The 110,952-nt window shown below is 43.2% G+C and overlaps 4 protein-coding genes across 4 annotated transcripts; 2 read left to right on the forward strand and 2 right to left on the reverse strand.

Moving 5' to 3' along the window:
• Positions 1-21,333: 21,333 nt before the first annotated feature.
• On the forward strand, positions 21,334-27,470 carry LOC108922504 (probable low-specificity L-threonine aldolase 2). The gene is made up of 7 exons (XM_018732697.2): positions 21,334-21,847; positions 22,508-22,591; positions 22,682-22,770; positions 23,962-24,147; positions 24,619-24,756; positions 25,906-26,098; positions 26,538-27,470. Exons 1-7 carry the CDS (start codon positions 21,571-21,573, stop codon positions 26,843-26,845), a joined length of 1,275 nt encoding a protein of 424 aa, XP_018588213.2. The 5' UTR covers positions 21,334-21,570; the 3' UTR covers positions 26,846-27,470.
• Positions 27,471-32,278: 4,808 nt separating this feature from the next.
• Positions 32,279-50,346, forward strand: LOC108922565 (probable low-specificity L-threonine aldolase 2). Its single transcript, XM_029250627.1, has 8 exons — positions 32,279-32,794; positions 34,528-34,611; positions 34,707-34,795; positions 34,974-35,159; positions 35,505-35,642; positions 41,171-41,363; positions 45,961-46,254; positions 50,162-50,346. The coding sequence occupies exons 1-8, from the start codon at positions 32,524-32,526 to the stop codon at positions 50,179-50,181; spliced, it is 1,275 nt and encodes a 424-aa protein (XP_029106460.1). The 5' UTR covers positions 32,279-32,523; the 3' UTR covers positions 50,182-50,346.
• A 5,183-nt stretch (positions 50,347-55,529) lies between these two features.
• LOC108922531 (transmembrane protein 235-like) lies at positions 55,530-82,138 on the reverse strand. Its single transcript, XM_018732720.2, has 4 exons — positions 81,967-82,138; positions 73,364-73,444; positions 71,604-71,741; positions 55,530-55,920 (listed from the first exon to the last, which is right to left on the reverse strand). The coding sequence occupies exons 1-4, from the start codon at positions 82,136-82,138 to the stop codon at positions 55,673-55,675; spliced, it is 639 nt and encodes a 212-aa protein (XP_018588236.1). The 3' UTR covers positions 55,530-55,672.
• Positions 82,139-89,082: 6,944 nt separating this feature from the next.
• On the reverse strand, positions 89,083-98,651 carry LOC108922526 (fascin-2-like). The gene is made up of 5 exons (XM_018732716.1): positions 97,510-98,651; positions 91,151-91,307; positions 90,426-90,547; positions 89,954-90,125; positions 89,083-89,383 (listed from the first exon to the last, which is right to left on the reverse strand). Exons 1-5 carry the CDS (start codon positions 98,330-98,332, stop codon positions 89,182-89,184), a joined length of 1,476 nt encoding a protein of 491 aa, XP_018588232.1. The 5' UTR covers positions 98,333-98,651; the 3' UTR covers positions 89,083-89,181.
• Between the last annotated feature and the right edge of the window lie 12,301 nt (positions 98,652-110,952).

Genomic DNA, 110,952 nt, shown 5'->3' on the forward strand with positions numbered 1-110,952 from the left:
TTTTGTTTTCTCACTTTTTGTACTCCTTGTAGTCAGAGGTAGTTGTCCAGTCTTTTTGGCAAGATAACATCCTTAATCCTTGAGCAGATGTCTTCTCACTCCTTCCACGTTCAACCCTACCGCTACACACACATGCCAGCACAACATGCCAACACATGTTGATACCTAAAGTAGACCTCGACGGCAAACAAATTCTTGGAGAAAAAACTGCAGTAGATGGTTATGTTGCACACTTGTCCACTTTAAGTTCAAATTTTCCTGAACCACCCTGCAGGAGATACTTGCAATTGGTCCTTCAGAATATGGTGCACTTTTCTCAGCTGCTCTATTACAATTCTTGTGGTCATATACTTTTCAAAACAGGTTCTAAAGCACCCAAAAACAGCGTTATGTTATACAATTTTGTGGCAGCCTAAAATTTGTGACTATTTCTGACTGCCTAAAATTCTCATTTGTGACAGTCTTCAGTTTAATTCAGTTTGTTTGTAAAGTGCTACTCATACAGTGCCACAGGATCAGGACTGAACAGGATCAAAAGACTATAGTGACATAGATAAAAGGTTAGCTATGCATTTAATGACTTGTAAGACACGAGGCAGGAAACAGGAGGAGATGCAGTTGCCTATTGCCGTGGGCTTTTATTTGCCTTAGACAGCGGAGAAGGAAGGAGACGGGAAAGGGGGAGCGGGGAACAGGTAGGGAGAGGTTTCGTGCTGGTCGGGGGGGCTGGGAGAGTCGGGTCGGTCAGGACGCGGGTGTCGTCTCAGGGTTCGGGTCTGCAGTCGCCTCTGTCTGATTCTCCTCCTCGGTCTCTTCCCCCTACTGCTGGGCACCGGGGAAGAAATAGGGGATGAAATCAGCCCCAGCTGTGACTGCTTTGCCCCCCCCGTCTCCGCCCCCTCCCCGGGCAGCCTCGGCGTGCTACATGACTGTAAGAACTATAATAGCTACTAATCCCATAGAGTAAGTCAGCTGGCAACTGAGGAAAAAACTCCCAACATAAAGACAAGGGAGAAAAGTAGGGAGAAAACCAGGGACAACTAGTAGTGTAGAATTTAGCATTGCCTCCCTTGGACTGATTGATCACAGGTTCAAATCCCATATCTGGCTGTAATACCTTTACGCTGTGTTGCTCAAGAAAAATTGCCCAGCTTTACAAATGGTTAGATTGTAGGTTGACTAACATTGTAAGTTGCTTTGGAAAAAACATATCAACTAAATGAATTAATTTAAAGATAAACCTCTGGTAGTCCATGTGTCAATGGTTGTCCACCCCTTGTGGGCAGTCTAGATAGAAATAGTGTTGGTAGTAACAGCTAACGGAAGCAAACTTGTACAACTGTTTACGATATTGCAGTAAAATAGATAGTGGTACAAAATATTTATGGCCTTGTTAGACACTGGAAAAGTGACTTTAATATTTCTATAACACTACTGGGTTACAAAATGTACATAGTTTGTTTGGTGTCTTAAAGTCTTATACAGCCTAGACGTGTTGCTTTGTAAAATTATAAGGGGTTTTTAGGTTTGTGTTCTGTTGTCAAAATGTGTCCACTGTTTTAACCATACATTACTGGGAAACCATCAAGAAAGCACTGTTAAGGATGTTGATGTCCATACAGTCTTGGCAAGGGTGGTCTTCCAGTATCGTAGAGCACTGATTGGCAGTCTCCTTTCCTTGTATTGCCATTGTGACTAACTTTCAACACAGTGAGTCCAGAGCTTCATTTATACACATGTTACTGATGATCCCTGGGCACACACAGCTGACAGCTATGCACAACCCATATGTAAACAGTGCATCTGAATCTCACTTGACAGCGGGTACAAGCCCCCCAGCAGACTCCAAGTTTCATTGGAAAATACACTCATGCTCATGGCTAGGCATCTGTTTATGCTGCTCATGGCTATATTAAGAAGAAAAACATGCAGATGTGCAGCTAAATGGGATTTAAGACAGGATAACTGCTTTCTAAGGAGTTATGAGCCTTTTCTTTTGTCCAAAGAAATGAGAAGAAATCATACAATGTTTCCTTTCCTATAATGACTGGAATGATTTTGATTCTGTATGTTTTCTTAATTATATTTTTATTTACCTATTTTTTACAGCAGTCCTAATTCTAGACTCTAGCTTCTAAATTTTCTTTGTCCCCACTAGACACCAGAAATAAGCAGAAATGAGCCCTAACTAGGGGCTTTGAGCAAATGAGAAGTGTTGTGGATGAGCGAAGTCTTGTGGGTGACCATTCGCTGGAAAATAAAAGCCAAATGTGAAGAAAGATGATGATATTTCCTCTTCTGTGACACCAAAAAAAAAACACGCAATGAAGAAACAAAATATCCCACCCATCATTCCACCCTTGATGACCAACCTTAGCTTCACATGACATTAACTGGAGCTGTATGTTCACGTCAGGTCCGTTAAAGACAATTTGAGCCTCATGCAAAGTGGAGTCAGTAAGTATTGTGCTTTGGGAAGGGGAACAAAGTCCTTCACATCAACCTTGCACATATACAAAATTAAGAAGTGAGTGGGGTACACTGGACTTTTTTCACACAGCTCATACGTCTCTCTGGCAACTGTGCCCTTTATATGATAATCAGAAGTGTGCCTGAAAAAAGTGCCTTATTTTCATTTGGTGCCCTTGTTTCCAAAAAATGTCATGGCTCTGGTTTTAACCTACAACCACCTTTTAGCAATATTCACGTTTTTAGTCTACTGGTGGCAACTGTGGACACCCACCTCTTGGTAGGGGAAGCTCCCTGTGGTTAGCAAAACCTGCAAACTCTCTATGTTACTGGTCTCAGTCAACATGATTGCCCTCCTTGCTACCAAAGTGTGACGGAAAGGAACTGGAAGTGTTTGCACGTGCAACAGGTGTTGTTGACAGAAAGGAGGCAGACCTGGTACCCGGTTCTGCAGTTCACCCACTTCTGCACTGCAGAGAAGCCTTTCTCCTTTTGGCCCCTTACATTTACGTGTATTTATTTAGCAGATGCTTTTCTCAAAAGTGACTTCCAATGAACTCTGTAGTGTTATCAGCCCACACATCTTATTCACCAAGGTGACTTACACTGCTAGATACAGTACTTGCAATGGGTCACTCATCCATACATCAATGGAACAGACTCTCTCTGTCACTCACACACTATGGAGAACCTGAACAGCTTGTCTTTGGATTGTGGGAGGAAACCAGAGCACCTGGAGGAAACCCAGGCAGACACAGGGAGAACATGGAAACTCCACACAGACTGAACAGGGGTTGAACCCACACCCAGACAGCAGTGCTACTCCCTGTGCCACGGTGAGTCTCCTCTACAGAAATGACTTGATTCCTCCTTAAATACCAGGGTTTAACTCTCTGAACATCTTTCACTGGAAGATGACCAGCATGTGTGTGTGTATGTAACTTTGCAAGAAATGAGCCTCCTCCTCCACCCTTGCCAGCTGTACAGCGTTCTGACTCAGGTGTTCTCTTTGAAGCAACTATCAGCAAGCTGCTTTCGCAGAGGCAGTGCCGCAGAAGGGCGTTCTCTGTAAATTTGCGAGGAAAAACCTCACTGCTAGACAGAAAACCATTTCAAGTACTGCTTAAACTGTAGGAGTGGATGTGTGTATTTCTCTTGAATAGTGCTCTGGTGCGTGTGAGCCCTGCTGTGGCATTTCAAGTTCTTACTGTTGAGCGTGGTGGTTAAGTAAGCGTGGGGTGCTTCTAACCCAGACGGAAGTACAAGCTTGAGATTTGTGATTGTTGCTCCGGGGCCTGTCTGTTGACCTGTTTAGACGTGTGACACGAGGGAGCGAAATTGAGAGAACCGTGCCCTGCAGCATCTGCTTCTTTGTTTACCAAACATCTACTTTGGTGTGGATTGATCCTGGGTTGGCTCTGTTAAAACACCTTGTAGCCCTGTTCTTCTTGGTGCTGGTAGAAGGCAAATGAGAAGACTGATATCTGGAGCTCTTTCAGGCCGCTGGGAATACGTGTTCGGGCTTTAGCCACAGGCCTGCAGTCAACAAATGCTCTTACTGGCACATTAAAATTCATAACTTCTATGAAACACCCTCATAGTCGTCCCCAGAACTGGGAGGGAAATTACAGATAGACACATGAGCTGGAAAGTTCAAGGAAGTTCTGTCAAAGCAAGTAAGCAACTGGTCCCCATCAAAAGCATTAGTTCATTCTTAGTGGCAGCCCCAATCCATAGAAGAGCACTGGTACTAGTACAGCATGGTACAGAGCATGGTACTGATGTCACGGGCACTCTGCACTCTGTCAAGGGGGCTTCATGGAACAGTGCGGCAGTGCCCGAAATAAGGCATTGGAGGATCATAATGCATCATCTACACACCCTACCTCCACACAGGGGTTTGAGAGACCACTTAACCAAAGAGGCTGGAATTCCCTAATGGAGGTTCTGGAATTCCTCAAGCAACAGCTGTTTCAGACCCAGGACTTGTTATTACGCTAATGCAGTGATCTGGATGATTGTGCATATTTAACCACAAAAAAAAAGATCCATCCCTAGCCAGCCCATCACTTCCCGAAACTACTGATTTAGAAGAACGGACACAAATAACTCATGTTTTCCTTTAACGCTAGTGAGTGAAATGATTTTTCTCTATTTTGCCTTGTTTATTGGCTAAAACATTTAATCTAATTGCCGAATACTTTCAAGTATTGTGAAACAAATGTGGAAAACATGGATTGTGTTTGGATTTGACTTGTGGAATGGCCAGTGACTCGTCTTTCTTTACAATGCGGATGTCAGAAAAGAACCGCTGTGCAGCTCAGGGTTTGCGTGATACACTGGTCACCAAGGGTAATTATGTTGAAGTATAATCGCATTCAGCGTAAACAACAGATGCAGAATACTTGGAAAGCACAGCCACAAGGGGTGGGTCAGGGCTTTTAAGGCTGAAAGAGATTTTACGGGTGCTCTTTCTTAGAAAAACTTGTTAAGAAGACACTGACTCTGAGATCGGTAAAATGTCAGCTGTCCTCATTTTCAGAAGAAGGGCAAATAGGCTGCATGTCAGCGCTTTCTCTGTGCTGTGCAGCTGTGGTCCTCTACAGGAGAACTGCCTCCTAGGTCCTCTTGCACAACATACCAGCAGCAGGGAAAAGGTACATTCTTCATGTCTGTTCTTTGCCCTTTAACCACTTTGGGCACTTGCTTTACTCATTAAGCTGCTGACTTATTGCCCCTTTCCTCAGAACTATATTAAAGCTACATTCTGCCTTCCACGGAGCCCACTGATATTTCTGCTGACTGATTTCAAGAAGGTGCCAAGAAAGATGAGGTATAATGGTGCACTACTAACAACCCCCCCCCCCACTACCCTCTCCCCCGCCAGCAGATTCCCACGAACCTATCCTGATCTCGTTTTTTTCTTTTGTCTCACTGCCTTCCGCTTCTTCTGATGGACTCTGGCAAGGTAGCAGTTCCATAGAACATATTTGTGCTCTCATGGCTGGCACTTAATGGTAGTTCAGACTCCGCTTCATTGGGTCTGAATTGGCGGTAATGAGAACTCCAAATATATTAAATTCACTCAAGATTGTTTATACAGAACACCACATACTTACTGTAGGAAGAGAGAAGTCATTTTTATTTCTTCACCATATTTTTGCAGTTTTTTTTCCCACAAAGTTCACCTTTTATTCCTAGGGTTATCTCTTAACGCATCATCACATAAGTGTAATAATTACCTGACTCATTGCAATAATGAAATTTTTATTTTTTTTAAACCTTCCCCTCAGTTTATATTTCTAAACTGTTAAATGTGTGAAGTATAGTTTGCTCATCTTTCTTCCATCCTGTGTGGCTCTTGTACGCTTACTCATACGTGGCAATATAATTTACCCTGTGATAAATAATGAATGCTCATACTGATTTACAGTAACCTGTAATTCTCACAATAGGCTCAGTCCAAAAGCCCATTTTACCTGCGTCATTTTTTCCGTGACATCTTTTGCATTATCATATTTTGCATTATTGCACCTCTGCCCCTTCCAGGCGGTTGTTGGTTTTGTGGATATCTCATCCAGGAAGAGAGGCACTGGGCCAGCCCCCTACACAGGAAAGATGTATGTGGCATTCGTGGAGGGTGACAGAAGGTGACAGATGGAGGAGAGTCAAGGATTTCAACCTGTTGCTTATGAAGGTCACATTGGGCTCTTTGGTTCACTGTCAGGGCCAATACCACAATTCTTGCACACATACTCACGCACATGTGTTTCATGAATTCCTTTTCTCAGATTTCACCTGATTTTTACTACTGTATTTGCCTGCAGACAGTACCCAACTGTTCACCCCCCCACCTTTCAGTGCTTTTTCAGTTTTAGTGACAGCGATGCGGAACGTTCCAGATAAACTAAGATAGGGTTCAGTGCGACAGTGTTCCAGACCTAGCCCTGGGGCAGTGTGCAAGCTCTGCAAGGAAACCACGTGACTGTCCGTACGATGTGGCCTATGCATATGTAAATGTGTGCATTTGCGTATGACAGTCGTGTGCACTTATAATTATGCTCAGTTTAGTAACATGCACGTGTGTGTGCGAGAGAGGCTCACTCAAAGAGGAGTGTTAGCAGTACTTAGTCTGGGTACATTTCGATGTCCTTATTAAGACAGAATTGTTCACTGTTTCAGTGAACCACGTCACCATCTCTAAACATGACAACGTAGCCAATCTAGCAATTCTGAGGAACACCGTTTTTTTCACAATGTGCACAAGTGGATTCTGTTAGGTAATAGCTGATATGGGTATTTTTTGGAATTTGCCGTCTTTCCATTTAGTTTTCTTCTCTTAGAAGGTTTGAGTCATAGTACAACTGTTACCGCTGTTGCTTATTGGCTTGACCAGTAGTTTTACCATTTATTATATTGTGCTTTGTGTGACCTTATAAGTTCACTACTAGTACATTTAGCACATTTACATATTTAGCAGACGCTTTTCTCCAAAGCAACTTACAATGGATACTATGTAGTGTTACCAGCCCACACACCTTATTCATCAAAGTTTATTTGGAAATAAGTGGACGAATACATTCAAATGTCGATTCTGTGTGACAGTTTTCTCATCCATGCATGGGCTGTTGATTCAGACTTAATTATTTTTCTGTGAATTCTTGGGTCGTGTTTTCTTTAAGAGGTTTCAAATCCCTTTTGCTGAAATTACGTAGAACTGTGATGCGAGAAGAAGAGGAAGAATGCATGGCAGTCACACAGCCGGCATGCCTTTGAATAGAGAGTCATGTTATGCCGCTTCCTCTTTCCAAAGCATTTACTGAACTTTGTATGGCTGAGCTTTACTGGAAGGGATTTCACTGGGAAGGGATTTCACTGCGTGATGAAAGCAAACAGTGAGCACAGACCCAAACCCATGTCATCTCTTACCTTCTTGGTATTGAAACACGTTTGTTTCCTGAATGATGTGGCTGTGTGTTCCCCAAGAAATAGAAATCATGAAGTTAGTATTCCCTTGGAAAGATGAGTAAAATAGTTTGAAAGATAAGTAAAATGTTTTTTTAATAAATAACCTAAAATAAATGGGCAGTACCGACAGTGATTATTTCTTAAACCTTTCCTGAGAGTGTAGATTTACTGAAGACATTTTGCATAAAGCTGTGTGACAGAGAACTGTGGCACACACCCACACACACACACACACACACACACACACAGATACAAATGCACGCACGCACACCTACACTGGTGTTGGTGGGGCCCAAGATATGGATCAAGGTTGTTATGCCAGACTTCACAGAAATAGCCAGGGGACACCTCTGCCATAGCAACCAGGTGCTCTGGCACTCAAGGCCTGGAGGCTCATCGGGTTCTAAGATCAGGATCATATCCCCAGAGACCTCTCTCTTAGCTAACAAGAACAGGTGGACCAATGGTGTAAAGTGCATTCAAAGGCTCACGTTTTCAAAGATGCTTGGTTTTCATTAGATGACCTTGTCATGTCTCAGGGACAAACTGTTGCACCAGAAAGAATGCAAAAACTATCAGTGAGAGCTTTTGAAAGCATGCCCACATTGTATATCCTCTTTTCTCACCTTTCTTTTTCTAAGTTTGTCATTATTTCACATATCTTGGGTCAGTCTCTTTTCCAGTTTGTAGAAACTGAAAGGTGTTTAAGGAAATATCTACTACATTCCTCTCTCATCAATGCATGTGAGTGAGAAATAAACAATAGAGCAGAAACTATTGTGTAAGCTTGAGGAATGCATCTACCATGAGGGTAGTAAATGGTTCCGGATGCTTCTATTAAAAGCACATGATCCTCATACAGAGTTAGTATATTGTTCATTTACTGCATGTGTCGCATCCTTCAGTAAAAAGGGTAGAAACACACTCTGGTGATGAATGAACAAGAACGTATTTTAACAAAAAACACAATCACTCGTTTATTCCAGCAATTTGTTTTGTTTTGACTGCAATTTCTTTGTATGGAAAAACTACATTATTGGTGAAAGTATTAAAAGAACATAGGTTGATCACTCTTAGATCTAGCAATTAGTTCTGTTTGCACTGTATTTCTTGTTTTGTCTTACTGGATACCCCGTGAGGCACTGGTGTCTCATCCAGGGTGTACCCCGCCTCAGCTTTGCACACAATGATTCCAGAATAGACTCTGGTTCACCACAACCTTATTCAACTCAAGCAGTTACTGAAGTTGGATGGATGGTTGGTTTACTGGATCTAACAGTGGTCAACAAATATATACACACACACACACACACACACACACACACACACAGTCTGAACCACTTGACCCATTCAGGGTCACGGGGAGTCAGAACCTAACCCGGCAACACAGGGTGTAAGGCTGGAGGGGGAGAGGACACACACAGGACAGGACACCAGTCTGTCACAAGGCACCCCAACTGGGATTCAAACCTAGACCCACTAGAGAGCAGGACCTGGTCCAACCCACTGCGCCACTGCATCCCCCTGGTCAACAAATAATTTTTTTAAAATACTTTAATGTGTTATCTGGCTTTCCCTCAGCTTTTTTGGAAGGGTAAAGCCACTGATCTGAGTTTTGCTGTTTATTACTGATGGTGTATGAGGTGTGACAGTCAGGCACTCTACCTGCTTACACGCATTGGCTCGTAAAACAAAAGACACACCACAATCTCAAAAAAAAAAAGAAAGAGACTCAAGTCTTAACTGCTCAAATGCACCGCAGTCACATTCTTCTTGAAGGTGGAAAAGTAAGCCGGATTACTTTGAAACATATCCGGATGGGTGGGAGAAGATAGCAAAAACCTTCAGCCACTGGTCTCACTTTGTTTATTAGTTTTGAAGGTATTTTTATTCAGTCTAACAATAAATGGTGAGACACGCAGTCTGAACCCCGTTCTCCTTATTGCTATGTATAATAACAATATGTTAATACGATGTGTGACACACACTAAGGTGCACATGACCATAAAGCTGTGGCAGTAGCATACAGTCTTGCATTGTAAACATCATCACCAGTGTTTGCTAGAACCAGTGGGATTTTTTTAGTTCCAGTTAGATGAAATTGTTCTGAACCTATGATAAACTTCATGCCTTAATTTTACACATCGATTGTTCTGTGGGAAAGCCTTCAGGAATATATTGTGTGGTGACAGCTATCGCTGGCATTCAGCAGCCCCTTTCGGTGCACGTGGGAGAAAACGTCCTGTCCACTTCTCAGGCATTCATTTCCTGCCCCTTTGGTTTGTGGACTGAAACTAATGATGCGAACCTGGGAGTCGGTTTTCCCAGAAACCTTTCAGTGGGTGTCATTAACGTTGGAGCCCCCACAGCAGAGTGGCCGCGGCTGGATCCAGTTGTTCTTGACAGCTGTACCTCTTGTACTGCTGGGGAGCGCTAGCCTGCCCTGAATGTGCACAACTCCGTTTAAAGTACATATCCACTGTATATATAGAAAAACCCACCAGGGCAAAGACATCTGCATGCAGATTGTGCCATGAGGTCAAGTGCCCAGTTCCCCAGCACTGGGACATTCACTGGTCCTCCAGTGCCAACAGTGCCTTAGCTAGAGCTGCTTCTCTTTCCCCTGAGCCATAGGGAATTCTGGGACACTTTCACAGAAAAGCTGACGCAAATATTTTCGGTACAACGGCGATGTGATGCAGAAGCCTTTTAAAATAACAGCTATGTGTAAGAGGGCACAAGCAGAGATTGCACACAGTACTATGGTTTCCATTCCTAAAGTCTGGCCAGAGGACGACATACCCAAGCTGGCTGGGGCATTGTTTTTTGTTTTTTCTTTTTCTTTTCTAACTATAATTTAAGGATATTATCAAAAGCACAGTCCCCATATCCCCATTCCTTTACCTTGCAGTATTTTTACATGCAGGAACAAGGAGCATGCACGTATTCTCAAATACAAAATGAACCATAAACAGAAAAAAAGACTGTGGGAAAACAGGAACCTGTGTCCCATGCCCTCACACACGGCTGCATGTCCCTTGCAGCGAAGTGGGAATACAGCACAGCGTGACACAACTTGTGACTGTGTTGTGTGTGCTTTTTTGTCGGAACAGCTTCCCAAAATAAAGCCTGCCTGCAGTTATTCTCAGCGCATCGGTTTAGGCCGTCCAAAAGCATCTGCGGCACGTAGCGCTATGATGTCAAGACAGTTTTTCTGAAAAAACTGATGACGGGACTGGTCTGAAGAAGGTCGAGGTTTGGAGCCCATCAGCATACGGTCTGTGCGCGGACAAGACAAGAATGTGGCATACGTGAATGTGCTGGGGTGTGTGAGTGAAATACTGTACTCACTAGTGTGTGTGTGTGTGAATGTAGGCAGAATGTACTGTATGCATTAGTGCATGAAGTGATGGTAAATGATGATGTAGGTTCTTCTCTTCAAGAAGCACCTGAATGGAGATAATAACAGTGCGGGTATGTACTGTACCTGCCTTCCTTACTGGAACTCGGTCCCCTGCTGCTATTTATAGAATGTGCTGATGCAGCTTCCCTTACTGTACAGGTGTTCTTACAGCAAAAACAGAACAGCACACAAAGGGATGGGCGGGGCTTCTTGCCACAGGGTAGACCCAGCTCTCATTCCAGAAGGTGTTCAGTTCCTTCCAAGCATTTTGAACTCCATCCAAGAACAGCCTGCTCTTTACACCACTTCCTTACGAAAATCCTTTGTTAGGAGTTGGAACATTGAGCAAAGAGTCGATTCAGTACTGAGCCGGAACTGCGTGTCCAGTTGCCAACACATGATAGATTTATTATCGTCTATAATTTTAATCTTTTTTTATACTGTTGCTTTTATTCTTTCAACCTGAAGCAGTTCTTTAATCCACTTTTACAGCTGGAATTTTTACCACAGTGCCATATCAGAGGTGCTCCCGGGGTAACGTTCCAGGTTCGAGCCAGACCACCAATGCACAGTCATACACACAGCTAAACAAATGAGACTAGATGATCCGCAAAAGGAAAAGTTTTGTCAGCATGCTCTGTTTAGACAGAAGGTCAAGTTTCTGTACTGTCTTGAAGCCTGTGGCTCATTGCATTGTCTGCTTTAGGAGCACACAGTGGACCAAGGACAGGCAACCGAGCCCCGCTGTCGTCTTTCGCCAGGAAGCTCCCGAGTGCTCCCTTGTGTTTAGAGTGTTGGAGCTTGAGAATCTCGTACTGGAAACCCCACCCTGCTGCCCGCCACCCTCCCGCTTGCACTCCATTGATCAATGGCGGTCGGCCCGTGGAGTGCTTAGCGGCAGAGCGTGGTGTGCGACCTCGTATTACCAGCCATGACCTCATCCTCGGGTTTTAGTGCTGACGTGTGCGCTGGCCGACAAGGACGGAGCGCCTCCATTGAGCATCAGCTCACTGTCTCGCCTGCTTCATAAGGCACTCAGACGCTGTTTGGCCATTCAGTGTCACTGGTCTTTTTTTCCAGACGCAGCTGAAAAACAGTTCCTTCGCCACTTTGAAAGAGAGCTACTATTCATGCAATGCTGTGTGTTGATGATCTGGCTGCTTTTAATCCAGATTCAGAAGAAACTTGGCTCAGATGATGACATAAAATGCAGTTAAGATTTGGGATTTTTGTTACAATGCCTGATATCACTGACCTGAAGTTTGAATTTAGACCAAAACCATGGTGCTTTAAACTGGACCAGCTGCTCAGGGGACTGGTCACAGTCACAGTCCATATTTGACACCAGCAAGGGTTTTTCACCTGCTTCCGTCTTGAACCTTTATCACCTGTCATTTGTCAACATCTTTCATGGCACAGCTAATGCCTTCCATGCAGTGTCAAACCTTATGTTTCTCCATTCCAGAAAACCTCACACAGCTGGCACGTCTCACCTTCCACACCAGTTTTCCCTCCGCTTTTGCTCATCTCATTCTACTTGTCCAAGGTGACCCAAGTGAACACCCAGCACCCCTCTGTTCATTGCCCAGTGGTCCTTTTCCAAAATGCCTGAGACAGAACAGCCAGGTGGCTTCAAGAAAAACCATTTCTGGAGAGATGCAAACATAAAAGCACAATGTGGAAGCAGCGCCAGACTGCTGACTGGACAAAGCTCGCTGTGAGGCCCAAACCCCATCCCATACCCTTTCCAGCACATGCTGCTGTTTACTGGAACACCTCGCCTGAGGATGCCTCTGACTGTGGCAGGCATTGAAACCCCACCTCCTTCTGGCAGGGGCCACCTGGATGATATCATGCTGTTTGGCTGCAGCGAGGGTCTTCTCGGGTATCTGGTGGCCTCCCTCTTCAGCAGCATAACTGCAACCCATGTCCTTCCAGGGGTTTGAAGAGAGGCCAACTAATCTTATGTGCCCAGAATTCCTGCAGCAGTGTCAGGGTTTCCCTGCTGGTGGGAAAGGGCCATTTGTGCGCATCTGACGTCATTGCCTGTAGATGGCTTCCAGAATTAGGAACCATAAATCAAAGTGGGAAACAATCTTGTGTGTGCTCTTACCTCACGTGATCCACCTTGCATTTGAGCAGGAAGGAAGAACACACTTTTCATATTTATCTTTATCTGTTCTGTAAGTCACACACACACACACGCTGGCTGAAACCGCTTATTCCGAGTGGGGTTGTGGCGAGACGGAGCCTAACCCAACAATGCAGGGCACAAGGATGGAGGGGGAGAGGACACACCCAGGACAGGACACCAGTCCATCACGAGACATCCCAAGCAGGACTTGAACCCCAGACCCACCAGAGAGCAAGACCCGGCCAAGCCCACGTGCCACTGCGCCCCCCTGTTCAGTTTATCACAGCAGATAAATATGGCACTAAGTGCAAGTGGTTTGGCGTGTTTCTGTGAAGGCACAAGGTTAAGGAGCACAGAAAGTACAGCAGCAGGTCCCCTCACCCCACCAGAGCCCACAGCCAGTAAACTCCTGTCCCACATTACGCATAACACCAACTGCTGCCACATGTACCGTGGTTAGACTGTGTTCAGCAGGAATCAATCCTGCAGCAGGCAACTTGTTTTCTTAATGAGCAGGTCCTCTGACCACAGATTCCTCACCCCCTGCAGCCACTAAGACGAATGAGGAACATGATGCTGCTACATGAAGATGTGTGTCATTTAGCATCGTGAGCCTGTAGCTTGCTCCCCTTCCCTTGGTCCCTCTGTGGACAGAGGCTTTGACAGTGGGGACAAAGGGGACATTCTGCTCTGAAGAATGATAGACCTCCTCCTCCTCATCCTCCACCTCCTCCTTTATTCACATGAAAAGCCAGATGGATGTCTGAGCCATTATTTCTCTCCTTGTACTCTCTTAAGAAGAAAGTGGATCTGTAGATGATGGGTACACTTGTGCAAAAAGCAGCAGGGAAACAACAGGCCTGTTTGATACCAACAGCTCATCACGGGCTTCGGTTCCTCAGTTGACAGGTTCTCCAACCTCATAAGAAAGCCCCAGAGAGTCTGCTGTGCTGACCACCAGATGACCGCTTGCAGTGCCTCTCAGGACACTCTCCCTTCAAGGTCCCAGGAACGTGCTGGCGCCACCATCGGTGTCGGCTTCAGAAGTGCATTTGGTTCGTCTGCGGCGCAGGAAAGAGGCCACGGCATTAGGAAGGAGGGCTGCCAACTGGCATGTCTGCCCGCCTTTCCTGGAAGCTGCCGGACTGACTGTGGGCTCCTGTTTCATGGGCCTCCGACAGCACGTCAAGGGCCTGGAGCCCACAGAACATGCTTCCGCCTTGTGGCCCCAAGATCAGGGTAACCACAGTGTGAAACCCGAAACCTAGCAATCCTGAAAGAACCTCAGCCCTGACATGTGAAACACACTTTGGAAAAGGCCAAGACCCATTTGGCAACAAGTTTGCTGACAGAAAAGCTGTGGTATGATGCATACTTGTTAACATTCATAAATAAAATATACATATTAGATCAGTTAGAATGGAAGTGCTCGTGAAGGGTTGCATTCTGTTCAGGGTGTTCCTGTACCCTGTCTTCTGTCCTGTGATTTCCAGGATTGGCTCTAGGTCATCATACCACTCAATGGTTACTGAAAATCAGCAGATGGAATTATCCAATGTGAGATTAACTACTCTTCTTCTTCTTCTTCTTCTTCCAGTGGACATGGTGGCACAGCAGGCTTGGCTGGGTCCTGCTGCTGGCAGGTCTGGGGTTTGATTCCAGCTTGGGGGGCCTTGCGGGGGACTGGTGTCCCATCCTGGGAGTATCCTCTTCCTTTCTAGCCTTGCGCCTCGTTTTGAGGGATTAGGCTCCGGTTCGCCGCGACCACACTTAGGACTAGAGATTTCGGACAGTGTGTACTATTATTATTATTATTCAATGGACAGACATCCAGTTCAAGGTGTATCCTGCCTCTTCTTTTCAGATAGGATGTGGCACATTGCAATCCTAAACTGGTTAAACTGTAAAAGAAAATGAAAATAGTTATAATAATGAATTCTGTGTCACTCTGTTTTATTTCCACTCTAAGCTCCTGCAACTATGCCTCAGGCTAGGTAAGTTTGTACAATGTGCTGTGCCACCTTGCCATTTCACAAATTGTTTTTATGTGCTACCAAACTGTAAAACAGGTTATTGGTTGCATCATCATACTTCTTTATAACTGTTTGTATTATTATTATTATTATTATTATTATTGTCTATATACTATATAACTGTCAACTGACAGTTGTATCCAGACTGACTCACAGTTTGTACAACTGGATATTTAATTAATTTATAATACTAACAATGCATTATAAAAGCAAGAATATGACAGGTGTGTTCATTTGGGGAAATTGCATGGACCACAGTGATGTCAACTGTAAATAAACTTTGGTTTCAAACACCCCAACAATACAATGAGCAGCGCTCTGATTTGCTTCACTAACCGGAAGTGAAGTACTCTAACGGGTCACGTTACTGGGGAATGTCATGTTGGAGCGGGAAAAGGGGTTTATTGTAACTATGTGAGAACTGAGGGTAAAATCTGAATTAGATGTTCAAATGCCATGGGGACTCACAGGGAATATAAGGGGATTAGTGTCTGAAAGCTTGAGAGGTACTAAGCAGGCTGGCTTGAAGTGCAGGTCCTTGAGGAAAAGGGGTTCTTGGAAAAATAAATAAATGAATAATATAATACAAAAAAGGGGTCCTTGGACTGACAGCATTATTTTCTTGTGTTCGTGCCTATACTTTATGTTGTGTGCCAGTGTTCCAATAGGCGTTTGTTACGAATGCTGTCCGTGCATCGTTCTTCACCCTATCCAAACCCAGAATGCAGCACGCTACAGCGTATATAAATATTGGTTACGCTACAGTTAATATTTTATGAAGAATACACCATTTATATAAACATGCAATCTCATTAATGTTTCTGACATTCCCCAGCACATCAGGACAAAGAAGGTGTAGACTACTTAAATAATTTTACTGTAATATCTTGTCCTGCATACGGAAGCAACTATCTCACTCATCTGAATATCCTAAAGGAGAAATCATGTAGTTTGTGATGTGCCAAAATAATCATGTGAAAAGAAAATAATTTCCATTGCCATTAGTTAACTGCGGGAGGAGTGGTGGCCGATCACTTCTCTTGTGTGTGGGTTTCGTGGTTTAGGAGTCGCTCAACAGACTTCCCACCATGAGCCAGTCAAAACACGTTGGTTCACTTGGGGCCCTGATCCAGCTCACATACATTACAAGGCTGCAAACAGGAAGTAACCATTTAACAAAAGTGTACTCATCCTGTTGTATGTTTAATATAGATACTGCAGTTATGTCTAACTCTTGGGGTAATTGGTATATCTTGTGCATTCAATGCAATTTTTGGGGAAATACATTTGTAAAGAATTCGGCTAGTTAAAGTAAATCAGGGACATGAGTAAGAATGAAATATGTCTCAATTCCAGAAACCATAATATTGAGAGTTCTCTTTCCTTGATTACATAAGTGTAGGGGCATCCACCCCCACCATTATAATTTGTCTCCCAGCATTTGTGTAAAACTTCACTGAGCACTGCTGCCATTTTTGTTTGGTCTCAAAAATATCTTACAAAGTGTTACACCACCACTGGATTCTACGTAGGCCGTCTAGAAAACACAAATATCAGTTAATCTTTATTTGTATGTTAGGGGACACTGTGGAGCAACCTTGATTGTGTCATGTGAAGTAAAAATAACAGATTTACATCAAATGTTTCTTAAGCTTTATTCCTCTTACTGGTTCAGAAATTTGTCTGAATAATATAGTCATTTTCTTGGAAGTCACGGAAAGACATCAAAGAATAGGACAGCTGGTAAGGAAGTGGTTACAGCTGTTGCCTTTGCACCCAAAGGTTACAGGTTTAAATCCCACCTCTAGCTGTAACACCCTTGAGCAAGTTACTACTAAAACTGCTCCAGTACAATTACCCAACTGGGTAAATAATTGTAGACAATTTAATATTTTGCAGCAAATTGCTTTAGAGAAAAGTATACACACACATAATGTCTACAACTGCTTGTCCCAAGCAGGGTTGTGCCAAGCTGGAGCCTAAACCCAGTGGAGCAGGGCTTGGGTGAGGAGGGGACAAACCTAGGATGGGACGCCACCCCAAGCAAGCTTCGGCCAAATCTGCTGTGCCACTGCGCCCGCTTTAAGAAAGTATCAGCTAAAAAAAACTGTTCTTCATTCCAGAATGTCATTATTAATATATTGTATATAATATGGTTAACATATAATGAGTTAATAATGTAATTTTTTATAACCCAGGTAATTAGCAGATAGAATCCAAAAAAAGGGACCAAGTGTTTTAAGTGAACTGAACTGCAGATTCTGAGTTGGATGGGAAAGTTTTTCCTCAATCTACCATTTCTATTTATTACAGTGGAAACTTGTTAATAGTCAGCTTGCGCATGAACACATAAAAAATAAGTTGTTTTAAAAGTGAGATATAATGATGGCGGATGCAGACTGGGTGTCCTTTACAAATCGACCTGTACTCATCAAACAACTACTTTCTTGTGTTCAAGCGACATCTAGTGGACACTTATATACGGTATCAGTGTTCTTTACAGTGGGGTGTGGTGGCGCAGCGGGCTTGGCCGGGTCCCACTCTTTGGTGGGCCTGGGGTTCGAGTCCTGCTTGGGGTGCCTTGCGATAGACTGGCGTCCCATCCTGGGTGTATCCCCTTCCCCTCCAGCCCTATGCCCTGTGTTGCCGGGCTGGGCTCTGGCTCCCCACGACCCTGTATGGGACAAGTAGTTCAGACAGACAATGTGGTCTTTCCAGTGGGGTGTGGTGACACAGTGGGCTTGGCTGGGTCCCACTCTCTGGTGGGTCTGGGGTTCAAGTCCTGCTTGGGGTGCCTTGCAACAGAATAGCGTCTTGTCCTAGGGTGCATCCCCTTGCCCTGCAACCTGGGTTAGGCTCCATTTTGCTGCGACCCCCCTCAGGACAAGTGGCTTCAGCCAGTGCGTGTGTGTTTGTTCTTTCCAAACGCTTGTTATGCAAATCTTTGTAATGCACAAAATTCCAATTATCGAACCATACTCTGTTACAAAGGGTCCGTGTATGTTGTCTTCATTTGTTTTTTGATTCGACATTGAAAAACAAAATGCGAATTCCGATGCCTTCTTTCGTCTTTTGTTTTAAAAATGAAAAACAAATTGTAAATTAGCTATGTTTAAAAACAATTTTTTCCTCAAAATGTAAAATACACACGCATTTTCAGAACCGCTTGTCCCATACGGGGTCACAGAGCCTACCCGGCAACACGGGGCGTAGGGCCGGAGGGGACACACCCAGGACGAGACGCCAGTCCGTCGCAAAGCACCCCAAGCAGGACTCGAACCCCAGACCCACCCAAGAGCAGGACTGCGGTCCAACCCACTGCGCCACCGCACCCCTCCCAAAATGTAAAATATTTATGCCTCATTTATAGTTTCTTGCCATCTTCTTCTTGTTTTACTTTGAGTTATTTTGTTTTGTGGTATTTTTGAACAGGGGGACACAGTGGTGCAGTGGGTTGGACCTTGTCCTGCTCTCTAGTGGGTCTGGGGTTCGAGTCCCACTTGGGGTGCCTTGTGTTGGACTGGTGTCCTGTTCTGAGTGTGTCCCTTCAGCCTTATGCTGGGTTAGGCTCCAGCTCCCCACAACCCCATAGGGAACAAGTTTTTCAGATTGTGTGTGCTTTTCAAAAGCAGCAGGAGAGTGACAGTAAGGGATGATGACATGTCCACCGAGAAAATCAGCAGTATTTTTCAGGTACTACTTCAGAATCTTATTAGTAATAAGTGCAGGTGTTAAAAGCACTGTGGACTGCTAGTTTACATTTATTTAGCAGATGCTTCTGTCCAAAGCAACTTTCAGTGAACTTTATGTAGTGTTATCAGCCCACATACCTTATTCAGCAAGGTGACTCACACTGCTAGACACCCTACTTATAATGGGTCACTCATCCATACATCAGTGGAACACACTCTCCCACACACAATGGGGGGAACCTGAACAGCCTGTCTTTGGGAAAAAACCCATGCAGTCACAGGGAGAACATGCAAACTCCACAGAGACCGAGCAGGGATTGAACCCATGTCCTCTCACACCACCCAGGCACTGAGACAGCAGTGCTACTCACTGTGTCACCATGGCATCCCTTGTAGGGAGTGTTGAGCACTTCAGGGCATTCATCATATGTGGTATTGTTAGATTTTGACTTCTACACTTTGTATGATTAAACTAAAAGAGAAAATTAATAAACAAGTCCTTTTCTTTTTGCGTGTGCGCTCAGAAAAGCAGTTTTTCTCATTTTTCTGCAATGTACACAGACCTAATCCACATTTTGTTTTTCAGTTTCGAATGAAAAAAAGAATGAATGCAACGTACACAGACCATAAAGAGACACATTACACTTTGTATTTTCATGAGGAAATATCACTCTCGGCATGGAAATGTGCTTAATAGGAGTGTATTGTAACTGTCAAGGGGGCAGCTGGTAGTGTAGTGGTTAGTGCTGTTGCCTTTGGATCTAAAGGTCACATGTTTGAATCTCACCTCCATTTGTAAGGCTTTTGAGCAAGGTACTAACCCTAAAATTGCTCCAGTAACATTACCCAGCTATATAAATGGGTAAATAATTGTAGGTAGACTAACACTGTTAGTCGCTTCATGTAAATGTAGTGTCATGGGTCATGCAAATAGCACAAAATAACATATTAATACTGCCATCATTAAAAGCTAATAATACTGTAACGATCCATGTTACTGGTGTTTGAGTGGGAAATACACTTACTGTAAATAGTTTGTGGGGGAAAATGTGAAATGTAAGTGTACCCCCTGTGGGGGAAATGATGGGTGACCGTGTTTGCCAGTGTGTGGAGAGAGTCTGGGGGCACTAAGCAAGCTGGGAAGGCTGTCTAGAAACGGGGTCCTCGGACCGAGAGCATTATTTCCCAGTAGGGGTGGGCGATACTGCAAAATTTGGTATCGATCCAATACCAAGTAAATACAAGGCCAGTACTGCTGATTTTGATACCGATACTTCTTCTTTTGAAAAGCTTGCACTTGAAGTTACATGTACTTTCCTGTAGGGAAGAGCAGTGTGTCATGATTTATGAGGTGAATGCATCATTAATACACTAAATCTGAATACATTTTCATGACATGACCACTAAAAGATTTTGTGATTTGTGCTCTCGGCACGCCTGTAATTAGTCACGTGTATGTTAAAACCCAGGACAGATTTTAAGCACTTTCAAGCCAAAAAAAAAAAGCTTTATTACTGCATTTTATTACTGCAAACTGAATTTGCACAGTTAACACAAAAGAGATACTCAGCCATTTTCATATTTCAAGTTTGAGGTACATATTTATGCAGTCTGCTAAAACAACAACTATATGAATATGATGACCAATTACACTTTGAAAATTAGCATTAACTAATGCCGAAGATCTATGACTAAAATATTACTTTAACCACTATGGCTACCTAGATATTCTTTGCTTCTCTGAAAGGACTCTGCCAGTCAGTGACTTCCGTCTAAGTGACGGCACTGCCGGAGGTCTGTCTTAAGGATTTCCCTCCTCCTTTTTTCGTTTGTTTTGCAGCTCGGAGTTCTCTTTTTTGTGTTTTTTAATGTCACATAATTGGTGGTGTTGCCACAGTAGCGAATAGTCTTCCTACACACATCGCAGTTTGCAATGTTTTCATTTACACCCGTAAAATAACTCCACACGACGCTCCTCTTTCTTTCCGCCATGCGGCCATCTCTCTCACTCACTGCAGCCAAAACTGTCTGCTTGCACTTGGCGCTGCTGAGTCACGTGATGGCAAGACAACAAAACACAGTGGAGCAGGGGAGGAGGAGCGGCGTAATCACACAGAGCTACTCTTGATGAAACGGGAGCAATGTACTGAGCGTAGAAGAGAGAGACTTAAACTAAAGTATCGATATTAGGATCGATCCCCCCACCCCTGTTTCCCAGTGTGCCGGTGTTCAAATAAAACGTTCGAGAGGAACGCTGCCTGTGCGTCTTTCTTCACCCCATCCCACAATATAATATTGTGCGCGCCATAATACTGACATGCGTAGAAACAACAGTAAAGTCCGAGGTGTTGAATGATGTCCGTTGTCTTGTCGTGATTTCATGAAAAGTTCGAAATGGAGTGGGAAAACTCGCGTTAAACGGTGGACTGTTGACAAACTGCGTTTTCGCTTTTCTTGCGGACAACGTGCTACATTGTAGAGAGTGAAGTCTTTAGCCGGAGTGCAGCGCTTACTGTCTGTTCAAAGAGTAGAAATAAAGACCTTTTTTCCTACGCGGCACGATTTTTAAATGTAAAAATTGCAACATAAAATATTCAAAGACTAATAAAACAATGAAGGGGGCTAGACCATGCATCCTGAGATATACGTCGCTTTGGAGAAAAGCGTCTGCTAGATACAGTAGATCCAGATAAGCGCGCGGTAAATCGATAATGCAGTATCGATTACATTTCCCTTGCCCTGCAAAAACAGAGAATGAATGATGGCGGGATACAAAGTTCATCAAGCATTCAAGGGGCTGTTTTTTTCATTCTCACAGAGCTGTTGCTATGATCTGCTGCGTCCACTGGGCTGTAGCATTTAGGGACACGGATGGCAATGTTTGCGAAGGCTGTTCGGACAAGGGCCCTGCTGCGCTCCGCGACACTCGACATGATTGGTGCTGCGCGCCGTGGGCTCGCGACGGCCGCCGCCGGAGTGGAGCGCGCGCGCGCTCCGGCCGCGCACAGAGAGCCCGGCGGGCCGCTCCGGGTCCGGACTGTGGACCTCCGCAGTGACACGGTGACAAAGCCCGGAGCAGCGATGCGTCGAGCCATGGCCGAAGCACATGTGGGAGACGATGTGTTCGGAGAGGACCCCACGGTGAACGGTCGGGGATACGTGCACACACGACTCTTAATCATCCGTATATTCCTGTCCAATAAGATATATATACATGATAAGTGATAAATAGATGTTCATTCATTATTGTGGGCAGCAGGCAGTGTACCGGTTTGAGCTACTGCCGTAGAATCAGAATGTCGCGGTTCAAATCCCACCCCCAGCAGTGTAGTAACCGGCCTTCAGCAAGCAAGGTACTTACTTGGCTTGCTCCTGTAAATTACCCAGCTGTACCGATGGGTAAATCACTGTAAGTAGTCGAGTACAAATAAATGTTCTAAGGTGCCTTGGGTCGCTTACACACTGGGTAAAAAATACAGATAATAGATGAGACGAAAGAATCAACAACTGATTATAATCTTCAGTCATAAAAGTCCACAGACAAGGGAAACACCTTTTTACACGAGAAATGCAACTGCATTAAAAAATTGTCCCTTCCCAAACTATGACATGTTTTGCAGGGTTTCATTGCAAATGGGATCTCTTTATATCTTCCTTACAGTCTTAGTATGTGCAACTTTATATATTTATATTTATTAATGTATCTCACTCTTTTCTCCAAAATGCTCATTTTACTTATTGAAGCTTCTTCCAGCTTTTGCCGTAAACATGGCTCACAGGACTGCTGCTGTTCTGAGTTTTTCTGCAGAACTCCAGAAGCGAGCAGCGGACCTTTTCGGCATGGAAGCAGCGCTGTTTGTGCCCTCTGGGACCATGAGTAACCTCATTGCTGGTGAAGTATCCTGGCCACGAGTATCGCTCCTTTTCACTTCTCCACTCAGCACTTTGGCTTAGTGTTTGTGTGTGTGCTCCTTTGTTTCAGTCATGGTCCACTGCTCAGAGCGAGGAGACGAGATGATCGTGGGGGACCTCGCCCACCTGCACGTCTATGAGCAGGGAGGCAGTGCACAGGTACGAACAGGCTGGCGTTCAGATTACCGATTCTCGCCGTAAGCAGTCTCTAACTGTACAAAGGTGTAAACGTGCATAAAACTGCAATATAACAAAACAAGGGATAGCTGGTAGTGTAGTGTTTAGCGCTGCTGCCTTTGGATCCAAAGGTTGCAGGTTTGAAATCCTAGCTGTAGTACCCTTGAGCAAGGTTCATGCTCTAAATTGCTCCAGTAAAATTACCCAACTGTAAGTCGCTTTGGAGAAAACTGTAATCTAAATGAGTAAATGTAACTTTATTTAAATAACCAATGGTCAGTTTACATTTAAATTTTTTCATTTAGTTGATGCTTTTCTCCAAAAGTAACTTACAATGTTAATTCAGTTTATTTTTACAGAGCGCTCCTTCTCACACAGCGACACAGAATGCTTGAAAATAGGCATAAGGCAAAGAAACATACAACGTTAAGGTACTTACAACTATTTACCCATTTATAAAGATGGGTAATTTTACTGGAGCAATTTTTGGGTAAGTACCCCACTCAAGGGTACTGCAACTGGAGGTGAGGCTCGAACCTGCAACCTATGTAAATATTTACATTTACTCATTTAGCGGGCGCTGTTCTCAAAAGCAACTTTCAAAGAATACAATGTAGCATTTAGCTCAAACTTTTCATCCTAGCTCACTTATGTTAGATACACTCTTTACAGTCACTCGTCTACACACCGGAGCAAGATACATTTATCTGACGCTTTTCTCCAAAGCAACTTAACAATGTTAAGGTTACAATTATTTACCCATTTATACAGCTGGGGATTTTTTTTTAGGGGTTAGTACCTTGCTCAAGGGTACTACAGCCAGAGGTGAGGCTCAAACCTGCAACCTTTGGGTTTAAAGGCAGTTGCTCTAACTACTACACTACCAGCTGTCCTTATACCAGCACTATAGGTAATGTAGAGTTACCCATTTAGATTTTAGAATGTGGGAGGAAACCCATGCAAATATGGGGAGAACATGCGAACTCCATACAGAGTAAGCAGGGAATCGAACCTGTGTCCTCTCCCACCATTCAGGCACCCTGAGACAACCGTGCTCCTCACTGTACTGTGTGACAGTCACTCCCTTCCCAGCTGTATATGCATCTGTTTGTCTGTGTTGAAACACACCATTCCCCCCCCCCCCCCCCCCCCCCCCCAAACTGACTGTTGCAGCTGGCTGGTGTCCACGCCACTACTGTAGCCACCAGGTCTGATGGGACCTTTGACCTCCATGAGCTAGAGGATAAGATCCGTCATGGCTACCCAGATCCCCACTATCCCCGCTCCCGCCTGGTGTGTGTGGAAAACACCCACAACATTCTTGGAGGCCGGGTCCTGCCTCTCTCCTTCCTCCAAGAGGTGAGGGCCTAGTTTTCAAAAGCAGAATCATGCTCCTCTCCTAACAGACAGGCATTACAGATGATCACAACATTTTCCCTGTTGGAGATACTATGGGATAGGAGGATACGGGACATGTAAAGAAGGAAAGACCTCATATTAAAAGAGTACCAGTTTGAAAAATAATTAAATTGACCCTGATTACCAACCACCATAGTTGCGATGCTTAGATATTGTGGAATGTTTTCATTTTGACTTCATTTAAGAAATGGAAGGCGGTGTGGTATGTGCATGTGAATTTTTTGTTGATGGACCTATATTACTAGCAAACACAGCTAGGATGTTCATATATTTGGAGCCTCTTCCAGTTGCTTATGTTCAGTTAGAAATAAGATCAAAAATAGAAGTCTGTGCTGTGTGTTTCTGTGTATTTGTATTGATGGGCCTGCACTACTCTGTGTGTGCCTTTGTGTGTATCTGTGGTTCCTACAGCTGCGCGCTCTGGCAGACCGCTATGGCCTGGCAGTCCACATGGATGGGGCCAGGCTCATGAATGCTGCTGTGAACCTGGGTGTGTCTCCACCTGTCATTTTGCAGCACTGTCACACTGTCAGTGTGTGCTTGTCCAAGGTAGATGCAGGTCATCTCGCACCGCTACCCGCATTAGACACTAACCGATATTAACATACATCCACAGCATTCTTCTGTATCAGCTCATTTGCAGCCTGCTCGATTCGCAATGCAACTGCTGATTATAATAATCACTCCAGAATGTATTTGTTTTTTGCCAAATATGGAATAGGAAATTGTGCCAAAATGCAGAATTGTTCCTTCCTGCAATTACTGGGTGAGAAACTGCAGATGTTCTGGAAATGATCTGCAGAAGAAGGGTTTGAAATGGATTTTGAGTACTGGGTAAGCAATGCGTTAAAGTACACGTGTGGGTTATTACATATAGTTTATAGCAAGTGTTTGAGAAAATAGGGTCTTATTTGTATTTTACTGCTATGTGAACATAATCAAATCATGTGTCCAAAAATAAAGCCAACCATGTTGTTTTAAAATAACAGCTGGTTTTTTGGATAACATACAGTGCCAAATTGTTATTAACAATTTTTATTAATATGGGCCCTGTACATGTGAGTAGGAGGCATGTGGACAAACTCCAGTTCACCCAGTATGCCCTTTCAGTAGGCGTAAGCTTACGAGTCCTGTGAAGTTTGGCCTTTTGCCAGATTTTCAGACTGAAAGTTTGATAATCCAGAGGTTTGCTGTTCCTGCTGACAACAACAGAAATCAGAAACACTGTTGCTTTTCATTTTCACGTGGAAAATGTCATGTATTGAAAAACAGAAGGTGTGCAGGAATCCAGTTGGGTCATAACCGCCTGGAATATGTGACAACTATCAGCACAGATGGGAGAGCACACCTGAGTTTACCAAAATACTTACATTTCTTGTAAATGACTACATGTAAATGTAACGTGGCGGATGTGTTTTGGTGGGATGCCTTAATCAACGTCTCACTCACAAAACACATCCGTATTACAAGAAATAACTATTTTGGTAAGCTCAGGTGTGCTGGCCCATCTTTGCTTTCGCACGTTGAAAATGTGAAATTTCACTCACGTTTAACCACTTTAATCGTGTTCACCCAAAAGTACTGCTTTTTTTTTTTTTATATATATATAAGGTCCTCTGAGCTATGATCCTCCTCTTTAGGTGTTTTCCCCACACTGGTTAATAACTATGCATCTGTGTGGGTGTCCACACTTGCCAGGGGCTAGGTGCACCGGTGGGGACCATGCTTGCGGGGCCAAAGGACTTTGTGCAGAAGGCAGTGCGTGCCCGAAAGGCCCTGGGTGGGGGACTGCGCCAGTCAGGCATCCTGGCTGCGGCGGGAATGTTAGCACTGACAGACATGGTGGACCGGCTGAAGGAAGATCATCGGCGTGCTAGAACATTTGCACAGGGTGAGCCACAACTCTCTTTCAAACTCCACTATCTAAGTTGCGTTTAGAGCTTAGGCTGTGACTCGATATGTATCACTGAATGTTCAGAAAGTCCTGTGATGGCAGTGCAGTGTTAATATATGTTTTGTATGGACCTTAAAGGGCAATTACCATAAGATCCTTTCTCTCGTCAGCAGTTACACAAATGACATAGGGTGATGAAATTTATTTTTCTCTGCTTAAATTTGTTATTTTTTCACTTATCAAGCACTTTCAGTCAAAGTGAGAAGTTCATTTACACTTTTACACAGATGGATATTTCACCAGAGCAATTCAGGTAAAGCTGTTTTTCTCACCAGTACAACAGTAGGACCCTTCATGGAACTAGAATCAGCAGTGTCAGGGAGGAGATTTAAATGTAGTTGGTGGGTTTGACCTCTGTTCTCTTGCCCTCCTTCAGCACTGAAGCAGTGTGACCCCCCTATGTACGAAGTGGACATGGCTGCCGTGGAGACCAACATCCTGCGCTTTCGTCTAAGCAGCCCATGCCTGAGCCCGGCTGAATTCTGTGTGCGTGCTGAGGCTGTATGTGAGGATGAGGCCAGAGTGCTGGGGCAGGGAGTGCGGGTCCTCATGTTCCCACATGTCGGGGGCACCATCAGGGCAGTATGGCACCTGGGCATCAGTGATGATGATAACCAAGCTGCTGCTGAGAAGCTGCACTTCCTGGCTCAGCAGCTTACAAAGCAGAGAGTCAGGCCCAATTAAAGTCTAGGACTCACCTGGCACTAGTTGCCCCACCTTTCTAGCTCACTGTGGGGCCATGATGACACAGAACCAGCTGGAAACAGTGATTGAAACGCGGAGGGGGCTTTGTTGTGATCTCAATTAATGTCACCCTGAAAGTGGATTGTGGAAGAACTAAATTTCCTTGTCTCTGGTCTAAGGATTCAGACGTCATCTTAACAAGCTTTAGGGTGCTGGCTGTAAGGGTAGTCATTTGAGCTCATTGCTGCAGTGCTGAGCGATTCGGCCATGACCGTTCCCGTGTTCAACTCCAAGTCCTGTTTGGAATGGTAGACACATTTTTTAAGTCTGGTCATGACTGGTGTAATTGTAGAATGTTAAAAGATTAACTAATGGATGATTAGCCAAGCACTTTAATCAGGTTGTAGTCATTTCTTAATAAATTACTCTAAATTATAATATATAAAATTATAATCCCAAATCATTCCAAGTGAATAAAATTTTGGCTGTAAGTTTCATCATGGTCCTGGCAAATGGCAGTATTTGACAGAATGCTGTTCTGCTGCAGTACCACTTCAGCCTATGAACAGATGCCTTCAACTGCTGCAATATCCGTATATATTAACTTGGAAATGATGGAAAATGTCTCTTCAGTAATGTGGATGTAATGAGCCAAGAGTTCTAAAATTCCATTGTTGTATGCATCCACTGAAATAAATGTTGTATTATACTCTTTCGTGAAAATATTTCTTTTCACAATTGCAACTATACTGACCTAATCCATTTGGTATATTCTGTACACATTGTTTAAACAGGGTTATTGTGGTCTCCTTTGGATACACTAAACTCGACTAAACTTGAAACTGCTCTAATCTTTTATTAATCCATTGCATTTAGAGGAAGGGCAGACTGAATAGTGTAACGTTATATGGTAAGGGCGTGTTGGAGCTGCCAGTAACAAGTTTGGTGGAGGAGGACAAGTGTGCGAAGGTGGGTTTGGAGTTGACTAGCAGAGTCGAAAGATAGGTTTGTGAAAAGGTTGGCACGTCGGTGAGGACAGGTAGGGGGTGGAACCCCAGAGATGGGGTCCAAAGCGCAAAAGGGGCGCTGATGCTGTCAGATGTGGTTGGACACATACAGAGGGGAGGAGGTAGGGTTTGGCTTTGACTGTATGCGGCGGTTGTGGAGTGCTGCCCCGGTGGCAGACAAACGGCTGCTGGTTGTTGAGCAGGTTTGCGGGCAGGAAGAGGAGGCGAGGTGTGCAAAGGCGGTCGCATTAGTTAAGCAGGGTCAGTGGGTGTACTGGGAAGGCGTGGAGAGGAGGAAGTTATGCTGGCAAGATGTGTGGGCTATGGAGGCGAGTTGCCTTAAGTTAATTGTTAGAGCAACTTATGACGTGCTGCCAGTGCCACAGAATGTTAAGAAGTGGGCAGGTGGTGATGGTTCTTGCAAATTGTGTAGCCGTGAGGCACATTTTGCAGGGTCTAAGGTTAGTTTGGGGGAGGGATGCTTTGCTTGGGAGGGGGGCGTGGTGGCGCAGTGGGTTGGACCTGGTCCTGCTCTTCAGTGGGTCTGGGGTTTGAGTCCCGCTTGGGGTTGCCTTGCGACGGACTGGCGTCCCGTCCTGGGTGTGTCCCCTTCCCCCTCCGGCCTTACGCCCTGTGTTGCCGGGTAGGCTCCGGTTCCCCGCGACCCCGTATGGGACAAGCGGTTCCGAAAATGTGTGTGTGTGTGTGTGTGTGTGTGCGCGCTTTGCTTGGTGCCATAATCAAATTCTTAGATGTTTAGCAGGTGTTTTTGAGAGCAAGCGGAAAGTTGTGAATTCTTTGCCTGTTTGCAGTATAGATAAAACAAGTGGATTTGTTCAGGCAGGAGAGGGTAACACCATGTAAGAGTGGACGTGCCTTGGTAGGTGGGGTAATGCACGAGACTGGAAGCTGTTGGTAGATGTGGGCAAGCAGCTCCAGGTTCCGCAGGTCATTGGGGTTACTGCATTGCACCCAGACATGGTGTTGTACTTAGAGTGTGAGCGGATCATGTACTTTGTAGAGTTAACAGTGCAAACTGGTATCCTGCCTAGATTGTTACCCTTCCTAGATGGGCACCCTGTGTTTACAAGTTAGAATCAAGACCATCATAGCTCAGCACTGAACAAGGGGATTCAGATTATGAATGCCTGAATAAATGAATGAATGTGAACCATAATATGTAAGGTGGACTAGACCTTACATCTAAGGTAAAAGTTTTAAATGAACTGACTACATGTAATGTGAATTCAGTTTCTGTTATTGGTGCTACTATTGTACCCTTGTGAAGGTACTTGAACTGCTTTATTTGAAATATCCATCCTAATTAATAGTGTGTAATGTCTATATCCTATGTAAGTTGCTTTGTATGAATTATAATCACTGTGTAATTACATTTACTCATTTAGCAGATGCTTTTCTCCAAAGCGACTTCCAATGAACTCTGTGTAGTGTTATCAGCCCATACACCTTATTCACCAAGGTGACATACACTGCTAGATACACTACTTACAATGGGTCACTCATCCATACATCAGTAAAACACACTCTCTCTGTGTCACTCACACACTATGGGGGAACATGAACAGCATGTCTTTGGAGTGTGGGAGGAAACCCACACAGACACAGGGAGAACATGGAAACTCCACTGTTCCATTTGTTCATAAAGTCTGATTCTTCAATGACACCTCGTCAAGAACTTAAGATTACAGGTGAAGAAGAGCTGATGTTTTGTTTTTCCATTTCCATAAAAATGTTTTCTCCATAACCCCTATAACACCACTGGTTCTTGTTACTGTAGCAGGATATTGCCTAAAGTCTTGAAGAAAAAAAGTTGTTCTTGTTCTTTCAGTCATTAAGCAAAGCTCATGACCATAAGTGTGGATGGAAACAAAAACAGAGCAGTAAACCAAAAATTTTGTTTGAAGACTCATCTCCCGATTCACTACCCCAGATTGGTAATGTGCCTGCAAACTTCTGACAATCAACCAATCCGTGTTTCACCCTTCTTCCTCTAATCATGAGCAAGACCCTGAGACATTAGAACTCCTCCATCAGGGACACGTCCATCCTCACTTAGACAGAACAAACCACTCTTTTCCATGGCTTCAGACATGGAGGTGCTGATTGTCATACCAGTGCTTACATAGAACAGGTTTGAGTTAACTAAGAATATGGACTTAGCTCACACTACACTCATACAGGGATCGGCTGGCACACATCAGAGGTCTTGGTACGCCACATTCCAGCGGTACCTCCAATAGCATATGCCAAGTAACTTGGTCATATACCTTTTCCAAGTCTACACACGTTTTGCTGATTTGAGTAGCGTATTCCCATACTCTCTCGAGCAGTTGTGCCAAGGAGAAGGGTTGGTCCACTGCTGTGTGACCAGGATGAAATCAACCTTGTTCTTCCTGAATATAAGGCTCAACTACTGGGTGGAGTCTCCTTTCCAGGACCCTGGCACAGACTTTACTGGAGAGGTTGAGTGTGATCCCCTGTAGCTGGAAAACACCCTCTCTTTATGGCATCTTTTTAAAATATCTGGACCACCACCAACTACAGATGATGAGACCAATTATATCCAGCTGGTACTTTTCCATCTGCTGCACCAGCTCAGACTCTTTTCCTTGTCAGGTAGGTAAGCCTCCATGTACCCATGAACCAGATTTCATTACCAGGGTCTAGTCTGTCTAGGCCCATGCCACTCATGCCTTCCACTTGACTGACATTGCACCTGACCTCTACCCTTTCACCCTTGTGGGCAGATGGTGAGCCCACAAGATGGCAGCACATAGCCTTTTTGGGCTGGACCTGGATGGGTTACACGGGTCACTGGTCAGTGGGTACTTGCTAGCAAAAATCATCCTCAGGCCTGGCTCAGGGCAATTTCATGAGACTGACCTGTTGAGATTTTGGGGAATAAATAATTGTGGGTATTCAAACATATCCAGAATGCCAGATCTCACATCATGATACTCTTCTCTTCCCACACAAGGTCCCTCCTTTTGCAGTATTTCAACAGCTACATATGTTCAATACATTAAATCTTCTGTTCCACTAATATATTTTCAACTGGACTAATCAAAAGAAATATAAGACCAGGCTGCTAGCTAACCAGTTATCTGATTTGATAGTTAACAAGGTAGGCAATGATTAAAAAAGGACTCCGAAATAAAAAAAAACTGCAAGCATGGGGCTGAAAACAAGTTTATTGCAGCTAACTAAATACAGTATATAACAAGTTTGTTAAAATTTACACTTAAGTAAAGAAAGAAAACAGCTTGTTATGTAGAAAGTGAATATTTAGTAAGCTAGTTATACAACAGGAAAAATATCGATTGCCGCTCAGTCTGTGTAGAGTTTGCATGTTCTCCCATGTCTGTGTGTCATAAAATAACCGTAGACATGGTAAATCACTCTAAGAAGCCTAATACTGTAACTTGCTTTTGTCCAGATCAGCAAAATGAAAACTAATATGAAACTGGTGTTTCGGTTGTGGTTATATTTACCTTGCCGTTTGTGACTGGTTTGTGTTCACAGTGATGGGAAGCAGAAACCAACTAGTAATTCTTATGCAAAAAGTGTAACATGTGCATAAGTTTAAGTAAAACAGCAACATTAATGAAACTAATAAAGATCTTATATAGGCTTGAGAATTCTGTTCAACTTCAAGTCGTTGTTTCCGTGTATTCATTTAGCAGATGCTTTTCTCCAAAGCGACTTACATCTAGAAAATACGACGTGTTCATTAGCAGGAAGAGACAGTTAGATGCAGACGCTGATTCTTATTTATTATGTAAGTACTTGTTTCTTTCCAACATGTGAACCATGGCACGAGTAGCTGCGTAACACTAGTATCAGCATATCCACGATTCCTGATCACCTGCCTTGTAATTTTCTTTATTTTCTTGAGACACAAACATTTACGTTACATTACAGGAGTAGTTGCGTAAAAGTTTAACTGGGCATGATCTCAGTGTATAAACATTTACATGAGCACATAATAGATGTTGGTTGAAGTAACTCCGGAAGAGGTGCGTTTTAAGACCTTAAATGTGGACAGAGATTCAGCAGTTCTGAGTGAGAGGGGGAGGCGAGGTCGTTCCACCACGACGGAGCCAGAACCGAGAAACTTCGCGCTTTACCTTTCGTACGTAGGACCAAGAAGTGGACAGAAGTGGAAGAGAGTACAGAATAATAAATATATCTGCTGTGGAGGTAAATGCCGTGACTTGGAAGAAGCGCGTATGCCATGGAAAATGGTATACGTACATCTTATAAACTACTGTAGCCGTATTACATTCTTTACGCGATGGCGCTATTCCCAAAGCAAAGGTAAGCTCGAGTGAACAAAATTCTGCCCCATTGTGTCAAAACGAAAAAAACCCGTATCTTTAACGCATCCTCTTCTGCACCAGGAAAATGAAAACCAACTGCGGAAGTTAGGCTACTTCTTTGATACCGTAAAGTTTCCAATACAATTTAGTATTCATGTACTAGAACGGCTATACCTGTGAAGACTTTTACAATACGGGTCGGAGTCTGCTTGAAAATAATAACCTAATCTAACTGACTATGTGTATGCGCGTGGCGTGTTCCGGCAGCAGGTTACGAGCTCTGGCGCTTATCACTTAGAGACAGACAGACAGACACACACACACACACACAATGTTTGTGAAGGCTCGCGGTGCTTCGATAAGGGCCCTGCTGCGCTCCGCGACACTCGACATCGGTGCTGCGCGCCGTGGGCTCGCGGCGGCCGCCGGAGTGGAGCGCGCGCGCGCTTCGGCCGCGCACAGAGAGCCCGGCGGGCCGCTCCGGGTCCGGACTGTGGACCTCCGCAGTGACACGGTGACAAAGCCCGGAGCAGCGATGCGTCGAGCCATGGCCGAAGCACATGTGGGAGACGATGTGTTCGGAGAGGACCTCACGGTGAACGGTCGGCAAGACACCGCTTTCCCGCGTCTTTTACTCAGTGTCCGCTTAGACAGTTCGCGAAAACGTGACCAGTGACTTTTTACGGCAAGTTGTCTTTACTCAGGAATAATTATAATGCCTTAAATTTCACATACATGTTATATAAGTGAAACGTGGATCTAGTTGAGATGGGTTGACTTTATTCTTGTTTTCATCACTTTCAGCTGAAGTATTCATTAGCAACTCAAAAATTTTATCTTTACTAAGAAAAGCAAATGCATCTATCATCACAATAATGAACTTTCATCATTAAGTTCTCTGTTACGACAAAATTAAGAGCTTACTGTTTAAAGCACTCAACCAGACCTCTGCCTGTTGCTGAACATTACATTAGGGATGGTGTTCAATGTAAAGGCGGTGCGGTGGCACGGTGGCGCAGTGGCGCAGTGGGTTGGACCACAGTCCTGCTCTCCGGTGGGTCTGGGGTTCGAGTCCCGCTTGGGGTGCCTTGTGATGGACTGGCGTCCCGTCCTGGGTGTGTCCTCTTCCCCCTTTGGCCTTACGCCCTGTGTTGCTGGGTAGGCTCTGGTTCCCCGTGACCCCATAAGGGTCAAGCGGTTCTGAAAATGTGTGTGTGGGGTGTTCAATGCCAGTTATTTTAGCACTATTTAGAAGATCTTTATGGATTGAAGGGTTTCGAAGCTCAAAAAAAAAAAAATGAATTTAGCCAGCTCTGGTGGAGACTATTCTTCAAGGACATTGCAGTTGTAAACTCATCTTGAGTTGTTTCAGGTTCTATGTAGTGCGTGGAATTTTCTTTTAGTATTCCAATGCTAAAATGCTATAACATCTTTTTCATTTTTTTGTACTCTTGACATAAATATGAAGAATTGTATAAAAATAAGAGATAACTAACAAGTAATTGTCTCCTTTGGGGACTAACATGTCAATTAGACATTCTTGCTTCTACTGTATTATTATTATTATTTAAAAAAAAAGCATTCTTTTGTGATACTGGTGAAAAAATGCCTAAAAATTCAGTTACCAATTTTCACTTCAGTATAATAAAAAGCGGTGCGGTGGTGCAGTGGGTTGGACTGGGTCCTGCTCTCCAGTGGGTCTGGGGTTCGAGTCCTGCTTGGGGTGACTTGCGGCGGACTGGTGTCCCGTCCTGGGTGTGTCCCCTCCCCCTCTGGCCTTACGCCCTCTGTTACCGCGTAGGCTCCGTGACCCCATATGGGACTAGCGGTTCTGAAAATGTGTGTGTATAATAAAAAGCATCATTTTTTTTTGGAGAATTGCTGTGCTTTTTCTCCATTTTTGGTGTTTATTTTGCTGTTTTCATACTCAGTTCTGTTTTACACACCTCAGGGGAAGCCTGGAACATAAAGACTGTGATACACAGGATGCTTCAAAAAGAATTTAACACTCTCCACAATTTATTCCTAAGTATCATATGAACATAAAATATGCATATTGAGCATTTGTAAGAATTAAAAAAGCTTTACCCTTCCTTTACAGACTGGTTTAATGCATGTTCATATGATACTTAATTAATTGGTTTTCTGAAAGTGTTCACTTCTTTTTGAATAACCCTGTATATTCAATAGTCCTCACCCAGCAGTAAGACTCAAACATTTCAAGTGGTAGTTGGAAAAGGAATATAATACAGAGGTTGATACAGTTCAAACACAACCAGAGTTATAACAGAAACATAGCATATGTGAATTGTATTGTTTTTTCAATTCTACACAGAACTCCAGAAGCGAGCAGCAGACATTTTTGGCATGGAAGCAGCACTATTCGTGCCCTCTGGAACCATGAGTAACCTCATTGCTGGTAAGCTGATCAAGAGAAATGTTGTTTTGAATTTGTCGGTTTGACAGTTTTTTTTTTTAGAGCCACAACTTTCGCTGTGTGCTCATTTGTTTCAGTCATGGTCCACTGCTCAGAGCGAGGAGACGAGATGATTGTGGGGGACCTTGCCCACCAGCACGTCTATGAGCAGGGAGGCAGTGCACAGGTGTTACAAACCGGTGTGGGATTTCTGTTATTGAACTTTTATGAGTTGTGCTGACAGAAATAAGAAATGGCAAACGTCTTCCTACATTAGCAGTCTGTCCCTCTGCTTAGATGTATGCCTGTCTGTGACTTAATGCTTGTGTACTTGGGTGTTACCACCACTCTGACCCCCTTCTCAGGTGGCTGGTGTTCACTCCACCACTGTATCCACCCAGTCTGATGGAACCTTTCACCTCGATGAGGTGGAGTCCAAAATCCGTCATGGCTACCCAAAAGTCCACTTCACTCGTTCCCGGCTGGTCTGTGTGGAGAACACACACAACCTCAGGGGTGGTCGTGTGCTCCCCCTTTCCTTCCTTCATGAGGTGAGGCTCTAAGTTCTATGAGAGAATTGGGCTGCTGTTGTGCAGACAAATAGAAGAGATTGTCAAAAAAATAGGCTTCTGTTTTAGATGCTGGAATGATGAGGACACTTACGGCAGGTAAAAAAAGAAAAATCTTATAATCAAAGAGTAACATATCCAAAACAACCAAACTGCCCTTATGTACTAACCACCATCGCTGGGATGTTCAGATATTTGAAGCCTCTTCTGGTTGCCTTTGTTATATATAGGAAATAAGTTCACAAATCAAAGTCTGTACTGTGTGTGCCTATGTATTTGTATTGAAGGGCCTTTACCGCTCTGTGTGTATGTGTGTATCTCGTACAGTTGCGCTCTTTGGCAGACCGCTATGGTCTAGCAGTCCACATGGATGGGGCCAGGCTCATGAATGCTGCCGTGGCCCTCGGTGTGTCTCCATCTGTCATTCTTCAGCACTGTCACACTGTCAGTGTTGGCCTGTCCAAGGTAGGGATGTGTGCACATGCACACAGTCATAGCCATGTGCACACACATATATACACAATTTTCTGCATGTTCTGCACCTTCAGAATCTTACAGTTTATTCTCCTTCGGACCTACAGTCAAGGACAGCCCCATTTCCATTTTTCTCAGAATGGACCTTGATCATAGGTAGAAGGTAGTTTACTTATCTACATTAACCATAGTTACTTTTCTGTGCCCTATGAACGTCTTAGTGGCGACAGGTGGTGTAGTGGTTAAGCCTGCTGCTTTCAGGCTTTCAGGCTCAGAGGTTGCAGTCCTTCGTCCTGCTTTACTACCCTTGAGTAAGGTACCGTATTTATCCTAAATTGCTCCAGTAAAAACTATCCACCTGTATAAATAGGTAAATAGTTGTGTTTATCTTAACTTTGCAAGTTGCTTTGGAGGAAGGCATCAGCTAAATTAATAAATGTGGATGTCTTCAGCAACATACTAAGGTGATAAAATGCTGACAAGAAGGTGGGGGTGCTGTATTCTTTATGACTTTATTTTAGCTCTGACACTGGGAGGGGACCTAATAAGATTGTTTTGTATTCTAGTTAGTAGATCTGGGAACATTCATAACTGTAGACATGATCGATAATTACAGAAAGAGTACTTTACTTTAAAGAACTATTTGCTTTTTAGCCAGATATTCCCCTGATACTTAGACTCATGTAAATGAATGTGAAAAAGGGATGGTGGATATCTAAAATTTAGCTGCAGATGAACTGGTGGTAAGATTTAACAAGTGTTAAGGTTTTTGTTCTTATGACACACAGAGGAACAGGCAGAAACATGACCTTGACGTCTTGTTCAGTACAAAGGACTGGTTTTCTATGTGTGCCAATGTTGTTTTTGTCTGTACTTCCCTCAGTACCGAGAAACAGAATGTTAAGGTCATTTGCAGAATTTAATTTGCTCCAGTACACATTCTGGGGGTAGTTTCCTCCCGATCTCAGCTGTGTTTTTAAATGTAAATGTCCTGGCATCTTAATACATTTATCAGAGACAAACTTACTGGAATGGTGTTAATTCAAAAGATCATTATAAAAAATATTTGATCACCTCTATACAGGCAGTTCCCGGATTACGAATGTCTGACATACATACAACCTGTAGTTACGAACCACCCCCCAACCCTCGTATTAAAAATTCAAGTTACTGTACATACAATGATTTTTTTAATAACAAACAGGCGCTATTTTACGATGCGCATCAATACATTGCGTGTCTACAGCGGTTTGTTGGCTCATGGGTGGGGCGCGTGAGTCCAAGGTAGGACAAAGACTTCCTTCTTTTCAGTCAGACCATCTTGCTGTTAACAGTGTCTCGTGTGTTACTGTATTTGGCTTTAATTTTTCTGTTTTTCCTTTCCTAACCATGGCACCAAAGTGTAAATGTGATGCAAGTGATAGTGATGCATCAAAGAAAAAGGAAACGATCACAATTGAAATTAAAGTGGAAATAATAAAACGAAAGGTGAAACACCAACGAACGTTGGAAAAGCAAACATTCAAGTTTTTTAATGTTTTGCACGCACATGCACAAACACGCACACACACAGGCACATTAACTCTCTCTCTCTCTCTCTCTCTCTCTCTCTCTCTCTCTCTCTCTCTCTCTCTCTCTCTCTTCATGAGAGAGCAGTCACCTCTCAACCTCTTCCCAGTTGCGGAATCTTACTTGACATAACCCTCCCCATGTTCTCAAACTTACCTTGCGTTGCTCTTCCAAGTCCTGTCCCTCATCGTTTCCCAGTCCTGTTCCACGTCTCTTTGATAACGACCACCTGTCTTGTCCCTCGACCGTGATTTCAGATCCTCGCCTCTGTCCAGTTTGCCAATTGACTGACCGACCATTTGCCCATCCCTGACCACGAGAATACGTCTAGTCCTTTGATTCTGAATAAACGATCCTGCACTTGGGTCCAACCTCCTCCGTGTCCTCTGTTTATCGTGACGGTAGTAACGTTTATTGTTGTCTCTTTCTATGTTTCTCTCTATTACAAGTACTGTCGTTACATTTATTAATTATTATTATTATGGGGGGTGCGGTGGCGCATTGGGTTGGACCGGGTCCTCCTCTCTGGTGGGTCTGGGGTTCTAGTCCCTCTTGGGATGCCTTGAGGCGGACTGGCGTCCCATCCTGGGTGTGTCCCCTCCCCTCCGGCCTTCTGCCCTGTGTTGCCGGGTAGGCTCCGGTTCCCCGCGACCCCATATGGGACGAGCGGTGTGTGTGTGTGTGTATTATTATTATTACTGTTTTGATATGTTAAATATGTTTTAGTGTATTTGGAAGTGTATCTGTAATGTTTTTTATGCATAGAAAGGTACACGATATACGATATGCTAAGACAAACAATTGACAAACTGACGTTAGATACCCACCATACCTAACTGTTCCAACATGTCAAAATCCGACTAAAGACAGATTGCGGGACGGAACTCGTTCATAATCCGGGGACTGCCTGTATACCTGTTAAACAACAACCCATTATTTTAATGATGATCCAGAATATATGTTTTTCCTACATATTTGGTAAGAAAATGTGTTTTATTTCTATGGTCTGCAGAAGACACTTCTTCTACAAATATGTGGTGACTTAAATGTGTAATTTCATTGCTGTAGAAAAGCTAACATTTGATCTGACAATACAAGGTAAATAGAGCAACTTGATCGCCTTTTCTTGATGATATAGCTTCTTGCTCTTGTGTTGTAAACTGATTCTGTCTAAATGTTTTTATGATTCTGTTCTTTTCTGTTGTGAATTAAGTAAACAAAAAAAACAGCAACACACGGGTGTCTAGTCACTCACCTGAATGAATAAGGCGTGAAAGTTAATGACAGTTTAACTCAAAGTAAAAATAACCTTTTTAAATTATTCACCTTTTAAATGATTTGGTTGTTTGAGTTTAGTTTTCAACAAAAGAATGTGTACTTCATCCATAACACTTGCAACATTAATGTTTACAGTTTTACAACTGGCAGAATGACTTTTTAAATTAACACTGAATATTTTTTCAGGTTGGGAATTGTTAATACTGTTACTGCAGGTGAATCAGAGGTATACAGACATGTTCCAGTTGACTAAACTTTTCTTTCTAAATGGAATGCTACTTATGTACTTTAATGAGCTAGAAGGTGGATAAGAGGTCCCTCAGGGGGTTTAAGCAGTCTATTCCAGAATATGCGCATTTATTTATAACAAACTGTGTGGAAAAGGGGAAAAAATGTGAAATTGCTGCTGGTTTGAATTTCATTATGTTTGTTTAACTCAGAAAAACTATGGGCATTCAGGACCTTTCAGGCTGCAGCTGTCACCTTTATGGGACCTTTTACCACTGATGCCAAACAAAAAGCTGTTTTCACTGCTGTTTGCAAAAATACATTAACCATGAACCACCATATTTGCTTCAACTTGCCAGCTGATGGCTGTCTTCCCTTGCACTTGTTTATAGTTTGTGTTTAAAAAAATTAACATTGGTAGCAGATATGATTGAAAAGGACAGCACCTGCTATTAACTGGTTGAGTAGGATCTGAGTGCTGTCCAAGATCTGTCTATATGTGTGAGGGCCATCTGTCTTGCCACGCTGAACCACTTCATGGCGTAGAACTTGCAGTGTCTGTAAATGGTTCCATGAATGGAATTCCTCAAATTGATATCCACATTCTTTTACCAAACTATCCATAGCTACATACACTCATTGGCCACTTTATTAGGTACACCTTGCTAGTACCGGGTTGAACCCCCTTTTGCCTTCAGAACTGCCTTAATTCTTTGTGGCATAGATTCAACAAGGTGCTGGTAACATTCCTCAGAGATTTTGGTCCATATTGACATGATAGCATCACGCAGTTGCTGCAGATTTTACGGCTGCATATCCATGATGCGAATCTCCCCTTCCACTACATCCCAAAGGTACTCTATTGGATTGAGATCTGGTGACTGTGGAGGCCATTTGAGTATAGTGAACTCATTGTCATGTTCAAGAAACCAGTTTGAGATGATTTGAGCTTTGTGACGTGGCACGTTATCCTGCTGGAAGTAGCCATCAGAAGATTATTATTATTATTTTTTATAGAGTGCTCTTCTCACGGTGGGGTGCGGTGCCGCAGTGGGTTGGACCACGGTCCTGCTCTCCCGTGGGTCTGGGGTTTGAGTCCCACTTGGGGTGCCTTGCGACGGACTGGCGTCCCGTCCTTGGTGTGCCCCCTCCCCCTCCGGCCTTACGCCCTGTGTTGCCTGGTAGGCTCCGGTTCCCCGCGACCCCGTATGGGATGAGCGGTTCTGAAAATGTGTGTGTGCTCTTCTCACGTAGTGACACAGAGTGCTTTAACACAGGCATACAGCAAGAAAAATTGATACAAACAAAGAAGACAGTCAACTAATGGCTACCATAATGGAAAACTTATTATAGAGCTACAGGTATACCCAGATGGGTATACTGTGGTCATAAAGGGATGGACATGGTCAGCAACAATACACAGATAGGCTGTGGTATTTAAACGATGCTGAATTGGTACTAAGGGGCCCAAAGCGTGCCAAGAAAGTATCCCTCACACCATTACACCACCACCACCAGCCTGAACCGTTGATACAAGGCAGGATGGATCGATGCTTTCGTGTTGTTTACGCCAAATTCTGACCCTACCATCTGAATATCGCAGCAGAAGTCGAGAGTCATCAGACCAGGCAACGTTTTTCCAGTCTTTATTGTCCAATTTTGGTGAACCTGTGCGAATTGTAGCCTCAGTTTCTTGTTCTAGCTGGCAGGAGTGGCACCCAATGTGGTCTTCTGCTGCTGTAGCCCATCTGCTTCAAGGTTTGACATGTTGTGCATTCAGAGATGCTCTTCTGCATACCTCGGATGTAACGAGTGGTTATTTGAGTTACTGTTGCCTTTCTGTCAGCTCGAACCAGTCTGGCCATTCTCCTCTGACCTCTGGCATCAACAAGGCATTTTTATCCATAGAACTGTCGCTTACTGGATATTTTCTGTTTTTCTGACCATTCTCTGTAAACCCTAGAGATGGTTGTGCGTGAAAATCCCAGTAGATCAGCAGTTTCTGAAATACTCAGACCAGTTCGTCTGGCACCAACAACCATGCCACATTCAAAGTCATTTAAATCACCTTTCTTCCCCATTCTGATGCACAGTTTGAACTTCAGCAGATCGTCTTGACCATGTCTACATGCCTAAATGCATTGAGATGCTGCCATGTGATTGGCTGATTAGATGTTTGCTTTCACGAGCAGTTGAACAGGTGTACCTAATAAAGTGGCCGGTGAGTGTATATTTGTGTCTATGTGTATGTTTTAGAACAATATGAGGGCAAGTGGTAAAACACTTTTTAAAAAATTCCACTATTTTTAAAAAAAGTAAACGTTTCTGTTCCATTTTAATGTGCTCTTGGTTTATTGAGTTGCGGTTAGGAATTATCTGAAACTGAGAGTCACTGTGAAGTCCATGCAATGAAGAAAATTAAGCTTCTTTGTATTCTTTTCCAGGGTCTAGGTGCTCCTATGGGCACCATGCTGGGGGGTTCAAAGGACTTTGTGGAAAGAGCAGTACGTGTCCGCCAAGCCCTGGGTGGGGGACTGCGCCAGCTGGGCATCCAAGCCACGGCAGGCATATTAGCGCTGACAGACATGGTTGGCCGCCTAAAGGAGGACCATCGCCGTGCAAGGATCTTTGCCCAGGGTGAGCCACAACTCACTTTAAAATTTCACCAGCAAAGCTACGTGTGCTGTTATAGAGACTGTACAGGTGGTCTTCAAGTTACGACATAGGCAACTCATGTTGGCTGTCCCATTAACCTTATTATATTGTTTTTAATTCCTGATGTTTAATCATAATGTCTAATGATGACCACTCTGTCTGCTGTACAGTGACATTGGTTCTTCATGCTGCTGCAAAGCACTCATATCTGTTATTGCTTGGGCCTCAGTGCTGGGTTGTCTAGGAGCAGTAGTTTTTTTGTTTACAAACTTTTTGTTTGTAATTTTCTTGAATTTCCTTTTTATTTAAAATGGTGAGCAAGTAAAAAAGTGAGTGTTCTGGTGGTGCTGGAAAGAGATGTGAGAGATAAAAGTGAAAATGATTGAGCAGCATGAAGATGTAATACTGTACCGCATACTATCCTGATATTTTAATATAACAATGTGTGACATTAGTGGAAAAAATGAGTGACACGGTGGATCGGTCTGCTCAGACTGGGAGGGTTTTCTTCAGGCGCTCCAATTTCCTCTAACAGTCCAAGACATGCATTTCTGGTGAACTGATAATGTGTTTATATGCATTGTGCATGATTGATGCCAGGACATGGTCACGGGTTTGGTTTAATACATCTGTCCTGAAATTTTGTTTTTACAAACTCCAGTTCAGGAGTTGGAAGTATTAGACTGGTTGTGTATTTCAGGAGATGCTTGGTGTACTTTTAATTGCTTACATCGAGTCTACTGGAGGGCTCACTTGTGCTCTTGAATGAGGTTGTTGTGCCTACCAGAACTTGGTATAGTCTAAGCAGCTGCAACTGAAGAGAAGACACTTTTGCAGATGCAGTAAGATTAGGGCATCTTCCAAAGCCTGGGAGGTTGAGCAGATGATAGTGAAAGAAGTTGGAGCTGCAGCATAGTGTATATCAGGAGAGTGTTGAGCGTGTGTTAAGAGATGAACATTTCGAAAGACAATGTACTGAAATGCATATTCCTTTGTTGCATTGTATATTGCTTTGTGATTTAATTTGATTTATTTTAACAGAGCATTTTTTACAATGGAGTGATATGAGACACTGAGCAATAGGGCTAAGAAGTAGTTACTAAAATGGAGAGGAAATATTGCTGTACTGGCTGTACTAGTAAGTCAGGCGTAGACACTGGAGGAGAGGAACACAAAAAACCTCCAGTCATGACGAAAGGGAGTTAAACATTTGGGGTCCAAGTGCCAGTGTTGGACCACCCATCCTGGTTATTTCATAGAATAGTCAAAGAAATTATTTAAATTACAGAAGGTGTTTTGAATAACTGCTGGTTGAATCGGTTAATCATACATTACAGACTAGGAATTTGGAGAGTAACAAACTGTACTTTGAGTGGACTACGTCAAGAGTAGAAGGTATTGAAGCTGCTTTGGTGCTCTATGGTGATGACATTGTGAGATCACGCAGAGATGTTTCAGTGGTGCCTAATGTCAACTGGAAGTCCTACTGATGAGAAAGAAGGGTAGAAATTTAGCAGGGTAGAAATCAGTTGAATAAAGTATGTGAAGAATATGGAGCATGGGAAAACGGGGAAGAAAAAACAGGAAGACGAGTTTTGAAGAATGGCCTAAATTGATTGCAAAGAACTAATTTGGTTCTTTGAGAGGTGCGTTGCTTTGCCTAATTTGATGAATGAGCATTGAATTAGCCAAATGGTTTCATGTGACTGATTATAAAATAACTGATTATAAAATAAAGCTCCCCAAGAAATGGTGGAATTGGTGGTGCTGGGAAGAGTCGTATAAATCCTAATAGTTGTTCAGAAAGGTGAAATAGGGTGAGTGGAGAAATGGAAAAAATGGTGAAAGGCAGACAGTGATGACTGACCAGGAGACTGGAGATGACCGGATCTGTGTAGCGGTGCTGAATGACAGCGTGAGTCAGATGACAGAAAAAGCTGTCAGTAGTGAGCCAGGTGTAACAGACGAGGCAGGGACAACAGGTGTGGTGTTTGTCTGTGGAGGGGCTTTAGTCACTCCCTGGTCAGGGAGAAGGAAGGGGAGGGAAAAGGGGGGACAGGGAACTGGTAGGATGGGGCTTCGGGCAGGTCCGTGTGGTGTCGTCCGCGGATCTGGGCTTGGGTTTGTGCTTGTGCTCATGCTCGCCTGTGTGCGTTGGCTCTCCTCCTCCATCTCACACACTCACTGCCGGGCACAGGGGAAGAAATAGGGAGCATAATTAACCCCAGCTGTGGCCGCTTCATCCCCATCTCCGCCCCCTTCCCCGGCTGCCTCGGTGTGCTGCACCAAGGTACAAACTGGAGTTGTAATAGACATCAAAAGCAGGCGTAAAACAAGGGTGCAAACCTGCTCATTGCATTGATGAGAAACAAGTTAGTGAACCAAACTTGGGGATTTCAGCAGTAAAGGAAGGAGCGGACTAAATACCACAGTGCCAGCATCAAACTATAGTACAAAGTGAATAGCAAGAGTGAACAGACACAGTGAATGAGGTAGGAGTTCCAGTGATGAGCACACCAAGTTAGAGGCAGTGAGAGAGCTGATGAGAACAAAGAACATTGACAAACCATGAACTAGTGGGTGAAAGGAATGGCAAGAACAATAGAGAACCAGAACATGAACTAGACAACTGCATGGCGGAACAAAGGGAGGGACCAAGCCATGGAAAGTGGAAGGAAGTAGTTGTGTATTAGGCTGATATGAGCTATGTAGAGGAAGGGGGTGTGGTGGTGCAGTGCCACAGTGGCACAGTGGGTTGGACCAGGTCCTGCTCTCCAGTGGGTCTGGGGTTTGAGTCCCGCTTGGGGTGCCTTGAGGTGGACTGGCGTCCTGTCCTGGGTGTGTCCCCTCCCCCTCCAGCCTTATGCCCTGAGTTGCTTGGTTGGGCTCCGGTTCCCTGTGACCCCGTATGGGATGAGCGGTTCAAAAAGTGTGAGTGTGTGCGTGCATCAAGCTGCAAGGGAGACTGGGCAGCAGCTAGCAGTGGCAGAAAATTAAGTGATGAGGACAGTAAACATGAATAAGTATTCATCACCTGGCCCAAAGGTGGTGCCTAATGCCAAGGTGAGGCAAGGGTGGCAATTAACTGGAAGAGTTCTGATGACAAAGGTCATGTAGCTGCATCAAACAGTGTGAAGTAGGTGTGGTAGTAACACAAGCCTAATGGCCATGTTAGTGGCAAGCTGTGCATGGACTGGAGTCAAGACAGACAATGAAGGTGCCAACTGGGAAAAATGCCAGCTAGCTCCAGACCAAGGCAAAAAAAAGAGCCACAAAATGACAGTGCAGACACAGTAAGTGTGCTGACAGTAGATAAGTGAGGAACTGAAATATGGAGATATTGGCAGTGAGTGAGGGAGTGGACTGAAGACCAAGGTATGGTTGATATAATAGAAAATGAATTAGACAACAGGACTGAAGAGAAATGGATGCAGTAAATGACTAGGAGTCCAAGTGACAACTGCAGTGAGTTAGAGGCAGTGAGTAGAATGGATTAAACAATGGCCTGAACTGAATGACAGTGTAAGCAAAAAATGAACTAGCACTAGAACTTGAAAGCAACAATGGTAAAGAACTGGGAAGGAAACTAAACACCCATAATAGCAACTGGGCAGGAATCGAAGCTATACAACAATGAAGCTGGAAGAAGTAGCCAATGTGCTATGCTGATATGAGCTGTCCGGTGTAAAATGAGGGCATGGGCAGTGAGGTGGCTGGAGGCAGGCTGCAAGGGCAGGTAGGCTGTCAGATGGCTGAACAACTTGGGTGGGTGAGCAGGTGGAGGCAAGCTGCCAGGGTGAATGAGTGGGCAGAGGTGGGACTCCTGGCATGAGGAGTTATGGCACTGATAAACAATTGACACAAATGGGGGAGGGATTACTTGTGTTACTACATATTGCTGGGTAGTTGCCAGAAGTTTGATGTTGCGTGTGAAGATGTGCATGTGTACCATTGGAGAGTAGGAAAGTAAGAATCTGGTGGATTCCAAAAGCAGTAGCCATTATACCTGTATGTGTTTGTGTCATTGTGTAAGTTGAAAAAGCAGTAAAAGACCAGCCTGCATAAGGGCAATGGGGAGCAGTGAGGGTATCATACAAGTACTAGGGGCAGGCCTGGCCTTAGGGCAGCTGAACCTTTTTTTGTTGCGGGACAGAGACAAAACAAAAGGAAAGGATGGAGAGAACACCCGGCATGGACCGGTACAAGGAAGGCAGCAGAAAGAAACAAAAGTAGGCCTACAGTGGCTGCCGGAGGCCGGGAGGAGTGTAAGGATGTCACGTGCAGGACATAGAAATGGCAAATGTGAGGCATGAAAGTTGTGGGTGATTATATGCATCGTGCATGATTGAAAACTGTATGTGTTCATGGGTATTGTCTAATTCTTCTTTACTGAAATTTTGTTTGCACTAACTGCAGTTTATTTTAAGGGAAAATTTAGCACCTTCCCAGTTGTTTCCAGAGGCAACAACTCTTCTGACTTCAGGCTTTTTCAACATCCTTCATCATCTGTATTAAATCTGTGCTGCATAGGATGAAGTTCCTGACAGGTGTTCTGTTTGTCTGCCTGTTACCCATCCAGCGCTGAAAGAGTGTGACCCCCCTCTGTATGAAGTGAACATGGCTTCTGTGGAGACCAACATCTTACGTTTTCGTCTGAATGACCCACGCCTGAGCCCAGCTGAGTTTTGTCAGCGTGCCGCCACTGTCTGTGAGAATGAGCTCCAGGTGCTGGGACATGGGGTACGGGTGCTCATGTTTCATAACGCATGGGGCTCCATCAGAGCTGTCTTTCACTTGGACATCAGTGATGACGACGCCCAGGTTGCTGTAGAAAAACTGCACTTCCTGGCTCGGCAGGTCGCAGAGCAGCGAGGTAAGCTCTGGTGAAGCTTGGAACTTGCCTTACTATAGTGCGGCCACTTCTAGCTTTGTGTGGAAAACACACAGTGACCCATACACAGTTGCTCCTCGACTGACGATGGGGTTATGTTCTGATAAACCCATCATAAGTGGAAAAATTGTAAGTGGAAAAAGAATACAGTAGCACACCCACCGAACATCATAGTCTCGCCTAGCCTACCTTAAACGTGCTCAGAACACTAACCATAGCCTACAGCTGGGCAAATTTAAGCAGGAGACACACATGGGCATTTAGTAGACATGATGGGATGCGAAAACACAAAATGAAAAAAAACACTTTCAACACAGTATCGCTTGTTTACACTTGCAGTTGTTTGCACTCGATGGCGTGATCACTATAGAGACTGCGAGAGTGGTTGAGTGGATGCTGCGGCTCGCTGCCATCATCCAGCATCAGAAGAGAGTATCGTTCCACATATCTAAGTGGCAACAGATCGAAATTCAAAATTCGAAGTACGGATTCTACCAACTGCATATATATATATAGTACCATCGTAACTTAGAAAAATCGCAAGTCGGACCATCATAAGTAGAGGAGCATCTGTATATGAAAATCCAGGCTCTCACAGAGGGGACCAGATTAGAACCTGGATGTTTACATGAGAATCCTGTGTTAATACCACAAAGCAGTTTTAAATCTGTAGGGGCACCATTCTGCATGTTGGCTCACGCAATTCAAATGATCTTAGTGTCTATATGAAAATGAGCATCTGATAATATTCATGGGGGGGGGGGAAATGCCTCAAAAAGTGACTTCAGTAGTCTCTCTGCCAAAGCACTGTCCATTCTACCTATGATGGTGTGTGGATGATTAAAGCAAATATTCTTTAACTCAGGGATGACAGACAAGTGAATTGCAAGTATCAGGACCTTTATTAACTGGCACTGGGAGAACTTTCTGATGGTTCATAAACAGAATCCCTAGGAGCAGTTAAACATTATTTTACACCCCAAATATGTCTTATCCACACTTTTTATAGTTTCTGACTTACATTCAATGCGGATGCCTTAAAATTGAATGATGGGTTACGAGTCAAATATGTGTTCAATGGTGAAGTAAGGTTCCAGTAAGGGCTGTTGCAATCAGGAATATCATCCTGTTCTATGCAAAGGATGAGATGTGTATTTCACAGGGATCACATACAAATATATAAATGTACACTCAACTCTCATATAACAGAATGCCATAGAGCAAAATATGGCTCATGTTTTTGAAAATGTATACCCTTTTTCATACAACTGGCCTTATTACTTCAGTACCAAGGAATTTTTGTCATTTTACTTTCACATTGGGTATTTTATGAGATGGAGCAGAGGTACTGAAGTTATAAATATTACAGTTATGCATTTTGAACATACAAAAATTTGTAATTTGTTTTAGTTGCACTTTCCTTCACCTTCCTATATTTTTTTAAATGCATGCTTCTTGGATATATTTGGGATCTCCTTTTGTAATTCTCCTTTTAATATTTTTTTATTTTGATGTGGCGTAAAGTTAATACAAATGGCAAAATAAGGCTTAGAGCAAATATTTTATTCATTACACCTAAATTCTAAAACTTTGACAGAAACCACTCAGTGGCGATAGACCTGTGTTTATTATGCTTTCTGACGATATATAAAAATAAAACAAAGTGAGCACCTGCTGAAGAATGCTGCTCATGCTTTTGTGGGCATGATCAGGCTCCTGCCTGCTGCAATAAACTACAAATATTTTCATTAGAAATATTTTAAAATTTGCTTGTTGTCGTTGACATGTATAAATTGTGTAAAACTTTTTTTTTTAATTTTAGGTCCAATATTTATTTCCCTAAGAAATGTTTTTTTTTTCATTAAAACTAAAAACACAATCACCAATGTGTTTAATATGCAAGTATAATATATTTTTTTATATATATATATATATATATATATATATAATATAAAATCTCTTTTTTCAAAATGTCCAACTGTTAAAGTGTTGTAACATGAACCCCATACAGTACTAACATTTTTAGATATTGGTCATGTCATTTTATGATATATAACATGCTCTATGTTGCAATGAATAAAACAAAATCACATATCAAGTTTACTGAAGTTTTTATCGATGTGATAAATTATCATTTACATTTACATTTATTCATTTAGCAGACGCTTTTGTCCAAAGCGACGTACATCTCAGCAAAATACAATTTGTGCATTACATTAAGAGAAAGAGACATGGCTGCAGACATGTGACTCTTAAGTAAACCTAGTTTGTTATTTTCCACTTGATGCATCCTGAATCCTGATAACCTCCTACCAATTTTTTTTTTTTAATAATAATATACACAAACAATCACATACAATGCCAGAGTAGCAGCTGTGTATAGGCTTATCAGTCAATTATGAAATATACATGCCTCTTGGATATAGTTCTTGTGTGGTATCGCTGCATGTTACAAACACTCGGTTTAGATGTGTGTGCTGACATTCAGACAGGTGAAGACATTTGTGTCCTTATAACATTACATTACATTGCAACTTTCTGTGCCACTCATGTTATCCCTTCATCACCTTGGACCAGAATAGAGACAAGTTTGTCTTCAGTAATAATTGTCAGTCAGGATTTTTGAATTTACTGAGTATTCAGTAGCAGAAGTACATATTTATAGATTGGATAACACCCTGTAAAACCTGCTCACAGTTGTACAGTGCTGGCATTACCTAATCCATTTGGTGTAGACACTACCGATCAGGGCAAGTGTTTTCAGGGAGACCGCTTGCCATGTATGAAATTTTCTGTGAAATGATTCCCGTTTGTGGTTTTTCATCAAAAAAGTCTTGTAGGACATGTTGATGGGTGCATGGTGGCACAGCATGTAGTGCTGCTGCCTCCCAGTGCTTATGGTGGTGCAAGAGGACATGGGTTTGTTCCCCACTCAGTCTGTGTGGAGTTTGTATGTTCTCTCTGTGTCTGTGTGGGTTTCCTTCCAAAGACATGCTCTTTAGGTTCCCCCCTAGTGTGTGAGAGACTGAGAGTGTGTCTGTGTTCCACTGATGTATGGCTGAGTAACCCATTGTAAGTAGTGTGTCTAGCAGTGTAAGTGACCTTGGTGAGTAAGGTGTGTGGGCTGATAACACTAAACAGTTTGCTGGAAGTTGCTTTGGAAAAAGTGTATGCTAAATGAATAAATGTAATGTAAAATGTTGACATGTGTCAGTCTGCAGACAGATTTTTCAGTAGAAATGTATAGTTTTAACACTTCATCAGACCACCCTTATACAGCTGAGGCCCTCATCATAGCGATGATTCTCCTGTCAATTCATGCAAGGGGTTTCGATTTGGTCATTGTTTTAGCATTTGATGTCAGCATGAAGGAAAATGCCAGCTTGCTCCTTTGGTCAATGTTACTGGTGTCAATGAAGAATTACACCATGTGGAGCACAACCCCTCAACCCTCTTGAAGAAATGTGTGAGATTCACATTTGTGTAACCGCTGCTCACTAAGGGGACGTGGTGACGTGGTGAGTTCAGCCGGTGCCCGCCGTGTGGTGGGTTTGGGGTTCAAGCCCTGCTTTGGGTGCCTTGCAACAGACTGCCGTGTGTCCCCACCCCCCTTGGCCTGGTGCCCTGTGTTGCCAGGTTAGGCTCTGGCTCACCGAAACCCCTGCTTGGGACAAGTGATTGTTGACAATGGTTGGATGATCTGCTTGCTGACATCTACACACCACATGGGCACCAGTGTGAGATAGGCTACAATTAAATTACTCCATGTTGGATCCCCAAGTGGGAGAGAAAAAACAACCATGAATAACTGAAGTTCCTGCAGTATCCCTAAATTTTGACAGTTTAATTTCAGAATGGTTGATTTCGAGATCTTCTTTTTTCTTCATAGATGAAGGGCAGAGGATATAATGGCAGTGTTGCACTGAATGCCACCCATTTTTGCTGTAGGCTTCACTGTTTGCAGATGAGAAGAACTGGAATTTTGAAGTGTAATCTTTGAAAGTGTTGGAATCGCTGGAGAGCCTGTACCAGGCCAGAACCATCAGGAGAGCCATTAACATCATCAAGGACAATAGTCACCCCAGCACAGCCTTTTCACACCCTTACCATCAGGCAGATGCTACAGGAGTGTTGAAGCCAGAACTTCAAGGCTGAAAAAGTTTTTACCCACAGGCCATCAGGCTTGTGAACAACACCCATCCACTACCTCTCCACCCATCATGGCAGACACAGATTACCCTCTGAGCCTGAGAGGTGTCAACTACCCCCATCCCTCCTACACGCACATACACATCCACAATGCCAATAACATCAGAGACCACAGACTACCGCCGCATACCTTGCGCACACAAATACACACCCCCTTTCAACTGCGAATTGACCCAATCTACCTCTGCAGGACTTTGCACATGTACGACTTCCATGTTCACATTGCGCACTGCACACTTTATATGCGTATATAACTTTGTTTCTTGGATTTTTGCACTAATAGTAACTTTTGTAAATTTGCGATTTTTGCACTAATAGTAATTTTTGTAATTTGTGATTTATGCCTTGTGTTTTTCTTTCCTTATGTCCTTACAATTTATGTCATAGGCTGCTGAGAGGATTCACAGAGTAAGAATTTCATTGTATGGTGTAACAAACTGAAGAGGGGTGTGGTAGTGCAGTGGTGCAGTGGGTTGGACCGGGTCCTGCTCTCCGATGGGTCTGGGGTTCAAGCCCTGCTTGGGGTGCCTTGCAAGGGACGGGCGTCCTGTCCTGGGTGTGTTCTCCGGCCTTTTGCCCTGTGTTGCTGGGTAGGCTCCAGTTCCCCGCGACCCCTGTATGGGACAAGCGGTTTGGAAAATGTGTGTGTGTAACAAACTGTTTACTGTACACATGACAATAAACTCTTGAATTAATCAGAATTCAGCCTGTTTGTGCCGTGATTCACATTTCCCTGTATTTATTTAACTGGGTTTTTCACATGTCTAACATCAAAGTTGGCTACTGCAACCAAACTGTGTGACATCACCGTCATCAGAGACTCAGACACTTGCCCTGCTATAGTAACCTGGTTTATCCTCATTTATCAAACCCTCCAACCTGTTTCAACCTCTCCATGGGAACTGCCAGTCTGCTGTGAGGAAGGCTGACTTCATACCAGCCTATGCCACCCACCTCTCACAAAACTTCCTGGCCCTAACTGAAACCTGGATTACCACAGACAACACAGTCACACCCCCAGCCCTCTCCACTGACTACTCTTAGTCCCACACCCTTCATCCCTCTGACAGAGGTGGAGGCACAGGCCTGCTCATCTTTCCCCAGTGGGAATATTCTGTGTGGTAGAAATTTTACAAACACAAACATAGAAGATCTTTTGCAATAAAAAGCAAAGCTTTGTTTCTTACCAACGACCGTGGGGAGAACAATGCACATTCTGATAGTGTCACACAGTCTCCCCAAACAGGCTCTGCCATTCTCTTTTATTTGCTCAAACTCATACATAATAATAAGAGGTGTTTCTAATAGGCGTTACTTGTAATTTTCCACTCCGGTCTTTGTATTGTCTCTAGCATGCAGAACAATCAACCACCACATCCTGTTTGACAATCTTTTGCGACATTCCTAACCAAGACATGTTTCCCTTCTCAAACACACAAAACACACCAGTTTATTGCATGATACCAAATATATACCAGACCTGTCCTCCTTTGAAGTGCATGTTGTCTCTATTACTGTTCAAGTTCAGGTTGTTTTTAATTGTCTTTCCTCTATATACAGTAGCTTGTATACAGTGGAACGAAATGTCGTTTCTCTGGAGACCATGGTGCAACACAGGAGTACAAGACAATAAATAAATACACAGCACAGGACGTGGATGCGGACGCAGACATGGGCTGTGAACTGTAGACTGTCCCTATCACTCTTGTTGTGGCTGTTCTTTATCGCCCTCCTGGCCCTCCCGGCTGCTTCCTGGATGACCTTGATATCTTTTTTTGAGCTTTCTTCCAGGGGACAACACTCCGTTGATTCTCCTGGGTGACTTCAGTCTGCATGTCAAAGACATGCATGTAAGTGGCCTTCTGTTGCTCCTGCAGTCCTTCGACCTCTCCCTGTCCCAGTCCTCTACTACTCACAAAGCTGGCAATTGCATTGACCTTGTCTTCTCTCATAACTGTGGCTATCCTGTCCTCTCTGTTACTCTGCTGCATGTCTCTGATCATTTCTTCATCTCCTTCCACCTATTCTCCCTTTCTGCTGTAACCTAAAATCACTCTCGCCCTCCTTCCTCTCCTCTGCCACACTGTCCGCTGTCCCATCTGCTGCACAATTCTCAGATCTATTAACAGACAGTGCCACTAATGTTTTCCTCTCTGCCCTATCTTCCTCTCTTGACTCTCTCTGTCCTGTAACTTCCATACCAGCACGCTCCAGTGCCACCCCATGGCTGACTGATACATTACACACTAACAGGACCAAACTCCGGGCTGCAGAGCAACGATGGCGAAAATCCAAGACTTGCACGGACCTGGATGTCTACAAACAACTCTTTGCTACTTTTCGCTCTGCTGTCTCTTCAGCTAAAACAACCTTTTCTTTTCTTTCTTTTGTTGTATTTCAACAAAATACAGTCTGCAACTAAGAAAACCACACAGACTCTTCGCCACCTTCTCATCCCTACTGTGTCCTCTACCACCCCCTCCTCCTTCTTCTCTCACTGCTGATGACTTTGCTTTGTTTTTCAGAGACAAAGTCAACGCAATCATGGACAAGTTCTCAGCATCACCCTGCCCTGTTTGCGCTTGACTTTCCTACAAAGTCACACTCTCTGAGAATCTGAAGTCTCCAACCTCTTGTTATCACACAGACCCACCACCTGCTCGCTAGATCCCACCCTCACTCCTACAGACCATCTCCCCGCAACTCTCCACCTCATCGCTAAGATCAACTCCTCGCTTTCCTCTGGCTGCTTCCCATCTACCTTCAAAACTGCCCTCATTTCAACTCTAGCAAAGAAACTCTCTCTGGATCCTGACTCAGTGCAAAACTACAAGCCAGTCTCCCTCCTCCTTTTTCTGTCAAAAACATGACGGCTTGTGATCAACTATCTAAAATTCCTCACCCAGAATCATCTACCTGACGGATATCAGTTTGGGTTCAAAGTTGGTCACTCTACTGAGACTGGGCTCCTGGCAGTGTCTGATGCTCTCCAATCAGCTAGAGCTGCCTCCCTCTTCTTTCTCCTCATCCTCCTTGACTTGTCTGCAGCATTCGACACTGTCAACCACCGGATTCTACTCTCTTCTCTTGGTCAGCTTGGGATCAAAGGAACAGCACTAAAATGGTTTGAGTCCTTCCTATCAGACAGGTCCTGTCAAGTGATCTGGCAAGGCTCCCATTCTTCTCTGCCTCTCTCAACTGGTGTCCCGCAGGGCTCTGTACTGGGCCCTCTACTCTTCTCAATCTACACCTCTTCCCTTGGCCCTATCATTGCCTCCCATGGATTCAACTACCACTGCTACACTGATGATACCCAGCTCTTCCTCTCATTTCCACCTGGAGCGTCAGACATTTCTGCGCTCATCGCTGCCTGCCTATCGGACATCTCTGCATGGATGTCTGATCACCACCTACAACTCCACCTCTCCAAAACAGAGATCCTTCACCTCCCAGCTAGCCTGTCTTCCTGTCGTGAACTCTCTATCAAGCTGGACAACTCGCTCATTTTGCCTACTTCCTCGGCTAAGAGTCTGGGACTGATGATTAACTGAAGTCTATTTTTTTCTCAGGATATAAAAGTTACAACCTGGACCTGCAGATACATCCTGCACAACATTCACAGGATCCGTCCTTATCTCTCAACAGACTCTGTGCAACTACTTGTCCAGGCCATGGTGATATCCTGACTGGACTACTGCAACTCTCCTGTCTGGTCTCCCAGCTGCTACCATCAAACCTCTACAGCTGATTACAGAAAATTGCTGCACTAATTGTGGCTGCATGACTTGCTGAAGCGTTCCCACATATCTCGCCTCCTCGTATCTCTGCATTGGCTTCCTACAGCTGACCGTATCAAATTTAAGGTTATGGCATACAAAAGCATCAGTGGGACTGCTCCCAGCTATCTACAAAACTTAATCATCTGCTACACCCCATCCAGACTGCTACGCTCTTCCATATCTGCCCACTTGGAGGTCCCACGCATGAAAGGTAAAGCACGAAGGTTCTCGGTTTTAGCGCTGTTGTAGCAGAACGACTCCCTCTCTCACTCAGAACTGCTGAATCTCTGTCCACATTTAAAATGGGTTTTGAAACTCACCTCTTCCGGACTCACTTTGACCATGATCTATTAAGTTCATGTAATATTTAAATGTTCATGCACTATAACTTCGAGATCATGCCCGGATAAGCCTTTACACAGCTACTCCTATAATGTAATATAAATGTTTGTATACATCTCAAAAAAAAGAAAATTTCGAGGAAGGTGATCAAGAATCGTGGATATTCTGATAAAGTTTTATGCAGCTACTCTTGCAATGTACGTAAATGTTTGTGTATCTCAAAAAAAACAGATTACACAAATAACATACAAAAAACATACACTAATGGCAGCATCCAGTATGAGATGACTCTTCATTTCAAATTTCACTGAGGTCGCACTAAATATAGTGTTGTGATGTCATTCATCAAGTGCATGCAAACCAAGGAGCTCCATGGAGGTAGGGCATATGTCTTTTTTATTCATTTTATAAATAATAGGAAGTCTTTACCCAAAGTAAGTATGACAGAGATTGTATAGATATGGTATGTTTCGCCTCTACATGATTAGAGTATGTGCACTTTTTAAGTCTGTCATCTACTAAGCAAATTACTGAAATAATTTGTGTGGTTGGTACAACAAAAAACAAGTTTTTACTTTTATAAGTGAAACAGTTTCAATATTATGAGTCCCAATATATTCAAGTACAAGAACATGGCTCTAACATCACAATATTCCCAGACACAATCCATCTAATAAAATTAGTTTATGAGGAAACCATTAAAGTGTCATCAGCATTAATTTAGGGGGAAAAATAGCTAGTTCTTCAGCCTCAATCAATAAGACAGTCTTGCATCATTTATACAGTCTTTGACTGGAGCCCCTGGAGCACAAGTTGGAACTTACATGGCATGATGTGATCAATGTTTCATTAATTTCTTATCCTCCAGTCAGAAGGTATTACAAATTACTCAATTTATCCTCCATGTGTGAAAGAAAGAGCCTGGGAGAAACTTGCTGATTTCCAGTAATGATGCTGTTGTTCATGAGGTGATCATGGAGGTTGGATTGACGATACAGGAACGTGAGAGGCTGGATGCACTGCAACAAAGCTTAATTTTTCATGACCCAGGAACCCGGGTCGACGTGGCTCTAGGTCAGGGAGCCTGCAGCAGGACTGGGTACACCACCATGGTCCACATGTGTCATTCTGGATGCCAGAAACAGCAGCAAACCTGTGGCGACTTGCAGGCTGAAGGCCAGCCAGGCCACACCCAGCGACCAGCCATAAGACACATGGACATGGGCAAGCTGCTCTGTTCCGATTAGGCGTTCCAGCTCTTCCAAGGCCTGCTGTGAGTAGCTGATGTAGACACTCACCCCAGATAATGTCAGCAGGCCTAGAAAGAACACAAAGAAGTTACATCAAGCTTTGAGCTCCATAGCTTCATAGTCACTGCTTTAAAGGGTGACAACGTGCTCATCTTTCACTGTTTTACATGGGTGACATGGTATACATGAGTGCCTATCTAACCTGATGTACACAATAACTTGCAAATATCATAAAATTGCCATTGACCACAAAACTGGTAACAGCTGTGTTATTAATTGTAAATAGCAGTGTAGAAACTGTCATATTTCAAAAATCTAAAAAGTGTTTTTTAAATATTTTAGCAGGAACTTCATTAAGAAGGTGCTGCAAGAGAATGGAAGGCTTATTGAAGCCTTTGACTTAAGTGTGTATTGGTTCTACTCTTGGAGTGTTTCAGCAGCCCTTGGCGCTGAACAACCCACTCTGCCTTCTTTGTCAACTGAAAGACATTTTACCTAAGGGAGCCTTAATCATGGGAAAAGACTCCCACATCTGTGAATGTCCATTACAGTAGATGAGTGAATTGACACACTGGGTGAAAGCAAGCCTGCAGATGGCAAAAAGCTACAGCCAGGCCATTTGAGACAACTTGTGAAATGCAGACTGGAGGCAAAAAAAAGATAAATTATGCATGCAGCTTCAGTAAGACTTCATATTTAAGAGAAAGGTACACATTTTGCGTGCACCTTTGAATTTGACCCCAACAAGCAACTGATTTCCTTAAGCAATTTAAACACTATTCATGGGAAGTAGCCCTCTTCCCATCAGTTTTAACTTACTTCCTGAGCTTGCTTGCTATTGCCACTGTTTGAGCCAATCTTCAATTACAGTGACTGCTGTCACAAAAAATAATTTAGAGTTTCTACTATAATTTGGTAAGAAAAGCTGAAAGCAAGGGAGTCAAAAAGTATAGAGGACTTAATTTGGTTTGGCTCAACAAGTGTACAGTAGACAATATCTCTGTACAAAGTAGAACATGTTGTATAAACATTTATAACTTCAATCTTTTCAGACACTCACCAAAAGAAGCTTCAGAATGACAAATTCTACCTTCAGCATCTAACAGTGTGGCTCTGTTACTTTTCAAAGGCATTTATTCAAAGGTGCTTTTCTAAAAGCACCTTTTCTTAAAGCATTTCTAAAAGCACCTCCGCGAACCGCCACCTTACCGAGGTGGAGGGGTTTGAGTGCCTGAATGATCTCAGGAGCTATGTTGCCTGGGGCTATATGCCCCTGGTAGGGTCTCCCAAGGCAAACAGGTCCTGGGTGACAGACGAGACAAAGCGCGGTTCAAAACCCCCTTATGACCATAAAATCAAGGTTCTTGTTTACACCGCCCGGTATGGGGTCACCGGGGCCCCACCCTGGAGCCAGGCCTGGGGGGGGGGCTCGCATGCGAGCGCCTGGTGGCCAGGTCTATGCCCACGGAGCCTGGCCGGGCTCATCCCGAAGCCATGACGTGGAACCGCTCTTCGGTGGGCTCACCACCTGCCGGAGAGACCGTAAGGGGCCGGTGCATTGTGATTTGGGTGGTGGTCGGGGCCGAGTGCCTGGCCGACCCAAACCTCGGGCGCCAACTCTGGTTTTTGGGACTTGGAATGTCACCTCACTGGCAGGGAAGGAGCCTGAGCTAGTGCAGGAGGTTGAGAGATACCGTCTAGATATAGTCGGCACACTTCCACTCACAGCTTGGGTTCTGGAACCACTCTCCTCGATCGAGGGTGGACTCTCCACTATTCTGGCATTGCCCAGGGTGAGAGGCGGCGGGCGGGTGTGGGCTCATTAATAGCCCCCCAGTTCAGCCGCCATGTGTTGGAGTCTACCCCGGTGAATGAGAGGGTCGTCTCCCTACGCCTTCGGGTCAGGGAACGGTCTCTTACTGTTGTTTGTGCTTATGCGTCTAGCGGCAGTGTAGAGTACCCGGCCTTTTTAGAGTCCTTGGGGGGCGTGCTGGAAAGCGCTCCCACTGGGGACTCTGTCGTTCTACTGGGGGACTTTAACGCCCACGTGGGCAGCGACAGTGACACCTGGAGGGGCGTGATTGGGAGGAACGGCCTCCCTGATCTGAACCCGAGCGGTGAGTTGTTATTGGATTTCTGTGCTAGTCACGGTTTGTCCATAACGAACACCATGTTCATGCATAAGGGTGTCCATCAGTGCACTTGGCACCAGGACACCCTAGGTCGGAGGTCGATGATCGACTTTGTAGTCGTTTCTTCTGATCTTCGGCCATATGTCTTGGACACTCGGGTGAAGAGAGGGGCTGAGCTGTCAACTGATCACCACCTGGTGGTGAGTTGGATTCGATGGCGGGGGAAAAAGCTGGACAGACCTGGCAGGCCCAAACGCATAGTGAGGGTCTGTTGGGAACGTTTGGCGGAGGCCCCTGTCAGAGAGGTCTTCAACTCCCACCTCCGACAGAGCTTCAACCAGGTCCCGAGGGAGACTGGGGACATTGAGTCCGAATGGACTATGTTCCACACCTCCATTGTCGGGGCGGCGGTTCGGAGCTGCGGCCATAAAGTCTCCGGTGCCTGTCGCGGCGGCAATCCCCGAACACGGTGGTGGACACCGGAGGTAAGGGATGCCGTCAAGCTGAAGAAGGAGTTCTATCGGGCCTGGCTGGCTCATAGGACTCCTGAAGCAGCTGATGGGTACCGGCGGACCAGACAGAGCGCGGCTCTGGCAGTCGCCGCGGCAAAAACTCGGGCCTGGGAGGAGTTCGGCGAGGCCATGGAGGAAGACTTTCGGTCGGCCTCAAAGAGATTCTGGCAAACCATCCGGCGACTCAGAAGGGGGAAGCAGTGTTCCGCCAACACTGTTTACAGTGGAAGTGGTGCGCTGCTGACCTCAACTGAGGATGTCCTCAGGTGGTGGAAGGAGTACTTTGAGGATCTCCTCAATCCCTCCGAGACGCCTTCCGTAGAGGAAGCTGAGGCCGGGGACTTGGAGGGGGACTCGTCCATTACCCTGGCTGAAGTTGCTGAGGTAGTCAAAAAACTCCTCGGTGGCAAGGCTCCGGGGGTGGATGAGATCCGCCCCGAGTTTCTCAAGTCTCTGGATGTTGTGGGGCTGTCTTGGCTGACACGCCTCTGCAGCATCGCGTGGAGTTCGGGGACGGTGCCTCTGGACTGGCAGACCGGGGTGGTGGTCCCTCTTTTTAAGAAGGGGGACCAGAGATTGTGTTCCAGCTATAGAGGGATCACACTCCTTAGCCTCCCTGGGAAAGTCTATGCCGGGGTACTGGAGAGGAGAATCCGACTGATAGTCGAACCTCGGATCCAGGAGGAGCAATGCGGTTTTCGCCCTGGCCGTGGAACACTGGACCAGCTCTATACCCTCACTAGGGTGCTGGAGGGTTCGTGGGAGTTTGCCCAACCAGTCCATATGTGTTTTGTGGACCTGGAGAAGGCATTCGATCATGTCCCTCGTGGCATCCTGTGGGAGATGCTTCGGGATTATGGGGTTCGGGGCTCGCTGTTACGGGCTGTTCGTTCCCTGTATGACCGGAGCAGGAGCTTAGTTCGCATTGCCGGCAGTAAGTCAGACCTGTTCCCGGTGCATGTTGGACTCCGCCAGGGCTGCCCTTTGTCACCGATTCTGTTCATTATCTTCATGGACAGAATTTCTAGGCGCAGCCAGGGAACGGAGGGTGTCCGTTCTGGTGGCTGCGGGATCTCGTCTCTGCTTTTCGCGGACGATGTGGTCCTGTTGGCTTCATCGAATCAAGACTTACAGCGTGCACTGGAGAGGTTTGCAGCCAAGTGCGAAGCGGCGGGGATGAGAATCAGCACCTCCAAATCCGAGGCCATGGTTCTCAGTCGGAAAAAGGTGGATTGCCCCCTCCGGGTTAGGGGGGAGTTGCTCCCTCAAGTGGAGGAGTTTAAGTATCTCGGGGTCTTGTTCACGAGTGAGGGAAAAATGGAGCGGCAGGTTGACAGACGGATTGGTGCGGCGTCCGCAGTAATGCGGTCGTTGTACCGGTCTGTTGTGGTGAAGAAGGAGCTGAGTCGTAAGACGAAGCTCTCAATTTACCGGTCAATCTACGTTCCTACCCTCACTTATGGTCATGAACTCTGGATCATGACCGAAAGAATGAGATCGCAGATACAAGCGGCAGAAATGAGTTTCCTCCGCAGGGTGGCTGGGCGCACCCTTAGAGATAGGGTGAGGAGCTCAGTCACCCAGGAGGAGCTTGGAGTAGAGCCGCTGCTCCTCCGCATCGAGAGGAGCCAGTTGAGGTGGCTCGGGCATCTGTTCCGGATGCCTCCTGGATGCCTCCCTGGGGAGGTGTTCCGGGCTTGTCCCACTGGGAGGAGGCCTCAGGGCAGACCCAGGACACGTTGGAGAGACTATGTCTCCCGGCTGGCCTGGGAACGCCTTGGGGTTCCCCCAGAGGAACTGGAGGAGGTGTGCGGGGAGAGGGAAGTCTGGAGGACTCTGCTCGGACTGCTGCCCCCGCGACCCGGCCCCGGATAAAAGCGGATGAAGATGGATGGATGGATGGATGGATGGATGCTTTTCTAAAATTTCTTTGGACTGAATAGAGCACTTTCAGACATAAAGTCACCTTTCATTCAGTTTCAGTTCAGTTTCATTAAACTCACTTCACGAAGACAAACTCCTGTTACAATCAAGAATAATGTGAATAGTGTTAAGTTCCATTTTCAGTCATCTTTATGATAATAAATATCCCACAAAAATCTAATCCATGTGCACATATTGTGCCGTGTTTGATAATACAGTCCAATTTTCAAACTTCTGTTCACAAACACTAAGCACTCTACTCAAATTCATGCAAATGTATGGCAAAACTATCTGAATGTAGTCCTTTTAGAATGATGATGTCACTTAAAGCAGCAATTATGTTCCTTATTTACTTGTGGGTAACATGGTGAGTCGTTCCAATTCCCTTACATTCCTAATAATGTATTTAACCATACTTACTTCTGATAATTATATATATAATATATATCTACGTGGGGGGGCGCGGTGGCGCAGTGGCGCAGTGGGTTGGACCAGGTCCTGCTCTCTGGTGGGTCTGGGGTTTGAGTCCCGCTTGGGGTGCCTTGCGGCAGACTGGCGTCCTGTCCTGGGTGGGTCCCCTCCCTTTCCGGCCTTACGCCCTGTGTTACCGGGTAGGCTCCGGTTCCCCGCGGCCCTGTATGAGATGAGCGGTTCCGAAAATGTGTGTGTGTGTGTGTGTGTGTGTGTGTGTGTGTGTGTGTGTGTGTGTGTGTGTGTGTGTTCACGTGTGTAAATAAATACATATACATATATACATATATTGATTGCTGCCTTTCACACGGGAGACCAGGGTTCAAATCCTGGTCATGGCCTACCTCCAGTAAGGGGTCCTTAGGCAAGACCTCCTTATGCTTGGCTCTGCCTACCTTGGATATGAGAGTGAAACAAACAAAGATACTGGCTCAGATTAACCAGGGGAACCAGGACATACTGATGATAAGTGAGCTACTGGAACTAGAACAAGGTATGCATGGACAAGAGAGGAGAATAGGGAACTGTTGGAATGCTACTACACAAGTAACCCCAGTGAAAGGGGTTACATGAAGAGGATGTGGGACCTATGGATACTTCGAAACCCAACATCAAGACTAATGCCTAAACAACTAGTAGCTCAGTGTTCCAACAACCGCAAGAAACAACTGCTATCACAACTAGAGATTGATGAGGTACAGCACAAATGTTATGGCAAGGGGGACCCAGGACAGGTCAGGGGGGAGATATCATCATCCCCACACTCTGAGCTTGGGTACCAAGCCCCAAGAACAATGAGCCCTTGTAAGCTGAATGCAAGAGCAGCTGACCTAAAAGATAAGATCATGGCTAAGAAGGACACCTAGAGCTCCTGTGGCTGATTACCAAGACCAAGTGAAGTACCTACTGAAAGTCTACTAGAAGATGTGAATGCAGCACTATGAATAATCCCTACTGTGACCATCACTGAGACCAACCAGCTGATGTACAACACAGCAACAGTGATCCTTGAGATGCTTGGATACAAGATGAATAAGAAGCAGTATCTTCCATGGAAAAGAAGGCTAGAGGCCAAGATCAAGGCAGCACGAAGGGAAGTTAGCCAGCTATCGGAACTGCAGAAAGGCGTGAAGACCCTGCCTAAGAAATATGCCATAACCAAGTGGCTGGCATAGTCTACAGGAACATCTGTGCTGAGTATGGGCTGGAAGTCCCAAGGGTGGTTGAGAATGACCAAGCTAGCACAAAGGGAAGCAGGCCTATAGCTTACAGACTTTAACTTTAACACTAAGGGAAAAAAAAGTGCCCTAGGGAGTCATGGCAAGGGGACTAGAGAAGCAAGAGAGATCCAGAGAGATATAAATTCTGATTATATATTTAATTATATATTCTGACGGGAGACTTCAATGCAAAACCTGGGGAAGATAATACTGGATATGAGGAAGTGATGGGGACAGACTGGCAGACCTTTGTGCTTTGAATGAGTTGGTAATCGTGGTACACAGAAGTGAACAAAATTGTCAAGATGAGCATCAGAGCCGACAAACAGAGCTACACTGCTACAGCAGAAGCAGAAGAGGCAGCTAAGAATAGAAATATGAAAGATTGGTACAACTCCATCAAGAAACTAGCAGGAAATCTCAAAAGGTTGGAAAAACCCTATGATTGCAGGAGAGACTGATTGTCTCAAAGAGATTCCATGACTGGAGGGAGCTGGGGATGGTTTCTATAACTGATTGCCTTCAGGTGCTTAATAGGAGTCAGCTGCTGGCTGTGGTGCAGACTTGGTTGTAAGAGTGTTCCCCCCTCCCCTGATGGGTGGCTCCTGCCGCCCTGCAACTCCTGGCAGGGGGGTGCCCTCTGGGTCTGGGAGCTGGTCGATCTGGGTGGTCCTGATGGAAGTCGGCGATGAGGGAAGGGTCCGGAATGTCACGCAATGGAACCCAGCTGCGTTCCTCAGGACCATATCCCTCCCAGTCGACTAGGTAGTACAAGCCCTCACATTGGCACTTGGAGCAAGCGCAGGTTGTAGGCCGAGCCCTATCAACCTGCAGCAGGGGAGGTGGAGCAGACCCCTGAGAAGCATGTAAAAGGGAGGAACAGTAGGGCTTGAGGTGAGATACATGAAATGAGGGACAGATGTTCAAGTGGGGAGCAGTTGCAGCCTGTAGGTCACCGGATTGACTTTGTGGATGACCTTGAAAGGACCTATAAACTGGGGACTGAATTTCTTGGAAGGAAGCCAGAACCTGATGTCCTTAGTGGACAACCATACCTGTTGGTCGGGCCTGAAGGTGAGAGCATGTTGAAGTTTGTCTGCTTGGTGTTTGTAGCGCAAAGTGTTCTGGCAGAGATGGTCTTGTACCTTCTGCCACACCTCTTCACTGTCGCGGAACCATTCGTCAATGGTGGGAACGTAGCAGGAACCCAGATACCATGGGAACAGAGGGGGCTGGTAGCCCAGGATGCGCTGGAAAGGAGACAATCCTGTGGATGTATGGGACAGTGAGCTGTGGGCATACTCGGCCCAAGGCAGGAAACGAGACCACTGATACTTTTTCTGGCTACTGTAGCTGTAGAAGAACCGACCCAAGTCCTGGTTTAACCACTCCACCTGGCCATTTGCCTGGGGATGATACCCTGAGGTTAGGCTGACTGATACCCCAAGCTTATGCCAAAAGGCCTTCCACAATCTGGAGGAGAACTGGGGGCCCTGATCCGACACTATATCCTCCGGGACACCGAACAGGTAAAACACCTGATGAAATAAAGTCTTAGCCATATCCAGTGCTATCGGGAGTCATGGCAAGGGGACTAGGTAGCATGCCTTGTAAAAGCGATCGATTAAGACCATGATGACTATGTTTGTTACCTTTGGAAGAGGGCAGGTCATTCAAGAAGATCACGGCAGCATGAGACCAGGGCCTGGAGGGCACTGGGAGTGGCTCCAACAATCCAGTGAGCTTCTCGTTTGGGGTTTTGGGCTGGGCGTCAACACATCAGGCCTCCACATGTTCTTGAACGTCCTCTTGGATGGACGGCCATCAGAACTTACCTTGCAACAGGGAGGGGGGCCAACAGCTACCTGGGTGCCCTGCAGAAGGTGAATCATGCCCCCACTGGAGCAACAGTGCCCTCAACCATGCTGGGACATATTCTTTGCCAGGCGTCCTGTCAGCTGTGCCTGGATCCTCCTGCCTGGCTGTCTGTAGCTCCTCCAGGAACTGCCACAGTACCGGGGCGATGAAGCAGGTGGCAGGCAGCACCGGTTCGGGAGAAGCTGGGTCCGGGTCTTTGTCGAGGATCCTGGGCAAGGCACCCGCCTTTGTGTTCTTGATTTCCAGCTGGTATGACATGGGAAACCTGAAGCATGTGAAGAACAGTGCCCAGCGGGCTTGGTGCGGGTTAAGTCAGCGGGCTGTCCATAGGTATTCTAAGTTCTTGTGGTCAGTGAGAACCAGGAACAGGTCAGTGGCCCCCTCCAGCTAATGCCACTATTCCTCGAAGGCCAGTTTGATAGCTAGGAGTTCCTGGTTGCCAATATCATAGTCCTGCTTAGCGGGTGAAAGCTTACGTGAAAAATTATTTCAGGGGAAGAGTTTCAGAGGGGTCCCTTGTCTTGAGCCCAATTCTGACTAAAGAGGGGTCAACTTCCACCACAAATGGAAGTGTGGGGTCAGGATGTTTCAGTAACAGAGTGGTGGGGACGCGCTCTTTCAGGACCCGGGAGGCTTCGATTGCTTCAGGGGACCAAGCCAGCTGGGTTCCTTTGCCCTGCAACAGGGACATGAGGGGGGCAGCTCTGAAACTAAAACCCCGACTGAACCAATAATAGAAATTAGCAACCCCAGAAAGCGTTGCAGAGTCTTTACTGCAGTTGGCTGAGGCCAATTCGAGATGACCTGCACCTTCTTTGGGTCCATGGCAACCCCTTCGGGGCTCAGGATGAACTCAAGAAAAGAAACCTGTGTCTGGTGGAAAAGACACTTCTCCCCTTTCACAAAGAGGTTACTCTCCAAAAAACGCTGCAGCATCAGCTGGACCTGCTGAATGTGCTGCTCCCTTGTGTTACGCATCTATTTAAGAATTCTCACAATACATGATTAACAAACGATTGAAAGACCAAGGGCACATTAGGAAGACCGAAAGGCATTACTGTATACTCATACTGGTCCAGCGAAGTGCTAAATGCCATCTTCCACTCATCCCCTTCTCTTATTCGTATCAGATTATATGTGCTTCACAGGTCAAGTTTGGTGAAAATGCATGCCCTGTGGACCTGCTCCAGTGCCACTGTGATGAGGGGCAAAGGATTAAGTCTGTGGGGCATTGCGGTACCCAAGCTACAAGCTTCCCAGTGCTCCATGGTAAAACTGGGTAGTGTCAGGCCAGCCATGTGTATCCCAAAATCACCAGGTTAGCGGACGATTCTATAAGAAAAAAATATGTTTTCCTGGTGATAAACCCTGATAAGCAAACAAAGGGCTCAGTCTGTGTGGTCACCATCCCAGATCCCAATAGTTGCCCACTGAGTGTGGTGATCCATAACATAACGTCACATTTCTGGATAGGAATGCTCTGTGCTTCAGCAAACATGATATCCATAAAGCAATCAGCAGCCCCAGAGTCTACAAAGGCCTGGGCAGATAGCCGGTTTGTCCCCTAAGACAAAGTGACTGGCACAAACAGTTGAACGGTGGGCTGGGGGGTCACTCACCTTCTGTCCAGGATGCTGGTCTTTGAGTGGCAGCCGAAAGGGACAGGTTGCTCGGAGGTGTTTGGGCTGCTGCAGTACATGCACAGCCCTTCCTGACACTGACGCTGCCTCTCCTCCGTGGTCAAACGTCCATCCGGGATTCCCGGGGACTACAAAAAGGGCGAGACACCACAGGAGCTTACTGGGTCCACTGTGTTCGTTCCATGGCCAGAGTGTCGAGCAGTACTGCGTTCTTTATGAACTTGTTCCCAGTAGGCGAGCTCAGCTTGAATCCGGGGGTTCAATCCAGTGTGAAAACTGGCCAGGAGGGCTGTAGGGTTCCACTCACTCTCGGCTGCCAGCATGAGGAACTCCTGGGCATACGCCACCATCAATCTGTTGCCCTGCTGGATCTTCATTAGACCATCATTGGCAGTCTTTCCGTAGAACGGGTGGTCAAAAACCGCCTCAGTCTTTTGAAGTGCTCGTAGGTGGTGGGAGTGCGTTTTTTCCAGATGGCGGTGGCCCATCGTAGTGCAGGACCAATCAGTAGGGATACAAGGTAGGTTACCTTGCTGTGGGGTTATACATGTGGCAGGCTGGCGAAGATTAGCTCACACTGTAGGGGAAACCCCTGGCATTTCTCGGGAACGCCGTCGTACCATAGCGGTAAAACCAGTCGGGGGTCCGTCACCTGGACAACTATGGAGGACACCAGCTGGGGAGCGGTGGGAAGGAGCTGGGGATAGTTTTTATAGCTGACTGCTTCAATTGCCTTTAGGTGCTTAATTGGAGTCAGGTGCTACTGGTTGTGGTGCTGGCGTAGTCATGACAGGGAAGAAATACGAAAAGCTATCAGACAGCAGAAGAATGACAAGGCTGCAGAACCTGAAAACATCCCAGCAGAAGCCCAGAAGGCAGATATAGACACTACGGTAGAGATGCTCTACCCGATGTTTGAGAATATCTGGACAGATGAAGAAGTACCAGCAGACTGGAAGGAAGGATACCTGGTGAAGATTCCAAAGAAAGGAGACCTCAGCAACTGCGACAATAACTGAGGAATAACTCATCTGTCCGAACCTGGGAAAGTGTTGAACAGAATCATCCTGAATAGACTGAAAGACCAAGTGGATGCCCAACTTAAAGACCAACATGCTGGATTCCGTAAGGACAGATCTTGCACGGACCAAATCGCAACATTGTGCATCATAGCTGAGCAATCGATTGAGTGGAACTCCTTTCTCTACATCAGCTTCATTGATGATGAAAAGGCGTTTGACAGTATGGACAGGAGGACCCTGTGGAAGCTACTTCGACGCTATGGGGTGCTGGATAAACTTGTAAAGATTATCAACAGGTCGTATGAAAGGATGACCTGTAGAGTGATCCACGGAGGACAGCTCACAGATGCCTTTACATTCAGAACTAGAGTTTATCATGGGTGCCTGCTCTTGCCTTTCCCTTTCTTACTGGTAATTGACTGGATAATGAAGTCATCCACAAATCAGATAAGGGCAGGAACACAGTGGACACCCTTCACACAGCTCGAGGACCTAGGTTTTGCTGATGACTTGGGGCTGCTTTCTCACATCTGGCAACAAATGCAGTAAAAGTCAAACAAATCCACAAGGGCAAAACAAAGGTTCTGAAGCTCAGCAACACAATTACAGATAAAATCAATTTAGAAGGGACAATTCTGGAAGAGGTAGACTTCTTCACCTACCTTGGCAGTGTTATTGACAAGGAGGGTGGGACAGACACAGATGTGTGGGTTTCAAAACAATTAGCACTCCACATGAAAGTCAGGATTTTCAACTCAAATATGAAGTCTGTTCTTTTGTGTGGGGCTGAAAGCTGGAGAACAACAATGGCCATTATGAAAAAAGTTCAAACCTTTATAAATACCTGTCTGTAATACGCCGAGGTGGCCCAGGAAGGGGGCAGAGACGGGGGCAAAGTAGCCACAGCAGGGGCTAATTATGTTCCCTATTTCTTCCCCTGCACCCGACAGTAGGAGAGAGAGACGGAGGAGGAGAGCCACAGCTGAGCGGCAGGAGACCACTTGAGAGTGAGCACAACCCCGAGCACAACCCCGAGCACAACCTCGAGCACAACCCCGACCCTGAGCCCGTGGACGACGCCATTGGGACCGGGTCAAAACTCCTGCCTACCCCTTTCCGGTTCCCCCTTTCCCCTCCCTTGCCTTCTCCCTGACGGGGGAGTAAAATAAACCCGCCATCACAGATGAGCACTGCACCTGTGTTGTCCCGTCTTGTCTGTTGCACTTTCTTAGAAGAATACTCTGGATTCGCTGGCCAGAAACCATTAGCAGCACAGAACTTTGGGAAAGAATGAACTAAAATGGAATTCAGGAGGAAATACTGAAAAGAAAACGGAGTTGGATTGGCCACATAAACAAACCGAAAACCAGCATCACAAGACAGGCACTGACTTGGAACCCCAAGGGAAAGGAAAAAAGGGAATGACCATGGAAAACCTGGCATAGAGATCTTGAAGCTGACACCAGGATGCTGGGATACACCTGGAGCCAGACAGAGAAGAAAGCACAGGACAGAGATGTCTTGTTGGGGGCCTTTGCCCCAGCAGGAGTGGAAGGCATAAATAATAAAAAAAAGTTATTTTCATTCTGTAGCCGAAAGCACACTCTTCAAGCATGTGGAGAATCTAGGCCAAAGTTACATGCTAACAGGCACAGAAGTAAATGCAGGATGTTCATTTGGCACTTGATGGAGCCCGGTCCTTGACATTAAGGTTTTCTTTGTCTTGCGTCAGAAATGCATTAAGGGCATTTCTATTGCAAGTGAGTTGAGGTTCCTGGGCAGACCAAATATGGAGGTTCCAAAACAGCAGAGGGTATTGAAATGTTTCCTTCAGTCTGAAAAGACAGTGACTATTGTTATGTCCGCAATCCGTGAAGCAACCAGGTCCGCACGAGGTTCAGTGGAACAGAACACGACAACTTTATTTCTACACACTCAGCACACACAAGCGCAATGCACATGCGCCGATGCCTCGGCGCTGCAGTATGTTTATGCATACACAACAACTACACATTGTAATGAGTTACTAAGTTGCTCCTGGTGCCTCTGCTCCAACTTCTGTGGGTTGTGTGGCCAAAGCCCATGCCAAATTAGACTGCTGCAGAACTGGGGCAGTTCACTGGTACTACGTCCCACGTGGAAACATGAGGATTGCTCCTATGCTGAGGAGTATGATCCCCTAGCCACAGCACCAGATGGTTTCCTGAGGAGGTAGTTGTGGTCGAGTAGATTGGCTGCTTGGCAGCACAACTTGTACTCTATTAAATACATAAAATTTTCAGTTGTTTTGGATAAACACTAAATCATAACAGTAAGTGACAGTAAGTACACTTTGATGCTCTGCAGGGGGTGAAAGAACTGCCATCACTAATGGGAACAGAACGTTTATCAACTCCCTGCACTGTGCTTTCTGAGAGCTGAATCCTCCCTGTACTGCTGTCATCTGCTGATAAAATGGCTTCTTTTTAAGGGGAGAACTATATTTTTTCTTCCGAAACACATGCAATGCACTACTGTCTGCAAGCTAATGAAGATCCACAGGGTCTGAGAGGGTCACGAACAAACAAACTGTAGAGCAAGGTGGGTGTATGAGTGGTGCTAGGCAACTAGCAGCAATAGAAAGTGGTTCTCATTTACAATGTGACCAGTGGAATATCTTCCTGTCTCCGTGTCTCTGTTCTCTTCCATGACTCTGTCCAGGGCTGGAGTGGAACTCACTTCCACCCTAGGAGTTACATTCTACATGTCAGCTTTTAGTAGGACTGATAACTGAACAGTGAAACACTGTCAGAACTAATGTAGCTGTCACGGCACCAAACACTGACCAAAGACACTATTCCAAGTGACTAAATAAGAATGTCTGAAAAATAAATTAATACTAATGAAAAGTCAGTTCATTATAAACCATTTTAATTTATGGAAACAATAACCTGTCGAGTCTTATATCACACCTTAGCTCACATTGCGTCCCAGGAAAATCTTGACCAATAAAGCCTTTTGTGGTGGTCTCCTCAGTAGGTCACTGATCTCTGCCACCTTTTTCTCTGTTGTCATGAGAATGAATGTTTCTAAGTGCCAGTTGGAGAGATAGAGGTTCTTATTGTTCTTTACAGAGTTGAGAGTAGACAATTAGTAAACGTATTAATACATCAATCCAAACATATTAGGACACGCAAGAACAAAAATAGTTTATTTAAAAACAACTCATTTCAATTCTAATTCCTTTTTGAAATGATGAAATAAGAGGGCTTAATGTATGTAATTTGACTGACTTTACAGCATGTGTCATTTCCATTTGCACTTTTGATGACACTGAACTAAAAATGTCCTATTCTGCTATTATGGAATGATAGAACAAAATATTGCTTTACACTAGCAGTGTACCAATAAACTGCATCCTATGGCTATGTTGTATTAAAATATTTGCCCAGTATCCTGAGCAATCAGCATTTGCTAACTCTGAAAAACACATGCGTGATTTTCTTTGGGTGGTTATGAAAGCGATTAACCCCTGCTTTCTTTGTCGTCACTCAGGAGAAACACTGAAACTTTGTCCACAGTGAGATAGATTCAAACCCAAACTCAAGCAAGCAGCCCAGGAGCCAAAAGACACCGGTGTTAGAAGCTGCACAACTATTAATGGAAATAAAACCGACCGCTGCGTTTTTCCGCAAAAACAATAAACTAGCACAGTCCATAGATGGGCACCAGTGCAAAACACAGATAACATGATTTTCCATTGACTGCCATATTTTTGAAGATTTAGCACAGGGAACATAAGCTGTGTGCAATATTTCACAGTGCACAACTGCTGTGCCTTGTCCATCTTTAACTTGGAATATACTCATCATTTTGTAGCATTCTAACGCATCTTCATGCAGTGGGTTTTTCCTTTTAATCCTGACTTTTCATCACTACCTTTCTATTCACTTCATTCCACTGCAGTCCTCAGTCTTTTTTTTCGGATGTTGTAAGTTTTAATGATTGTTTTTAGTTGTATGTTACAGCCAGCATTGGCGTTGCAGATACAGCTTAAAGTTTTAAACAACCCATTCAATACAGATTTAGAGTTCCAAAGAGATGAACAGAAAACACCACAGACCAAAAAGTTTAACGTATAACATTCAGTCTTTAACATATCCATCAACTGTGAAACACGCCCTAAAATATGAAAAGTTGGTATTCCACCATGTGACTATTACCTGACCAATCAGAATTCAAGTCTGTTGCTCAGGTCAGATGGTTATAGTGGCCAGTAAGTTCTCAGTCTGTTTGGTCAAAGCCTCACCACTCAATGGGAAAAGTCCTGCCTCTTTCAGGGACCACTCCAGTATTGCCTCTCGCTTAGGTGTCTTTTGGATCTGTCCTCATCTTGGTATCACTCCAAAAGGAGAAAGACCAGGTGAAGACCCACTGAACAATTTTGTATGCTTTGCTTTGGATTTGCTTCTTTAGAACCTGTCAGACCTTTTACCTATAACAGATTAGCTGCTTTTCAAAAGCAAATAAAAAATCCATTGTTTACTGGGTTTAATACTATAATTGCTCATTAGACCCTCTTGGTTGCTTTACATCTTTTTTACATTTTCCACTCAATTTCTTTTATGGTCATTGTAGCATAACCATAATTTTGATGATATTTAGCCCTCTGGCACCATATTTTCCAGGGTCATTGAGTTCTCCTGTTTTATTCAAGGGTGTTAAAATTATTGCTCCATAGCAGTCGCCTTTGAAGACCCAGTGTCAAGATGCATATGTGCAGGCAGGCATGGAGAGAAAACAAAAGCGCATGCAAAAGAAAAGAGTACATTTCATAGGAACCCAATTCCCTTGTGTCATCAGAACCCCACTAGAAGGGCAAGGTTAAAAAGCCCTCTAGCTGGAGCGTCAGACCACACAGCATTGCCAGATGTACAGGGTCATTTCAGGGTGCCCCTTTGGACCATCACTTACTGCAGAGGAGGAAGTAAGAGGCGGTGCCTGAGAGCAAGGACTTGCTGCGGGCCAGAGAGCTGACGAGGCCACAAATCCACCCAAACACCAAGAGCACCAGGGTAAGCGGAAGCAGCACTACAACCACCTTGTGCAAGTCTGCAGGGAGCAATGAAGAACACAGTCAGTCATAAGCATGGTGACAGTTTGTGTGAGGAGGACCTCAGATGCAGAGGCCATCAGGTGGTGTGGTGGCTATGTATTCTGACAGTTGCTGGTTCATATCTCAAGAGGGTTATTGTACCATATGACAAGTGCTTAACCTGAGTTTCTTATATGTTATATACTGTGAATAACGATGTTAAAATAGCAAAAACTTACTAATGATACTGGCCAACAGCGCAACAAATATACACAGCAGTCAAGGTAGGATTTAAAAGTAAGCAATCACCTAGGTATATTGAACTCTGGGGGCACTAAATTGTATAGCAAAATTTGAAAAATAAATTTTAATTGTGGAAAAACTAGTAAAAACCTTGTTTAATAGTAAAGAAACACACACACACACACACACACACACATCTTCAGAACCACTTGTCCCATACGGGGTCACGGGGAACCGGAGCCTAACCCGGCAACTCAGGGCGTAAGGCTGGAGGGGGAGGGGACACACCCAGGACGGGACGCCAGTCCGTCGCAAGGCACCCCAAGCGGGACTCGAACCCCAGACCCACCGGAGAGCAGGACTGTGGTCCAACCCACTGCGCCACCGCACCCCCTGATCCTAGTAAAGAAACAGTTTTCTTAAAAAAATTGAAGATCTGCTGTTCCATATCTTAGAAATGCTGCAGCTTTGTTGGCAAGATTTTATATGAAACAAACTCTCAGTTTGTACAGTAAATGGTATGTTCATATTAGTATACTTCAGTCTTGAAAATAAGTTTAGTTTTCAGTCTGTTTTCAAAATATAACTTTGAATTCTGTGCATATGTAATGTTCCTGTGTTATAAATAATTACATTCAAAATAACATTTTATTTGTAAATTCAAATTTTATTTTCCCTTCATAATCTGAAACAAAAGTAATTTCTATAGTATGGCAAAGTGTATTTTTTATTCATTCAAAGATAGAACTCTAATGGGTGCCGGATTTATTCTTGCCTTACTGTGCCAAAAAACCCAAGTGCCAGCACTGAAAACCATACAGACAAGAACAGATACACGAATTGCTCTTCTACTGCCGTCTTCTTCTACTTTTCAGCTGTTTCAAAACAATTTCTCTGAATTTCAGGAAACTAATTAATGAAGCCAGGCTCTGATTAAAAATTCTTCACATGCACTTACAGAAAATTTACTAGAACATCCAATTAGCTGCTGGCAGATGTTCCTCAACCATCTTTTGTGAGAATACATTTAAATGATTTCTTTTTATAATCTGAATATCCTTTGTGACTACAATATGCTGGCAGCTAACTACGTATTCTGTGTGATTTGCTGGACTGCAAATGATGCCTCAAGAAATGTAACTCTGCCAAAGACATCATAAAAGACATGAGGGCAGTAGGTAGCTCAGTGGTTGTTGGCACCCAAGTGAAACCCTGCAGCAGTACCCTTGAGGATAGTACTTCACCTGAATTGCTTTTTTAAAAGAAATAAAGTTAAACTAGCAAAACTGTACTACTACTACTACTACTACTACTACTACTACTACTACTAATAATAATAATAATAATAATAATAATAATAATAATAATAATAAATACATGATATGGCTGTACTCACTTAGCAGATGTCTCTCCGGCTCTGTGTAATTTGTGGTGTCCACAAGGAAAGAATGGATGAAATAGGAACTGGCATTTTTACCTGGAAAGAAATGGACAATGAATCAATCCAACCAACGAGGCTTCTCAGTGAGAAAACCTGGTAACTAGAGTGAGGGGGTGGGTAGACCATGGGCCCATGGGCTACATTAAGATAATTTTGCACCACAAAACTGTAGTATTAACAGATGCCAGTGCTGTAGCACTGCAGTGAAATCTACTCTTCTCTAAGTTTGTGCTGGCAGAGGAGTTTCAGAAGGTACCTCTTAATGTCCCTCGTGCCAATGGTAAGCACCAGGGTGGGGACAAAATAGAGGCTGAAAAAGCATTAAATGTAAATGTGTGCTGTAGTGAAGTCCAGAGCTGTTATTTGTTCTGGCTAGAGATATTGCTTTTTAGTGCATATCAGACATCATGATTGTTATTTAAAAGGGATCTCTTCTAATTTCCAGAGAGTTTTTTGAATAGTGTAGCAATAAATTGTCAATGAAACGAACACATTTTCTGCTGCCAAGCAAGTGTGGTGGAGACACAATGGTAAAGTAAAAAGAATGTTGAATAATTTGCTCTGAATGTTAAAACATTGATAAAGAGAAACCTGCCAGATGGAAAACTTGACAAATGTCATAGCAACATGTTTTTTCCAGGTGACCGTACAGCACCGATAACCTCTGATTTTTCAGCAGATTTCACCTTCGTTTCAATCACAGCAGAGGTGAGAGAGACCACAGCAATCTTGCTGAAGAAAATTATTTCACACTCCACAACTACAGACTTGTCAGTTGCATGACTAATCAGGCAGTAACACGAGTGTTAAGAAACCACCATGAACCCAGTGGGGGGGAATAATTATGAATCAGGAAAACCAGATGACAAACTTTGACAGATCATTTACCTTAGCCGCTGCTGTACGACCATATTATCTGACATGTGCGAAGTACAAACCTTGGGAAGACTTGAAAAATGGTCTCCTTAGGGGTAAACACTTCACACCAGACTAGACACGCCTTTTACATCTCAGGCCCCTGAGGGAAGTGGGATATACTGTTTTTTTGCTCTATCTCAACTCTTTGCTATCCTGATGTAGGTACCTGGAAGGAAACTAACCCTCTATTTCAGGTGTAAGCGAAGAACTAATTAAAGTGTATTCTGTGAAACCTGTGGGGCAGCATCCATTTGAAGACCCGATTTTGTGCATCCAAGCATTAGACACATTCAGAGAGTAGTAGCCATGTATGGAATTGTTCATTGTGAAAGCAATACTTACTAAATAGAGCCAGACATGCTAATGTCTTCAGCTCCCCAATGAAACCATCTTATGCCTTCTTTCAGTTACCCTATCATCCAGACTGAACTTTCACTAATGCATTAAGGGGCGGTTTTTAGTAACAATTACACGATAAACTTAAATATTACCTGCTCACACATGGACCATAGATCAATACATACTCTAAGTATATTAGTGATTAAGGACATGGAATTGTAAATAAAAGCTGCTGTATGAATAACTGGACAGTTCCTACACATGGACTCATAACAAAGGGGAAGGGGAGGATGTCTACTAGTGTTCAGGCTACACTTAATTTTCCACAATATTTGTGTATAATTTCAAGTACTATTGCCAAAAACTATATAATTGTCTTTTTTTCGATAGAACCCTTCCTGTTGGCAACAAAGTGACGCAAACTCATTTGACAGATAAATTCCTATTAAAGCAGAATAATAATCAAGCTAAAGCAAAATCTACAGATGCTAGTAAGTAACAGATGAAACATCAAAATATATCCTGATCGGGGGTTACACTCACCCTACCATTTCGCAATGTTGCCAAACAAAAGTGGCTCACTGTTTTAACACATTCAAAGTCATTTCATGCTAAGGTTGGGTTGGTTTACTGTTTTCTCCTACGAGTCTCTCTGCACTGAATTAAGATGTACTATTTAAATAATGATGTAAACCATATTAACAGAATCTAAAAGTGACACACATGGGACAGAAATAAGCAAAAACTTAAAAAAAATGTATTTCATAAAAGCAGATCAATTTCAAAGAATTATGGTATACTGTGAGAAGTCCCGTCCGGAGTGCGTCCCTCTCCCCCAGACTTGTGTCCTGTGTTGCCGGGTTAGGCTCTGGTTTGCCACAACCTTGCTTGGGACAAGCAGTTGTAGACATTGTGTGTGTGTGTGTGTGTGTGTGTGTGTGTGTGTGTGTGTGTGTGTGTGTGTGTGTGTCTGTGTGAGAAATGTAGAATGTATAATCAAAATTCTAGCATGTAAAAGCAAACCTTGATGAATTTGTCACTGGCACTGGTTTAAGAATGGCTTAACAGAAAAAAGTTAAAATGAAAGGGAACACGACACTTTTTCAAAGGTCATTTCATTCTGAAAAAAGATGAATGGAGAGCAATAGAATTTACTTTCAAATAAATACTGAAGCCATAAAAATGTATGAAAATGTGTCTGAGGGCCTAGACTAGCAAACGGAAGCCTGTCTGCTGTCAGCTGCATGCACATAAGTCAAGAAGTAAACACAATTATAATTTGCTTAGAAATCAAAAGGTCATGTAAGGTCGGGTATTGTAAACAGTCTGATAAGATTTATAATGTTATTGTAGCTGGCCCTCCAAGGCAGCCTAATGTGTTTCTTACTGATTTCTGAAATGTATGTAGGAGGCAGTAAGGGGCGACTGACAGCAGTTTTAGCGACACTGCATTGCAATTCAAAAACCCAGATTCAAATTACTGGTACTGCTGTCCTGCCCTTGAACAAATTACTTACCTTGGGTTCCACTAGTGAAAAATGGGTAACTCAGTATACTGATCTAATATTGTAAGCCATTTTGGAGAAAGGAGCCCGTTAAATGAATTATATAAAAATGTACCTTTATGGATGTTCCCTCATTAACATACACACACACTTTCCGAACCACCTGTCCTATACAGGGTCGCAGGGAACCGGAGCCTAACCCAGCAACTCAGGACGTAAGGCTGGAGGGGGAGGGGACACACCCAGGACGGGACGCCAGTCTGTCACAGGGCACCCCAAGCGGGACTCGAACCCTAGACCCCCTGGAGAGCAGGACCCAGTCCAACCCACTGCACCACCGCACCCCCACCTCATTAACATACTGTATGTATATTTTATAAGGAGTTTTTCCACAGTGGATACTTTTCCCACAAATTTAATGGAAAAGTATCTGCTCAGAAGCTAAAATATTTTTCTAATTTTTAATCCTACAGGGCACCTATCAAAAACAACTGAAAAGCAAAATTTTTCAGATGTGTGCCACTGTTATTGCTACAGAAAGGTTTACTTGGAACTAGTACATCCTTTTAAACTCAATATAAATAGAATGTGGCTAAAAATTCTAACTTCAGGACAGTTGAGCCAGAGCTTGATTATGCTGAGAATAGGATATTCAATCAGTAATCCCCAGCTGTTGTTGTACAGCTAAACATTGTTTGTGGTAAATATCCTTCATATACATTTAGAGGGGTGTTTCTTACTTGTGGGACAAAGAGAAATTGACTCAGTTTTGCCTGTAAAAAATTTGGTGGCAAACTTGCTGTTCTTGCTTTCAAATCCACCTTTCAGTAACCCTTGGGAAGTGTGTGTATGTGCTTGACTGCAAACTCTGAACAAGCAGCCCCAACACTTTCTTCATTTTCTACTTTAAGGGCATTAAGTAGGAAAAGGGTAATGTTGACCAGTACCCAACATTCCTCATGAAAACCCTGGCTTACACCTGCATATAGCAGCACTTGGGTGTTACAGTATTTACAGTGACTTGTTTATTATATAACTTGCATAACATGAACACAGTGACATATACCTCTTGCTAGGGTATCAGTTACAGCTGATACACAAGCACTGAGCCCTTCAAAGCCTTATAACTGTAACACTCCAATATTAGACATTTACTTTCCTCTGTGCTACTTCAACCATTTAATTCAACTCAAACTCTGGAATGTACGCTGACTACAATGTAAGACATTATTCTCAAGGTAATATAGGGTTCAACTGCAATTTACAGTTAAATTTGCATTCACTCATTTAGCAGATGCTTTTCTCCAAAGCGACACATTTCTGAGAACAATACAGGTACTAGGGTTGCAGGGTGCAACAAACACAGTGGAAAAGAGAACAACTTATGTTAATGTTGACTTCCTTATGTGTCATCCTTCCTCTCTCATCATAACCTCTCCATTTCCCATAACATCAGCACCAGACCCCTCCACTCATCTCCCATTACTTGACCCCCCTAGGCCAACAGCAGTGGGCCATCCCTTCAGGAAGAACTAAAGAAAACTGCTTATGTACTTGTTGGAGGATCAGAGGACTCAGATAGCATTACTAAATCCAGGATGAACCCATCAGGAGCCCTTGTATTGTTGGAGGAGCCCAGACCCGCCAGCTAACCTCCTCTGCCTCAACTTGTGAACAATTCCCCAACACCCTTCTCATACATGTTTCACTACATAACATTCATGTTTACTCACTTAGCAGATGCTTTTCTCCAAAGCGACATACATCTCAGAACAATACAACAGTGCATTACATCAACAGAAGGATGCATACACGTGATTCTTGAGTATAGTAAGTTTGTCTCATACCATGGTATAAACCAGTATACCTTACACAAGTGGCTGCATAAAGTTTTTTTAACAGAGAATGTAGTACACATTTATGGAGCACATAGGACATTAAGTCAGAAGGGAGTTTGAAAGAGATGTGTTTTAAGACCCTTCTTAAATGTTGGGAGAGATTCAGATGTTCTGAATGAGAGAGGGAGGTCATTCTGCCACACTGGAGCCAGAATTGGAAACCTTTGTGCTTTTGATTTTGGACCTCTTATGAGTGGGACCACAAAATGGACAGAGGTAGAGGAACATAGCAGTCTGGTTGGGGTGAAGTTAATGATCAGGTCTTGTAGATATTGAGGAGCAGATCCTTTGATGGTCTTGTAGGCCATAACCAGAGTCCTGAATTTGATATAGCAGTTATAGGAAGCCAACAGAGAGATGAAGAAGAAGATGGGGGACACATGGGAACATTTTGGTAGGTCAAAGACAATTCGTACAGCAGCGTTCTGTATTAGGTGGAGAAGCTTGATGGCGGAGGCTGGAAGAAGGCACAGGAAGGCGTTGCACTAGTCCAGGCAGGATATAACCATGACCTGGACCAGGAGCTGCATAGAGTTAGTTGTGAGATAAGGAATGCAGATGTTATGCAGAATATATCTGGAGGACCAGGTTGTTGCTTTTACAGTCATACCTTGGTACTTGACTGCTTTGAAACTCATCGAATTTGGTACTCGACGCATTTTGACGCAAAAATTTTGTCCTGGTCCTCGTCGTTTGTTTGGTACTCGACGCGCAAGCTAGAACTTGTCGGTGTCAGTTGCCTCGTGACTCACTACCCTTTCCAGTCAAAACAAAGGGTCACGCATTAGTCATGCGGTAGCTCTTGCCCTGTGCACATCCCCTTGTGGTCTTATCTTAGCTTCTGTGGTCATTTTGTGTATTTTTGTGCTTTTTTTCTCATCATGGGTCCTAAGAAAATGAGCAGTGATAGCGCTGAGTAGAAAAGAAAATTACTTCGCACCACCATTGAGCAAAAGAAAGAAATAATAGGCCAATATGAGAGCGGTATTCCCATTGGTGCAAGTTGAAAAAAGGCATAAAAGAGAAAGAACACCTGAAGTGCAAGTGCCCGATGTTCTATTGGAGGGGGACTCTCCTTCCAAGCAACATTCCATGTAACCTCTCCTCCTCACCACTCTCCTCCCACCATCCAATTAGGCCATGGACCCTTCTCAGTACAGGTAAAGTGAAGTTTTTATTTTATTTAATCTAAGTATTTATAAATTTTTAGGTTTATTTTTCATGTAAAGTAATGATATACAACCCTATCTTTTTACATATTGCCTTAAAAATGTGCATTGTCTTTGGTTTGGGAACACATTAAATTTCTTTACATTATTCCTTATGGGAAAAATTTGTTTGGTACTCGTCGTTTTTGGTACTCGTCGCGCCTCCCGGAACCAATTAACGACGAGTACCAAGGTACCACTGTATATGGCAAGAGAAAGACAGACTTGAGTTGATAATTACTTCCAGGCTCTTAGCTGATAAGGTAGGTGAAATGAGTGAGTTGTCCAGATTGATAGAGAATTCTGAACAGAAGGACAGACCAGCAGGGAGGTGAAGGATCTCTGTTTTGGAGAGGTTAAGTTGTAGGTGGTGATCACACATCCAGACAGAGATGGCCAAGAGGCAGGCAGTGATGCATGAGGAAATATTGGTAGCTCTGGAGGAAAATGAGAGCAGAGAGAATCTGTGGAAGGTGATGACAGGGAAAAGTGAAATGCTGTAGATGGAGAAGAGTAGGGGGCCCAGAACTGATCCCTGTGGAGCAGTCAAGGTAGGTGATCCTTAAGAAGAGGATTGTGGTAAAGTAGCCTGGAGTTTGAACTTCAACTATTAATATTAAAATTCAGTATTTAACATTTATTTTTTTCTTAAAAAAAAAATATTACCCAGTTGTATAAATGAGTAATTGTAAGTGGCTTAACATTGTAAGTCACGTTGGAGAAAAGCAGCAGCTAAATGAATAAATGTAATGTTAAATGTGATGTTAATGTATCAAACTATTTAATATCTTCAAGTCACCACTCTGTACCTGAAATATAAGTAAAGCCAAATAAATATTTTCCTTTGGACATGTGGTAATGTGCTGAATTTCATTTTTAAATAAATTAAAGATTTAATACATGTAAATTTTACTAAATGGACAACGTTGTCATCTCCACAGCTGTGGGTATTGTCCAAATTTAGCGTATTCTCCAGCCTAAAAACTGGTCTATGAAGTGAGTTGATGGGTTTACAGTGGTCATTTGCAAGTGTGTGTGAGTGTACGGCTGTGGTATGGGAAATTGTCCAAACTAAGTGTGTCCAACAAGACTCCCAGGACTGAGTCCAGAACACCAGAACCATAAATAAATGGCAATAAACTTAAAAAGTTTGAGAAATTCATCTGTTTGATTTCTATTTCAGACAAATGCTGTTTTCTTCCAAAGAATGCAGGGACCAAGCAGAGCATTTGGTGTTTTTTTTTGGATAACTGAGTACAAGAAAGATCACTCTGTCACTGTCATTACTCTTGATAGTGTAGGTTGTTATGAAATATATCACACAATGAAAACTAAAGCGGTTAAGTGGAAAAGGAGACGACATAAAAAAGATATTAACTGTACCATGTTCTCAATACCTTAACAGTTTTCAACAGCACCTTTATTCCTCTTGAATAGTCACTGTTAGAAAGAAAAAAACCATCATGCGGAGATAATACAGAAATAATAACATTTTCAGTAAAGGCAATATCGTGTTTACCCACCTTCAGGCTTTCCTCTGCTTATTTTTGTACATTTTATAAAATAATACAAGGACTCGCACAGAAATATACCCACAATTTTTCGTGATTAACCCTTTCAAAGCCAGAAGTTTACCCGCTCTGTCACGAGTTCCGTCTATTTGTGTTGTAGCGAATAACGCTTTGTGTTAATAAATAACGGGCTCTACAATTTGCCTCCACATCATAAGTAACGAGCCCGGAAGAGGTTCTGCTCCAGTAGTGAAGCTTAGTGTAAATCTGCCTGACTATTATTAATTGCTTGTGTTTTTGACACCCCAGTCACTACACTCTTGTCTCATATGAATTATTACATGATTAATTACACGCTGCATAAGATGAAACACAACTGGACTTGGTCGGAATTTTAAGTTTGTGTAATAGTTACTTTATTATAGTCAAGCTGATGATTAAAATGACAATGTTAAGAAATATTAGTGTTTACTCTCAATAGAATTTCATATGGTGGATGTTAAACCATTTTTGATTCGATTGACGGTGCCTAATTGATACATTCATATTCTCAAAAGCTGCTGGCTGAGAACTAGTTTGTGTTTTGTTTTATGCATTTAGGCAAAAGTGTTTTAAGGTTTATTTTTTCATAGACTTTTCTTTACGTTCCACACACTGGGAACCCTTTGATCAGACGCATCAAATGAGTAGAGAATAATAAATCATGTATGATACGACAATGATGCTCTAAAACTACCCCTCTACAATTGCAGAAGTAAACTGGTTTCCTCTGTTGTCCTAATACTCTCTAAACACAGAAGCTCATCACAACATTGAACATAATTAACCGAATTGGCTCCATTCTCCAAAAATTAATTTTTTAATTGTTCAAAATAGTCCGAGATCTATCCGTGCTCTTTTTTTCATGCGTTTCCACCAACCACGCGACCTTGCAAGGGGGAAGTTTTCCTCCAAAATTACCGCTAAAGCGAACGGAGTGAGTGAAACAGACAGTCCGCGGACGGAGCGAAGATTAGCGATATAATATAGAACGGGCAGTTTTCCCGCGTGGATACGAAACTGTCCAGCGTATTGACTCCCGTCTTGCCTCAAATTTCTTAAGAATAAACCCGCACGGGAAAAATAAGGCAGAGGTTGGAAATGCACCTTATCCGCCTATGAGGGAAGTCAAATCCATACCTTCGTATATTCGCCACAGTCCGGAGTGAGAATCCAGGTCTTCCGAGTGTGTGCAGTTCGCTTTGTCCACTTCAATGATGTACCAGTAATCGCTTCCGATCGCTGCGGCTAAGAAGCAAAAGCTGAGCAGTGCGGTCGCTCCGGCTGAAGAAATCACTATGCCGAAGTTCATTTCTTCTTCTTCTTCTTCTTCTTCTTCTTCTTCTTCTTCTTCTTCTTCTTCCCTCCGACCTGCCTACCGGGCGAGAGAGGAATCCCTGCGGAAAGCATCCCTCCCGGGCAGCGGCGTGCCGCACACCCTGCTGCACCTACCCGTTTCCTACAGCTCACTGGAACATTTTATTTTAACAGCTGCGGAGGTCGAACACAGAAAACAGAAACAAAATCCAAAACACAGAAAATGTCTTTGTTGTAATTATTTATTGTAAAACGTGTTCCAGTCGATACCTCATCCCCCCGCCAGTGCAAAACACAGTGGATGGTGCGTGGAAACGGACCCGCGGGTGATGCTCGTGGCGCAAAGAAAGTTGACAATTTATTTACCATGTTTACTATGAGACCTGGCACTTGGACCCTTCAGACATTCTCTGCACGGTGAGACAAATAACACACACAGTGGTGTGAAATCAGAAGAAATGTAACTGGTCCTCCGCATGTTCCCCTAATAATTGACTGATCATTTCTGATTATCATGTATCTCAGGTAAACAGCACGGGCCGCACTGCAAAACTGGCCATTTAACACACTACCGTGTAACTAAAATCTTCTAAAAAAATAAAATAGTCAGTGAGCGTATGCTATTTATTATTTTGAAAGTTTCTCTTCACATGTCATTAAATTGAAGAGGTGACGTCACTAGGATCGCAGCCACCTCCCCCTCCCGTACAATATTGTAGCTAAAACACCAGAAAATTTGACAAAATCAGCGATTATGTAAAAACACCAGCAGCGACGAAAACAACAGCGTGCACTTGTAGCGCGTGCAGACGAAACCACGTGATTCGAAGCGTCACTGTAATTGGGTAATAATGAGAGCTCTGAGCGGAGTACATTGGAAGGTTAAAATAGCAAACTAGTGTAGCACCAGAACAACTGCTTCCCTTTGTTTTTAACGTGTGTTGAATATTTACCGCAATCTTTATATTCTTTGAAGCAATATTCTTCACACTTTAAGAAATAACTCTCATAAATCAGCCTTCAGAGGGCTGGGCGGCACAGTCGGTGGCACAGCGAGTAGTGCTGCTGTCTCACGCAGCACCTGGCTGGTGCGAGAGGACGGGGGTTCAATCCCCTCTCCTGTGTGTGCGTGGGTTTCCTCCGGGTGCTCTGGTTGCTTCCCATATGCTGTTCAGGTTCACACGTGTGTGAGTAACAGAGTGTGTTCCACTGATGTATGGATGAGTGACCCCTTGTAAGTAGTGTATCTTGCAGTGTAAGTCACCTTAGTGAATAAGGTATGTGAGCTGATAACTACATAGAGTTCATTGGAAGTCCCTGGAGAAAAGCATCTGCTAAATAAGTAACTGTAACAATTAAATACACAGTAGAGATTAGGTCAGTTTCTTGAGAAGGCATCAAAGGGTATATACTGCTGCTTGAAAGTATGTAAACCCCTTGTGTCCCTTAGGTTTAATGTAAAAAAGTAATTGAATCAGAAGCTGTCTTTCTCATCTGATATAGGTGTGCAATAACCAATTACATATGTTGCTTTAGTGGAAATCATGTGTGTAGTAAGATCTTAAAACTCACCTCTTCCTGCCAGTCTAACTTTGCCCATGATCTGTTATGTTCATGTAATGTGTAAATGTTCATGCACTATCACTTTAAGATCAGACCCAGATAAACCTTTACGCAGCTACTCCTGTAATGTAACATAAATGTATATAGGCTATATATCTATAGGTTATACTATAGGTATATCTATATAGTCTATATACTAGGAAGGTGATTTAAAATTGTGAATATTTGGATAAAGTTTTATGTAAACTAACAGTACTTAGTTTGCAGTCACACATCTGCAATGATGTCTTTTTCTCCTAATGAAATGTTATGCACAAATTGTATTCTCTATGACATATATGTCGCTTTGGAGAAAAGTGTCTGCTAAATGAATACATGATCATGTAAATGTAAATTTGTTTTAACATTTAAGATTTAGATTATATAAGTTTATTTTAATATTTTATGTAAGCTAATGACCACCTCTACAGAGTTCATATGCATTCAAGCAGCACTTTACGCACAGCTGGATTTTTTACATTAACTGTAGCATTTCATAGACTCCACATGCACTTGAAGACATTTCCCTACCCCTTACAGCTACTTTTCGGAAGCCTGCTATTTGTATTGATGTGTCAAAGTGAACATTTTTTTAGTTTCCACATCTCTTATTTCTATGTATGCATGCACCATGGGAATGCAAATTAGAAATGAAAGATTAATGTTAAATCAAGCACCTTGGTTGTCCTCTGATAGGCGCATACATTTTAATTTCAGCAACAATATATGAAACACATTTCTGCATCTATTACCTGTTCTTCTGTCGTTTGCATTAAATTCATGAAATTACACACAATTTCATTAATATTTAATGAGTCATTACTGATGTCCCTAGGTCATCAGCACAAGCAATCCAGCTGTAAAATTTGTTTACTTTACTGTTGGAATTTTGTTATCAGGGTAAGGCTAAGAATCCACGCAGTCTGATCAAATGCAGTAAAAATCGACTGTCATCAATTTGTCATAAAAAGTTCAAGCTTTAAGTAAACTCTGCATCCTTTTCTTGATACTTCAGAGTGGCTAAATTAGTTGCATTTAGTAACACCTCTGTATTGGGGTAGGAAGCCTTCCTTCATGTCTTACATTCTGAAATACAGACTCTCCAAAAGACAAGTGTACATATGGTTAAGGACGTGGGTACGTGTGGTGAGGGTTGTTCAATACTCAGGTTCACAAATTCACCTCAAGAAGTATCAGTGTGGAATTCCCCTGTAAATGTACTGAAAGTACATTTTTAGCGTATTGTCAGTTTCTTCAGTTAACAGATTCATGTGGGTTGATGTGAGCAGGTAAGGTACTAGCAGAAGGTTGAACAGAGACATTGTTATAAATAACAAAATATTACGTGTGATGCCAAGGTGTGGCGTACGGTGAGATGTATAAGGGCCTTGATATATTTTGTGACCTTGTGGTTTAAACACTGGTCTTTCAAAAAGAGGCTTTGCAGAAATTCCACATCTTTTGATTCTTCTGCTGAACAGCAGTTTATAAAGTAGTGCGCATGTATAAAAAAGCTAAAAAATAGAAGTAGGAGGATAGCGTAGTGCTCAAGGTGTTGTGCTAATCAGGAAGAAACTAAAGGCTCAAATTCTAGGTAAAATAAGGTACATTCATTGTAAAGACACGCAGAAGTTTATTAAGATAATGAAAAAGACACGTCAAAGATAAATTACAGTACTTTCCTGTTTTATAAATGTAAAGACAGTCCACACACTTGTAGCGTACTAACCTGGTTCTGGTGCCCTGTGCAGAGGGTCACTTGTGTGACCTCACTTACCTCACCTAGGATGAATACTCATGTTACCTTTTGTATTTGTACCAGTAAAAATCTACCCTTTTTTCACTCATGGAGGTTCCTGAAAGATTTATTTCTGAAAGCCTTTCTTTATATTAGTTATGGGTGATATAAATGTAAGAGCATTCGTGTTTAAAAAGGTGTTTTGATTTACATTTACACTTTTACATTTATTCATTTAGCAGACACTTTTCTCCAAAGTGATGTACATCTCAGAGAAATACAAGATGCACGTCACAATACAAGATTTAACTGAGTTCAGTCAAACATGTTTATAACTTACATTTATTCACTTAGCAGATGCTTTTCTCCGAAGCGACTTACAATAGTGTACTGTTCTGTGAACTATGTATATGTTACTATGCAGACAGGGGGAGAACATGCAAACTCTACATAGACTGAGCAGGGATCGAACCCGTGTTCTCTCACACCACCCAGGCACTGTGAGACAGCAGTGCTACTTGCTGTGCCACTGTAGCACTGTAAAATTACAGAATTATGGAATCTGCAATTTAGGTTGTCATATAGACTTTGTGTTTCACATTTAAAGACTACTGTGATTGGTTGGTATGAGGAAGGGAGCTGTGATGAAGGATGAAGAACTTCTTTTTTGGGGGTGGCCTTCTCCCTAGAAGTTTTTTTGCAGTTGATTTTCCTAATAAACTGTTTTTAAAATATCCCTCTCCATCTAGTGCCAACATTAGAATGAACCAATCTACACCCTAGTGAACCCTGCATTTACAGGTTTAAGTAGACGTAAGTTCATTCATTCACTATCCATAACTGTTAATGTTTAGACCCAAAGGTACAAACCAGATTGGAAAGATTGGAAGCCCAGTCCATACAACCACACACACACACACACACACACACAGCACAGGCACTGTGAGGGAACCAGCACTAAACTGCTGTGTCATCAGGCTGCTTTGAATGTAATTCGTCAAATATATTTAACAATTAACCAGAGGTCTTTTGGGTTTTTGGGGGAATCCAAAGCGAAACAAATAACCGTTTACTGCAGATGACTGTAAACGTCACAGCCTTGTTTCTACAAAACACCAAAAGAAGTAATTTGTGGCAGTTTTTGCTTACTTTCTGCCACCTTGTGGACATAAGCGAATTCTGAAAATATTAGAAAATACATTGTTTTTAAAACAAACTTATATTTACACACATTTACATTTATTTAGCAGATGCCTTCTCCAAAGAGACGTATATGTCACAGAAAACTTCTAGCTTATATTGTTTTTTTTTTTTTTTTTTCCCCGCAAACACAGCAAAGGCAAAGTGAGAAGGAATACAGTCCACCCGCGGAATAACGGATTTGGAAACATTGGACAGCGGCTTTTATATATATATATATTCATTTCTGGAAAAAAAATCTGAATCAAGATAAAAAAGAAAACACGAAAATGCGGGGGTTTCAAAATAATAAAACATGTATAAGAATATATACACGCACATGTACATATCTGTGTGTGTATATGTGTGTGTGTGCGCGCGCAAACATTGCAAAACGCGCCCCCATGCATATTTACATTAGGCTACATTTACATGTATTCATTTATCCGACGCTTTTCTCTAAAGCGACGTACATCTCATAAAAAATACAACGTGTGCATATAAACCTATCACAGCTCGCGTTATATATCAGCCAATCAGAGCACGCCTAGCAGATTGCACTGGCTTCTAGTTGTGTGAACATGTACGTACTGTACACAATTAGAAAACACAAAACGTCACAATGCAACAAACAATGCATCCTGTCCCCCAATATAGTCTGAGGGATGGACTGTATTTTCCTGCTGAGAATTACTCCTAATGATTTTTAAGACTAGTGTTTTCACTTTTGATGAAAAAACTTTGTTTGAAACCTGCACTTGGTATTCTAGTTGACAGTTGCATTACGGGGGGGGGTATAGTGGTGCAGCGGGTTTGGCCAGGACCTGCTCTCCGGTGGGTCTGGGGTTTGAGTCCTGCTTGGGGTGCTTTGTGATAGACTGGTGTCCCGTCTGGGTTGTGTACCCCCCCCACAAGGTCCTGCCTCCTGTGCCCTACGCTGCTGTGTTAGGCTCCAGCTCACTGCAACCCTGCTTGGGACAAGTGGCTTCAGACTATGTATGTGTGAATGTATGTATGTATGTATGTATGTATATATGTATCTTTTACACAAGTACATTTGGATGTGGTTGTGTAGCTGAGGCACCAGGGTCTTGGTAAGATGGTTTTATGTTCAGATCCAACATTCGGTGGCTTTACAAGCTCTTTGTGCTTTTTCTAATATAAAGGAAAGTTGAAAATATTCACTGATATCAACAATCATTGAAGCTCCTTAAAGCATCATGTCATCTGTGAGTTTATATACCGAATAATCACTCAAACTTTGTTCGGTTTTTAAGGCAACCGATGATAGTGTTATGCTGTATGAAATGCGTTTCCTTAATATTTAGTTGTTCTTTTATTTCAGTGAAAGAAACCTATGTACAGTACCCGCAGTTATGGTCTGACAGTAGGCAAGTGGAAAAAATAGGCAAAGTAATGAAAACATTGAGGAGAGCTAATTTTATTGCCATTTTCCTTCTTTAAAAAGCTTTTTAAAAGGGGAAAACAGTACACATAATTCACACTTATATTGCTGACTTATCTCCCATCAGCCTTTCTTGAAGCATTCTTTAGCAGAGATGCAGAGGTTTTGTTTTCATGGCAAAAAGGAAATGCCTCTAAACCTACCCTCTGTGCTCATCGTAGTACTTATATATCAGTTACCTGCATGAGAATTAACTGTGAAGCCTAAACTCGGTGATAAATTCCATCTACATCTGGATTGGCAAAATATGGAGTGATGGAGCGTTGAGATGGGTTTCATCTGTGGGCATACCAGGACATTTAAGGCCCTTTGGAAGGAGACTGCAGCAGCTCTTGCAGCCTTTTACTAAACCCGATAGTTGCTTAGTGGTGACAGATATCCAGTGTTCTGTGGAGGGCACTAATAATGCCAAAGGAAATAGATTTCTGCGGTGTGACATTTCAGACACAAAATGGTTGTTCCCCAAGGAGGGAAAATCTCCTATAATAAGACCAGGACTTCTTTCCCTGTATTTTTTACCAGATTAGTAAACAGATTCTGCAATTTGTAACTGACTGATTATTTCCCTGGCTCAAATTATCATCAGTGTTTATTCATTGTGATCTCAGATTTGACAATGGAATAATTTCTGCTTCCAGATAATGCTATGATAAAACAGTTTTACTTGGAAGGAGCGTAAGCCTGTGCAAATGAATGTGGATAATAAGTATGGTTCCCTCAAGGTCATCTTTTGACAAGGTCCTGCAGTAATTTAACAAAGAACTAATTACTACAACTCTTATTTAAAGTAGCTGAAGTCTCTGAATTTTTTAAATGTCTGTAACATAGCATGGTTTAATGGCATATAGTCTCATATGAGAAATATGAACAATGAATGTAAATACTACATCATGAGCTTGCTGCAAAATGTACATAAATATGTTAAGAATCACATTATATTAGACCTTTTGCGCTTATGAATAGACATGAAATCCATCAACCCCTCCCAAAATATCTTTGCTGTTTAAGCTGCTTTTGCTGAGAGCTGGCACAGACATCCACCTGGGGTCAGAGGTCAAAACTCCCAAAGTGAAGAGATGTCCACACTGTCTGCATCTCCCTTCAGTGTTCCACCTTGGTCCCCTCTCAGGTACTTCCCATTCTTGCCCTTAATGCCCACCCGTCCATGTTCCAGGAACTCAAAGAAGAAGTCTTCAGGCATGTCCCCATCTGTGCACACCACGCCACTGTTGGAGACGTACCAGAATTTTCCACTACTGCCTATGGAATACGACAAAGAGTTATTCCTTAGAAATCTACAAGAACAAAAGTGCTTACGAAGCAAAGCTGTTATGCTATGGAAAATGGAATGTTTTCCTGATGTGGAGTTAAATGGAGCCTCTTCAGAACAGTCATCTCTCCATTGAACCATTTCACTGCTCTGAACCTCTAACCTTACAGTAATAAGTGTTTTCTTAACCAGTGTAATAGGATTTAAATTACTTAATGACTTCTCACATTATTGTTTGATCATTACAAGTCTTCAGGGACCTCTTGTATGACCAAGGTTCAATATAAGTAGTTTAATTTTTCAATTCAAGTCCCAGGAGGGGCTCTTACACAAGTTCCTTTTCCTGAATTAATTTTTCATAATATGAGGCTGAATAAAAAGGGAAAATTGTTCAGTGCTTTAGATACAATTGCTCTCAATGGCAGATGAATGTCTGGAGCTAAGTGTAAAAGAGCAACACAGGCAAATATTCAAACTAATTTTGTAAATTATCTTAGGGAAAGTTCCAGTGGTTTGTGAGCAGATTGACCAGGGGGTTTTGAAACTCCTCTCACACGTACCTTTGATGTGGTAGGCACCATCACTAAACAGCAACGTGAAGATGTCATAGACAGAACGGTTGGCATCCAGTGTATTGGAGCTCTTGTGATGGCACACAAAACCACTCTCACCTCGCAGGATCAGGATGGGTCGGTTGATGAGTTTCATCATGAACTGCTCATCCTCCCCTGAGGGATTGAAACAGAGAGAACACAGAAAGAAATGACCTGTTATGCTGATTTCTTGTACTATTGTTGTATTTTTCCTAGTCATCAGTTTTGTCCAGAGTGTTTCACCTTTTTTTACAGATGCGTATTTTGCTGGCACACATTTCTCAGAAGTCCTATAGCTGCATGAGCCCTCAGCCTAACAAGTGTTGTTAACCACTACACTACCTGCTGTCCCAAACCTTGCCTGTTATCATGGCCCTCCGAATTCATTCAACGTCACTAATTACTGAAAGGGGTTTGTGGTGTCCGGGTACTTACCTGGCATACTGCTGACAGCCGCCAGCTGGCCATTCTTCTTGGTGGAGATGTACTTGCCATTGCTGGCCCTCAAGGCCACCCGACGCCCAAGCCATTCAATGTCAAACATGGTGGTTGCCGCTCTACATATTAGTGAAGGCGATAACAGCAAAATCTTGAGTGAGCAGCACTGGATCAAAAGGGGTCCTTTCATGTTTAAAAGTGATATGAATACATTTACATTTTACATTACATTCATTCATCTGGCAGATGCTTTTCTACAAAGCAACATAGATCTTGCAGAAAAATACAATGAGTGCATTACATGAACAGAAAGAGAGACTTGGATGCAGACACATGATTCTAAAGCACAGTTAATTTCTCACATTCCACAATATGAACCAATATACATTACACAAGTAGCTGCATAAAGATTTAACCATTATTCTACATTATTCTAAACTATAACAAATATTTATATCATGTGAGTAGCTACATAAAGGATTACATTTATAACTGTAGGACAGGATGGTACACCGACTTTTTAGAAGCCAAAACCTCAGGGAATATAAGGCTACAGGCATGCATTATTGACCTTATCAAAAAAAATCAAACATTTCTGTGTTTTGCCATATCTAATTTGTATGTTCCCATCCTTCTGTAACTGTGTGCTCGCATATCAACAATTGATTAGGGGCTTTCTGATGGATAGGCTGTAGGAATTGAGTCAGAAAGGGGATTCTTACATTTCTGTGGCTGTAGACTGGATGCCCCCTTGGGAGACCAGTGTCCAGTAGGTGCCACTATTGGTCCTGAACATGCACTTCTTATTGTCCTTGTCAATCTCCATCTGGAAGGTCTCCATATCTGTCTCATTATCCTGATTAGCTGAAACACTCACCCCTGGGGCGACAAAGCAGCACAAATGGAAATACCTCAGTACACAACTTGAAGTTTACAGTGTACAGAAGTAAAACAGAGCTTTTTAGATCAATAAAGTTCCAAAGCCTCAGCAGGCTAACCCAACACAGGTGACTAGTTAATGAAGCAGTGGATCTCCAATGTTACTGGACTGTGCTGGAGTCCAAATCTTGGTCTGTTTAAGATAAGGAGATCTGTGTCTGTCTGAGGTGACACATAACATCTAATTCCAGGACATGTGAAATGATCCTTAATACCAAAGGATATCCTACAGTGCTATGGGCTCTGTGAACTAAAGAGATCTTCTGCTGAAGACAGTGCTTATACTTTGTTGAGGATAAACCCATTTCAGCGCTCAGTAAACTCTCCCAATCTAACCTGTATAGCGCTAGTAATACTAACAGTACATCCGTGCAATGTCCTCTTAGTATAACATACGTGAACATACTTCAGAGCATCCTCTGTCAGCAAGAAAAACACTCTTGCACACAAATATGAATATTCAGTATATCAAACAGTAAATATCCACATACAAACAGACCTCTGTCATGTGGAAGAACAAACATCCAGCAAAAACTTTTTTTCTGAACATCTGTGTTTCTTGCTTTACAGTTTGGTGAAGAAAACCTGTAGAGTATCTTTCAAGAGTTTAATTAAGATGGAGCCAGAGTTCTTGCCATGTACTTGGTTGTGTGAGAAATACCCACAAGTCCATTCTTTGTGACCCACAGCTTTAGGAAAGCACAGATCCTCAGAGAAAATTGATCTAAAAGGGCAGGACTGTCCAGGCAAAATAGCCGACCGGAGCCTTAGAAGTCGGATCTGAATAATGCAAAACGTCAAACAGGAGATGCCCAGAGCAGAGAGAGGAAGAGAACTGGAATGAGAAATTGGGAACTTCTTTTAAACTTCTGAATTTAAAGTAAGTTTTTACTGAGGAAAACACAGCTATGAATTCCAAACTGCATGAAAAAATAAATGACTTCAGTAAAGTCAGCTCTGTCTTCTTAGTCCTGTCCCAGTTTCAGTCTCACAGCCTTGTCTTAGGTTTATAGCAGCATGATATAAGCCTACAGTGGTTTGCATCCTCTCATTTCCAAGGCAAAAATATCAACATTTAGATACATGTACTACTGATGATGCATATTATCATAATACACAGATTCTGTGCAACACTTCCCGTTTTTAAGTGCATCTTCCTCCTTGTTTAATCATTCAGTGCTCTAAGAAAATAAGAAATCACATTAAAGTGAGGAGGTATGCCCAGGAAGCTCATTGAAGCAACAAATACACAAAGAAATACTCAGCAACTGGTAGCCTAATCCTGTTACTGAAATAATCCATCCCTTCCCCCTCCTGCTCAATATCTGACTGTAATTCCCTCAGTGGAGAGATGCAAAAGCTGCTCTGTGGGCTGTGCTAAGCAGCTTTGCCTATGCTGTCCCTTAAAAATCTCTTAGGGCAAAACACCATTTTGTCCAAACCCAGCAGGCCACTGAAATTGTTGTCTTACATTTTGGACTTTGTCTTCTCACTGAAATACATGACATACCAAATTGTACAGAACACCCAGTTCCTCCCAAGTGAGCAGCCAACTGGAACAATATAAAAATTCTGATTATTTTAATGCCAGAAGGTTCCTGCATTCATTGCAACAAGACATTAAATCTGAACTGTTACAGTAAGAGAACAGATTTATAAATAGGTGAGACATTCAATAGCATACAGTAAAAGTCTCAGCCAGCAAAACAAACAGGAATAATAATCCAAATAACTTCGGCAGCTGCAATCCAGTCTCCGCATGGCAGTAAAGGTCCAAGTTGAATGCTGGGACACAGCTATAATGCCCAGTCCTACCAGTGACATGGGGTTCATAGAGCTGCCCCATAATGCTCTGCACGACAAGACCAAAAATAATAGGGAAAGAAAGCCACGCATGTAATGTTTTTGCTAATCAGTACGAAGACTTGTCAGGTGGGTGACTTTTCCAATGAGAAGTCCAAGAGCTAGACGTTTACATCAAGATAGCATCTGTTGCTAACAAACAACAACAAAACCATGAGTAGGTAACTTAGTGGTTGGAAACACCACCTAATAACCTCAAGTTTACCAGTTAAGCCACCCTGTCCACTAATGTTGTAATACTTTTGAAGAAGGTACTTAACATTAGCAGGTGCAGTTATAGAAAAAAGATAAGCATTATAAAGTTATTGACAAAGCACAATCATAATAATAATAATATAAACAAGTCTTTAAGTTTAAGACACACATAGCCATGGTCTGATAGTAGGACTAATCTAGCATAAAATGTAATGGGAAGATGATTTCATGAATGTACTGCTTCCACATGTCCAGTTCTTGGTTCAGCTGTGCTGAGAAACACAAGGCAAAACTCAAAACTTGGATCACAAGGTGAGACCAACAGCAGTGAATTTCAGACCTTCATAACTGATTTTAAGGTGACATGTGCTTCTTATTCTCTATCCTCAAACATTGGTTTGCTCTCTTGGGATTGTTATATTGCTGGCTTATTCTTCTGAGTCCCTCCAGTACATGTTTGGACCAATGCAAACCCATGTGACCTTCCAACCAGCAACACTGAGAGGTCAACAGTTCTTCCTGAGCTCAGAAGCAGTGGATGTCACATTCATGGATCACTTGCTTGTATGGATGTTGTGCTGCTGAGAGCTCTCCCATTAGCATAGTTTGTGTCCCAATACTGGGGCCAGCCCTCACTGCTCTCAATCATTTGAATCCAACAAAGAAGTAATTTCTGTAATTGCCACCAGTAATTAAGAAGAATAGGCTGCGTGCTACTGCAAGTCATCTGTACTTCTCATAATCTCAAGTGGGCCTACAGACAGAATAAAGTAAATCCATTAGCTGGATTACTGCCTTGTCACTTTCAGTGACTGGTGACATTTGATGGAAGTGAATTGTGCATTTCTTTTGGTTTTCACTTTCTAGCAGGTGCCTGTCTTGCCAAGAAGGGAAGTGAGAGGTGCTTATGTGGGGTTACGCAGAAGTTAAAACCAAACCATATTTTCATGCACAGACATTGCAGGAAAATCTACAAAACATTGTGAGAATGCTCCTTGCTAGAGTGAAGAACACAACTCCTGGACTTGAAATATATTAACCAAGGTCCGTTTGGAATGTTTTTCATAAGACTTTAAAGTGTTCATATATAATCATATATAATCTACAGGCATAATTTGTTTTTCTTAAACCTGGCAGCCCAATCATCACTTGTCTGTCAACTGTCTTAGTGACTTACTGGTCCAGATTTTCACATACTAAGTAGCTAGAAGTGGAGCAAGTCATTGCTTTTTTACTGTAAAAATGACCATATAAAACTGTTTTTTTTTTTCTTCTTTTTTTATGACCAAACACTCACTCACTCTTTCATTTGGAAACTGCTTATTGTTGGAGCAGTCAAGGAGGTCCAGTGCCTATCTTGAAAACACTAGACACCAGGCAAATGAGGATACCAGTCCATCACAGGGTAGCCACACACACATACACACACAGACAGACAGGGCAATTTAGCATCACTTAGTTAACCTGAACTTCATGTCTTTGGACAGTGAGAGGAAACCAGAAGGACATGGAGGAAACCCACACAGACATGGGGAGAACATGTACTACTCCACACAGACTGAACATGGTTCAAACTTGTGCCCAAACATGCAAGGTGATGTGAGGCAGCAGGGGTACCTGCTGTGCCACTATGCTGCCTAAACAGGACAACTGGCAATATAGTGGTTAGTATGCCTTTGGACCAAAAGGTTGGAGGTTCAAATCTCAATTCTGGCTGTAATCCCCTCAAGTAAGGTATTTACCTTGAATTGCTCAGCTGTATAAATGAGTAAATAATTGTAAAGTAGCTTAACATTGAAAGTCAGTTAAATGTAAAAGTCACTGGTGCTATTTAATTGTTTTACCTATGTTTTTATCACTTTTAATTATGTATTTTCAAAAAGCTGTATATTTCAGTGAATGAATTCAGGTCAAGCAGTGATAATCCAGCAGGTACCTTCCTAGGACTTGATCCAGCTATGGAATAATGGTGCAGCAGGTAACACCAGTGCCTTACAGCTCCTTGTTTGGGTATAAGTTTGAATTGTGCAGTTTGCATGCGCTTCCTGTTTTTTGCAACCCAAAGACATGTGAAAAAAAGTACTTGTAATCCAGTTTAGTACTCTCCCCTACCAGAAAAACAACCATAATGGTGTCTATGAGTGAAGTTTGACATCACAGCACCTTCTCTGAACCTCAGGGAAAAAATGTGTGCTTTATTTCTCTGGTACATAGTGCTATAGTGCTCTTGTTTGGCTATTACTTTGTTCATATTTTATTTCTGGCTATTGCTCTTCCAATAAAGGAGCCAATGCCTTGGAGCTTCTTAGAGCCAACTTGTTCCCACGTCCGTCAATCGTCTTCCTTCTTTCAGTTCTTCAGTCTTTCTTTTCAATTACTCCTTCTTTGTGGATGAGTTTTATGCTTTTTTCCCCTGTTTTAAGAAACCATGATAAAGAGCAAGACTTACAATAAGGTAAGTGATTCCTTTGACTGAAACCTCATTTAAACAATTATCAAAACAAGCAAAGGGTTGTGTAAAATAAGTCAGTGGTTTTGACGAGATTCTGTTAGGGACTCTCAAAGTCGGCAGCACTGCATTATTGATGAAGAATACTAACAAATTTTATTCACTTTCTGTTCTTGCAAGGGGGTGCGGTGGCATGGTGGGCTTGGCCAGGTCCCGCTCTCTGGTGAGTCTGGGTTTCGAGTCCTGCATCCTGTCCTGGGTGTGTCCCCTGCTCCTCCAGCCTTGTGCCCTGTGTTGGTGGGTTAGGCTTTGGTTTGCCGCGACCCTGCTTGGGGCAAGCAGTTTCAGACAGTGTGTCCGTGTTCAATTGTGTGCCCAGCTTCCAGAATTAACAAACAGACACCTAGTAGAATAGTGCATAATTGTGATACCTTAGCACAACTGTGAAAAGGAGGGATGACAAGATTATTTTTTGGGATGAGATTATAAACAAACCTTAGTAATTCTGGACAGATTGTTTAGCTTCAGGTCTGAAGGAACTCTAAAAAATGATTTGCCAATTTTGTATCTGTTTCACTCGTTAACCTAATTTTGCTCAATATTGCAGATTTTTACTAGAAAATTATTGCAAATGACAAAAGTATTTATATGCATATATGTGCATTTTCCAGAGGGAATTGAAAAGAAGCCCAACTTTTCCATATTGGACAATAATTTCCTAAGTCTTCGCAAAACATTTTTTAAAGTGAAACTTATGGGAACCAATGAGAACTCATGAATCTCTAGGAATTAGCTTTTGAATACCACATTGTTTTATTTGTTTCAAAAGCTACAGGCTTTCAGCGAATGCCATGCATTTCACAACATGGCCTTGACAGGAAATACAAGCACAAAATGGAAAAGGAACAACTTGACTGAAGCTTCTAGTTACAGGAAAGGTCAGGAGATTATCCAGCTGTAATGACCTTAAAGTACCTAAAGAGGAACCAGACAGTGAACAAGACCAGTTCTCCCAGCAGTGCTCAGGCAATCCCAGCTTAGTCAAGTCCACATCGGGCTCTAAGACTCTGGACCCTGCTGTGAAAGCCCAGGGTGTGAGGCCAGGATAAGAGCTGCCATATATAAAATCCCCACAAATAGGGCATCCAGAGCATTATGGGAGAGCTAAGCCACACACTTATAACTATGGAGAATTTGTACCTTAATGAAAGGAAATGACCTGTTCAAGTACAATACATTGTGGCTGTATGAAAAGTGTGCAATTCCCTCCACTAACAGCTTTTGAGTAAACACAAAACAACTCAACCAATAAAAATGATCCCTAAAGCTGTACAGATGTTTATAACTCAGTCATTTCAAAGTACTATCTACGTGTTTTCAGTGGCTTCATCTCTAAAATACAATGTAATAGTGTATGTGTGTGATGTGTGGGTGCATTTGTGCCTCCAAACTCCTTCACTATACCTGTCATAATCAATCACTACTTTTCACTCCTTGTATACACGAATAAGAATATGTCTGTTGCACTCATCACTGAGTGGATCATGTTTACAAAAATTCTAGAAATAATCAAAGGGTAATGACCGGGACTAGAAATTATGTAGAAGACCCCAGAAAGCATAAATATGCAGTTACCTTGTTTGACGGAGACAAATCTGTGGTTGCTGGCCTGGAAGACCACCTGTGGGTGACTCTCCTCCAGGTCAAAGAGCTCGTCCTTACCAGGTTTAGAGCAGCGGCCAGAGCGCAGGGTCCCAGTGGGCCCTGTGGGTGAGAGGTACTTCCCTTCATAGTCCTTAAAGGTCAGTTTCCCAGATCTGATCTCTAGAGTGTAGTCTGTGCCGTGACCAGCCACCCTCACCAACTTGCCATCATGGTTGAGAAAGCGGTTGTCACACGTCTTCAGGCAGTACTTGCCATCCTGGTAGACCAGAGTAACCAGGGAATCCACACCCCAAGGGATGTTGTTGTCCACGGCAATTTCATCTTCAGCCACAGCCAGGTGCGCGTAGCGCTTGCGGCTGACGGAAAGCATGTTGGCTTGCGGATGCAGCGCAAGGTGCACAGCCCACAGTTCAGACTCACCAGCAGCCTGGCTGAAACAGGAGAGGCGGTCTGCTGAGCCGCCAAAGTACCGCTGGTGGGGCTCAGACTGCAGGGCCCAACGGCCATCTGACTGCGCTGCGATCAGAAAACGACAGTCACCGTCAGCTTCTTCTGCCTCGCAGCTCACCTTGCCATCCTTGTTAGCTGCCAGGTAGCGACCCAAGTGGCTACGTAGGAACACTGCCTGGCCGTCCTGATCATCCTGCTCTAGTGTCCAGATCTGTTTCTTCTTCATACTGGATGCCGATGCATTCACCTTGAAGCCAAATGTTTCAGCTGTTAGGTAACGACCCTCGTGGTTGACGAGGCCAAACTGGAGTTTCAAGGCTTTGCTTACCCCATTGGTGGGCATCTTGTCTGACGTGTGGTGTGTTGGGGTTTAGGAAAGATGAGGGAAAGGAACAGGAGGAATGAAGGGATGAATAAAAGGTAGAAAGTGAGGTTTAATCTTCCCTTTTCAGCTCAAAAGTATTAAAAAGTATCTCGCAGATCTTATTTTGGTTGCCTCAGTTGAATATTTTCAGTATGTGATTTTAGTTTTTTCACAGAAGGTCTAGTGTAGTCAGTGCTGTTTCTTCCTTATTTTCTCTGCTCTCCTTCTACAACTGCTCTTCCTCTTCTTCCCTCAGGGAGCAATTGCTGTTTTCTTGGTTCCTGCTCAGGGTGGATTAAAATCAGTGGGACACAGCTTCTCAATTCAAAAAGACACTGACGTCGCTCTCTCGCCCATTCTCCCTCCCTCTCTCTCTCACTCTCACGTCGCTCACCCCCTCTCTCTCTCTCTCAGAGTGACCTACTGGCTGACTGCTAATTTGCTTACATACCTAAAAACCCATCATCTTCTCTACAAGTATGGCTGTCACCTGAGTGTCAGTCTCTCCGTCTTTCCATTTCTCTTTCCTGTCCCCACTTGTCCTTGATATTCACACCTGCTTTGCACTACATTCATTCCCTTGTCACCTCCTCACTCACTGATTGCTGTCCTCTTAACACACACATTGATTCATCACGACTCGGATTATGAGATTTGTGTTAAGCCGTCCTTGTGAGTGCAGAGGTACTTTAGCGTAGGGATTCACTCCCTCTTTCCACACAAAGCCTTTCTGATTCAGCTCCCTGTAGTTTTCTTTCAGCTGGTCACAGGAACGTGGACCTGTAGCAGCTGGATGAAATGCTCCAGTGTCTTCAGTGTCTCCTAGCCTGCCTCTTTCTGAGACACTTGAATTCTTCTTCTCCCAGCGAACGTAACATAATATAGTTGGATCTGACATAATATGTGACATCATAATAAAGTTGGATCTTACTCACATTCCCTTGCATTTGTATAGAACATACCTGTACATACATATTATGTCTAGTGACAATTTTTTGTATATTGTGTACTTTAAATTTTTATATATTTTTTATCCTTTATTCACATATTCTATCTTCTCATCTGTGTCTTGTCAGTGTCATTCTGTCTGCGCTGTGGAAGTTTCTGTCACCAAGACAAATTCCTTGTATGTGTGAACATACTTGGCAATAAAGCTTGTTCTGATTCTGATTCTGATTCAGATTCTGATTCTGAAACGGACCAACGATACAAGTGTATCAGCTCCTACCTACAAGTTTACTTCAATTAAACTAAAATAATCAATTTTTTTTCAAGAACTCTCTTCTCACACAGTGACACAGGGTGCTGAACAAACAATCAGGAGACATTACAACAACTAAAAGGTTAGCTATAAACTAAATTACATTAAATTTCTTAAAGAACTGTATTAGGTAGTAAGACTATGAAGTAAGCAAACTGGCCATGGAGGAAAGGAAAAAAAAACCTCCCAGTCAAAAGGCATGAAGAATAATAAACTTCTGGCTTTCCACACTCAGAACACTTAGACAATGTATTACATCTGTCATTGACTGTTCTTTGAATTCTCATTCTGCTTTAGTAATGGAGTGCCATATACTGAAAGTTTCATGATTTCTGTCTTGATCAGAGATAGGAATAGTTGTGAGCAGGTGCAAAGTTTATTTTCATGGGCCCAGTGCTGTTGGTGCTTACTGTGAACACGGTGCTACTGGTGAATGCTGGGATGCTGGGACGCTAGGACTTCGAGACATGGGAAGCACTAACACTTCACAACTGGCAGACTGGAGATCTTGAAAAGTCTGAAAACACAAAGAACATAGACAAGGAGGTTGAGGGACTTTCTGGGGCAAGGGTACGGAGAACTTGGGAGACACGGGACTTGGAGACTTGGACTTTTACTGATGAACTCAAGAACATAAGAACAGGGACTAGGAATAAGGGGAAAGTACACAAGCACAGGGCTCGCTTTCTCTTGCTATGGCAATAGTAACACTGATCAAGAATTTGCATCCTCCTGCTGGTCTTCTCACTTTTCACAGCCTTGACAATGATGGTTCATTGCAACCAGGTAGGTAAACCAGGTGACTTTGGGAAAGGCCTTGGCTGATCACTGATGTTGATGTACCTAAAGGTTGTGATAATTTGCAGTGTGAACAATGTTCCCTTATGCAGTGTACTAGTTTGTACACACAGTTCATTAACCAAGAGCACATGAAAAAATGTTGAGCACTCATAAAGCACCTGTTATCCAGTCATCAGATATAATCAGTGTGAATGGCTGCGAGTTCCTATTAGGCCAATATGTACTGCTACTGTCTTTGCCTTGCCATTCTTTTTTTGCAGTCTTGTAATTTATACAATCATCAGACGTATACCGAAAATAGGTAAATGTCTTGCCTAAAATTATTGCAATGAGCTGCATCAACCTGATATATCATTTCAGATATGCTCAGTAAATTCCCTCAGGCAGGATGTACAATCAAGGTAAATCTTTCTGTGACCTTTTGTGGAGTACAACAGGGTGAAACCATGTGGTCTGCAGGCCTCCACTGTGCTCTTCTCGGTGCAGCCCATTATGTAAATAATGTAAAATGAGAGAACTCGTTGAGCAATGCGAGTAGCTGGACTTCATGGTGTCCAGGTACACACGATGGCACTCGCACCCTTCCTTTCAGTGCAGTGCACATCCTTAATAAATCCTGATTCAAAGAGTGTGTCAAGCAAGTATTTCCACGGTAACATAGTCAAAAATCAGAAAGTCTAATTCTGTCTTAATTCTTCATTCTATATCGATCATTGAATTCTGTTTAAGTGAGTGCTTTGAGAGTGCATTAAATCTTTCTGAAAATCCAGTCTACAGACGTTTTTGTATAGAAACCTGCTATCAATATGACACCACTGTATTTTGACATGTATTTTCATTATGTATTCGACAATACAGGGAGTCCTCGGATTACGAACGAGTTCTATGTCCTCAGTCTGCCTTTAAGTCAGATTTTGACGTAAATCGGAACAATTAGGTATGATGGGTATATAACGTCAGTTTGTCTTAGTATATCGTATATCATATACCTTTCAATTCATAAAAAACATTAAAGAAACACTTCCGGATACACTAAAACATCTTTAATATAACAATACAGTAATAATAATAATAATAATAATAATAATAATAGTAAGAAATGTTACTACTGTATTTATGAGAGAGAGAGAGAGTGTGTGTGTGTAGGTATAAAACAAATCAAAGAAACTTTAATGTTCACTTTTCCAGCGTCCATTGGTGTTTCACCGTTTTCCAGTTGCTTTATGATTTCCACTTTAGTGATCATTTTCCATTTCTTGGATACATCACCATCACTTGCATCAGATTTATGCTTTGGTGCCATAGTTAGAAGGATAAAGAAAAAAAATTAAAGCCAAATACAGTAACACACGAGACACTGTTAACAGCAACGTGGTCCAAGTCTTTGTTCTACCTTGGGCTCACGTGCTCAGGAGCCGACGAACCACTGTAGACACACAATGTTTAGATGTATGTAGCAAAGTAGTGCCTGTTTGATATTATAAATCATTGTATGTAAGTCGAATTTTTAATATAGTAGGCTTTATGGGGGGTGGTTCGTAACTACGAGTTTTAAGTGAGTTGGATGTTCGGAACCCAGGGACTGCCTGTAGTAGAAAGTCCATCAGCGACTCATTTCATTATTTCCCCATGTTTAATATTCGTTAAGCCACTAATAAGTTACAGCTTCATAAACTGTAAAACTGTGACTGATCCTCTGGACAGCAGGCTCCATGACAGTTTTGATAAATTGGATTTGTTTAGGGGGTGTGGTGATGCGGCCGGTTTGGCCTGTGTCTGCTCTCTGGTGGGTCTGGGGTTTGAGTCCAGCTTGGGGTGCCTTGCGATGAGCTGGTGCCCCATCCTGGGTGTGTCCCCTCCCCCTCCAGCCTTGCGCCATGTGTTACCAGGTTAGGCTCCTGCTCACCGAGACCCCGCTCGGGACAAGCGGTTTCAGCCAATGTGTGTGTGGGGGTTTGTCCAGCCAACAGGCCCAACCAGGGACCTCTGGTGGAGCTATTTATTAAGTTTGCATATGTTTCTTAAACGTTTGTTATTGTTCTGGTTATGTTTAACCGTTGTTGAGATGATGCTGGCTCTTGGCAGCCACACAAATAAATTGCCTCCAGGATGTTCTGGAGAGGGGAGAATCCATTGTCACTGACACTGAGTATATCCCTCTGATTGATTATTTTTTCCCCTCCATAGTGTCCAAGAATTACCATGGTTAAAAGACCCAGACTTCATATGATGCGACAAAAGTACGACAAGCTCAGTGTCAACATTTGTACTTCTAGCGAAAGATCTGGATTGATTTGACTGAAGATCCATTGGATAGTTTCCTTGGTGTTCATGGTGCCCTTACTGTAAATAGTTCAATATTTCAAAGTCAAGTCAAGTTAAACTCAAAGTCAACTTTAAGGTCATTCTGCCTATATGTGAGTTACACATTCAGGAGAACAAACTCTGTCTCATATCATTTTTTTTTTTACTTTACACAACATTATTTTTACTATTATTTTTACTATGTAGTTATCCCTCAGTATTCATTGACTGACATAAGAGAACTAAAAAAGTGAATAATTGATAAGTATCGCGACCCCGTATGGGACAAGCAATTCAGGAAATATGTGTGTGTGTGTGTGTGTGTGTGTGTGTGTGTGTATATTGCAGAGTTTATGGACATTTGATTTTTTTCACCTTGCACGACCTCTAGCGGTAAAAGCTCGTCATATTCACGTAATATTTATGCTGGACATTGTGTGTGTGTGTGTGTGTGTGTATTAGGTATTTGTTTTTTATATTCAACTGTAATTTTAGGTACTTAATTAAACCCAAATTTAAATTGTTAATCCAAATTGACAATGAAGCCCTGTTCCTTAACGACTTGTCCATAAATTGCCTCATATTCTCAAAAAAAAAAAAAAAAAATCAGTTGAAAATTGTATATTCTGCTTCCCATTTGTATTATACACTGGAGATATCAGAGCTGTAATATTATTTATTCATCAGGGTTGACTCTCATTATGTAACTTCAGCAGTATATTGGATGGTTGAATTTCACTTAATTATTTACAGTAGAGCTCCAGAGCTGAGATTGGACTGTAAGCCCTTGTGCCTTTCAGGCACTGCCTTGTCGTGTCTCACCGACAAGTGACATGAATTGGCCCACATTTTCATCACAGGTAACTGTTATACCGCTACTGTTTTGTTTCAAAAAAGTGCGGGTGTGCATTGTGGGTGCAGTACTCTGTGAGCCAGCTCAAATGAGATCAGACTGTTTCATTTCAGATTCTACAGTCTTAATCTTACTTTATCAAAATGACAAGCAACAATATTTCATATTTGTTCGAAAAAGTTCCTACCCTGGAACCTCAAGAACTGCAGTAGCTAATGGATGTTAGACTGCTAGGAATACAATCAGTTAATATTTTTCAGTTGGCTCTTAGTCTCATGTTCAGGTAAAAAAGTTTGTTTCCGATGGTTAGAAACTGTAAACATGTTAAATAACCATCTTTCAATTTGTGCTGTGAAACCACTCTGTTAGACAAATTCCTATTGTAAGTGGGTTAAATTAAGGAATTTTGTTGAAATTGACAAATATGAAAAAAATATGTTGCCTAATAATAGAAAATGAAAAATGTGTCTCCTAAAATTCCTGGAAAAACCAAAATAAAAGAAATTTATGCATGAATATGACAAAATCAACATAATTTATAATATTTTCAACAAAAATTATTTGTAGTTTGTCTTTTATTCCTGTATCACTCATTCCTTATTAATAGCTGTCTGTCCAGTGCAAGAGTGGGGGTGCAGTGGCGCAGTGGGCTTGGCTCGGTCCCGCTTTCTGCCGGGTCTGGGGTTGGCATCCTGCTTGGGGTGCCTTGCGACGGACTGGCGTCCCATCCTGGGTGTGTCCTCTCCCCCTCCAGCCTTGGGCCCTGTGTTGTTGGGTTAGGCTTCGGTTTGTCGCAACCCCACTTGGGACAAGCGGCTTCAGACAATGTGTGTGTGTGTATGTGTGTGTGTGTGTGTGTGTGTGTCCAGTGCAGATTTGCAGAGGTCTGGAGTCTATCCCGGAAACATGGTGGGTGAGACAGGACTTCAGCAGCTCCTTCTGGAATATTGTGGATTAATGGGAAGGGGTTATTGAAAGAAAGATGGCCAAGTATGAGGAACTTGTGAATCAGTGCTGCTCAAAAGCTGGAGGGCAAAAGTTGTGTGTCCATCAAAGCAAGCTTTAGGGAATCTGCAGCAAGGTCTTTGTGTAGGGCCTATGGTATGTTGGGTGTCGCAGGCAGCGGATCTGGTGTGGTCACCTGAGTGAGGGTGTCTGATTTTGAAAGACCTGAAACATCCAGTGTCCCCAGGCTGATGATGTATCCAGTCCATATTGTGGATTGTCAAATCTGAAATGAATGTTACTCAAAAAATGTTCTGGTGTTTCAGGCTCCATCCCCCAGTTTTTATGAGGAATCATCTGACATGAGCCATTAAAGGTTAGTTCCTTTTTGTAGCACCCTGCTGAAGGCTTGTGACTGTCCTAGCTAGAACCACGTCATAAAACAGTTGTTTGCTCTTCTTGGAATATAAAGAGAGAACTTTGCTCAGAATTTTAGCACAGAAACATTACAGATCAGTGACATCTTTGTGATTTTTTTTTGAACTGGGAAAGAAATGCTGTTTGGACATTTGTACAGATATTTACTGTTAATTTGTAAGTTCAAATAGAAAAACACACACACACAGAGTCTAAGCCGCTTGTCCCAAGTGGTGTTGCGGCAAGCTGGAACCTAACCCGACAACACAGGGTGGAAGGCTGGAGGGGGAGCGGACACACCCAGGACAGGATGAAAGTCCGTCACAAGGAACCCCAAGCGGGACTTGAACCCAGAGAGCAGGACCCGGGCAAACCCGCTGCACCACTGCGCCCCGTGCAGAAAAAAACACCTGCAACGAATTTGCATTCTGATCAAAAAACCAAAAACTTTAAGTGCTAAAGGAAGAAAACAAAATTAAATTGGGAACATCCCATTTTCCTTTACTACTGGAAAAGAACTTATTCAAAATGCCAATACGACTTTCATTACACTTTTGCTGTCTGTATATGCCTTAAATGTGAACCTTAGCATGGATTCCTTTTAAGGATTTGGAGTTACCAAAACCCCATATTTCATAAAAGTAATTTTAATACCACAATTTAATATCAAAAGTGAGTTTACCATCATAATCTATATAATCAATTTGTGTTAGTTTGAATAATCATAATCTGAATTTCATTTAGTATGTCATTGATTCTTTACTATGGTGGAATACTTTCATGTTATGTGACTATGGCCAGCAAAAGATACAGCTGGGGTTCTTAACCCAGGGTCTGTGGCACCAGACAGCACCCTCTCCAGAAGTCTCCATATCCACATAATGAAGTTAGTTTTTTCCATGAATTGCTTTGAACGGGACACCAAACACCTGGATTCCAAGGGAAAGAACATAACAGTTTATTTAGCAGCAACTCAAAAATGTTGAATAAGCATGGTGGCACAATGCCTGGGTGGTGTGAGAGGACACGGATTCAGTCCATGCTCAGTCTGTGTGGAGTTTGCATGTTTTCCCTGTGTCTGCATGGGTTTCCTCCAGGTGCTCTAGTTTTCTCATATCGTCCAAAGACATGCTGTTCAGGTGGACTGGTGACTCTAAAATCACTCATCATATGTGTTTGTATGTGCGTAACAGGAAGAAAGTACGTTTTACCAGTGCATAGATGAGTGACTCATTGTAAGTAGTGTATCTGGCAGTGTAAGTCACCTTAGTGAATAAGGTGTGTGGGCTGACAACACTGCATAGAGTTCACTGGAAGTCGCTTTGGAGAAAAGCATCTACTAAATGAATAAGTGTAAATGTAAAATGTAAGATCAGCTACTGTACAACATAAATGTTTATATGTATCTCCAAAAAAAAAAATTACTAGGAAGGTGATTCGGAATTGTGGATATTCGGATAAAGTTTCATGCAGCTACTCGTGTGATGAACATTGGTTCATCTGGTGGAAATAAATAAACTCACTGTACTTAAGAATCACACGTCTGCAACTATGTCTCTCTTTCTGCTAATGTAATGAACACATTGTATTTTCTATGAGGTGTAAGTCGCTTTGGAGAAAAGTGTCTTTTAAATTAATAAATGTAAATTTAACTGTTATGATATAAAGAGTTCACAAGATGTCTATGTCTTTTACTCAGCAAAGCATACAGACAGTATGCTGTTAGAAAAGCTGTGTAGTGTTACAAATGAATTTTTGATGCTAGATGGTCTTAATCTCATTTCAGGTTAAGGCTGTATTCATGCTAGTGACCATCTTTTCAAGGTAATTTACAGATAAATACACAAAATTTACAAGCAAAATTACCATGGCAAAAATGCAATTGTGCAGAATTAATCTTCTGTCATATGAAATAGTCTTAACCAGAAAGTGTATTGTATGAGTACACAATATTTTTAATAATCAATTTTTTCATATGGGAACCTATTCTATAAAATTGTCTGTCTTCTAAAGTACACTTTGATTTTTTTTTAAGTCACAATTTGGGGCTACTATGTATATCAGTGCTTCGGATCACCTTAACCACGTGCTGCTATGGTCACTTTGTTCACCACAAGGGCCTAAGTTCCTGGAAACTAAACTGTAGATGCAACAAAGGGAGGGGATTGAATTCCTTCTTCCTTCAGTTTCAGTGAATAGATTCTGTCATTCCATCTACCAGGAGCATTATTAAAATAATTCTTGTTATGAAAAGGAAAAATTGATTAAAAGGGGATTAAATTAACTATTGGGTGCTAAATGCTTTGAACACGGCTCCTTATTAAGGTATAAACATCACCAACACAAATAAGTGCTCTTGGGCACTAAAGTAGGCACATGTCCTGGCTTAGTCTAACTGACTAGTATCTTGACATGTGTTGTGGCTCTAGGGCCTTCAAGTGACTGTCACACTGAACTTCAGCTCCATCTCTGGGTCCCACCTCTGGGGTATTTTAGCAAACAACTCCTTGCTGGCATTGAAATGTGACCCCAGTACAGCCACATGTGTGAAGAACGCTGTATTATTCAACAGGCTGAGCTCCGCACCCCTTGTGGTCGACCTGTCAGGTTCCTACAGCCATGAAGGAATGGCCTCTTGGCCTAAGTCCACTTCCTGCCTTCAGTTATAAAGACAGCAGTTACAGTAAATTAAAGAGAAAATTAAAATTAAAAGTGAAAAATCACTAATTACTTTAGAATTGTTACTACTCATTCACAATATCAAGTGGCCTTTATTTACATTTACATACTCATTTATTCATTTAGCAGAGCCTTTTCTCCAAAGGGACAAATATCTCATAGAAAATACAATTTGTACATTACTTAAGAGAAGGACATAGCTGCAGATGTGTGACTCTTAAGTACAGTTAGTTTGTTTCCTTCAGCATATGCACCGAAGTTCATCATACAAGTAGCTGCATAAAACTTTACCAGAATATCGCTGTTTCCTAATCACCTTCCTAGTAGCTGATTTTTTTCGAGATACATAAAAACATTTACATTACATTGCAGGAGTGGCTCTGTAAAGGATTGAGCTGAGCATGATCATGAACATTTATACATCATATGAACTATTACTCCTGAACTGTTCTCCATAAAGAACAATAGCACAGCAATTTAAATAATAAACAGCACCGATAAACAGATACATGTCTTTACCAAAACTGCAAAGACTCAGGTTTTTAATCATTCATATATTTTTATTCTCTCCTCTGAAGGCTGGAAATAGGCAAATGCAGAAGGAACATCTATGGCTTGTTCACCTTGTGTTTGCTTCTTTTTCATCTTCCCTGACTTGTCATCATTTGGTGCATTTGAATTGGTATGTCAGCTAACTTTTTCTAAAAAAAAGTAATGCTAAATACTTCTCAGAATAAATTGTATTGAAAAAAGAATTGTTAATTGAAAGTTCACAAGTCATGGGGCAGCTGAGTTGAGTTTTCAGTTGACATATTTACATATGGTTGGAAAAAAGAGTGCACAGACTCTGTATGGTGTTTTTAAAAGCAGAAATTATTGTGGTTATTCTGTCTCTAAGGATTCTGCATTAGGCTTAAAATATCACACACACATTTTCAGAACCGCTTGCGACCCGTCCCGCTTGGGGTGCCTTGCGGCTTAAAATATCAGAAATCCACAATTTGCTGATAAGATGCATATACAGTTTTAGGTGAAAAATTATTTAATATATTTTCAAATAAGGGGGCGCGGTGGTGCAGTGGGTTGGACCAGGTCCTGCTCTCTGGTGGGTCTGGGGTTCGAGTCCCGCTTGGGGTGCTGTCCTGGGTGTGTCCCCTCCCCCTCTGGCCTTACGCCCTGTGTTGCCGGGTAGGCTCCGGTTCCCCCGTGACCCTGTATGGGACAAGCGGCTAAGAAAATGTGTGTATATTTTCAAATAAATTTAATTTCTAAATTATAAATGCCTATAATCAATGACAATAACAACTGCCCACAGAATTTGTAAAAATGTAAAACATTTGTTGTAATCTGTTGTAATTTAATATTTAATAAGATAGAGATTAATGACGCACTGTGTAACAGGTTTCCTAGTGGTGACTTGTTAAAGTTAGTGTTGCCACATTACAGTTATTTTACTCCTTTTTCCTTATATGAAGCTCTAGGGGAAATTAACAACTTTCCAAATAACAACTGGAAACCAAATGGGAAAATTACATCATGCTTAAACCAGATTGAGTTCACTGGAAGACACAGGAGGTGTGGACTGGATGGGGTCAAATGATGGATGTAAAATAGAGGGGTCTCTCTGTTCATACTGTAGTGAGGGAGAACAGCCCACTGAACAGATCAGTAGGACCAATCAGTGGAAGGTCAGGTTCTGGTGTGAGGACAACAAGGTGTGTTCAGATCATTATAAATAAAAAACAAAATGTTTCTGTTTGGGGGGGTGCAGTGGCGCAGTGGGTTGGGCTGGGTCCTGCTCTCCAGTGGGTCTGGGGTTTGAGTCCTGCTTGGGGTGCCTTGCGACGGACTGGCGTCCCGTCCTGGGTGTGTCCCCTCCCCCTCCGGCCTTCCGCCCTGTGTTACCGGGTTGGCTCCGGTTCCCTGCGACCCCATATGGGACGAGCAGTTCTGAAAATGTGTGTGTTTCTGTTTGGGTCACTATTACATACCAAAGCAACAGCACAAAGGAACATTGAAAACAACTGCAAGTACAAATCAGTGATACCAAATAGCACTGATTCTCAGGAGTGAGCAACTGCCTTTTTTCATGTACAAGATAGTATGAAACTCACTCACTCACACACACACACACACACACACACACACACACACACACACACACACACACACAGACACACAGAGTCTGAACCACTAGTCTCATACGGGGTTGCGGGGAGCTGGAGCCTAACCCAGCAACACAGGGCGTGAGGCTGGAGGGGAAGGGGACACACCCAGGACGGGACGCCAGTCTGTCGCAAGGCACCCCAAGTGGGACTTGAACCCCAGACCTACGGGAGAGCAGGACCCGGTCCAACCTACTGCGCCACCGCGCTCCCCCCCAGTATGAAATTACAACTTGTCATTCAAATTTGACGATTATAATTTTTTTTCAGGTAAAAGAAAATTCATCACTAGGATTCTTCATATATGAATTAAAAAAATGTAGACCACAATTTAATTAAGAATAAATTAATGCATTCAAAGGGGGGTGCGGTGGGGCAGTAGGTTGGACCAGGTCCTGCTCTCCGGTAGGTCTGGGGTTCGAGTCCCGCTTGGGGTGCCTTGCGACAGATTGGCATCCTGTCCTGGGTGTGTCCCCTCCCCCTCCAGCCTTACCGCTCACCTCAAGGGTAAAAGGTCCCAGCTCTCCTGGCAGCCAGAGGCCCTTGAGGCATTCCAGGACCTCAAGCAGCATTTTACCACCGCACCAATCCTTAAACACCCTGATCCCTCACTACCTTTAGTTGTTGAAGTAGACACCTCGACTGTGGGTGTCGTGGTGGTGTTATCACAGAGACAGGGAACCCCAGCTAAGCTCTACCAGTGTGCATATTTCTCACGTAAGCTGTCGCCTGCAGAGTGCAATTATGACATCGGTAACAGGGGATTCTTAGTGATCAAGCTGGCTCTGGAGGGGTGGAGACACTGGTTAGAGGGGGCTACTCACCTGTTCTTGGTCCTTATGGACCACAGAAACCTGGAGTACCTGAAGACTGCCTGTCGGCTCAACCCTCGACAAGCCCGTTGGGCCCTCTTCTTTACCAGGTTCCGGTTTACAGTCTTCTACCGTCCTGGTGCCAAGAACACCAAGGGCGACTCCCTGTCCTGGCTGTATGACAAGGACCCAACCCCAGAAGCACCCGAGACCATCCTGCCCAGTACCTGCTTCGTGGCTCCTGTACGTTGTCAATTCACACAGGACCTCCAGAGGGCCCAAGCGGAGGAACCCAGTCCAGTCGACACCCCCGAAGGCAAGGAGTATGTCCCTGCCAGGATACACCCACAGCTCCTCCACTG

This window comes from Scleropages formosus, chromosome 3 (genome assembly GCF_900964775.1).
Source record: "Scleropages formosus chromosome 3, fSclFor1.1, whole genome shotgun sequence".
NCBI lineage: Eukaryota > Metazoa > Chordata > Actinopteri > Osteoglossiformes > Osteoglossidae > Scleropages > Scleropages formosus.

Excerpts from the sequence above, each read along its gene's own strand:
- LOC108922526 (XM_018732716.1), bottom strand. The coding sequence starts at position 98,332 with ATGCCCACCAATGGGGTAAGCAAAGCCTTGAAACTCCAGTTTGGCCTC. Across the intron at positions 90,548-91,150 it reads CAGTCTACAGCCACAGAAAT|AGCGGCAACCACCATGTTTG; the intron begins GTAAGAATCCCC and ends ACTAATATGTAG. Across the intron at positions 89,384-89,953 it reads GCCTACCACATCAAAGGTAC|TAGTGGAAAATTCTGGTACG; the intron begins GTGTGAGAGGAG and ends TTCCATAGGCAG.
- LOC108922565 (XM_029250627.1), top strand. The coding sequence starts at position 32,524 with ATGTTTGTGAAGGCTCGCGGTGCTTCGATAAGGGCCCTGCTGCGCTCC. Across the intron at positions 41,364-45,960 it reads TGCAAGGATCTTTGCCCAGG|CGCTGAAAGAGTGTGACCCC; the intron begins GTGAGCCACAAC and ends TTACCCATCCAG. Across the intron at positions 46,255-50,161 it reads GCAGGTCGCAGAGCAGCGAG|ATGAAGGGCAGAGGATATAA; the intron begins GTAAGCTCTGGT and ends TTTTCTTCATAG.
- LOC108922504 (XM_018732697.2), top strand. The coding sequence starts at position 21,571 with ATGGCAATGTTTGCGAAGGCTGTTCGGACAAGGGCCCTGCTGCGCTCC. Across the intron at positions 21,848-22,507 it reads AGAGGACCCCACGGTGAACG|AACTCCAGAAGCGAGCAGCG; the intron begins GTCGGGGATACG and ends GTTTTTCTGCAG. Across the intron at positions 22,771-23,961 it reads AGCAGGGAGGCAGTGCACAG|CTGGCTGGTGTCCACGCCAC; the intron begins GTACGAACAGGC and ends TGACTGTTGCAG.
- LOC108922531 (XM_018732720.2), bottom strand. The coding sequence starts at position 82,138 with ATGAACTTCGGCATAGTGATTTCTTCAGCCGGAGCGACCGCACTGCTC. Across the intron at positions 71,742-73,363 it reads GCCGGAGAGACATCTGCTAA|ACTTGCACAAGGTGGTTGTA; the intron begins GTGAGTACAGCC and ends TGCTCCCTGCAG. Across the intron at positions 55,921-71,603 it reads CTCTTACTTCCTCCTCTGCA|GCCTGCTGACATTATCTGGG; the intron begins GTAAGTGATGGT and ends TGTTCTTTCTAG.